The sequence below is a fragment of the Pteronotus mesoamericanus genome, unplaced genomic scaffold (genome assembly GCF_021234165.1).
Source record: "Pteronotus mesoamericanus isolate MK-2021 breed Mesoamerican mustached bat unplaced genomic scaffold, CSHL_Meso_final contig_164, whole genome shotgun sequence".
Lineage (NCBI taxonomy): Eukaryota > Metazoa > Chordata > Mammalia > Chiroptera > Mormoopidae > Pteronotus > Pteronotus mesoamericanus.
This window is the reverse complement of record NW_026555065.1, coordinates 4,021,565-4,162,912: the sequence shown is the minus strand read 5'-3', so window position 1 is coordinate 4,162,912 and position 141,348 is coordinate 4,021,565. Positions and strand designations below refer to the sequence as shown.

Below are 141,348 nucleotides of genomic sequence, written 5' to 3'. Positions count from 1 at the left end.
AGTAAGTAAACAAATAAACACTGTTGATGGAAGAAATGTCCAAGCGTGTAGAATTTTTTAAATTAGAGTTTAGTAGTTTATTTGAGCTAAACAGAGGATAAACTTGGAAGCATATAGCTCAGCAGACTGAGAAAAATGCTTCCCAGAATGACAGTTTGCATATTTTTTTAAAATGCACTTGGAATTAAGGAGGAAATAAGGAAGGTGGGGAGAAAGCAAGGCTGAGATTGTATTATAGGATAGTTAACAAGATCATGTACTCTCTTTAAGGTGGCTATACTTCCAAGGGGTCTGAAAAGAAGACATTTCAAAGATGTCTTAACCTAGACCAGCGATTTTCAACTTTTTCATCTCAAGACACACACAGAGTAATTACTAAAATTCTGTGGCACACCAGAAAAATTTATATTTTTTGCTGACCTGACAAAAAATAGGTATAATTTTGATTCATTCACATGGGATGGCTATTGTTTTGTTGGCTCTTGTCACTTTTTTATTTGACAATCTAAAGGAAAAGAGGTAAGTGCCCTGACTAAATAGTCAGGCATTGCATGTTTTTAAAATTCTTGTGGCTTACTGGTTGAAAATCACTGACCTAGACAATGGAATGGACAGGACTTGCTTGAGGCAAAGATAACCTTTTACTAGGGAAATGAAAGGCCTGAGGTGTGGCTATCCACCATGACCTGCCCAGTTAGGAATTTATAATCAGATAATCCCGTGAGGTCACTTTCAGTTAGATTTGTTACAGCGTCTTTTTCATCTACTATACTCCCATAGCATGTTCAAAAGTATTAAATTACTCGTCCATACAGCCTCTGAAGGAGATGATTTACTGTCTAGGGACCCCACAAGGCTCTTACGATGATGGAGGAGTTTCCAGTGGCAGAAGGTGTGAGCAGACAAAATTATTCTGTATTAAAAAAAAAAAAAGCTGAACAGAGGACTTTTAGGTGTTACACAGAGGGAGAAAGAGTTTGGTTAGAGGGAGAAGAGAGGCAGAGGAGACTTGCGAGGAGAGATGCAGGCTCTGTGGGGATGACAGGACCTTTGGGGAAAGACATGTGGAAATACGGTGATGAGGAAGCTTTATTGCATCTGTATTTTCTCGAATTCCTTGCCAGTGTAAAAACAATGACCTGCGTTTATTTTCAAGGCTTTGGAACTAGACTAGTGTTTCCTTTGACTGTGAAATGACAGGACAATGGGTTCTGAGCGGGGCCGGTGAACCCAGTGTTATTTTTATGTCACAGAATTACATATGTGACTGAGCTTTGAAAGAAAAGGCTGTGTGAGCGGGACAGTGAAGGCAGCAGTGGCACATTTACACTGGGAGGCTGACGCTTAGGCCGGTCTTGAAAACTGACAAGTAGCCAGCCCTGGAAAAAGGGTCAATAGGAGCTGTTCCAAGCAAAAGGGGACAGCAAGTGCAAAGGCTCGGAGACAGGACAGAGGAGCTATCATTCTGCTGGAGGAACTTTCACACTTTTAATTTTATTGTTTTTTCCCCTCCCTGAGGATTCAAATAAAAGACATTTGAAATCATATGCATTACTAAGCTACCAAGTTAATAGGCTAAACTGATGAGTAGAACTCATAAATGACAAGTGGCTTTTTTTTTTCCCATAGTCAAACCAAGTTTTTCTTTTTTTAATATATTTTATTGACTATGCTATTACAGTTGTCCCAATATTCCCCTTTTGCCCCCCTCCACCCAGCACCCCCCACTCCCTCAGGCAGTCCCCCCACCATTGTTCATGTCCGTGGGTCATGTGTGTAAGTTCTTTGGCTCCTCCATTTCCAATACTGTACTTCACATCCCCATGGCTATTCTGTATCTACCTATTGGTGCTTCTTAATCCCCTCACCTCTTCACCCATTTCCCCAGACCCCATTCCTATCTGGCAGCCATCAAAACACTCCCTGTGTCCATGATTTTGTGTCTGTTCTTCTTGTTTGCTTAGTTTGTTTTTTAGATTCAATTGTTGATAAGATTTGTATTTTTTGCCATTTTATTGTTTATAGTTTTATCTTCTTAAAGAAGTTCTTTTAAAATTTCATATAGTAATGGTTCGTTGATGATGAACTCCTTTAGTTTTTTTCTCGTCTGGGAAACTTCTTTATCTGTCCTTCAATTCTAAGTGATAGCTTTGCTTGGTAGAGCAATCTTAGCTGTAGGTCTCTGCTTTTCATGATTTTGAATATTTCTTTCCATTCCCTTCTAGCATGCAAAGTGTCTTCTGAGAAATCAGCTAACAGTCTTATGGGAACTCCCCATAGGCGACTAACTGCTTGTCTCTTGCTGCTTTTAAGATTCTCTCTTTATCTTTAACCTTTGGCATTTTAATTATGATGTGTCTTGGAGTGGGCCTCTTTGCATCCATTTTGTTTGGGACTCTCTCTGCTTTCTGGACTTGCATGTTTATTTCCTTCACCCAATTGAGAAGTTTTTTTTCATTAGTTTTTCAAATAGATTCCCAGTCTCTGGCTCTTTCTCTTCTCCTTCCAGCACCACTATGATACAAATGTTGGGCCTCTTGAAGTTGTCCCAGAGTCTGCTTATACTAGCCTCATTCTTTTTGGATTCTTTTTTCTTCTTGTTGTTCCAGTTGGTTTTTTTTTTTTGCTTCCTTGTGTTCCATGTCATTGATTTAGTTCTCGATTTCATCCACTCTATTGCTGTTTCCTTGTAACTTGTTCTTTATTTCAATTAGTGTATCCTTTGTTTCTGACTGGATCTTTTTTATGCTGTTGAGGTCCTGACTAAGATCCTTGAACATCCCTATAACCAGTGTTTTGAACTCTGCACTTGGTAGATTGCTTATCTACATTTCATTTAGTTCTTTTTCTGGAGCTTTGGTCTCTCTTTTCATTTGGGCCATGTTCCTTTGTCTACTCGTTTCGGCAGTCTCCCTGTGTTTGTTTCCATGTATTAAGTAGAGCTGCTTTGACTTGGTGTTTTGGTAGTGTGGCCTAATGTAGTAGGTGTCCTGTAGGGTCCAATGTCACAGCTTCCCCTCTCACCCAAGTTGTGTACTCCCTTCGTGTGGGCTGAGAACATCCTCTTCTTGTAGTTAAGCCTTGGTTGCTGTTGGCAGATCAATGGGAGGGGTTTATCCCCCAGGTCAGTCAGCTGCAAGGATTGGCTGTGACCACTGACCACTGACCTCTACCCTCCAAGGAGGATCAGCTGTGCAGGGACAGGGAGGTGGCACTCCAGTGTGGTCTGTAGCTGTCCACTGGATATGCAGGCTCTGGGGTTTCCCAGGTGGTACAGGCCAAGGTCAGCTCCCACCTGTGTTTTGCCAGGGGCCACCCTGCCTGAGCTATAGAACAATCTGAGATGGCTGCTACTTATGTTGGGATTGGAGAGTCCAGATGAAACGAAGCTGTGAATCTCGGCTGGCTGCTGCTCGTGTCGGGTCTGGGGTTCTCTGAGACCAGCTGTTGCTTGTTTGAGAGGATTTAGGAAGTTGTGAAGCATGAACCAAGATCACTCATTCATATGGAAAAGCAGCTTGGGTGGCCGTGTAAGTCGGGTGGGGCAGAGTCTCTGGGGATCTCCAAAGTGGGTCAAACAGTGTTAGCCAGGTTGATGGAGTTTCAGATGTCATGCCAGCTTGCCGGCTCTGTGGTTTTTGGGCAGAAAGTTTATAAAAGGGACAATGGCCTTTGTTTGTCTTGATGCCAAACACTTCAGTTTTTCGCTTATGCCACTGGTGCCTTTTGAGCTGCCACCTGGGTGCTGGAGCTAAGAAGGAGTGAGTCTGAGTAGACGAGTCCGTGTTTAGGTTCTTTAAGAAGAAATGCTTGGGGCTCCTGAAGTTTCTTCCACTGACCCAGTCCCTGCTGGTTTTTGTAGCCAGAAGTTGTGGGGACTTATCTTCCTGGCCCTGGAACCCTGGGCAGGGGTGCTTGGTGTGGGGGCTGGGACTCTGCTCTCGAGATATCCCTCCTGAACTTTTATCCAACACATGTGGGTGAGGGACCAGCCCATCCCATGTCTGCAGCCCTCTTACCAGTCTGGATGAATGTGGTTTCTTTAATTCTATAGTTGTCAGACTTTCATTCAACTCAATTTCTGATGGTTCTGAGTGATGGTTGTTCTATATTGTAGTTGTAATTTTGATGTGTTGTGTGAAGAGGTGAGCTGTGTTTACCTATGCCACCACCATTTTGAGTAGAAGTCTAAACCAAATTTTTCAATTATTTCTCCTCACTTTCATATTTTCTCCTTTAAAAAAAAAATACTTTATTTATTTTTAGAGAGGAGGGAGAGAGGGAGGAAGAAAGGGAGAGAAACATTGGTGTGTGGTTGCATCTTGTGCCCCTGTACTGGGGACCTGGCCTGCAACCCAGGTATGTGCCCTGGCTGGGAATCGGACTGGTGACCTTTTGGTTTGCAGGCTGTCACTCATCCACTGAGCCACACCGGCCAGGGCTCCTTCTTATTTCTAAACACTGTTAAGATCAATCACTTCCCTCTGTCACAAGAATCACACAGGTCCTGAAGTCACCCGTTATCCCCTACCCCAAGCCCCAGCACTGTGCTCGCAGGCCCTCTGTCCATCCATGTCAACCCTGGTAATCTCTGAATTACATGTCCTTGTCCCTTGACCCCACAGTCTCTGATGTCAAAGGGATGGAGGCAGCACCTATGTGAAGCTGGGTACTATTTGCTTTGAGAATGACATAGAGATGGCTAGTGCGTGTGTGCTTTGTGTGTATGGTGAGTGCTGGGCATGCACGGTGAAATGGGCCCTGCATCCTAGGAGGGACAGAAAAATAGCAGAGCCAGTGTTTGGCTCCCCCAAATATTTCCTCCCAAATAACCCCAGGGACAGAGCAGTGGGAACACTCAGAGCTCTGTGGCCTTGTCCAAAGTGACCTGCTGGATTTTGCCTCCACACTTGTACTTGTAAAACCATGATTTACAGTAGAAGGAATCAAAAGCAGGCTAGATGAAGCCAAGGATCGAATCAGCGAGCTGAAGGACAAGATAGAAAAAAGCTCCCAGAAAGAGCAAGAAAATGAAAAAAGATTAAAAAAGAATGAAGAGGCATTTAGGGAAATGCAGGACAACCCAAAACGTACTAATATCCATATAGTAGAGATACCAGAAGAAAAGGTGAGGAAGGGATAGAGAACCTGTTTTAAAAAGTCATGATGGAAAACTTCCCAAATTTGAGGAGAGAAAAAGTCACACAAGTCCAGGATGTACAGAGGGTCCCATTCAAGAGAGGAACCCAACGAGGCCCACTCCAAGACACATCATCATTAAGATGACAAATATGAAAGATAAACAGAGACTCCTAAAGGCAGCAAGGGAGAAAGAGGTAGTAACATATAAGGGATCCCCGATACGGCTAGCAGCTGATTTCTCAATAGAAACACTACAAGCCAGAAGGGAGTGACAAGAAATATTCCGAGTCATGAAAAGCAAAGGCCTGCAACCAAGACTGCTCTACCCAGCAAGGCTCTCAATTAAAATGGAAGGTGAAATAAGGAGTTTCCCAGACAAAAGAAGGCTAAAACAATACACCTTCACCAAACCAGCACTGCAAAATATGCTAAAGGGACTGCTTTAAGATGAAGAAAAAGAGTCTATGAATATCTAGTTCCTTTCAGAGTTGCCATTACTTGTTATTACCAATATTTTTAATATGTATTAATCTGATTGGGACAATGATATGTTATTTTAATTGTTCCTTTATTATTTGTTGAAACTAAACCTGGTTTTGTATCTTTCTTGCCTATTTCTATCATTTTTAAAAAGCTTTAAATTACTTTTTGGTATTCTTTATCCACTTATTGATTAAAGGTTTGTAGAATTTTTTTCCCTAAAAAGAAAACAAACAAACAAACAAAGAGGTATTAACCCTTTTTTAGATGTGTGGCAAATACTTTCCAATTCTACTACTTGTCCTTTATCTTTTTTTAATATGTATATTACTATATAGTCTTAAATGTTTAATATAGTCATATTGTCAATATTTTACTTTATAGCTTCTGGGTTCGAATATTTCACTTCAGGGTAAGAAAAATATTAGTTTGTATTTTCTCCTAAAACTCCTTAGATTTTACATATTGATTTTTAACTCACCTGAATATTTCTTGTATAATGTATGAAATAGGGCTCTACATTTGTTTTATTTCAAGTAATAGTGGTCCATGCACCTTATTTGTTGAATAAGCCTTATTTTACCAACTGATTTGAAATATCAATTTAATCATATATTACACTGTTAGATGGATATATACGTTTGTTTCTACAATGCTCATTATATTTCATTGATCTGCTTGATTATTTCTGTGCTGGTGTCATGTTGTTTTAATTGCTAAGACTTTATAATGGTTTTCAGTTTTTAAATATTTTATAATTACTTTGATATTTAAAAAATAAATAAAATCAATCTGCATTTAAAAAAGAAAGAAAGAAGGAAAGAAAGAAAGAGAGAGAGAAATGGAACTCCTACCTTTTGCAACAACATGGATGGAACTGGAGAATATTATGCTAAGTGAAATAAGCCAGTTGGTGAAAGACAAATACCATATGATCTCACCTATAAGTGAAATCTATTCAACAAAATAAACTAATGAACAAAATAAACCACAGGCATGGAAACATGGAGCAGACTGAAAGTGACCAGAGGGGAAGGGGAAAGAGGACAATGATGGAAAGAAGGGGAAGGAACTAGACAAAGAACATGTATGAATGACCCATGGACATGGACAACAGAGTGGGAATTGACTGTAGGAGCAGGGGTGGGGGTGGGATGGGTGGAGGGGGGCAAAGGGGAAAAATTGAGACAACTGTAATAGAATAAACATAATTTAAAAATAAAAAAATAAAACATTAAAAAAAAGAAAAAAACTTTTCTATTTTCTCCCAGGCATCATGTAAAATTGAGGTTTTGATGGGCCTTCCTGTGCCCCTCGTCCACCACTGTGTACCCCAGAGTATGGGACACCCCAGTTTGAGATGACCAGAACCAGGGTATCTCAGAAGGGGGAGCAGGCAGAATGAACTTCAGGCCTGGGCTTCTCTGAGGCTGCCAGCAGAGACCTCCAGACTCCCAGCAAGTGGACTCTGAGAGGAAGGCGTCTACCACTGTAAGGCGACAAGGGCCATCATGGACTGTGTCCTGAGACTATGTCCCCGTCTTCCTGCAGAGGCTGTGCAGAAGCAGGCATCACGGCCTTGCCCTCCGTGCTGGCAGCTGTGTAGCTTACCTGCTGTAACTGAATTGGCCGCTGACTGGCTGCGGCAGCCTCAGGCCTGTGGTCCCTCAGGTCTTGTAACTCTCTGTGCACAACTGTTTTCTTCTTGAGAAAGAATTTGATAACAGCATTTACCTCACAGGGCGGGTGGGCAGAGTGGCTGCTTCACAGCTGGTGCTCAGTAAATGAAAACAGGGCAAGAAATTAGACCGGTTTGTCGAAAATACCAAAATAAAAGCCTGTAAAAAATGGATTTGGACAAAGTGATGCAGACAGCCTAGAGCAGTGCTTCTCATAGTTTAACATAAACAGGAATCGCCAGGGATCTTGTTGAAACAGTTTCCAGTTCGGGAGGGCTGGGCTGGGGCCCGGATTGTGCCTTTCTAACAGAAAGGCACTCAAATAGCAAAGGAGCATGAAATCAACCAGGCAGACTACAAAACAGGAGTCAAGGTTCTCTTGTGTTTAAAAAACCCCAAAAAACAAAAAACAAAAATCTCTAATTTCTTAAGATATGAAATAAGAACAAGGAAAAGCCAGGAGGGCCATCTTGTGGACAAACCTGCCACTGGTGTTGAGGGGCCTTCACCTCTTGAGTGACCTGGAGGGAGGTCACTGCTCTGTCCAACCAGGGGTCAGTCAGGCTGGACCACTCACAGAACCTACCTCCAACCCGCGGGTTTTACAATGAAAAAGAAGAGGAGGAGCTGGATTTTAGGGTCACAGTTCGCTGTTTCTAATGCCCCTCATGGTTGCCAGGCTGTTTTTCAGAATGGCTGTCCCAGGCTACTCCCACCAGCAGTGACTCGGCTGTGACAACTCCTCATTCCCTACCAGCATTTGGCACTATTTGGCGTTCTAATTTCTGCCAGTCTAATTGGTGTATGTGGTATCTCATTATCATTTTAAGTTGTATTTTTCTGATCACGAATAAATCTGATCATCTTCTCCTATGCTTGCAGGCTTGCTGAGGTTTCTGTTCCTTAAAAGCCTGCCCAAGTCCCCGAGGATGGGGTCGGCTGGAGGCCTTGCGCGCACCTCTGGACCGCCAGAGGCTGGGGCAGCTCCTGGGGAGAGAGACACGGCCAGGGGGACTTGCGGAGCCTAGAGTGGCCCCTATCCGCCGGACACTGGCGTGGAAGATGCCGAGAGGTGGGCAGGACCGGGGAGCCCGAGGAGGGACCGGGAGCCTGGACCGGGATGGAGCGGGGAGGGGAGAGGCCGCAGAGCCGCGCCAACATGGTCCCCAGGGGCCGAGGCGGGGCCAGGGATCTGGAGGAGCGGCTGCCGCTCGCTTCTCATTCTCCCGCCCCAGCTCCGCGCCCACTCCCCTGCACTGCCGCCCCGCCCCGGCTGACACGCTGCTGGCGGGCTGGCACCGGGCCGGCGCGCGCGGAGGCTGCGGAGCTGCGGCATGGGGGAGCATCTGCGGTGGGAGACCGACGGCCGTGAGTCAGCGGCGCTGCGAGGCCGGGGTGGGGGTCGGGAGCGGGCAGAGGCTGAGAGCATCCCCCGCACCCCTGCGGCGGCGACCCAGGCTGGAATTGGCATGGTCCACGTGTCCACCTCGGTCTTGGGCTCCTTTGTAGCTCCGAGAGGAACGTGCACTGGGCTGAGGGCACATTGGCTGCTCGCCGGAGACATTAGCTAGAAATAAGATGGTAATGAAATCCTGGCTTGGGCTGGCGCACCCTTACTTTGTGTGCCAGGCCGCGCCAGGACAGGCGTGCTACTTGATTTTCATAGCGGCCCTGTGGATAGGACCTACTGCTATCTCCGTTTTTGCAGAAGAGAAAGCTGAGGCACCAGGTGGTTAAATAAATGGCCCAAGGGCACGCAGTCATTAAGTGGTAGACATGCTGAAGGCCTTAGCCTCCCCGGCCTGTGGGGGCTGGTTGGAGAGTGGAGACCCTATCAGATGGGGAAACCGAAACCCAGAGGAGAGGAGCTACTGTGTGCTGCAGAGGGGATAAGGGCACCTCAGAGCCTTGCTCAAGGAGTGTGCCCAGTGCCAGGGCCTCTGGGCCGGGCAGCAGCATCCATGTGCGCAGCAGCTGGCCATAGAGGGCTTTGGCTGGGAGAGGGGTGAGGAGGCTGGAGCCAGTGTCCTCTCTGGGGTGGGGGTGGGGTGAGAGGCTCTTTCACCTTTTAAGGTGCTCTTTCAAAGGGTACAGATTCTTCCTGGGGCAGAGGATCACATGATCAGGACCTTAACTACCCACAGGAAGGTGCATTGGGGTGTGTGGGATGGAATTCAGGGCAGAGGACCCAGCCTGGTCAAAGGCTCAGAGGCCAGAGTGCAGTGTGTATTGGATGTGGCCGCAAAGAGGATGCATGGGTTGAGTTGCATGGAAGAGATGAGACTTGATGTTGGCGCTCTGTAGGGTCTGCTTGCTCCGGGTCTGGTGGGACTCTGCTGTTTGCCGACACAAACCAGACCAATCCCTCTAGGCTCCAGCTAAGAGAAAGGGAGTCAGGGCTGGAAGAGATCTCTTCAGATCTCTTCCTTCACCATCCTCCAGTTATACAACTGAAGAAATTGAGACCCGTCCCAACAGGGGTATATGACTAGCCCAGGATCCTGCTTCTAGAAAGTGGCAAAGTGGGCACTAGAGCCCCAGCTTCTCTAAGCTCACACCTGAAGCACCAGCTCTTTTCCCAAACCTGGATCATGGCGGTTTGCAACCAACAGGTTAAGGAAAGAAAAGCTCGTGCCTCCCAACAGTGCCTCCAGGAAGAATTTGAGATCTGACAGGGGCCCTTCCAGAAGGGCCTTCTCCTCACCTGCAGGAAGGGCAGACTCCTTTGGAATGGGGGAAGGCTGGAGCTATCCATGTGGACCCCACTTGGAAGGTGATGTTTTCTCTATCCCCTAAAGTATTGATGGGAAGCTGCCTTCCCCTAGGGATTTTTTTTCCTGTCACTTACCTGAGCTTAAGGCTTGGTTTTCTGTGGGGCTGATGAATCCTAATTGGGGCAGCATTTTATAGTTCAAAGGCCCCTGAAGAGACTTAATGATTTGTGTGTCTGTCACTCATTCATTAAACAAATATATGCCAAGGCCTGAATTTGAGGATACAGTAGTTAACAAATCAGATAAAAATCTCTCCCCTCATGGGCTTATTTTATAATAGGGGAAGCAGACAATAAACTTAAATTTATAATTATGGCATATGCCCATGATGAGAGGTGCTATGGAGGAAAACAATGCAGGGAGGTTGGGTAGGGAGGGTACTTTCCTTGGTTGGGGCTTCACTGGTTCAGACAGCCCTGAATGAAGGACACCTGACTACTTTCAGGTCTTTGGCATATTTAATCAATATTTAATCTAAATCTAGAATTTAATCTCTGACCCTTTCCCTTGAGGGAATAATAGTGACAATGATTACGGCGCTCTTCGCCAGACAGCATGCTAGAGGCTTTCTGTATCTTATATCTAATCATTAACAATAACCCTGCCGAGCAACTTATGTCCCCATCTGAAATGTGAGAAAACTGAGGCACAGGATAATTAAGTAACTAAGTCATACAGCCAGGAAGTAACTCAGCCAGAGCTGATTACCCCCGGAGTAGCAGCTCTGAGGTCCACCGCTTGTACCTATGAAGCATCAGAAAGCCCATGACCTTCTCCCACATCTGGAAAGCTATGTAGAACTTGTGAGGGAAAACAAACCGATAGCAGGCCTATCTGTCACTTCAATGCATCATTAACTTTCCCTGCCAGATGCTGGTCACCTGCCCCTAGACAGATAGAGAGGCTGGGTTTGGACATTCACACTGGATCACACATGCAGGATGTAGCTTTGGCAGCAATAAAACCACAAGATTACCTCTGTAATGATTGTGCAGAGCCAGGACATATTTGTCCCTTGTGGTAGTGTGTCTAAGTTTTTCTGGAGGAGGGATGGGCATCTATTATTCTGGAGATTATTAGTGTTATTCGTGGAAGCAGAGTTTTGTGGATTCCTCCCTGTAGCCAGCTTTGGGCCTGCTATGAGCTGTGGCTGGATTGGGAAGGGCCCAGTGTGGCCAGGGCCCCCAAGAAGATCAGACATCTTCACAAGCTGAGCACAGTCAGGATGGAAGCAGCATGTGGGGGTCACCAGGCCTGATTCCTCCTGACATGGCCACCAACCATCTAAGCCCACCGCTGCCCATGACAGGGCCTGGCAGGGGAGCTCTGAGGTTCTCCCTAGTCTGAGACTGTCTTCGATAAAGGAGCAATGATGAGGGTGAGAAGCATGCAGAGAGATCACAGAGAAGACAAATCAGAGTGGGCCCCTAGCTGGGAGAGGAGAGAAGAGGTGGAGGGATGAGGACAAAGCAGCCCAGTGAACATGCCTCTGGCCTCCACAGGGCCTGACGCAGTAGATGGCTCAGTAGATCATGGCTGTTTTCTACACAACGGAATGCAAAAGGCAGCTATGGACTCCAGGGGGGAATGAATTCCATTCCCTTCTAAGAGCAGCTCTTGGGGAGAAGATGTGAAACCTGAATGATGGGGCACCTCTGAGGGGTGAGGGACACACACTTAGCTCTGTGGATGGTCTTGCCCATAGTCTCCCATCTTCAGGATTTTGCCGAGTCCTGGCCACGTGGACATGCGGTGAGTCAGAAGGAAAAACAACCTGCCCTTGCTGGGTAGATCAGTTGGTTAGAGCACTGTCCCAATACGCCACGGTTGTAGGCTTGACCCCCCCAGTCAGGGCACGTACAAGAAGCACCTAATGAATGCATCAATAAGTGGAACAACAAATTGATGTTTCTTTCTCTCCCTCCTCTCTCTTTCTAAAATCAATAAGTAAAAATTAAAAAAAAAAAAAGAAGAAGAAGAAGGAAAACAACTTGTCTGGGGAAGTCCCAACAGAGAGCTAGAGGAGAGATATCTTCTCCCCACCCCCACCCACCATTCCTCTGGAAGATCTGGGCCCAGGAAGCATTCAGAGCCAGAGAGGGGCTGTTCACTGCAGCTCGCTGTGCGGTGTGGGGACTCCCCTCATCCCACATCCCTCTTCTTCCCCCAGTGCTTCCCCTGGAGAGGCAGCTCCATGAGGCTGCTCGCCGGAACAACATCGGGAAGATGAAGGAGCTGCTTGGGAGAAGAGTCAATGTCAGGGCCAGAAACCAGGTGTGTAAACAGGCTCCTCCACCTCGGGCAGGATGGGGACAGTGTGGTGAGGACATCGCTGCCCAGGAGAGACAGTTTGTGGAGCCCGCATTTGCATGTGTTAACTTGAGTGAGGCTCAGACTGTCCCCATTGTTTTAAGATCTCTGAGGCCTCACCCTGGGTCAGGGGCAGGATTCTGAGCCAGGCTGCAGCAATTCCAGAGTTCATGGTCTTAACTCCTGTGACCCATCTGAAAGGGATGCCCAAGGAACAAAAGTTAGGCTCAGGACACCAGAGGGTCAAAGGTCAGGAGCAAGAGGCTGGCAGGTAGGTTGACAGGGGCAAGGCACCAGGAGGGACAAAGGTGGAGCAGTGCCTCTGGCCAGAAGCCCAGTGATTTGAGACCCAGAGAGGCTGGGCATGCATGAGGCAGCAACTTAGCTCAGTTCTCTGAGGGCCCCCATGCCCACTGAGTGTGTAAAGCCGCTGTGGGCCTCCGCGTGCCCCCGGGACTCAAAGGCCAGGCTGGGAGGCGGACCAGCCCTGCTGATCAGGCCTCATGGGGAGGCTGCAGGCGAGGTGGTCCGCAACCATGCTGGGGAAGGGGACAGAGGGAAAAGCCGTTCCTACTGGTGGGGAACATTGAGGACAGGCCTGAGTACCACTGGGGGTAGCATCATCTCCCAGCCTTGGGGTACTGGCTGTCAGGGGCACCTTAGAGGAGACAGCGGCTTGGGCACTAGGTCCATGGAGGCTGAAAAGGTTGGATACAGGATTTCTGACTGTAGCACTTCCGTCTGGGGTGACACAACAGGGGTATGACCTGGGTCTTCAGAGCCTTCCTGGGACACAGTAATAGTGACGGGAATTCTGCGGTTTTCAGAACATTTTCTGCCTGTTTCCTTATGGTCCTCACTCACCTCAGGGAGAGGTGAGGAGGGCAGAAAGTGTTAGTCCTGTTTATGTTTTGAGACAGGCACAGAGGGGGCAGCAAGTCATCTTAGGTCACGCAGCAAGTTATTGGTGACTGGAACCTTGGTCTCAGTTCCTGGACAAGCACTAGCAAGGGAGCATGAGCTTGTTGGATGATAGGCTGCTAATGCCAGGCTATTCATTCATTCATTCATTCATTCACTCATTCACTCATTGATTCATTCGGTCAATAAGCATGTATGAAGGGCTTGCTAGTCTGTGCCAGCCCTGTGCTCAGTGCTAGGGACCGAGCAGAACCCATGGCAGACATGATGCCTGCCCTCATGGAGCTGATAGCCTGATGGGGCAGGACTGACATTAAACAGAGTACCACGGACAATGCCTTCCCACTCTGATAAGTTGAGAGCACGTGGAGATTGGAGGGGGGGCCTGCCCCACCTGAGGGGTCAGAGGAGGCTTCCTAAGGAAGAGGTATTTTTGTGGAAGCCAGTGAAGAAAGACAGTGTTCTAGGCAGAGAGGACAGTATGGGCGGAACCCTTGAGGAAGGAACAACTGGTCCCCAGAGACACCACACAGAAAATCAGTATTTCCTTTTGTTGTCCTCTCACAAGCAGAAAACTATGGAGGGACACTGGCTTCCCCCAGGTCTGCTCAGATGTGACCAAGGCCAGAGACCATGGTGAACTGCCGGGGTGGTCTGGGAATGAGGTGAGGGGTCAGGCCCCTTCAGCCCTGTTCTGAGGGGAAGAGGGGACGGAACCCAGGCCCTCAGGGACTTGGGGAGCAATCATAGGCTGCACGAACAGACTTAGAGGGGGAAGCTGGCATTTCTGAGAGCAATGGTAAGTAGGGCCAGGCCATGCAGTTTGTCCCAACAGCAGTGGGAGCTGTGAAGAGTTTTAGGGGGACAGATGGATCCAGTCATTGTGTTTTACTACCTTCATTTCAGCTGCCGCTGAGTGGAGGAGGAGGGGGCCAAGGTGGGGCTGGTCACCAGAGCCAGCAAAGGCCCTTCCGCGTTGCAGACCAGCTTCCTGGCCGGGTGGTGGGGAAGGTGTGGGCGCTGGGCCGGGCAGCCAGCCAGCGCCTCACAGGACCCCTCTCACCCTGGCAGGTGGGCAGGGTGGCCCTGCACTGGGCCGCAGGTGCGGGGCACGAACAAGCTGTGCGGCTGCTTTTGGAGCATGAGGCTGCTGTGGACGAGGAGGATGCGGTACGGGACCCCTAGGGAGGCATGTCTGTGTGTGCATGTCTGATTGTCTGTCTGTCTTGGGGTAGGGGAGGGGCACTGGAGCTCAGTCTGGATCTGTGAGCCAGCTGCCGTTGCCAGGGTGGCCGATGATACTCAGATGTGCAGGGTGGGCAGGGAGTCTAAGTCTTTAAGGCCTTGACACTGTACTGATCCCTTTTATCCCTTGCACAGTTATAAAGATCTCTCCATTTTCAAGGGCCTTTCAATTCTCAGAGAGCCTTTTTAATTCCTCCTGATATCAGGTAAGCAAGGAGAGATGTGGATTGTAGAACAGATAATTGGGTGCATTATTACAGGCCTTATTAGTAAACTCATCGGGAGGCAATTCTCTCGTGATATGCCACAAGGCTCTGTCCTGGCTAATTCTTTAACCAACACTTTGCATAAAGACTAACTGCTGAGGCGGAGCGCTAAAGAATAACAGGATCTACAAAATCAGCTCTACAGGTCTGGGGATACAGCTGAATCTGACAATGACATTTGACAGGGATACACTTAAGAGTCTAAATTTAGTCCTGGCTCAGTTAGTTGGAGCATCATCCCATACATTAAAAGTTTTTGGGTTTGAGGACACATATCTAGACTGTGGGTTCAATCCCTGGTCGGGGTGCGTAAGGGAGGCAACCAATCGATGTTCCTCCCCCATATCAATGTTTCTCTCTCTCTAAAAAAAAAAAAAAAAAAAAAAAAAAAAAATCAATAAAACATATCCTCAGGTGAGGATTAAAAAAAAAGAATTTAAATTTAAATTTAAAAAATTATATATTGGAATAATCCCACAGGTGCCATATTATAATTTAAATAATTATCATCATTTAAACAATTTCACAGTTTTTTTCTTTATAATCTAAAATTCCTTTAAGTGCATCTATAATTAAAACTGTTAACTGTATCAGTAAAATTAAAGTAAAATTACTCGAGATCAAATACCTCCCCCCCCACCCCCCCCGCAAATCAACCCAAACCAAACAAAAAAGTTATAAACTTCCCCGGCAGATACTTAGCTTTCATAGAAATTCTTTTCTTCGTCCTGGCTTCTCATTGCTTCCAGGCCCCACCACAAGGAGGGCTTGATCGCAGCCTACCTCCCCCCTCCTCCCTGCACCCGCTTAGGCCCCATTCAGAGGTGACTCCGGAAGGAGGATGTCTGGGATCCTTAGACTGAGTTTCCCAATAAAACTCTGGACCCCCTTTGGTCAGCCCTTTGCCCACAAAGACCCCCTGTATCACCAATGTGCTCTGTGATTTCTTCCTTGAGGGAGTGAGTGAGAAAAGGGGGTATGAGGGAGAAGAGTAAGAGAGTGCTTTCCTAAATCTGTTTTCTTTGCAAATAGCAATGCGTGTATCTTGAAAGGTAAGAAGGCCGGTGCACATGCCCGCTTTAGTAACAGGACGGGGAAGAGACGCTGGAGGAGGGAAACCTGTTGTTGGTCTTCAGTGACGTGCCACAGTGCTCTGTTCTGGGAACTGCCTGGAACTAGGACTGTGACGTATCCCTGGGGTTCCATGGCAGGAGACTGTGGCTTCCATGACTCTCCTCCCGCAGCAGGAGCCTTGACCCTTTTAATTCCCAGTCTCCAGGACTCTGCCCTATGCCTATGCCTTCCCTCCCTCGCCCAGCCAGCTGCAGTTATGGATGTTCCCCGGGGGCTGAGCTCTGAGTCAGTGCTAGGTCTCCCAGCCTCTCGGCTCTAGCTAAGACCAGCTCCAGTCCCCACTTGGGGTGTGTGGCAGGTCCAGCACCTTCTCTAAGATTTCAGGAGGAACATCTTAAAGTCTTACGGTCACTCCTGGCTCTTTCTTTCAACTTCTGCTCAATTTTTGCTGTCCTCTTGACATTTTGCAAAAAACCCTTTTTCTCTCGTAGATACAAAGAACATTTGGAAGGTCGCCAGATGGGAAGAGGGTTGGGGGATGGGTGAAAAAGGTGAAGGGGTTAAGAAGTACAAATTGGTAGTTACAGAATAGTCACGGGGATGTAAAGAACAGCATAGGGAATATAGTCAATAATATTGTGATAACTGCCCTGGCTGGCGTGGCTCCATGGATTGAGTGCTGGCCTGGGAACCGAAAGGCTGCTGGTTTCATTACCAGTCAGAGCACATATGCCTGGGCCAGGCCCCCAGTTAGGGGTGTGCAAGAGGCAGCTGATCCATGTTTCCATGTTTCTCTTCCTCTCTCCCCCTCTTCCCATCTCTCTAAAACAGATAAATAAAATCTTTATAAAAATAGCATTGTAATAACTACAGGGTGGGGCAAAAGTAGGTTTATAGTTGTTTGTATGGAAAATAATACAATAGTTAGCTCTGGCTGATGTGGCTCAGTGGATCGAGTGTAAGCTTGTGAACCAAAAGGTCGCCAGTTCCATTCCCAGTCAGGGCACATGGCTGGGTTGTGGGCCAGACCGCAGCTGGAGAGATACCACTGATCAGTGTATCTCTCATATATTGGTGTTTCTCTCCCTCCCTTTATCCCTCCCTTCCCCTCTCCATAAATCAATAAATAAAATCTTTTAAAAAAGAATATAATACAATAATTAATAATAATACAAGAATAAACTCTGTTTTGCATCTCACAACTGTAAACCTACTTTGCCCTACTTTGTATGCGTGGTGTCAGTGGGTACTAGATTCATCGGAGTGATCCCTTTGTAAGTTATATAAATGTCTAATCACTGGATTGGATGCCTGAAACTAATATAATATTGTACATCAACTGTAATAGAAAATTAAAAAATTATTTAAAAAATAACCCTTTGTCTCTCCCCTGGCATCACCCCTAACACGGATTTCAGCTCTTCCCTCTGATTTCCGTAGAGACCCCATACACAGGCTTTTGGTGTGGGACAGGCTGTCCAAAAGAATTGATGTAGGGGACTTACATGAGAACAATGTAAAAATCTTAAAATCCTCTTTTACATTTCTGTTCTTTAAAGTCCTTTGGTACTTCCCTTGTCTTGGGCTCAGCCTCCGCCCCCATACCCTCCTTCAGTGCCGTCCTTGTCCTCTGCCACCCTTCCCCCCAGTTCTTGCCCATTTCTAAAGCAGAACTGTGAAACTCTCTTTGGATGTTCAGGTGCCTACTGACCAGTCAGTTCCATCTGGATTTCACCTTTCGCCCAAGCCACTTGTCAAAGCCTTTACCTAAACACAGTACCTAGGAGGAATCCTGGCAGCCACTAAGACCCCTTTTCATGTCACCCCTTCTCATGGGGCCATCAGGGAGGCAGCTGTGGCCACAGCGTTCTGTACAGGTGCTGGGAATTGCCCCACCCCCACCCTGGTCCAGACTGAAACTGAGGCTGATTCAGGCCTTGGAGCTGGCCAGCCCTGCCCTCTAGCCCCTGCCCTGGGACCTAGGAGCTTGGAGCGTGCTGGGGTGGGGGCAGATTAGGGGGACACTGATTCCTGGTTTCTTCATGAGGTGGACTCTGCATTTCTGCTCCCAGCTGGATAGGAGAGCATCTATTCCGTATGCTTGGGAGAAGATTCTTTGGTCTATCAGAATGAAGCCACACTGTGGGCTCATTCTGTTATGACACGCCTCTGGCCTTGCTGGGGCACCTAGAGTCATATTTCTGGTCTATGAACAACACCTGACTTACAGACATATCTCGGGGGTGCCCCAAATGGAGGGAAAACAGCACAGCCTTTAGGCCAGAAGTGACGATGGCCCCCCAGGCCTCTGTCTGCTCAGACCTGGCTTGATACCAGCACAGCCAAGGAAAGAGAGTGAAAAATCACTGCAGGGCATGGCTAGCTGTTGATGCATCTTGGGAGGTGAGTTTGGAGGCTTAGGGGTGCTCTTCACAGAGCAGGGAAGACTCAGCGGGAGTGGGGCAAGGGCTGCCCTCGGATGCAGGACCCCATGAAGACCGAGGTCAGCGAAGGGGTCTGATGACCCTGGAGCACTCCGCAGGTGCTGAGGAAGAGTGTCCCGCAAACATGCCCGCTGCCATCAGAAGAAGGCCCCAGCATATTCTCAGTCGCTCCAAAGGGCTAGTGCGCAGAAAGCACAGGGATGCAGACTGCAGTAGAGCGTAGGGAGGGTCCTCCTCACTGTGAGCTGCATTTGACAGTGCAGTGGCTGTCTCGTGTGGTGGCCAGGTGCTGTCTCGCACACACGCATACTTACACCGTCAGCCTGAAGGATGTTCTGTCGGAGAGTCCAACAGTTGATTCTCAAACTTCAGCCCAGAACGAGGTCTTCCCCAGTCACAGCAAATCAGAGAATAAGAACAATATAATGTAGTTTTTGTGAAAACTGTATTTGGAAAGAGTATTTTCTGAGATTGGCTCTGTCCAATTTTTTTGTGTTAAAATGGCCCCTATTTATGAAATGATGGTGGCAGTGGGTGGCATCTGTTTTATTAAGTTTTATTTAGCACACCCTGCTTCCCTCAGAAGTTTGTGGCAGTGTATCAGCCTCTGTTTTTAGATAAATTTGTATTCTGTGTCAGGCCCCATTTTGAGCAATTTAGAGGAATTAGTTCATTCAGTGATCAGGAAATTGAAAAGTGGGAGCAAAAAGGAATTTACAACAATTTGAGAGCGTTGCAGAGGGAACCGTGTGAGAGCAGGACGGTAACGAGGTCACAAAGCACCAGAAAGAGCCTGATGACTGGCAGTGTGCAAAGCCGTTAGGAAAAATGCTGCTGATGTCTGTTTAAGGCCAGATGTCATAAGTTGTCTGTATAAACACAATCCGTTCAGGAATAAAGATATAACTAAATAAGTGGTCATAGTTTGTGTGTCTGTCCTTTAACGCACATTGATCATAGAAATGCCCAATTTGTTCTTTTTTAATACAAAAAGTTAATGCAAGAAGGAGCCAGTTCTTTGGAAAGATTAATAAAATTGACAAATCTTGGCTAGGCTAGCTAAGGAATAAAGAGAAAAGACTCAAAGAAACAAAATCAGAAACAAAAGAGGAGAAGTTACCAAATTTGTTATTTCAATTTCTTGTTCTTAGTGTGGTGTTTAATTCACAATGATAGAAAACACTGTTACAATTTTTATTATAGTTTATGTGAAATTATGTAAAAAATGCAATGACGATAAAGAAAGATGGATTTATATTTACAAATCATTCTCTTTGAAAATTTAAAATGTTGCCTAAAATTGATGACTTGTGTCAACACAAACTGGTCAGAAACAGTGTAAACTGTTTAAAGTCCAGTATTTTGCCTTAGCTGGTGTGGTTCAGTGGACTGAGTGCTGGCCTGTGAACCAAAGAGTCCTCAGTTCAATTCCCAGTCAGGGCACATGCCAGTGGTGCAAGCCAGGTCCCCAGTAGGGGGTGCATGAAAGGCAAACGCACACTGATGTTTCTCTCCCTCTCTCCCTCCCTTCCCTTCTTTGAAAAGAAATAAATAAAATCTTAAAAAAAAAAAAAATGAAGTCTAGTATTTCTTCCAGCATTAGTTCATTTTGTTTCTACATTTGGAATCTGTAATTTTGGTGGAATGGAAATTAAAATTGTGTTCATAGTTTTCTTTCTAAAAAAAAAAAAAAGTCCTGGACTTTCAATTCCCATAGCTGGGAGCTCCTTGGCGTACGTGGGACTTACGGTCCCTCATGGTTTTATGATTTTGCACTGCAGCCATGCCTCCTCACACTCCCCTCCTCCCTCCTGTCCTCTCCCCTAGTTTGGGATGAATGCGATTCTCCTGTCTGCCTGGTTCGGCCACTTACAGATTCTTCAGATACTGGTTAACTCGGGAGCCAAGATCCACTGTGAGAACAAGGTAAGGCCTCAGCTGGCAGTCCACTCGACCCCACTGCCCCTGTCCCCTCTCTTCCCCTGCCCCCTAAATGCACAGGTGTGCCCCCACTTCTGCCACCTGCCCCATCGCTGCCCCCTTCAGTTTCCCCACATGCCTCCCGAAAACCCAGCTGAGTTCAGCCCCGTGAAGCTGGGACCCTCTGTGCTCCCACTGGCACTGGGAGAAGGGCCTGAGGTGCCTCTTCCATCCATGTTGAACACTTTTCTTCTGATTCCCACCCGGTCCTCTGTCACCCTAGATGTCAGGACAGTCGCCAGTTGTCTGACCAGCCTCCTTATTCACAGAAGGCCAATACAAGTAACACCCTCAGAAGGTCGTAGGAAGATTAATGAGAGGGAGGCGGGGCCTCCTCCCAACTCCCCAAGGGCCCTGCTTCCTCTGTGCTCGGGGTGGAGGGATAGAAAGAAAGCACCAGTTACCAAACTCTGGGACCTTGGGTTAGTTCTTTAGCCCCCTGAGTCTCAGTTTCCTCTTTGGAAATGGAGATGCTAGGATCCACCTCCCAGCTGTGGGAGAAGCAAGTGCCGTCCCGTGCACAAAGCACGTGGAGCAGCGTCCGGCGTATCAGGGAGCCCAGCGGTCCCTCGCTGCTCCCTGGCGTGTGCTGTGGTTTGAGCGAGGAGGGCCCTGCCAGTCAGAGTGCCTGGAATCCCTGCACAATTCCAAAGAAAATGCAAACAGCTTGGCCCAGTGCTGTCAGTCAGGGGTTCTCAACCCGGGTCCTTAGAATTCAGGGATTCAGGGATTTGGATGGGGGAAAGAACATGTTTTTTTCACTAACTGCTGCTTGAAAATTTAGCATTTCTTTCAATGATGAATGAACGCAAGGAAGGAAGTGGCACAGTCTCTTGAGGCCATGGCTGGAAGGTCACATGATACTGTGTCCATCACATTCTATTGCTCAAAATCCATCGCAAGGCCAGCGTAGATTTGGCAGATGAAGAATATTGGATTCTCCAATATTGGGACAAGAGTAGTACAGTCCCATCACTTAGGGTGTTTCCAAGGGTGGAAGGAATAGTTGTGGCCATCTTTGCAAACAGTGTACCCGGTCCTACTTTCTATCCCTTGTTTGAGGTCCTCCCCAGAGGTATCCCTCTCGCCTTTAGAAGAGCCGAGCAGTGAGTCGGGTCACAAGACTGTTCGTTATTCCTGCCTGCTCGGCCAGGAGCTTTCTCTTTCCCTGGCTTAGCTTGCCGGTCACTGTGGTATTTAAAGTTTTACTAAATTAGAGACTGCATTAAAATTTCATCAGTTTTTTCATTAATATTCTACAGTGCATTTAGTCATCTTGTCTCCCTAGTCTCCTCTAATCTTTTGACAATTTTTCAGTCTTTCCTTGTTTTTCACAACTTGATACTTTTGAAGAGTGCTGGTCAAGTATTTTATAGAAAGTCCTTCATTTTGGTTTGTCTGATGATTAGATTAGGGTGATAGCATTTTGGGAAGAGGACCACAGCGGTCAAGTGCCTCTCTCACCTCCTGCTGCCAGGGGGCCCATGACACCGCTGGCGCTGGCAGTGAGAAAACCGCACCAGGTGCTAGACGGGTGGGGTCAGCCAGACCTTGGCTCAGCAGCCTCATACTTGAGTTCTCATTAGGAAAGACTGCAGAGCCAAGACTTAAAGGATGAGAGAACCGTTATTCAGAGCAGAGGCAAAAGAACGGGGATCCTTGGAGCTTCGGAGAGAAAAGAGTGAAGGTACCGTGACTGGGGAGGGAACAAAAGTCTTGGGCGTGCTCTGCGCTCTGAGAGGGACAGCACTCTGGGTCCTCATCCTAAGGGCTTTTAAGGCTGGAGAGTTTAGGGGAGGTGCCTCGGAGCATCTCAACAGAATGCGCATCAGATTCCCAGGTATGTCCTTTCAGGGCAGCCGTTTTCAGTGATTGGCCTGTGCCAGGGCAGGGGGTCATTGGTCAGTGCAGCTGGTCCTGAGGCCAGCCTGCCTCTCTGGTTTTGCTGCTTTTCTGGGCTGGAGCTGACACACAACTGAGGCCTAGATGTTATCCCTAGGGGTTAATGCTGAAGGGAGTGGCCGAGCAAGGGCTTGTATGGGGGTTCTCTGAAGCTCTTCTGCCCCTCGTCCCTCCTCTGAGGGGGTCTACCACATGACTACTGACCTGCCAGCGGAGGAAAGGTCAGGCGAGGGTCCAAGCCGCACCACCAGTGATATAAAAGGTCATGTGGTATCTGGGGGCGGAGGTTACCTGGGGGCGAGGTCCTCGTGTTCCTAGGTTTGCCCGTTGCGAGGCACCTGGGGCTTTTTGTCCTGCTGACCTTCTGCACCTGGTCCATCATCCATGCCCTCTTCACGTCTAACTGCCTATCACAGCGTCGGCGTGATTTGTCACGGGTAGTGCTACTTTGATCCAATTCTGACACCAATTCCTATGTGTGCGTTTTTTCCATGCCACCAGGTAATTAACTCAGTTCTCCACAGACACTGGCCTGGTGTCCGCGAATTTAACTCAGTTCTGATGCCATCTACCTGGGGACAGCGTCAGGTTCTACAGGTGAAGGGTCCCAATTCAGACGCCAGTCCTAAGTCCAGGTTGTTATCTGGGCTTCCTGCAAACCCCTCGCCAGGTCAGAATAATTTGTTAGAGCAGCTCTCAGAACTCAGGAAGCTCATTTACTTGCTTGATTACTACTTTATTACAAAGGATATTAAAGGATATACATCATCATTAGCCAGATGAAGAGATGCATAGGGTCAGGTCTCACACAAAGGAGCTTCTGGCCCTCGTGGAGTTTGGGGCCCAGCACATGGATGCGTTCTGGTTTACCAACCCAGCAACCCTCACACCCCCTCCTTTTTTTTATTTTTTATTTTTTTGTGGAGGCTTCCTCACACAGAGAGGATTGATGCAATCAGTCCTTGGCCACTGGTGCTTGGCCAAGGTGCCTCTGTCCTCTCCCTTCCTACAAGTCAGGGAGTGTGATGGGAAGTTTCAACCTTCTAATCAAGGTTGGTTCCCCAGGCAACAGCCCCCAACCTTAGGTGACTGAGGGGTTTTCCCAGTCTCCTCATTAACATAACAAAAGAAACCTTCCTCACTCTCACCACCTAGGTTTTAGGAGCTCTGTTCCAGGAACATGCAGAAAGACTAAATATATATTTCTTGTTATAAATCACAATGTCACTCTTGATCAGTTAGTTAAAGTAGTGTCGGCCAGGTTTCTCCACTGTAATATTAGCATTTCTCCCTTTCCATAGTCTATTGTTAGAAAGTCTTTGTGGTTTTAATTTGCATTTCAGTGATGATTGATGATGTCAGATCTTTTCATGCGCTTATTTTTCTTCCATGCATCTTCTTTGATGTCCAAATTATTTTTTAATTGTGTTGTTTAATTTCTCATTGATGAGTTTTTAGAGTTCTTTATAAATTTTGGATACATTAAAGAATAAATTACAGACACCAGTGCACTTACCCTTAAATACTTAAGCATACATATCAGTAACTACGGTTGAATTTCTTTACATACAATGAAATACACAGATCTTAAATTTAAATTCTCTGAGATTTGACAAATGGTACTTCTGTATACTCCAAACCACTGTCAAGATGTAAAACATTGTTCTATTGGTTTTTATGACCTGTTGATTGTTGTGATCTATTTGAAAAACTGCTTTAAACAATCTCGTTGTAATGCAAGGCCAGGGTAGAGGCTCTGGGCTGTAAACATAGGATTTGCAAACCTCCCTCACTTAAGTTGCTTCTGGGGTCAAGAGACCCCCTTCCTCACAGTGTGTGAGAAGGGCCTCCCTTGCAGACAGCAGGGACCGCCCTGGGCTTGTTTCCAGGACGGCCTAACCTTACTGCACTGTGCAGCCCAAAAAGGCCACGTGCAGGTGCTGGCGTTCATAATGGAAGACCTGGAGGACGTGGCCCTGGACCATGCTGACAAGGTGAGAGTGGCATCAAGCCTGTCCTTCCCATTGAGCCTGAGGCTCCTGGGGCCACTCGTGCCCATTCCCTGGGTGTGTCCTTTGAGGGATGGCTAGTGCGCCCTGGACCCCATCTCAAGGAGCTGCTGGTCTAGAAGGGGCATTAGGGCTCAGATGAGCAAGGCAGAGGCAGAAACATGGTCAGTTCCTTCCGAGAGGCTCTGATAATGACTAGACAGGTTAGAGAAGGGAGCCACTGCTTTCTGCTTCCTGGAGCAGGTGGCATTTGATGAAGGAACTGGATTTGATGGGTAAGCCTGGAAAAAGCAGGAGAGCATTCCAAACGGAGGAGAGAGCATCTTTCGAGCGTTAGAGGTGGGAAAGGGGTTATTGGCGTCCCTCATGGAGATCTCGACCCCCAGCCTCAGAACTCTGTTCCTTATTCAGTAGGCAGCAGGCGGTCACAGGGAGATTTCAGCGGGGAGGGACGCCCTAGTGGGGTCTTGTTGGGAAGTTGGGTCTGGGCTTTCCAGGCAGGCGTGTGAGGTGAGGGGCGGAGAGAGTGCCTGGGGCAGGAGAGGCCACTGCAAGCCCAGCATGGCCGGGGAGAGAGAGGCCGGGTGGCAGGGCACGAAGGTTCACTCTCCTCTCTTCCCGGCCAGCTGGGAAGGACAGCGTTTCACCGGGCTGCTGAGCATGGGCAGCTGGATGCCCTGGACTTCCTTGTGGGCTCCGGCTGTGACCACAGTGTCAAAGACAAGGTACTGTGACTGTGGGTCCCAGGGGAGGGCCAGGCTCTGGGCTTCTGACTGGGTAGATGCTGGCAGCTCATCTGCGCCTACTTCTGACTTCAACTTGCTGGAGGGGCAGGCGGCCCACAGACCCGCGTGTGTCTGACCTTCATCCAGCAGGTGTTTTTTGAGCACGTGCTATGGGCCAACCCTGTGCTAAGGGTGAGGAACACAAAGATGCCCAAGACACAGTTTCTTAGTCAAGAAACTCAATGGCCCATAGTAAAGAGCAATGATCCAATGTGGGGAGTCAGGATGGAAATCAGATCGGTTGGTGGTGCCGCCTGGAGTGGGTTTGAGAGGCCTGTGATTCCATTGGGAACGTCTGTTCTGGGAATGTGGGAAGAGTTAGGGGGATGGTGGCCACGCACCTGTGGTTATTTGCTTTCATTGTGGTTTAGTAAGTACAACGATTATGGCAAAACAGGACGAGATCACTGAGGAGGGAGCAGTTTGTTCAGGGTGGATGTTAATGAATCTGCGAAGGGGTGAGGGGTGGAGACTGGAAGGGACTACCCTGCAAATGACTCCTGTCACTGAACCATTGTGAACCATTAGGCAAATATGTTGCAGCAAATTCTAAACAATGCTTCTAACAAAAGGACAGACTCCATATTTAATCCTCTGGTTCATGTGCGTGGCCAGAATAGAAGGACAGAGAGCTCACAGGCAAATATACCACAGAGTCTCTGAACTGGAAGGCATCTCCAGCAGAGCCAGTTCAGCCGCTGGCTCGCCTTACAGATGTGGCAACAGAGGGCCCAGGAGGGGAATACTTTAGTCAAGGTCACACAGCCAGACAAAGATCAAGCTGGGTTTAGAGCCAGCATCCTGATGCCCAGCCTGTGCTTCTCCCTGTCGCCAGGCTGCCTCTTGGGGCGCTGAGCTCTCAGATCTGTGCTGAGTCCATGGTCCTCATTCACCCTTCTGGGATGAAAAGGCTGAGTCACACCACAAGAATCAGACCGATTTCCTTCATTTTGGAAACATGTCTGGAAATGGTCACGCTCAACGCCAGGCGCTGGGCCAGGAAGCGGGATTACAGAGAGGGGTGAAGGACAGCCCCCGCCAGGACACATCGACCCAGGAGGCAAAAACTGACTGTGCTCAGGGCCCAAGGAGAGCAAGGGCACCCAAACCAGAAAACAAGAAAAGTCCAGCTTTGGTGAACTTGCTCAGAATCTCGCAATCAGAAATTCCAGAAGGAAGCATTTAAAATTGCACATCCCTGTTAAGTTCTGTGTAGTCGGATGAGGAATATTTTCATTTGGAACTTCATGGGGGCGGGGCACAGGAAGGTTTTCAAGGCTCGGACCTCTGCCGGGACCCCGCCTGTCAGAACAACACCATGACAGAACGAGGACGACACATGGCGTGCCACCGGTGCCGTGATGGCAGGGAGGCTTTGAGGGCCCAGAGAAGGGGGTTAATTCCACCGGGATCTTCGAGGGGAGGCTGAGAGGCCGGGCACCCCCACAGCAGAGAGCACAGGGCACTGGGCACTGGGCCCAAGGCCAAGCCCTCCTTCCACGTGGCTCTCCAGCCTCTGAGCCCCCTACCCTGCCCAGGCCAGGCAGGATTCAAGTGCCCTGTTAGGGGGTCCCTGCCACCTGCAGCTTCAAAAGGCAGGATGTAGGTGTTTATAACCCAGAAGGAAGAGGCGAGCCCTGCCCTGTGTCCATAGCCGCGCCAGCTGGGAGCACGTGCCGGGCCCTGCTCGGTCCGTTGGCGTGTCTTTGGACACTGCACCCTGTGCTCGCAGCCCCGCAGCCGGCTCCCCGCGCGCGTGCTGCGGAGCGCTGACTAGCCCACGGCATGTTCACCTGCAGAGACGTGGGAGAAAAGCAGAACAAAGCTGTGGGGGGTTTTGAAACTTGATTTTTATTTATTAATATAATATGACTCATCATTAAGGAAATATCAGTGTTTCATCTTTGATCCCATAAGCTGTTCTCTCCGTGTGTGGATCTATCATGGGGGAGGGGGATATGTTTTTAACTCTTTTAAGTACTGCTTTGGCTTTGGTGATGTTCACCTCCTCATCGGGCCCTTTAAAGATCTGTGCCTAATGGGAATGCTCCCCACCCCCCACCGCCACAGGAAGGCGCTGAGACAGGCCAGAGTGGGGAAGGCACCTGAGCTCCGAGGCCCCTCGGGCTGGTTCAGCTAGATGCGCCCCAGGGGTCTCCGGGGTGTGAGGAATGGCCAAAGCTGCATCTTTCCTTCTGGATGCTTCTGTGGGTTCCTCAGGGGTCCTTGCCCTGGTTGCCAGCTGTGGTTCCTCTTTAAGGGCGTACCTTATCTCCGGCCGCTGCCAGCTGTCCTCCTTTGCGGGGGGCCCTTCACCCTCTGGGTGTCCTCTGCAGCAAGGTCCCTTTAAGGACAGCCCCAAGCAGGCTGCCTTGGTGAGGCCACCTCTAAACAGAGAACACTGCGCCTTTCCCCCCACCCCACAGAGCTGCCTCTCTCGGCTCTATCACTGTCACCTTTGGACTTCTCAAGTGTGAGGCAACTACCAGTCCTACCAGTTCTCAAGTTCCAGGGGACGCATGTCAAGCTCTCATTGCATTATTTACTCATTGAACAAATACCTGCTGAGCGTCTGCCATGGTGCCCCGGGTCCCATTCTAGGCATTTGGGGAAACTCAGAGAACGAAATAGAAAGCCCCACCCTGTGGTGCTTACGTTCTCACAACAGAGCCAGACAATGAACAATAAGCATAGTATACAAATAAATTATAAAAGTATTAGAAGGCTGTGGAGAAAAAGGAAAAGTTGAGCAGGATAAGGGATCAGGAGGAGAGTTTTGAATCCCAGTTATAAACTGTATGGTCAGGGCAGGCCCATTATTCCATAAGAGGCTAATAATGTCTTGAGCAAAGACAAAGAGGTGAGTGACTGGGCCATGTGGCTGCCTGGGAGGGTCTCTGGAGTCGTGGCCTTGAGCAGAGGGAGGGGATGGTGACTTGGGGTCCCCAGGGAGGGATCAGCTTTAGACAGAAGCATGGAAAGTAGGGATCTTTTTTTAAACTAATATGTGTCCCTTGAAGTGTAAGGGAGGAGAGACCAGGACTGGCACTTGAAAGTGCCCGCAGTCAGTTTTCGGCACAGCCTCAGGGGCAAGGTGGCTTTGGCCCAGCACTCAGGGCTGCAGCTTGTCATGGACTTGCTCTGAGACCCTGGAGATGTCACTTCTCCCTCTGGACCTCAGTTTCCAGTGTCAATAAAATAAGGGGTGGCCCCAGCAGGCCCCAGAGCCTGGGAAGCCCCGTGACGCTCCCAACCCCTCCTTGCAGGAGGGGAACACGGCCCTCCACTTGGCCGCCGGCAGGGGCCACCTGGCTGTGTTGCAGCGGCTCGTGGACATCGGGCTGGACTTGGAGGAGAGGAACGTGGTAAGTTGCCGCCTGGGAGATGTGGAGATGGGTGATGTGCAGCTTGGCTCTCCCTGGTAGAGGTCCTGCAGCCCGGAGCTGAGGGTATATACAGGGTGTGGTGCAAATAACGGCCCTTTTTTATTACAAAATCATAAGCGTGTAATTCTGTAGCATAACAACATCACATTCAAGCACACCATAGGACATTTTAGGTGAAATGTTCAAATCGCTGATCATCTCGTGCGAGACATTCATGTACCCTACCAGCCACACTCGAGTACGCCTTACTTCTGCAGGGCCCTGTATGTTCTTGAACTAACAGGCCACTGGGAAAAGCTAAGCAATGGCATGAAACTCCAGGGGCACTAGGCAGCATGAGGGATTACCAAGAAGTCACACAAGAGTGTGTGCTCCAAAAAGGGAGAAGTTTCAGTGGCCAGGACGGTCGGGGCTTCCTGGAGTAGGAGGGAATGGACAGAGAGCAGTGCGAGGCTGCTTAGAGGGCGAGGAGAACCGTGAGCGGGGGGTAGAAGAGGGGGTGAATGTGCCATATGCCTCTCAATGGGGTGGGGCTCAGGGAACCACGAATAACCAGGTCACTGTCCTCAGTAGCTGGACAGTGGAGAGCTCAAAGAGCCCTGGAGCCTGGCACGAGGGTGTCCTCTGGTCTCAGGTTCCGGCCTCAGTTACTGCCGTGCTCACACCACTCCTGTGTGTTTTTAGGAAGGTCTGACCGCCCTGCACGTAGCCGTTGAAGGGATCCACCCCGACTGTGTGCAGCTCCTCCTGGCGGCTGGGAGCAGCGTGAACACCCTCACCCAGGTAACCAGGCCTCCCCATGGCTGATGTCCGCCCTGGGCTGCTGAGGTGTAACCACATCAACAGTAACAGCACAATGATTTCTGAACATTGTGTGCACAGAGGCTGGGAGGCAGTAGGCCTAGGTTCTGGTCTTGGCTTCTCCACTGCCGAGCTGTTGTGATCTGGGCAAGTTACTTAACTCTAAGCCGCTTTTCTCCACTGTAAAATGGGGCTGGTACATACTTACTTGTTTACATTGCTGTGAGGATTAAGTCCTTAGCACAGTGACGGGGCATAATGGGAGCTCAAAGCCTCTCTGTGCTTCCCTATTGTTGGGTACTTGATAGTTCATAAAGTGCCTTAGAAAAGTGTCCCCTCTTTTACAGAAGAGGAAATGGAAGCTTACAGAGGGGTGAGTGACTGTCCCAGGCCACAAGCTGGTAAGAAGCAAAGCTGAGTCTGAGAAGCCTGTTGTCCTGACTCCAGGGCTCATGGAGGCTTGGCCCCACCCACGGGCGTCCTCAGCATGAGGCCCCTCTGGCAGGGCCCATACCAGCCCTCAGAGCTGGGGCCTGGGCCTGCCGCTGGGCCAGGCCCCTCCTCTCCGTCGTCATGGTACTCCGAAAGTCACCCGGCACAAGTGCCCACCCTGCTCCCGTGGCCTGGAAAGGAGGGCCATGGCCTTTACGTTGGGACTTGGTATTTTTGTTTTGTTTTGTTTTTTATTTTTTAGATCAATGACAAATAGTCCTTTTTGGCTGGTTAAATTGCTTCAGGGTCTAGAATTCTTTATTTGTTCTAAATTGTAATAATAAGGCAAAAATAATACTGATAATAAAATATAATAATAGCAAAGAAAGTTTAATAACAGGAATTAAAATGGTATTAAAATATGTATTTGACACAAAAGAAAACAATCAAGGAGAAACAGAAGAGAAAAAGATAGGAGACATATAGAAAATAAATAACAAAGTAGAAAATGTAAATTTAATAATGTTTGTGTTAAACCACCCAAAGTGTGAATAGTGCTTTTATAAGTCACAAAATGCTTAATTTACAGACCTCCCTTATAAGGTGCCGGAGCCACTAGCTGAGGGGTGTGGGGGTTGGAGGGAGACCAAGGCCCAGAGGGTGAAAGTAACTGCCCCAGGTCACCATCTGTGCCCTTCTGGGGTTGCTCTTTGGTCAGCGAGGCCCTTTCTCTGTGCCCGGCACAGTCTCTGTACTGGGAGGGTTCCGTATTGAAAGACGCATAGGAACTCAGAGCCGGGGAGGTCGTGCCAAGCTCATGAAGGTCGTTGGTAGGGGGGGAGCTGCCCACTTCACTGGGCCTTGGCTCTAACCTTGGCTTGAGGTTTCTGGCTGAGGCCGCATTCCATCTCGAAGCGCCCACCGCTTGCAGTGTCATATGGCAGGGTCTCCTAGGAGGGGGCAAACCTAAGGTGATTGTATTTCCCATGAGGAGGTGGGCTACTTCCCACCCGCCCTGTGTACTCAGACAGGACTTTGTAAGGGTGACCATCTCATCCTGGTTTGCCCCCATATTGGCAAGCTGGGATAGTCGGTCACTTGGCAGGGCCTGCCTGGCACCGAGCAGAGGTGTCTCAGTGAGATCCTTGTTGGGCCAGGAGTGGGCTCTGCCGAAAGGAGAGCACTTAGAAGGCCAGTCCAGGAAGAAGCCCTCGCTCTGGCCCTGCCAGGTCGCGCTGGGACACCCTGACCAGCCCCAGCCCCTGCCAGCCAGTGTGTGCCGGATGGGCTTTGCCCTGTACTGGCAAATCTAATTTATCCCCTTCTTTGAAAACCTGCTCCTCAGAGTCTAGGCTCTGCCTGTCTCTACCAGCTAAGGAATTGTGGAGCTTTGGCCTGTGTTCTGGAGTCTGTGACAGGAGACAAGGAAAGGCTGAGATCATTGTGAGCCCCTGTCACCAGTCACCAGGCCTGCGCAAGTCACTGATTTATTTAGCTTCAGAGTTTAAGGGGGACAATAGGGCTGGGGTGGGGGGTGGGGTATGAGAGAAAATGGCAGAATGAATTCCAGTAAACCCCTCTGTGAGGGGTCTTGAGGAAGGTGCACTGATTCCTGTTTTCCTCTAGAAAGAGCAGAGCTGCCTCCACTATGCAGCCCTCGGTGGCTCTGAAGACATGGCCCGGGCCCTCATCCACTCAGGGGCCTGCACCAACGTGTCTGATCATGTAAGTGTGGGGGCCTGGACTGAAGGGTGTCCCTGCTGCAAAGTCTTCCATGACGTCATTGACTGGGGTCGGGGTCAGGGCCAGGGCAGCTGGCAGCACATAGGAGAGTCAAATAAGGTTCTAGTGGAACGGGGTTAGGAACCAGGCTTGCGTTTCCTTCCCAGCCAAATATCTGCTCCTGTTCTCCTCTCATTTATCCATTGGATCTTAGTAATGATTTTACTACAGATTTAGCCCGTAGGTTGTTCACTTTTTGGCTGTTGTATTGCAGAACATGCAGTACAGCAGAAGCAACAATATAACCTTGGGGTTAAGACGTGGACCTTGGTGTCAGTCAACCTGGCTTTGAGGCCTGGCTCTGCCACTCACAAACTGAATGACCTTGGGCAAGCAGCTTTGACCTTCCTGCGCCTCTGTTTCCTATCTATAGGTACTATTATTATTCCCATTATATAAATGAGGAACCATCTGTTGCTTAAATTAGAAAGAGGTCATTTCATGTAGCTGAAATAAATATTTAAAATTATTGTCAAACCATAATTCATTGGAATATAGAGAAAAAAAGGCATCCTTAATCTTGACACCCTAGTAAAACAGTAACTTTTCTTTATTCCCTCTCTGTTTCTCCTCATACGTATAGTAGCACCTCCACCTGGAGTAAATCCAGGCTAAGGCAGAATTCTGAAGGAGGATGCTTGTTTATTTTTCCCCATCAAGACACCAGTCCAGTCCAGTGGCGTCCACCCAGTCCAGGTACCCAGTGTTGCTGCGTAGTTTTCCTGGTGGACATTTTGTAGGCGCTGACCACGCCAGATGGGGTCCAGTGTCCCAATCACACTTAACAGATCCTTAACAGTTGGATATTTAAGTTAATTCAGACTCAGCCACTATAAAGAATGATTTCATGAACATCTTTATGGCATAACTTTTTATTTCTTTTGTATTATATATGACTTCTCCAAACGGAAGTGGGAATTTGAGGTCAAATATTGTGAACACCTTTCTAGCTTTTGATGTAGAAATTTTTAAAGATTTTATTTATTTTTAGGCAGAGGGGAAGGGAGGGAGAAAGAGGGAAAGAAACATCAATGTGTGGTTGCCTCTCATGTGCTTCCTACTGGGGACCTGGCCCGCAACCCAGGCATGTGCCCTGACTGGGAATTGAACCAGCAACCCTTTGGTTCGCAGGCCGGTGCTCAATCCACTGAGCCACACCAGCCATGGCCAAATCACTTTTAAAAGTCTTGTGCCAACATGCATAGTCACAGCAGTGTGTGGGCTGTGTTTCTTTGTTCTCTTGCCAACATTGTATATTAAGTTTTACATTTTCTACTGATTAAAAAGAAGTCCACTCTTAAGAGTGAGTAGGGTTCACTCTTAGTGTTGTACATTCTATGGGTTTGGATAAATATGTAGTGACATGCACCCACCATTATACCATTATACAGAATATTTTCACTGCCCTAAAATCCTGTGCTCTGACTATTCATCCCTCACTTCCATTGCCCCAACCTCTGGCAACCATTGATTTTTTTACTGTCTCCATAGATTTGCCTTTTCCAGAAAGCCACTTAGTTGGAATCATGCAATAGGTAGACTTTTCAGATCGGCTTCTTTTACTTAGTATTATGCATATATGGTTGCTCCATGTCTTTTCATGGCTTGGCACCTCATTTCTTTTTAGTGCTGAGAAATATTTCATGGTCTGGATATACCACACTTTATCCATTCACTTGCTGAAGGACATCTTAGTCACTTCCAAGTTTCGGTAGTTATGAATAAGGCTGCTATAAACATCCATGTGTGGGTTTTTATGTGACATAAATTTTGAACTCCTTTGGATAAAAACCAAGGAACATGACTACTTAAGAGTATGTTTAGTTTTGTAAGAAACTACCAAACTGTCTTTCAAAGTATCTGTACAATTTCACATTCCCAGCAGCAGTGGATGAGAGTTCCTGTTGCTCCACATCCTGGTCAGCATTTGGTGTTGCCACTGTCCTGGCTCTTAGTCATTTTAGTAGCTGTGTATGTCACTAGACGTAGAGTTTTTATGGCGCACTTCTTTACTATCTGTCACTACAAGGTGCTTAGCCTATGTTATTTCCTGCCCCAGTCCTAGAATCAGCCATTTCCACCAGAAGCCCTGGTACCTTTTATTGGACAATGGATAGCCTGCTGTTTTCACACAGCTACATCTTTAAGATCTTTCCATAGAGGTATATATTTTAAAACACATCTGCATCCTTTTATTTTTCTTTTAAAGATTTTATTTCTTTATTTTTAGAGGGGGGAAGAGAAAGAGAAAGAGAGAGAGAAACATCAATGTGTGGTTGTATTTTGTGCGCCCCCTGCTGGGGACCTGGCCCGCAACCCAGGCATGTGCCCAACACTGGGAATCGAACTGGTGACCTCTTGGTTTGCAGGCCGGTGCCCAATCCACTGAGCCACACTAGCCAGGGTTGCACCCTTTTTTTTAAATAGCTGCATAGTGTTCCATTGCATGTATGGACCACAATTTATTAAATTGTTTCCTCTAAAAGGTGGACTCTAGTCTTTTGCTATTACAAACAATACTACAACAAAAATCTGTGCATATAACCTACCATGTATGTGGAAGTGTATCTACAGAATAAGTGCCTAGAAGCAGATGTATTGGGTCAAGTGGCACATATGTTTGTACTTCCCATATATATTGCCGAATTGCTGGCTGTATGACCTGTATCAGCTTATACTTGCTCCAGTAACATAAGATGATGCCTATTTCACCACAGTTTTGTCAACACATTGGGCAAAACTTTTGAATCTGTGCCAATCTGATGAGTGAAGAATTTTATCGCTTTGTAGTATTAATTTTCATTCCTCTTAAGAGTTGTCTGTATTCCCTTTTTTGTCAAATGTCTGTTCATATCCTTTGACCAATTTTCCCTTGGGTTAATTTTTATTTTGTAATGATTTTCAGGATTCTGTTGCAGGACATCCATGTTGTTTCCAGTTTTGGACTATTATGCATAAACCTGCTATGAACATTCATGTACAGGTTTTTGTATGAACTTAAGTTTTCATTTTTCTAGGATAAATGCCAAGAATGTGATTGCTAGGTTCTAAAGTTATACATATTTAGTTTTATAAACAACTCCAAAACTGTTTGTGCAGAGTGGCTATACCATTTTACATTCCGACCAGCAATGTATGAGTGATCCAGTTTCTCCACAGCCTTGTCAACATGTTGTCACCATTTTTTTATTTTTATCATTCTGGTAGGTGTGTAGTGACATTTCACTGTGGTTTTAACTTGCACTTCCCTAGTGACTAATGATGTTGAACATTTTTTCATGTGCTTATTTGACATTGGTGTATCCTCTTCAGTGAAATGTCCAGTCACGTCTTTGCCCATTTTCTAATTTTTTTATACTGTAGCAGAGATGTCCAACCTGCAGGCCACATGCAGCCCAGGATAGCTATGAATGCGGCCCAACACAAAATCATAAATTTACCTAAAACCTTTTTTGTTGCTTACCAGTTTTTGTTAGTGTTTGTGTATTTAATGTGTGGCCCAGGGATACCAAAAGGTTGGACACCCCTGCTAGAGTTTTAAGAGGAGTTCATTACATATTCTTGAACTAGCCTTTGTAAGCTATGTGATTTGCAAATATTTTCCCTTGGTCTGTAGCTTGTCTTTTCATCCTCTCTTTCTCTTTTAAAAAAGATTTTGTACATATTTATTTTTAGAGAGGGGAAGGAAGGGAGAAAGAGAGGGAGAGAACCACCAGTGTGTGGTTGTCTCTTGCACACCCCCTACCAGGGACCAGGCCCGCAACCCAGGCACATGCCCTGACTGGGAATCAAACAGGCAACCCTTTGGTTCACAGGCCGGTGCTCAATCCACTGAGCCACACCAGCCAGGGCTGTCATTTCATCCTCTTAACAGGCTTTTGAGCAGAGTAAAAAAATAATTTGATGAGGTCTGATTTATCAATACTTTCCTTCTATAGATTATATTTTTGGTGTCAACTCTAAGAACCCTGCCTAGTTCTAGATCCTGAAGTTTTCCTCTTACGTTTTTGTCTAAAAGTTTTAGTTTTACATTTAAGTCAGTAGTTCATTTTGAGTTAATTTTGTATAATGTGTGAGGTTTCATTCAAGGGAGGCTGTTATTTATTTATTTATTTATTTATTTATTTATTTATTTTGCCTGCAGAAGTCCAATTGCTCTGGCACCATTTGCTAAAAGGCTCTCTAAACTTCCTCCACTGAGCAGCTTTTGCACCTTTGTCAAAAATCAACTGGCCATATATGTGTGGGTCTCTCCTCCTCTTCTTAGCATACTATTCACACTGTTTTGCAGTTTTTTAAACAAATATTTTATTTGTTTATTTTTAGAGAGGGGGAATGGAGGGATAAAGAGAAGGGGAAAAACACTGATATTTGTGAGAAACATCAATTGGCCACCTCTTGTAAGCCTGTCCCCCAACCTGGGACCAAGCCCACAACCCAGGCATGTGCTCTGACTGGGAATCAAACCTGCAACCTTTCACCTTATGGGACGATCCCAATCTGCTGAGCCATACTGGTCAGGGTTGTTCTGCAGTTTTTAATAAACTTTTTATATTAGAATATACTTAGTTTTACATAAAAGTTGCAAAGGTAGTACAGAGAGTTCTCATATATCCCACCTCCAGTTCCCCTATTTGTACCATCTTACAATAGTATGGTATGCTTGTCCCAATTAACGAACCAATGCCAATATATTATTATTGATGAAAATTCATACGTTCTCCAGATTCCTTAGTTTCTACCTACTGTCTTTTTTCTATTCCAGGACCCCATGCAGGATGCCACATTCCATTTAATTGTCGTGTCTTCTCAGGCTCCTCTTGGCTGTGACAGTTTCTCAGACTCTCATTGTTTTTGGTGACTGTGACAGTTTTGAGTAGTCCCTAGGTGTTTTGTAGACTGCCTCCCACCTGGGATTTGTCTGGTGTTTTCGTTCCTCATGATTAGATTGGGGTTATGGGTTTTTCAGAGGAAGATCACAGAGGTAAAGAGTCATTTTCATCACACCAAGTTAAGGGTGCATGCTGTCGAGCTAATGTGTCACTGTTGATGCTGGTCTTTGTCACCCGGCCGAGGTGGTGCTTGTCAGTGTCTCTAAGTTACTTTTTCCCCCTTCCCATACTGTACTTTTTGAAAGGAAGTCACCATTCGAAGTCCACATTTAAGGAATGGGGAGTTTTATGTTCTACCTCCTTGAGGGCAAAATAACTACATAGTTATTTGGGATTCTTCTGAGTGGGAGATTTATTAATTTACCTCCATTTACTTATTTATTCAATCAGTCATTTATTTATATCAGTATGGACTCATATTTATATCATACTTTGTATTATAATCCAATATTACTTAATTTTCTTGCTCAAATTGTTTTGGCTTTGACCACTGGAAGCCTTTTCAGTTGGCTCCTGCTTCCCTTGACACAGCCTCATCATTGTGGTTTTAAAAAAAAATTTTTATTCATTTATTTTTAGAGAGGGGGAGGGAGAGAAACATCAGTGTGTGTTTGCCTCCCATGTGCCTCCTACTGGGGACCTGGCCTGCAACCCATGCATGTGCTCTGACTGGGAATCGAACTGGTGACTCTTTGGTTCACAGGCCGGCACCCAATCCGCTGAGCACACAGCTAGGGCTTTTTTTTTTTTTAAAGATTGTATTTATTTATTTTCAGACAGAGGGGAAGGGAGGGAGAGAACCATCACTGTGTGGTTGCCTCTCACAGCCCCCCACTGGGGAATCAGCCCACAACCCAGGCACGTATCCTGACTGGGAATCGAACCTGCAACCCTTTGGTTTGCAGGCCTGTGCTCAATCCACTGAGCCACACCAGCCAGGGCTTGTCTTTTTTTTTTTTTTTTTTTTTTTAATAGGCTTTACTTTTAGAGCAGTTTTAGGTTCACAGCAAAACTGAGCAGAAGGTAGAGATTTCTCATGAGCTCCCTGACCCCACGTATTCATAGCTTCCCTTATTATCCACATCACCCACCAGAGGGCTACATTTATTACAACTACTTAGGGTTTTTTATCTTTTATATGATTTTTAAAATTCTACTAGGGCTTTTTTGGGGGAGTGGGTATTAACTATTTTAACCTATCTAGGTTAAAACAATCACATTGCCTACAGATAATGGTATCATTAAAATCTTCTTTTCCAATATTTATAAACCTTTTTTCCCTGTCTTAAACTAATAAAGACAATTGTGGGCATTCTTTTGTGTGTGTGTGTGTATGTGTGTGTGTGTGTGTGTGTGTGTGTGTGTATGAGTTCTGTTTTGTAACCCTTTTATACTCACTATGTGAGGGTGTTTTTCTACAATTATTACAGATCTATACTATCAGTTGTACTGGCTTTGTACTATTACACAGTATGTTTGCCACGGTATCACCTAGAGGAGGGGATCCTGTGGCAGTACCTCCACTTTGTCATGCAGTCAGGGGTCACAGGGGACCATAGTGGAGGGAGCCTTCCAGCGTTGGAGTGAGATCTCTGTTGCGGTCATGGCTGGCTCTCTCCTTCATTTATTTCATACATAAATAGCTATCAGACATCTGCCTAGGTGCTGTGGGTAGAAAGTTCAATAACACAAGGCCTCTATTAGCTGTGTCCTTGGCAAGTTGCATAAGCTTTCTGAACCTCAGTGTTTCTGCGTGCAAGATGAAAATACTAATAAGAATACCATCCCTGTAAACTTTCTAGGTTCTTGTGTGGGTTAAACGAGTTATTAGAGAACATTAAGGTGTTGCTGCTAGAGGGGACCTTAGCACTTGCCAGATGGAGAGTAGCAAGGAAGGGAAATGACTTGCCCAAAGTCACATAGTGAGTTCTTGGCATAGGAAAGTCTCAAACTTGGGTCTTCAGGTCACTGCCCACCTTGGGGTTCAGATTTTGGACTCCAGTGATTCAGGCTTTGGGGCTGTAAATGCCTCAGGCCACGTGCCAAACCCAGAGGTAGTATTATTGCCCCTCCCTACGCCCACCCCCAGCACCCACTTGCAGCTGGGCAGTCCTGAGAGGGACTGATACATCCACTGATTCATGTCTCCCCCTCCCCCCACCGCAGCAGGGAGCCTCGCCAATGCACCTCGCAGTGAGGCACAACTTTCCCATCCTGGTTCAGCTCCTCATCGATGCTGGCAGTGACCTGGACGCCACCGACAATGTAAGCGGCTGCAGAAACCACCTGGTTCCCATGGAGCCTCTGGCCACCCGCCCAGGCTGGCAGCGTGTGGGCCGGTGCCAGAATGACCCAGAGCTGAGGAATTGCTTTTGTAGATTGTAAGAAGCTGTTTGAATATTTGTTGAAGGTAGCTTCATTTTTATGAAACATTCTATTTTGAACATTTTGGTTATTTCCTAATTTCCCCATGAAATATATAACACAGCAGTTAACACCTCTTTATATTCAACCTCTTCCTTTCATTGATTCTCCCCCTCTTAGGGAGAATTCCCAGGGCCGGGGTGACTGGGGTCATCTCATGTAATAACAAGAGGCCTCTGAGCCCTTTTAAATCCCTGTGCCCACAGCCCACCTTCTAACCACATAGTCCTCAGTGCCAGCACATATTGCGTCCAACAGTGGAAAGCAGTTTGGCAGGAGATAGCACATACCGTTAAAATGGTCAGTATTTTCACGTCTGAGAATTAAGCTTCACGAAATATATTAAGAGCTCATGCCCCAAGATATTCATTGCGGCATTATCAGTCTTCAATTTGAAAATGGCCCAACTGCTTAATAATAGAGAAATAGGTAAATTACAGTACTGACATTGACTATTATGGGGCTATTAAAAATGGTGTTTATCAATGTTTATACTATGTGTAAAGTGTTATGTGAGGTAGAAAAATAGGTGCAAAATGTATATACACAGGATGATCTCAAATATGTAAAACCAAAAAGAACAAACTAAGGACATTCTGCATTTCAAAAAGAAAAAAGAGAGAGAGATTGAGTTACGTCGGCTAGTGAGTAGTATTTTTTTGTTCTTTCTACATTTTTGTTTTTATCAACTTTTCTCCAGTGTTATGTTTATGATTAAACCCAGTTTACCCTCCCTCTGAATTTCTCAGAGAAGCTTTGCTAAGGCCCAGCTGGGAGTGCACCCACTTTGGTCCTATCCTGCCTTTAAGCCACAGGCTACTTCTACATACTTTTCTGTTTCCTTGTCCCCTTGGCTTCTCTTCCAGAGGCAGCAGACGCCCCTCCACCTCGCTGCCGAGCACGCCTGGCAGGACATAGCAGAGATGCTCCTGGTTGCAGGGGTTAACTTGAACCTGAGAGATAAGGTACCTCTGCTCACAACCAGCTGCCCTGTTAAGGTTTCATGGCTCCTTCCTTGCCAGAGACCCTGCTGCAAGTGCTGCCTGGTCTCAGAGTATGCAAGGCCTCCCCTGCTTTATGTACTGCCTCATATGCAGCCTCTTCCAGGAAGACTTCCTACTCCTCTACCACCTTCCCCTGGGTCCTCTGAGGGCCCTCAGCACTTGGTCCTCCTCTTTCCTGGTCTAGGGCTATGATGTGGGCGCCTTCCGTTTCATGGCCCCCATCAGAGCACCTTGAGCCACTTGGTGGGGAAGGGCTTCTGAGCACATTGTGCCTCTGGGGTGATGACCTCCTCAGTGGCTGGAGGTCTGAGAAGAGTGAAGGCTTAGCATGAGGCTTGGCAGGGGAAGGGTGTTTGCTCTTGTAGCCCAGCATGGCCGGCCCTTGGGATGGCGTGGGGAGGGTTAGGGGCAGGACCAGGCTCCGAAGCTGGACCTGGGAGAGGCTTCCTGCTTTGAGCTGGGCCCCAGGGCAGCTGGCCAAACTCAAAGAGGACCGTCCCACCTTTGCACAGGTCCCTGGGGTTGGTTGAGGTCAGCACTGTGCCGGAGGCCTGAATCAAAGGCCTAGAGCCTGGGGAGAGGTGGGCAGTCGTGACACCATGAGCCCAAGCCTCTTCCCTGGGCTCTGGTTTCATCTGAAAAACGGGGCCGGGAACGCTTATTTCACAGGTGACATTGGAGCGTTTTGCAGGCTGAGTTTCATAAACACTTAGGCTTCATCAGTTCTAAAGAACACAGGAGGTGGTGGTTGGAATTATTATTATTGCCTTATTCTAGCTGTGACTTTTCCACCTCCCTCGTCAGAACCAGAAAGCTTTTCTACTCTCCAGTGTAGGCGGCTGGAAACTGCTTTCTTTGGGCAGCCGGGTGTGCAGTGTCTGCTAGAGGTCACTTTGCACCCCTCCTGTAGCAACTCTGGCTCCCCTTCTCGCCTCTTACTTGCAGCAAGGGAAAACCGCCCTGGCAGTGGCCGCCCGCAGCAACCACGTCAGCCTGGTGGACATGATCATAAAAGCCGATCGCCTCTACAAGTGGGAGAAGGTACTGAGTCTGCGCGTGGTCTCTCCATGTAGGAAAGGGAGCGGCCTCGGCTCCAGGTGGAGCTGGCTTTGATCCACTCAGGGGCCCCTCAGTTTCCACGGGGGTGCTTTGTGAGGGTCTGGAGATGGGTGGGGGACATCCAAACCACATCGGAACAAGCCCGACTGAGGCCCATGCCTGTGTGGAGAGACACCTGGACACGGCTACTGCCCCCGGTTGATGGATGAACACAGGCATGCGTGCACACGTGGAAAAGATGGCGAGTTGGTGCCAGTGCACTGCCATGTCCAGGTGGTTGGAATCACTGCTTGGGGTGTTGGACTCAGGACACTGTCTGAGCCCAGAGGGAAGTGCGCTGGGAGTGAGTAGTGACGTCCGCTGCGGAGCTGGGAAGGAAGTGTGGCTGGTGTACGGCCTTGAGTTTGCTGTTCTAGTTGTCAGCAAATGGGGCTAGAGTAGAGGGTTTTGGGGCCTCTTTGAGGGTTGTTTTTATACACAGAAAATAATTTTTTACATTTTCTTCAGTTTTAAAATTAAAACTAATTTAAATTTATAACAAATTTAAAAGCTAATTTTCCTTAAACTTTGAAATTAATTTTATAAATTCTTTATTCTATTTATACAACCTAATACATTTTAACAGTCATGTTCAAAGAAGCCTTTCGATTAGTGTTTGGTCCCATGTATAAATTTAGTTAATTAAACTATTATAAACATTATAAATCGAGTAAATAAATTTAATAGATTTTCTGTTTAAGTACTTCAAATGCTTCCTAAATTTTAAAATTATCCCAGTAATTCCAATTAATTAGACCTATAAATAAAGTGAATTTCAAATATCTTAAACATTTCAATATTGTTTACAAATTTAGTAAACTTCTCTCCACCTCTAAAATTAAAAATCTCTTCTAAAATCAGTTGGTGGATAACCAATTTCACTAGAATTATGAGATACTCTCACTGAGATGGAAGATTCGAATAAACATTATCTCTTTTTAACAGATGACACCAAAATGTAACCCGAAGATAGTCATACCAAGGGTTTGATGAAATGATTTATTTCTGTGCTTAATCCGAAACGACCTCACTCTTTAAAAGTTCTTAACACGAGGGCAGAGGTGCAGTTAGAATCAGGAATCCCCCTTCCCTGCTCTCAGGCCAAATCAATAATCCCTGGCCTGGGGACTAAGCCTCAGTGGTCCTTAAAGCCCCCAGGTGATCCCAATGCGCAGGTGCGGATGGGAACGCCGCTGTGAGGACAGGTCCTTACCACCCCAGGTGAGAGCCAAGCTCACGAGTAGTCACCTCACAGGTGACTGGCCAGACACTTGACCAGGATGTAACAAGCAGAGACACGAGGGCAATTTTCCTCACTGTGAGCTTTTTAAAAACTAGAACTCTGCATCCATTTTCTTTAGAGGGGCTCCCTGGGGCTTTTGTGGGCACAGTTTATGCTATTACATAATTCTTTTGTAACCTCTCATTTTATCACCTGCTTTGCATAAAAAGAATTCCGTAATCCTACCCGCACAGGGGTGTCCAACCTGCGGCCTGCAGGCCACATGCAGCCCAAGATCACAAAATCATAAATTTACTTACAATGTTATGAGATTTTTTTGTGATTATGTGTCATGAGTATTTTCTGTGTGGCCCAAGACAGCTCTTCATCATCCAGTGTGGACCAGAGACACCAAAAGGTTGGACACCCTTGCTACTTCTTGGGATTTGGCAAGTCCAATGCCTGGTTCATGGCTTACTTGGCTTTTGCTACAACCTCTGAGCCGCTCTACTGACACGTGTGCCATATAAAAACAGAGAAAAGAGGAATTGGGAAGCCTTTCTGGAAGAGGTGGCATTTGGGTGGTCTTTCGACTGTGGCAATGGTGCTGAGGGGCAGAGAGGTGAGGAAAGGAGTTCTGGATGGAGGAACAGTGTGAGCAGCTTGGAGTCCAGAGGTCAAGGCAAGGCGTGCATAGAGGCAGAAACCAGAGTCGTGGACAGTAAGCCCTGGGCCTGTAAGGACTCCAGTTCCCAGTCCAGGATCATGAGGTAGAGCCTGGAAGGGATTTTCCCCAAATTGCTACTTTGGGATCTGCCCCACAGGACCACCTCTCACTCAGGGACCCCAGCGATCCCTCTGGGAACAGTCTGACCTTTAAGCAGGACCATCGGCAGGAAACGCAGCAGCTCCGCTCTGTGCTGTGGCGACTGGCCTCCAGACACCTGCGGCCGCAGGAGTGGAAGAAGCTCGCGTGTTGCTGGGAGTTCACTGAGGCCCACATCCACGCCATTGAGCAACAGTGGACAGGTACCACCTTGCCTTGGCAGCTCAGAGCAAGCAACAGGCAGAGGGGTAGGGGCGCCTGAGGTGAATTCAGTCTTCCGTGCTTCTGAGGGAAAAGCTTGTGTGACCCACAGCCCAGTCACACGGAGCCATGTGCCATTTTGAGCACACCACGTGGCTTGTCACTCCTCCAGGCCTGTGCACAGGCAGTGCCCTCTGCCTTCCCCTCCCCATCGACCTGTGAACTTCACCTTCATGAATCAGCTGGAGCTGATACCCATCGTTCATACATGAAACTAAAGGCACTTCTGGCAAAAAGAGGCGCTGCCGTTGCCACTATTAACATCTATTTGGAAATTTCGGCCTCGGTAGTAAGGCATGAAACAGTATTAGAAATGAGAGCAAATATTGGCAAAGAAGAGAGATTTATTAATTTCAGATGCTATAATTATATTGATAGGAAGTCCAGAAGAACTAACTGAAAAACTCTTAGAATAAAATTATTCAATGAAATAGCTAAATATATGATAAAATATACAAACACCATAGTATTCCTATGTACCATTAATAAGTGGGCAAATGTATAGAGGTATTTTTAAAAAGATACTGCATTTATATTAGCTTGTGTTTATAAAAAGAGGTATGACAGACATATGAATAAAACAATAAAAATTAGTTATGCCATAGAAGAAGACTTGGGTAAGTGAAATGACATTTTGTATTCCTGGCTAGAAAAAGTGTCATGTAGAGAAATTGACTTTTCCCAAATTAGATTAAAACTTTGATCCAGTTTTAATCAAATGAATATAGGAGTTTTTCTGAAACTTGACTAAAGGATTCGCAGTTCACAGGAAAGAATAAACAGGGAATATATTAATGAATATTTTGAGGGAAAAAAGTGAAGAGAGTCTAACCAGATTCAATTGTTTATAAAGCTAAAATATAGGGTGGGCCAAAAAGTCCATTACATTTTTTTTCTGTAAAATAAAAGACACATTTTTCATTTTCACCAATAACTATTGATTTAGATATTTTGAGTATGCCAGCTATCTCCCACTATTGGCTTCTAGTGGGTAGAGGCCAGGGGTGCTGCTAAACATCTTCCAGCACATAAGACAGCCCCACAGCGAAGAATTATTTGGCCAAAAGGTCAATCTTACCAAGGAACTTCACAAACCACTTTTGACACGTTTGATCAGTCACAGCACCTTCTCCATATACTGCACAAAACTTTTTTTGTGTTTTAGTTGTGTTTTCACCTTCCTTGAAATAATAAAGCTTGATACACTGAAAATGTGGCATATTTTTTTCCATCTTCAATATTAAAATGGTTGCACAGAAGTTCACCAATTTTGATAAGCTTTTTTTAAATGCCCACTGAGATGACAGCTTTCACAATACAATCTAACAAAATTGTTTCAAATGAAGTTAAGACAATTAAGCACTGCTAGAGCCATCAAACAGAAAAAAATGTAACAGGCTTTTTGGCCAACCCGATAATTAATATAGAGAGATACCTAACACAAAAATATGGAAGCCAATTAATAGAATAGAGCAGGGTGTCCGGAAGTAAACTCTGTCACAGATAGGAACTTGCATAGATGATAAAGGAACACTGGGGGCAAAGGCTAGTGTGTAAATAGGTCAAATGAAGCTGCCCCACCATGAGCAGCAGGCAAGGATCAGGTTATCCTGAGCAGCCAAAAATGAGGCACACAGTCGTGTGCACCATGGTACCGCAACGAGTGCCGATTATTTCTCTCTTACGAGTGATACCACAGCATGTGTGGTAGGTGCTCAGGAGAAAGCCCGGGACTGGGGAGTTTCAAGGGCCCCAACACAAACCTCCACCTCCACCCCATCTCAGGCTGCTCTGCCCCTCTCCCCACCACTGGGCTGAACTCGACTGGAACACACAGGGCCTGGTGTTCAGGAGACAGCACAGGGCAGTGTAGACGTGAGCTGAGACCTGGCTCGTGCTGAGCGGGCCAGCTTGGCTCCTTCTCCCTTTCTCTTTCTCCTTCGTGGTCCTCAGGCACCAAGAGCTACAAGGAGCATGGCCATCGGATGCTGCTCATCTGGCTGCATGGCGTGGCCACAGTGGGTGAGAACCCCTGCAAAGCGCTATTCGAGGGCCTCGTAGCCATCGGCAGGAGGGACCTGGCTGGTAAGAGCATCCGCTGCCCAGCTCCTGCTCAGGGAAGGCTGGGCCCCAGGGTCAGAGCTGCAGGACCCCCACTAGAATGGGGCAGGCCCTCCCGAGGATTGCTCAGACCACAGTGTCATGGCGCTGGCCCTGAACCTTCCAGATTCCTGGTCCTAGCCCTGCCTCTTTCCAGAACTCAGGCAGAGCCTTGGGAAAATCACAGTGCCTCCTGGCCCATCTGTGCAAAGAGGGTCTTGCCCAGGTGATCCCCGGGACATTCACAGCCTCAAAGCCACTGACACTACAATTTCTTCCTCCCTAGCCCTCTATACTTTGGGGGTTTTTCCCCCCTCAGATTGGAATAAAGATGAAGCAGGCTGCCGAGTTCTTTTTCAAAAACATTAAGGCACATGGGCCAGAGCTGGCCTAATATGAGTTGAACCAGTCAGCTCTCAAAATTTCCAAGGCCATAGCAACTTTTGAATTCTAGCTATTAAACAAAAAGAATGAAATAATGAATTTTGTAAATGAAAAAAAGAAAGAAAGGAAATAATTGTCAATCCCAAAAGCCTGCTTCGGTATTCAAGGCATCCCATGGAACCATCAGGCAAGAGGAATAAAAGGTTCTAATACTGATCCCTCATTAAAAACAAGGTCAGCTCATGATGACAAAGCCTTAACCACCAGAGCGTTCATTGGCATAATGTTCATGGGACAACCACAGGGTGCGTATTAGGCCGTCACCAACAGTAACGAAGGCTACATTAGTCACGTGGCAACGAGGAACAGCACCAACAGCCTGTTATGGAGGGAAGAGGGAAGCCCTGGCATGCTGGCTACTTCACAGCTGCCACAGGCAAGATAGAAAAGCAGTCACTGCAGAGCGGAGGAATTAAGTATAACTTGTTCTTTCTCCAAGATGTTAAATATTAATGTTGCTGCTCCTTTTAACACAAATTCTGGCAGCCAATTAAATTCTAACACCAGCCCTGTGAGGCAAAGCTGGGGCAACATGAGGCAATAGAAGTCTTGTCTTTTGCAGAAAGCATCAGGAAGGAAGCAAATGCTGACCCGAACACCCCCAGGAAGTGTGCAGCCATGTGACCAGAGGGGCTGGACCTTCGGGGGCCTGGGACCTCAGAGTGGGGGCCGCTGAACAGAAGACAACCACCACTGAAGGGCTTAAAAACAAAAATCACTGTCAACAAGTTAAACCTCCAGCTGCTTTTACTGAACCACATAGTCACACAGGGCCTGTCTCAGGTGTTGTGGGTAATCCTTCCTCACAGGTATGGTCCTTTGCATCTTGTAGCTCACCCCTCCATCATCTCAGAGCCTCGCAAGGTGCAAGGGGTGTCTTTTCATAGAGGGCATGGGCTCAGGCTAGATAACCAGCTAATCAGGTGGTAGGTCAGGTGCCAAACCCAGCACTCCCATCTCCCCAGCTGGTAAAGGGCCCCATCCATCACTTACCAAGTCGACCTCCCTTAACTCATTTCCTGGCATTTAGGAATGCTGCGCTTCCCCCCCAGCCGTTTCTGTCCCCAAGTTTATTTGTATACTTTGACAGTTCCAAGAGTCACGCACTCATTTTTTTCCCCTCTTGTTTTAAAATTTTTTTAAAGTTTTAAAAGTTTTTTTTTAAATCATTACAGACTTACAAAAATGTTGCAGAAATAATATGAAGAATTTCCAAACACTCTTCGCAATACAGCTTCTTACATAACCAGATCATAATTTCCAAAGCTAGGAAATGAACACATACAATCCTGTTAGCTTATCTTCAGACATTAATCAAGTTTAGTCAGCTGAGCCACTTATGTCCTTTTTCTGTACCAGGATCCGGTCCAGGATCACACCTTGCGCTTAGTTGTCATTCTTACTGTTACAGCCCCACACGAAGACTCACCTCACTGGAGCAGCTCTATTCAACTAAACTTTCTGCAATGATGGGAATATTCTGGATCAATGCTATACACTCGCAGGGGTGTCCAACCTTTTGGCATCTCTGCACCACACTGGAAGAGGAAGTGATATCTTGGGCCACACATTAAATACATTGTGAAATGTAATCATAAAAATATCTCATAATGTTTTAAGTAAATTTACGATTTTGTGTTGGGCTGCATTCATAGCCATCCTGGGCTGCATGTGGCCCATGGGCTGCATGTTGGACACCCTTGGGACTTGCCACCAACTAGCTACCTGTGGCTATCGTGCACTTGAAATGTGGCAAGTGGGACTGAGGCACTGAGTTTTCAATTTTATTTAATTTTAATTATTTGAAATTTAAATAGGCACCTGTGGCAAGTAGCAGCCATATTAGATGGCACAGGCTGGTTTGGCAGTTCAAAAGTGGTGACAGGCAAACACAGATTACTGTGTAGGTCAGCCACACCAATCTGGGAGTGTGGTTCTAGGGAAATGTGACTTTAGAAGCTTTGCGGTTTCACAGCTTGTAAAGAGTCTGTGCTGGAAACCTGGAAGTTCTGCCTGCAAGCTCTTTCTGTCTAGCTGAGCTCTCTTGCATGAGACACAGCTGGCTGTGGCTGGTAGAGAAGCCCCCAGCTTAGCAAAACTCCCCGCAAGTTACACACTGGGCCTGAGTCCTGGGAAGCCAGTAGGACAAAAGCTGTTAGAACTGAAAGAGGTTTCAGCTATCACGCATGGCTGGTGGGAGTTCACAGTGGCCCAATCCTCTGAAAGGCAACGTGGCATTCGTTACTTACCAAATTACAGATACATTTATCCATTGACCCAGCAATCCCATGTCTACGAATTTATGCTACAGATAAACCTGCAAACATGTACTAACAGTAATGCAAGCTAATATGGAGGAAACTGTGGTGCGGAGAGGGGTATATGGGAATTCTGTATTATCTGCTATTTTTTAAAATTGTTGTAAAAAAATAAAGTCTATTAATAAAACACACACCCAAACTAAAACTTTTGAAAAGAGAGGCTTTGAAATGAGCCCATTTTTGCAGGCAGTAACCTGCTGATCTGAGAGATGTGTCTTGCCTGAGGCCTCACAGTTCACAGCTGGAGTCAGAACCACCCACTCCCCGCTCTCCCCGCCTGTGCCTCCGCACGCCCCGTGGCACCCGCTCTTCTGCATGTGCTGTGTTGAGGTAGAAAACCCTCCTCTTTCATCTTTTGTTTGGGAAAGGTATTTTGTACCATATGGGACTTAGAACATTTATCTGGATGAATTTTGCACGATGAATTTTGTATTTTTTTTGAGACAAAAATAGCAAGTTCTTAAATAAAATAAAATTGAAATGTTGGACTCTCTCAAATTCAATACTCGTTTCTTTGGTTTGGGAGATCTACGGCAAAATTTCAAACCAAACAAGCTGTTGTGAATTGGTTCTGTGTAACCACAACTGTACAACTCACCACCAGCAGTCAGTACTGACCGCCTTCTGTGCCAGGCAGTCAGCTGGGAGCAGAGCAGAGTAGCCCACAGTGCCTGCCCCCTGGAAGCCTGTGGTCTGGGCGGCCCGGGGGCTGGGGTACCTATGTAACATAATGCAGTTGGTGTCACAATGGCTGTATGCAGAGAACTATGGGGTTCATTCTTCTTTGGGGAAGGTAAGGGGGAGGAAGGTAAGTGGCTCATAGAGAAGACAGAAGTGGGCAAAGCACATTCCGAGCAAAACGTAGTCTATGCAATGGCATGGAGGTGTGGAGATGTATCTGTTTGGGGAATGGTGTGGCTGGAACACAGGAAGCCATAGAGGAGGAGTGATGAGCTGGAGGGGCAGGAGGGCTGTGAGGGGCCCTGTGGGCAGGGGGCGGGCCTTTCCCACCCTCCATGAGACTGTTCAGTGGGCACTGCTAGCCCCAGAGCGCCCCCTCTCTCGGCTGGTGCTGGGTTGGGCCTGCGACACAGGTGCCCAATCCGTCTTCCTTTCACAGCTCTCCTTCCTTTGGTCCTTAATAAACATCTTGCACCCAAAGTTTCATCTCAGCATCTGCTTGAGCCTGCTACACGGAGGGTGGAGGTGTGGGGATGGATGTCCAAGACGGCTGAGTTTCTAGCTGGGACATCTGAAGAACAGTGATGCTGGGAACTGAGATGATGGGGTTTGGGAGAGAAAGGGTAGTTTTGAGCAGGGGGGACACACGTGTGGCTTTTGCCAGTAGAGTCTGGGGTGCCTGTAGAAGACCGACCTAATAGACCTGAATAGGTGCTCAAGGCCGGCACTCAACATCAGGGCTGGGAATGGCAGTCGTCGGGGTGTAGAGCCAGGGAGCAGTTAAAGCTGTTAGGGGGCATGGCTCACAAAGGGAGACTACGAACAGGACGTGGAGGGCAGTCCTGGTTCATTACTGCACCAGGTGAGGGGAGGGGGCTGCTGACCACACGGAGAGTGGCCTTGCCCACGGGAGTTCCCTGTTTTTGGGGAAGTCAAGACACCGACAAACTGTGGCAGTCTCAGGGAAGACTCAATGCTAACAGTTAAAAATGGCAAGCCTTGCCTTCAGGGTTTACCAACTGCTTCCAGAATTCATGACAGTTGTCAAGTCACAGGTAGTCAGAGAAGACAGTGTGGCCTTTGTGGAAAGATCACTGGCTTTAAGGGCAGTCAGACCCCACTTGGCATTCCAACTCCACTCCTTACTGTAGGAATCTGAGCCGTCTCTTGACCTCGCCCAGTCTCCTCACCTGTAAAATCAGTTTAACCTGGAATGTGGTGGGGATGAAATCTGAAAGAGTATGGCCAACTCAATATTCTGAAAACTTAAAAGGAAAGAAGCATGGATGCTGATTTTTTTTGGTTTGTTTTGTTTTTTGTCTAAATTGTACCTCAGAGAGACCAAATAGTTAATGCGGGAAAGCTGTGTTTTTGTTTAATCAGGGAACTCCGGTCAATAACTGCAGAAGGAGCGATGAAAATGAGAGCATTGGCACTGTTCTGTAACCCTCAATGAAGCGATGCTTCGGTGCAGTGATCAGCGGCGACAGCTACACTGTCAGGGGAATTTGCCAATGACTGGATCAGGCTGATGCCTGAAGCCACCGAGCAATATTAAGAACTTACACACAGACATTATGTGCCTCTTAAAGTTCCCAACAGGATGCACCCAACTCCACCTATGAAACATTCCTGCCAAAAACAGTGAGCTTGAACCTGATCAAGGAGTTCATGGGAAATACCAGGGACAGAAAAACAAGTTAGAGAACACTGAGGTTGCCATCAGCCAAATCCAGGCTGTGGTGAATTCTACAGGGCAAATAAGCCACATCTGTTTCTTCAACAGATAAATGGCAAGAAAAAAAAAAAAAAAATAGAGGCCAGAGGAACTTATTTGAAAGAGATTTAAGAGATATTTCAATCGAAGCATGAACTTTGTATGGAAGTTGATGATAACAAGTCGATCATAAAAAGACATTTGGGAATGAGAACACTGACTAACAGCATAAGGAATTATTGGTGAATTTTTAAGCATGGTAATGGCATTATGGTTATTTTATCTCTTGAAGGTATGTATAAAAATAAAATCATAGGGCATCAGAAACCACTTTCAAGTAACCCAGCGACGGGAGTAGGTGTGGAAGTGAGGGTAGGGTAAGAGGTGACACAACACCGTCCATGAGTTGATAATTTTTGAAGCTGGTGATTGGGACATGGTTCATGATGTTTTTCCTACTTTATACATGTTTAAAATTTTCCATTAAAGGGAAAAAATGTATGAAAATTACCTTGCACATAGTAGCAGCTTAATAAACGAGCAAACCGTGCTTAGAGCAGAAGTTCCAGTTTCTGGCATGAGGGACCAGTTTTTCCACGTACGGGAGGCGGGGTGGGGGGGCACAGAGACAGGAGGCAGAGCTCAGGTGCACTTGGCTTGCTGCCGCTAACCTACTCCTGTGGAGTGGGGAAGGGCAGGGGGCGGAGCTCAGGTGAGCTTGGCTCTTGGCTCAGTTCCTAAGAGGCCAGGACTGAAACCTGCTCTAGAGGGATTAAGTAATTTGCCTAAAGTCACACCGAGTTAGCAGACACCAGGGTCTCCTTCTCATAAAGTCCTATGTGTGTGTAGCCCGGTTGGGTAGCTACAATAATTACAAAAGACACTCACTGAAATTGAATTTTTATTCCAAATGACTGTAGTGGCTGGAAGGACAACAGCTAAAACTCAAAACAGTTTGCATAACTGGAAATCAGAAGTAGTTGATTTGCAGGAGAGCAAACCGTGTGACGGCAGCCTTGGCACTCTGGGAATGGCTAGGACCAAGAAAGCATAAAACCACCGATGTCCTTCTGGTACACAAGCTGGATGTGTAGTATTTACAGGAAATAACATAAAAAGAGAGGATGGAAAGGAAAAAAGACAAAGAAAAAGCCCCCACAAAATCCCAAACCTCAGAAACTAACATTCACATAGGAACACAATGGTGAAGACTTTTGGTAGCAAAATTTTCACAATTATTAAAACGGGAGTCTTCAAAAGTACTTCTTCAAATTCAAAAGCTAAAAAAACCAAGGAGGGAGCAGTTACACTGGCTTAGAAGAGATGCTGCCTGTCACGACGGTGACAATCAGTCCTACTTCCAGACAGTGAAAACCGGTGAGCCTGACAAACTGAACAGAGAGGCCAGCCGGTGGGCAGTGACGTCACGGACTGCACAAGAACATGCTGACCCCTCGCCACCACCAGCCAAAGCCCCAGCTACTGCTCCTCCTGGCTGATGCCGAGGTTGCCTTTCTGCACCTCGAGTTCCTCGGCACTGATCATCGACGGGTCGATGGCCGCGTATTTGGTTCCATGGAATTGCAGCAAATGTATCTGTGGAAATGCAGAATCATTACTTTAAATGTCGCCATAGTATATAAACGCTGTGTACTTCTAAAATTACAGTAATGCATACTAATTAGAGAAAAACTGGAGAACAAAGAAAGTTGAAGTATTTTTTTTTAAAAAAAAACAACACAATTTGGGATTTTTGTTCCTTATTTAATATGTAGTCAGTCTCTCCAAGTTTCTACAAACATCTTAGAGGGTGCAGGCCGGTGCAGGCCCTCCCCCTCTGCTGCCATGAGGCAGGGCCTTCCCATCCTCTGCTGTCCTCCCCAACACTATGGTGACTGTCTCTGGGCATCGAGTTTTTCAGTATTTAGGATCCTCCCCGCAGGATCCATTTCCACACGTGGATAATAGGCTCAAAAGATATGACTTTTTTTTTAAGACTCTTGATACTTTTTGACAAAGTAATCATTTCTTGCTGATATACTAACATCCATGCAGGTAGAGGATGAAGAGGTGGTGTTTTTCATCTTTTGTGGGTTTTTTTTAAATGCACTTAAAATAGAACAAGAAGTCGCTCCGTGGAACTCAGATTGACCCCATTTATGTCTGGAGTCCCACTCTGACTGAATTCATTGTGTTCCGTGGGGAAGGTCGCATCATACCAAATAGCTACTTCGGGATGTAGAGTTGGGTGGGCCTGCTGTTCTTGGAAAAGGGATGGTGCACAGGGTCACCCAGTGTCTCTAAGATACCTGCTCGAATCCTCCTATAAATTAATGTAAACCAACTTTATTGAGTCAATGCCTCATTCCTATAGAGAAGTCTGTAGTTCTCTTATTCCACCATCAAAAAAAAAAAAAAAAAGTTTTATGTTTCAAATCATAGACTTCGGGGTTCAAAGTACCGTGGGTTGCAAGCTGGGACTCACCTGTACATAAAGGTTCACCTCTGCACTTCTGCACAAGTATGGGAAATTGCCTCCTGTTTTAAGGTGAGCCCTCCGGGCATTAGGATATAGTTTATACATTTCTTCTTTAGCCTCAGTAGAAAGTGCACTCTGGTCAAATACCTTTTTAAAAAAGACACGGTTGAAACCTACTGGCATTTTAATATGTTCTTTTCATATTAAGGGAAGGGTGACCCTCAGCATTTCTTTCCCATGAGGAGCCACCCGGAACCCCTGTGTAGCCTTGGTCACCTCCTCCTGCTGACCCCTGGTGACTCTAATGCCAACTAAGACGTTAGCTAAGATTGCGCTGCCAGACATCTCTTGCATTCTTTGGGGGGAAAATTCTCCTATGAATTTCCCTTTTCCTCAAACATAGCTAATTAAATTAATAGAATATTAATAGTGATGAATGTTATTGAAAATGCCAATTAATTTCAAAAAAGATAAACCCCCAACTTTTTAATCTTATTTTTAGTTAAAAACAGCTACATAAGTAGTATATGCTCAATACAAAAAAAAAAAAAAAAATTCCAAGAAAATTTAAAGAGTGTAAGGAAAAGTCCGGACCCTTCCCTGGGGAGCCACTGCCGGCAGTTTGGGTGATATCATTTCAGACGTTTTCAATGCCCATACAAATTGATGTTTATATACACATGCAAAAAAGGTTTTCAAAAAGTAATTTTAAAAAAGCAATAAAAAATGCACCTTCTTCATCTTGCTTATGCTTAGGCAGTTTTTAGTGACCATGTACCCAAGTGGTGGGCACAGTTTTAAAAGATGAGCAAGCAGATGGAATGCGCCGCGACCTCACTGAGAGCACCGAAGCGCCGGCCCCACGTCATGGTGCGCGTCAGAGTGTAGAGGTTACGGAGTGAAGTGATGAGAAGTTATTGTTTACATACTTACAATGGGTAATTTCCTGGCAAAAATGGACTTTTTAAAATAACCTATTATTTGAATTTAGGAATAAATCTATTTTTGAGACGAAATAGTTTAATGATATTAAAAAAAACACAAGCCAAAACTGCACTGAAATACCACTTCACACCCACTAGGACAGCCATTATCAAAGCAACAGAAGAGAACCAGTGCCGCTGAGGATGTGGAATGACTGGAGCCCTTGTGCGCTGCTGGTGGGCGTGTAAAATGGTGCCGTCCCCGTGGAAGATGGTATCATGGTTTCTCAAAAAGCTGAACACAGGATTTTCATATGATTCCAGCCATTCCACGTCCAGGTATAGATCCAGGAGAATTAAAGTATGGACTCAAACAGATATTTGTACACCCACGTTCCCGGCAGCATCACTCACAGTAGCCAAAAGGTGGAAACAACCCAAATGTCCATCAACAGATGGGCGGATAAATAAAATGTGGTATATACATACAATGGAATATTCTTCAGCCTTAAAAAGGAATGACATTCTAATACACGCTACAACATGGTTACAGGGTTGGGGGGCAATGGGGAGTTACTGTTTAATGGGTACAGTGACGGGTACTGTTTCAGTTTAGGACGATGAAAAGTCCTCGCAGTAGATAATGGCGATACTTGCTCAACACTGTAAATGTACTTAATGCCACTGAATGGTACATTCAAAAATGGTAAAAATTGTGAATTTTGTTATGTATATTTTACCACAATTCAAAAATATAAGAAGTTTTTGTACTAATTAGACTTAGGGAATTCCTGATTCTCCGCCCTCTGGAGGCACCTTCTCTTCACTGCCCAGATATATAATTGCTGCTGCTAAGAATAACAAAAATACCCCATAATGGGTAAGAACTACTATATTTGTTTAAATGTATTCTGATTTCAATGGTGTTATTCCTGTCAGGAAAAATAACAGAATAAGCAATAAACAGATTGCTTTGGAATTAAGAAAGCTGGGGAGTTAAAAAAAAAAATTCAGGGCTGCATTTGAAGAACATTGAAAAATTATACAGTAATTATGAGGAGGACCTTTACATATACATTTAAAAAGATAAAGTTATCTATTTTACTTAGAAGGAAGCTTACATCCATGATGGTTACAGGGATGTCCCGAATTTTATGAGGTTCCACATAAGAATTTTGACAATTCAGGGTCAGTCTCGAAGCCAGTTCACTCTGACCCAAACTTTCCAGCTACAGAAAGAAACACAGGTAAAGTTTCTGAATTAATTTTGTTTTTCACATTTCCATTAAATCCACAGACAATATCAAGGCTTATAAATAAAAGTGGCATCATGTGTGGTGGGGCCAGAAAGGTCACCTATAAGAAAACACAATGTATTTGAGAGACCTCCGTGAGGCCTCTCAAGCAGTGGTATTTTTCTATTCTGGGAACCTGGTCTTCCATAGCCTCCAACCCAAACTGCTTCTTCAACTTCATGCCGTGGGCAGCAAGCCAATTCCCGCAGCTCAAGGACAGATAAACGTTTCGGTGATCTCAGAGCCAGAAAAGACCTCAGAAAAATCATCTAGTCCAGTAGTTTCTAAATGCAAGTCTAGACACCTGCCACATCAGATTCGCCTGGGGGAGCTGGGAGCGGGGAGTGGAATGAAAATACAGGAATCCCATGGCCAGGAATTTCAGCCCGAGGGTTTGCACTTTGGAAAGCAACCCACAGTGATTCTGACGAATTACCAGCAGTAATATCTTTTGGATGTATTACAGCTAATACGAAAGGCTGCTTAACAAGCACCTCTAATACATACTGCATGGGACAGATTATCTTCAGGAACCAAGCAAACAGGAAAACCCCCAGTAAAAGGTGCCCCCCCTTCCTACGATCCTTACCCTGTCCACCATGAAATCAATGGCATCAGCCATCACAGGGTCCACTGGGCCAGATGAAAAGTTTCCAAGAACGATTTTTTTGAGCATAAATGATGGCATCAGCCAAAAGCTGTAAAACAAAGACCTGATAATTGAAACTTCCAAGACTACATGTAAGTAGCAAATACTTATTCAATGCTGAAGCATTATATTAGTTAGATACTTGGGATCTAGAGATAAAAAGACCTAGTCCTTTCTTTCAAAGAGCTCAGCACCGTTTTTATACACACTTTCCAAAGCTTCCAAAGAGTCGTGACTTAATCCGATTAAATTTTTGAGGATTTGAATAATTATAAGTGGTATTTCAAAATACCTTTACCAACATAGACATTTGGATGATTCCAAGACTTTTTCCCCTCTAATCAGCCTTATTTTCAGTGCTAAACTATTTCCTTTAGCCTAAAAACTTAAGATATCAACCTTCATGTAAATATTACCTTTGGACTGACTCTCAAAACAGCAAAATCAAAGAGTTACTGTACCACCCAAAGTCTGCTATTAGATTCAAATGGTCTAATTCAAGACAACTCCATCTTTATGGATTTCTATTATGTGATTTTTGGTTGATATTTATTCCAGTAATTACAAATGCTGAGAGCCATTCTGTAGGGTAAACACTAATTTCTCTAAGCCTATACTGAGAATGACTTAAAAAAGGTGCTGGCCACCTTCTGAGGCTTATTCTCAGCAAAATGGCCTTGTTGAAAAACTAAGCTTCCCTCGCAAGAACAGTCTGTTGTCTTTCACTGAGCTGAGCTCCCCGCTCCGCCCCCATGGCTTTCTTATCTTCTAAGATGGCCGGATGCCTAGGTTTGCTCTGTGAGGGGTGGACCCTGTTGGCTAGGGTCACCCATGTAGTAAGCACTCAGATATTTGATAAAAAGTAGCAAATATGAAAGAGCACAAAATGGGGTCAGTTTTGGCTTCTCACCATTGAAACATTAAAAGTCATCAAAAATCATTAAAGAGCTTAGCTAATATATAGAAGAAATCATTGCATGGATGCTAAGTAAACTACTGAGATGACATCAGAAAAAGTGTTAAAAAATAACAGTGCAATCTTAAGCAGATGTGAAAATCATGGAAACATCATTTACCTAAAACATATGTGAAAACCAACCTGATCAGATAGGTATGTTTAGTCACTGTGCTGTTTTCTAGGACGGAGCCTAGCCTTGCTAGCAATGAAAGAAATGTACATTAAGCCAGCTTTAAGGTACCATTAGACGTCTAACAGACTAATTAAAATGACAAAATCAATGAAAGGGTGGCTCAGAGGAAGCAGATATGCCCCTGGCTGCCCCACCAGGCAGTCCACCGTCCCCATCTCTCTGAAAAGCAGATGAACATTAAGTGTCGTGACTTGCAGAACATCTGCTGACAGACTAAATGCTCTAGTCTCTCCATGTTGGAGGACATATCTCAAGGAAATAACCTAGAAGGGGAAGGAAAAAGGTAATTTGTTTGTTTAAAGATTTTTTTATTTTCATTTTAGAGAGAAGGGGAGGGAGTGACAAGGAGAAGAAACGACGACTGTCTGCCTCTCACATGCCCCCAACCAGGGATCTGGCCCGCAATGGAGGCATGTGCCCTGACCAGGAATCGAACCAGCGACCTTTCAGGTCACAGGCCGGTGCTCAACCCACTTAGCAACACAGGCCAGGGCAGGAAAAGGTAATTTATACAAAGATTTACAGTAGGACATGATAAAAAGTCAGGAGACGCCAAATGCCTAAAGAAAACTGTGTCAGTCAATACACAGAACTGTTTACCCAAAATAAGTAGAATAAGCCAGGACATGAGTAGCTGCATATGCACCAGCAAGAAACAGTGAGAGCATATGAATGTAGAGTAAACAAAGCTATGCAATAATTCAGAGTAACTGAAATAGTTGAATTTAGACTTTGTTCAATTCTTTTCTTCTGCAAAGGTGGCTACTTCTAATTTTAAAAGCCAGGGCAGTTTCAGAAGACAGACACAGATATGACTGTCCTCCTTCCCTCCCTCCCTGCCTGGTGCACCAAACCAACCAACCAACAGAAAAACACAAAAGCTAACATTTTCAAAATTCCACTGAAGAAAAATAGTAGGAATTTGGGCCAAATGTTTACAGTCATACCTGTTTGCAGTCCAAGTTTGGTTAAAGATAGAGGTGTCACTGAAGGAATTGCAGAGGATGAGGGAATGGACTCTGGGAGACTTGTGAGTATATTCAGCAAATTTCTGGGCCAAAAAGCCTCCCAAAGAAGCCCCAAAAAGATGAACCTAATTGTAAACAAACACAAGGAGGGTCCTGTAACAATGACCAATCCTGAACACAAATATATATATTTTTTAGAAGTTATTTAAACTGTCACCAACCACATAATAGAATGTCCCTACTAGCCAATAGAATAAAATATCTACAGCAGTTAGAACTTTAGGAAATACTGTATTTGGATGCAGCTTATACATCCCTCAAGAAAACAATACAACTGTGTATACGAACTATAGAAGCTAAAAAATACTGTTTGCACATTGCATTACAAAATGAAACCACTCAGCAGTTTCTGTTTAAGAAAACTATGATTCAGTAATTCCACTCTATACCCGAGAGAATGGAGAACATATGTCCACACCAAAACTTCACATGAACGTTCATGGCAGCGTTATTTATAGTAGCCAAATATATGCTGGAAACGAGTCAAATGTACACCAACTGATGAATGGCTAAACAAAATGTGCTATATCCGCATCAGGGGTTATTTGACAATAAAACAGAATGAAGAACTGATATATAGATGAAACCCAAAAACTTTATGCTAAGCAAAAGAAGCCAGTCAGAAAAGACCAAGTATAATATGATTCCATTTATACAAAATATCCAGAATAGGAAAATACATAGACAGGAAGCAGAGGAGGTTGCTGGGTTAGGGGAAGGGAGGGTGAGGAGTGACTCCAGGTATGGGGTTTCTTTCTGGAATAAAAAAATAGTTCTAAAATTGACTCTGGTGATGACTGCACAAATCTGTAAATATACTAACCCTTGAGTTATACACTTGAAAAAGGGTAAATTGTATGGTATGTGACTTTTATCTTAAGAGAGCTGTTATTAAAAAATAAGAGAAAGGCAACACCAGGCTTTATCATGTAAATGTTGCATTCAAGTCACATGTAAGTGGTTTCATGGTACTCACTTTATCCAGTTGTAAATGGTCTAAAAGTTTCCTGAATCCATCACAGAATTCAAGATGGTCCCAATAAACTGGATATTGCAACTGAAATAAACAAATTTTAAAATTTATTTTAAAAGCTCTAAAGGTAAACTATAACTCACATATATCTGAAAAATTTAGGACTCTCCGAATAGCATTTCTCACTGGCTCTATACAGGGTATCTGGTTTCAGGAAAGATACTGTCACGCGTGAGGCTGACAGGACTGGAGTGAGGTGGTTACCACCCGCTCCCAGGGAAGGCTGTTCACCAGGAGGGGTTACTGAAAACCTAAAACAGGAGAGGTTACGTTGCAGAGACTCGAACATGCCGTATGAGGAACGGTTCAAGGATCTGGAAAAATTTAAGCAGAGAATTTAACCAGAAAAGACCTGGGAGAAAGGCAGCAGGCACTGCCTGCCAATAATTAGTTTTCTCAAGAAAGAAAAGGGCTGTGAAGAGGACGAGGAACTGGATTTGCTTTGTGTGGCCCCAGCCGGTGGCGCCCTTGGTAGAATTTTTGGTTACCTTCCAAGAGGAGAGATCTGGCCCACATTTTCTCTCCATTAGAAAGTAAATAAAATGTATAATAACAGCAGTAGTCCCATAGGAAGTATCATTTACACGTTAATATTCCGGGTCCCAGAAACAACAGCCAGCTCTAAAGCAAAGGAGCCTCTCCTTCGGAAGTTAGGAGACCAACTTCCGTTGTCATTACACAGTTGGGGCACGCCAGAAAAACCGGTCACCAGGTACCGTGCCTTCCTCACCCACAGCCTCCTCCCCAAGGGCACGCAAGAGTGATCAACGAGACACTAGATTTACACCAGACTTAGTGATAAAATAACAACTAGAAACAAAACAGATCCTAAGGATAAGAGCTAATTAATGAACTTCACTTCAACTGTCAAAGATTTACGTTAAAGGAAGCTTTCAGTCATCTGGATATGAGCGGATCTCTCTGCTGTTTAATATTCCACGTGCACCTCCCCGGTGCGATACGGGAGGAGTGCAAATGGAGTCGGAGGACCGCGCTGGGTTCTCCCTCCACCAACTACTGGCTGTGTGACCTGCGGCGTTCCCTAAAATGGCCTGGCCCTCAGCTGCCTCATCTATGAACGAGGACGATGCTTCCTACCGATCAGAGCTGCAGGAGAGAATGTGCAGAAAAGCTGGGAGCAGAGAAGGTTTCCAACAGGAGTCTGTCCCCTCTGCATCTGTGTGTGTCTGTGTGCCATACTGCCTTTCTTCAAAAGGCTTCGCTTCACAGTTTCTTACAGTATCTTACATCAATAACAAAATGTGCCCTTTACTATAGTGAATCAGAACAGAAGCAAAAAAACCCCCACAAAGACCTGAACTGGAATACTGAATCGAGAATACTTACAGCTATCACCCGGTAACCCCATCCAGTCAAAGCCAAAATCTGCCGGAAAAACACATCTGCAGTCCCGCTGACGGGGGGAAGAAATATGAGAGGACACCTGATATTTCTGGGACCTGCATCATAGAGTGACCATATCTTACTGTCGTCATCATCCACGATAATCTGGAGGGAAAGTTACAAAAAAATGGAAATTCTTACAGATTTGGTTTTTCTATTGTTAACTTCACACTATAATTTTGCTGACAATTTTAATACCACTGCCTTGTTTGTTTGTCATGCCAGACTAGTGTGTAAAATAAAACTGCTTTGGTTTCCTTTTCCTTCTTCAGTGCTAAGGAAATATTCCACAGAACTGCTTTAAACTCTTCCAAAGAGCTGCTTTTTCTTCAGGTTTTTAATTTTCTTTTCCATCCATGATTACATGAAATCTATTTTGTTTACCGTTAGACAGTAAACTCTGTACGCGGCATCTTACTTCTTCCCCATATGTACGTGGCAGCGGGGCAGGGCAGTTTGCAGAGTCACCCTCCAGGGCTGGCCCAGTGAACTGACTGGGATCAGCAGGGTCAGACTGTGAACGGGGGAGGCAAGACTGCAGGCTTAAGGAGAAACAGGGGAGAGATAGTACCACCCAGCAGATGCTGCAGGAACCTGATCTAGACCAAGCTTCCAAAGGGGAGACTTCTGCTACAGAGGAGGGACAAGGCAGGTGTGGGTATCACTATCCCAGGAGAATGTTTCAAACCATTCAGCCGGGTGTGGGGAGTGGGTACGGGAAAAACTGGCTTTTTTTGGGGGGAGCAGGTAAGTGGGTGGAAAGGAGAAAGTCATCAGAAACCTTCCTGATTTAATGGTTCTTGACCCAGCAAAGGAAGACAATGAGCATTAAATGAGCTGGAACTACTCAAGTGCTCAGCACAGAGCTTGGCAGATACTCAGGGTTCAATAAGTGTTTGCTATTAGTATTATTCATTTTGTGATGGTTTAAGTTTTGTTTTCTTTGACTCTTGGTGGTAGTTGGAAAAGTACATTCGTGGCTTGAACTTTTGCCAACGCCATCAATATTTATCCAAAAGTCCAAGGCCTCCAGGTTCTGGTGTGTGCGATCTCCTAGCTGGCAGCGCCCTGAACCCCACGGTGTCACTCCGCGTGGCAGCACACTAACCATGGTCACCGATGTTACCAGGAGCAGAAACTGGGTAGGGCCAAGTCCAGAGGGCCCCGGCAATTCCCTTTTGGGCTTCCCCAGGTCACGGGTGGCCACAGTAGTACCTGACGCTCGTACTTTTGCACTTTGTATTTTGCCACTCACATTTCTGCTTTCCATGGTGTGTTTTTGCTGTAATTGTGATAAAAAATCTCTCAACGGCCTTTGACAGTGTGCACTGTAAACCTCAACCTTGTCCTAATAAAATTCATATGAGAAAAGATCTCCAGAAAAGTATGTCAGTCATCCAGTTTGAAAGAAAAGTAACAAAAACAGCACGATCTCTTTTTCATTTCCCCCACCCTCTAGTTTTATTGAGATATAATTGACATAGGATATTCTAAATATAAGCCATAAATACTTAAAGGTTATTCATCATTTCAACTTTCTCAGAGTTCTGTGACTGGCAATTTTGCCAGAATTCCTTTAGAAGACACAATATATGTTTTGACAATTTAAAATCTAGCACCACAAAATTTATCAAGTAAATTTATCATGACTTTTGTGGACCAAACTGACAAGACAACTGCAGAAAATCACATCAATAAAACAACTTCCTACAACCGCTTCTAAGACTATTTAGATAAGTTTGGGCTGTTTTGGTTCTGGGGGTCAGCTCGATTAGCGGGTCCATTAAAAGCAGCTCACACGAGTTAACCTGAGGGGGCGGGGCGAAGTAGAGGGACTCCAGAGGACAGCTGTTCTTTTAGCTGGGCAGTAAGTAGTTTCCTGGGTAGCAAGAAGAAAGGGCTCCCTTTGGTAAGCAGCGAAGTACTTCTGGCTTTCAAGCCAGATTAATTTTATTTTAATCCAGACCCTACAAGGCTGTGTGACCTTTATAACAAGCTAACCCACCATGAACCTCAGTTTTCTCATCTGTAAAATGGGCATACCACTACCCACTATGTTGAAAGAATTAAATAAGATATCTGAGGACTTCCTATAACAGTGCCAGCTATATAGTAGGTATTCTGTCTATACTGGAAAATTGTATCTCAAATTTCTATGTGGAGAGTAATTCTGTTATCCATTCAAATTTGAGTAATGCTTCAACAGCTGTCTACCCTGACAAAATAACAAAAACACGCATGATCTTCAGATCATTGTACTTTAATACTTTTGCAAGGGGATCAGCAAAGATTTTACTCTGTGACTTGAGTGGCCTTTGTCTAGTATGATCCCCAACCATTTAGGATTAATTTGGGACTCAGAGTCAATAATGAAACTTCAAAATAAGTGTTTGGTATTTTGGACCTCCCAGGGAAATAAACTTCTCAGAAGATGACCATGGCAGAGCGAGTATATCGTTGCTAACAGAGGATCTCTAATGTAACCCATTGTAAATCTTAAATCCGCGGTAGAGAAAAATGCTTTATATAGAATCTTACTGCCCTTTCTGTATAGTTGCTATTGCTGTAAGCTTCCCACTAAACTATACTGAGGAACACACATATTTTGCTTGCTTAGTTACACTCACTTTTACTTTTGAATGAGTCTCAGAAGTTGACTGTACTTGACAGAAGCGGTGGCCTTTATGTTCCGCAACTCAAAGTCATGGTACTTGGCGGTAACTTTTCCTCTCAAACACTACTTAGACATAACATCTAAGTCATACACAAAAACAATATAAGATTTTGCAAAAAGGAGGTGTAGTAAAACCATACATACCTTTTTAAGGGGAACTGTACTTCTAAACCAGTTATAATCAGGAGAGACTTTAATCTCTCCCATGATTAGCTGAAATGGAGGTTAGCCCTGAAATAAAAAGCATGCGATGTTTCATGTCAGGAATTCATGTTTCCATCAGAACTAAATGTAGAGTCTGGTCTAGCTATCCCAACAATAAAGGAAGGGTAAAACCAAGAAAGTGGGCTATTTTTACGTTGCTGGTATATACTTAAACTACAGAAAACAACTTGGTGAAATGCGATATAATTGTAGAGCAGGAAGGAGCCCTGAGAGATAATTATTCACACCTCCTTAGTTCCTTCAGAAGAGGAATCTGATCTAGAGAATGTAAATGACTTACCAGAGATCCCATGGCTATTGCAGAGCCAGGACCAGACGCACAAGTCTTTTCTGACACCAGATGCCTGTCCTAGTTAACTGATTCCAAACTGCAGTACCACTACCTATCTTTTGACAATAGCTTATTAATCCATTTTAATAAAGATGTTCCTGTTCGAGAGAATTATAGGGAACAGTCCACACTAGAGAAAGGAGTTAATGTAAGCCTGCTTCTTGATCAATTCACCAAATTATGATAACTCACTGAAGTTATCATAAAACTAACTCTAGTGGAGCTTAACTTCAGAACCTTGCATGCAGTTCTTAATGCAAAATACAGGAAAACTGCTGTTCACAGTGGTATGACTAAACCACCAGTGTGGTTCACAGCCTCTGAAAGATCTATGACAACATACCAGGGTAGGCTGGAAGGCACTAGAACCAGCAACCAAACAAAATGTGCCTTTATAAAAAATGTGTGACCTTGGAACAGTCAATGACCCTCTTTGGGCTTGTTTTCTCATCTATCACTGTTTGGCCATGGTATGTCCAAAGCCTAGAACAGTGCCTGGTACACAGCAGGCATTATCTGTTCACTACATAAGTGACCATGTCCTGAGGAGACTGAACTAGGCAATCCTAGAGTCCCTTCCAACCTGGGCAACCACGGGTGTTGAACTGGCTGAGCATCTTTTAAGTCTTTTCGCTCAGGCATCTGTTTTATGCCATAACAGGAACCTGAAATTATACTTCCCTGTTGCAGGTTCTTATGGCCAAATGAGGAACTTCCACTCAGTGGTTTCAAAGGATTCAGGTACTTGCAGTGTCCCCTGTCCTCTACCCCGGGGCAAGTCTGGGTTTCCTAGCAGGACTGGGCTGAGTTTGAAGTTCTAGGACTTAACTTGCAGGCTGACATTTTAGAGAGGCTTCTCTGGACTGACCAAAGGCAGGGGGGTTCTAAAACCGACGGAGTTCTCTCTTCTTGGCCCTCCACACCCAGGGCACTCAGCAGGCTCTCCTGTTACTCTGACGCTGGGAGGGAGGCTACTAAATTGAACCCCAAGGAAATGGTAAATGTGGACATCCAATATTAACCTTGATTTACAACCTCGACATTGCAAAAATGGTCTCTTCTCTCGAGGCTAAGAGGGAACTTTTAGAAAAATTTGTTACATTCATAAGTGGCTCTAAAATACCAAGAAAATTATTAGCCAGTTTTATTCTAAAAATCAGTATGCACAGATAGTTATTATTCATATTGAAATAAAGAAAATAATTCTTTACATATCCCTTTTCTCTTAAATATTAACATGTTAAAAAATCTTAGCCATTTGAACAATATAGACTTTCTCTGAGCTACTGCTATTAATTGAAAGCAACTAGCACATATAGTTAATTCTGTAACATTTTCAATCTAGACAGACTTGAAATATTTCTATATCATCTAAATACTTCCTAGTGGAAACACTTTTTTTACTATTACATTACTATAAACAATTACTATTTTACAGAAGAAAATATCAAAAACATGTTTAGCAAAAAGAAAATCTCAATAGATTTATAAAATACCATAGGTAATTAAGCCAGAAAGCTTCTCTCTAGATTTACCAAACTTGGCATAAAACAAATTATTCATAGTCTGGAATCAACTGCAATGTACTAACCAAACTACTACACACAGGCACGCACATTCACTGTTACCCACTTCTTCCCAAAGCGATAAATAGAAAGATGTTCCTTACCACAGTCCTCAATATTATTCACAACCACCCCAGGATCATAACATTTTATAACTAATCTTGCTGGAGAGATTCCACCCAACTGTGACTAAATTTTTGTAGTGGCAAGTGATTTTAACACTTGTGCTAGTTTGGCAGTACATGAAAGGTAAGACAGATACCAAATGCTGCAAATGACCAACTGACGTCTAAGTGGGGGGCGGAGGGGGGCGCTCAGTGTTGCAAAGGGAAAGCAGCTGTGAGCAGTATGAAAAGAAGGTCTGTTCTCCCAGCTCTCTTTCTCCAACTTAAGGGGTATACTTTTCCAAGTCAAAGGAGTCACATTCTGTACATGGCAAAAAAGGTTAACTGAGATTGTGACCAAACTGGTCAGGATTAAAAAAGAAAGAATGTGGACCATGAGCTCAACACTGATTTGATCTCTCACAATTCAGTTCTTCACAAAAACAAAAGCACCTGTTCATGCTGGTAGGGAAAGGGCGACAGAGATGATTAGCCTCAATCTTGCCCAAGGAAGCCCCTCCTCTGGGAGAGCTGTGGGCACCCCGTCCTCCCTGGCTCTAGTGCTGCCCCGAAATGAAACTGCCAGTTGTGAGTGTTCACTAAGAAGTATCAGCACTTATATCTCAGCGTTGCAACAGAGCCTGCCAGTTTACAGTTAATGAAATCATCTTTACAAATGTTTGTCACATACCTCGCTTAACTAGTTGGAGTTTTCCTGATCTTTTATCTCAATCTGTAGTTGATCTACATACGGGCAATCTGTGATTATTATTAATACCACAATAACCAAATATTGAACCTGCGAGTCTCCAGCTGATGCAGTTGGCTTTTAACCTTAGCACACCACTAAACGGCTATCCTTTTTTAGATCTCTTCAGGGGAAGATTTAACCCTCTTTTTTAAATGTACCTCCCCCCCCCCCATTATCTTCTAAACGTCATGGGAGGAAAAAAACTGCCTACTTGACATTTCTTCTCTGAGACCTCATCATGTGTTCTGTCTTGGTATAAAAGCTTTTGGAAATCTGCACACAGCTATTAAGTTACTCCTCAGTCTCTTGAATCTTTGTGCTAACAGGAGCTGCAATCCTGTAGGTGGAGAAGCACCATAATTGCACAACTCCAAACTCCTCGGGGAAAATGAGAAGAGGGAAAGTGAGACATTCTAGCCCTGCTACTTTTCTCAGCCCCCATTCACCAGTCACACCTGGCCCTACTCAGCAGCGACAGTCGTTTGTCACTCTCAGGCTGAGGCGAAAACTCCAAAACAACCGGCCTCTGCTCAGAGTTCTTAAAAGTTTACTGGAAAACATGTTCCTGCAGCAGCGTAGCCCCATGATGTACAGGAGCACGCCTCGGGCAGGCGTCCCCTACCCTCACCCCAGACGATCTCCACACGGACCCCCATCCTCTCCCAGTCACACCGGTGACAGCCGCACAAAGGCAGTGTCAGAGACACACCAACCACCCCCATGAACTCCGACTTGAGCTCAGTCTCTCACTCTCTCTCTCACACACACACACACACACACACACACACGCACGCACACACACACACGCACACATTGGGACACGTGATCACGTGCATGGTCACATGGATCGGACCACTCACAAAGTCACAGCGACTGAGGCAGCCGCAACCCCGTACACGTCACACACCACACCCAGCTTCCCAGGGCCTCGCCCACCCCTCACCTGCCGCGGCCGCCCCCACGTCCCTTACCCTCCTTCCCAAGGCGGCGCTTCCCTCCAGTACGGGGGTGAGCCGGGGAGGTGGCTGGGACCGCGCGGGGACCGGCGGCCGTAGCGCTCGGGACCCGATGGCGCAGCAGGCAGTGGGGGTGCACCGGGCAGCCGGCCTCCCAGGGGCGGGGCGCGAGGCCGAGCGAACCTGGGCCGCCCCGCTCCCTCCTCCCGAAACCTCCGCGCATCGGGCGCGACTCTCCCGCTTCCGGGTTTGGAGGGGGTGGGGCCACGTCGTGAGGAAGGGGCGGGGCTGTGGGGCTACGGTGGTCACCATGGTGACGGGCTGGCCAGAATCCCCGCGCTCCCTCCTCCAGCGGCGGGGGAGGGCGTGTAGCAGAAGTCCGCCGGGGCTATGGTGGCGGTTTCTGGGGCCGGAGGAGGTCCGAGTTTCCCCTAGGTTAGGTCTGGGTCACCTGCCCAACATAGGCGCCAAGGGAGAGGTTATGGGAATGCAAGGAGGGGTCGCCGAACCCCTTTCGGACCTGCCTGTGCCTTAAGTTCGCGTCCTTTGGAGGAAGCAGGTTCCCTCTCCGCCATGTAAAGCTGTAAGGGGACCCCTTTGAGTTTCAGGCTTGGGTGAGCAGAGCTTTGCATCCTCTCTTTTCTTGGCAAGTTTTTATCCTTTGGCACAGCCACAGACGCCCTTCGTGGTCCTCCACTGTAACGCACCCACGCCCCTTTCCAGACTTCTGCTGACGTTCTAGGGGCTTTCTGGGAACAGCTCCCACGGGACCTCCAGCTCCTGCATCACTTACCTTAAAGGAACAGAGACTATTGATATATTTATAATCATTTTTCTTAAGCAAATTGTTGCAGATGTCATGACTTTTTTGAGTAAAATGTTTGCTGAAACCATGTATGATAAGATTGAGTAACATTCGAGTGCTCTTCTTTGAAGCTTTTAGTGATCCTGCCTCAAAGTCCTGTTGAAAATGCTTCTCCCTAATCTGTTTAAGGGAAAGCTTGTACCCTGTTTAAATGCCTTCCGATTTTGCCCTTACCCCAAGCAACTGTTTATGGGATTAAGGTCAGGGGAGAATCCCAGTGAATTGCATCCTTAGTTAGGACCTCTGCCCTCCTGCTCAGGAGGAGTCTTGGGTCCCAGAGTAGAATTTGGACAAATCCCAAAACATCTCCCAAGAGCATAGTAACAACATTCGCACTCTCCCCCTCCCTCACCTTTTTTGGAATTTCAATTCAGTCACAGGAAGCAGTCTTTTATTATAAGCACCACATAGGTGATAGGGCATGTTCCCATGGCATATTTTAACCTTGGGGCTTTTCCTCAAAACTCTGGAATAGTTTAATGAATGGAATAACTGGCAAATCACTGGTTGTATGTAAAACCCATTATGGGTACTCATTACCTTATTTATCTGTCTAACTGGGCTGGAAGCTTTACTTCAGGGAGAGGGGGAAAAGAACAGAACGATTCAACCAGTGCTTAGCCAATGATCAGGCTGATAATAGGTACTATATGTATATTGAGTGGATTAATGAGAGAAAAAACAAATCTATCCATATGTATTCCTAAAACTGTATTCCTTAGATCCTACACCCCAAGCCTCACTTTAGTAACAGCCCTAATATATATGCCCAAAGATATAGTAAGTCCTTATTCTGTTCATTTGGTAATAATAATTTTTAACTTGACTATTGATAATGAAAAACCACTTCACTATGTAGATACGTTTTGTTACATATATACTTTTATTAAAATGTAAAAGACCAAACTTAAAATAATGTTTTGTTTCCATTGGAAAAGGACCCAATGGTCATGTTTGGGTCCTCCATTGTTCTCCAGCACATGGGAAGCACATTGTCCATTCCCTAATCCGAACTAGGGACATTTAATGTCTGTGAACTCCAGCTGTCCTGTATTTGCACAACTGCAGGGAGCAAACTTTTGCTCCAGGGCAGGCCACAGCACAGAGAGACCTGGTGTTTAAGGCTGTGATGGTTTGCAACTGTTGTGGTTGGAGCCTGCCAGGTGGTTCCCACAGCACCCTGTGTGAGAATTTCACTTAAAAACTGGAATGTTCACAAAATTCTCTGCGAACACTAAACAGAATAAACAGATGGCCAGTTGGCTCTCAGAATTGCCTAAACCCACACACTATCCCTCAAATTGATCTCCTGACAGATATTTGTTTTAAAACACACATGCAAAATAATTCTAGATATTTCTTTAATGCACATATGCACATCAAACAGAACAGTGCCTCTGAGGAGAAACTGGACATGTAAAGGGTGGAAAAGGAGAACTTTGGCTTTTAGATTTAGTATTTAAATTTATATAAGAATGTATTCATATGGTACTGTGTGATAGAAATAATTAAAAGCAACTATATTCATGCTTTAAATCCTGCCCTGAACCCTGCTTTAAATCCTTCAATAGCTCCCCACTTGAAGCCAAAGTCAAAGGTGCACAGTCTAGAGCAGGTCTGGCTCTCTCAGAGGGCCCTGAACACCCCGTAAGTTCTCAAACCTCTAGGTGTTTATATACTAGTATGTCAAATGCCTCCCTCCCTTGATGCACCAGTCATTTACCCCTATTTTACCCCCAAGAACTGTGGATGTGTGAAAAAGTGAAAGAGAAACAAAACTCTTTGCTTTCACACTAATACCAGTGGTTGGAACACCATCCTTTTAAAGCTTCTCAGGGTACAATTGGCTGCAGTGTTATGTAGCAAATTATGCTGACACCCAAGATTGAAAATGAATGATGTGTCCTCATTGCCAGACCAAGTCTGTGTCACACTGGATTCTAGGGATCAGATACAGAGTGGGAATTCTAGGACTGCCCAGGGAAGACACTGATATGACCCTTCTACAGCTTGCTATCTAAAGGTCCTATCAAATAAGCTATATACAGTTAGTTGTAATTAATAATTTATTATCATTTGGGAGTTAAACCTGAGACCTGTCCTTGGGCAAGACATTTCCTCTCTATGGGGGTGGTTTCCTTCACTATAAAATGAGTCCAAGGTTACACTAAATGATCTCTAAGTTCTTTCCAATTTTAAGATTTTAGATTTTATATATTTATGAGATATATTACAGACTCTTTACAATAGCCTTTCTTCAAGTTTGCTTCTCTCTGATAATCATACTTCACCCTCTCTCTTTCCTATCAAACTTTTAAGAAACATCACAAAAATGCCTCTTTAATGAAGACAGTAGTGTAACTTCATGGTTAAATTAATGTTTGTCCATTATTCACTTTTTAAAGTAAAAGTTCCCAAGCAAAGTTTCCACCTGTCAACCTTGCATCTCATTTGTTCTGTAGATAACAATGTGATAAGCTACCTTTGAAGAAGAACAGCAATAAGTAACCCTGCAAAATAAGAGCTGCACAAAATATACTACAAATAATACAAATCTGTAAAGTTCTAGAAAACTATGAATTCTCAGAGGTAATAAAGACAGTGGTTAAACAGTAACTGAAATGAGAAAACTGTTTTTGAAGTAGTCTAGCACAGTGCCTGCATAATGCGCACTCAAAATATGCTTCATTTCTTTGTTTCTGAGCACTAAAGCCTAATACATTAAATTCCCCGATCAAGGATAAAAACAATTGCAAATAGAGGCAGGGCAGTCCAGGGTTAGGACCACAGACTGGTGTCAAACTACTGGGGTGTGAATTCCAGCTCCACCACTTAGGAGCTATGTAACATTCTGGAAACACAGGGATCATTAACAGTAGCTGGCTCAGAGGGTTGTTATAAACATTAAATGAGATAGTTCAGGTTAAATCCTTAAAAACATAGCCAGAACTCATAAAAAGTTAGCTAATAATAATAGTGTTGAGAATCTACTGTGTATTGGGCACTACGCTAAGTGCATTACAAATATTATTTCTATTCCTCATGACAATCTTTGCAAAGTAGGTACAATTTTCATTTCATAGATAAGGGAACTGATTTTGGAGAACGTGGGTAACTAGCCTGGGCTTACTCAGTGGCCAGGCCAGGGCTCACACCATGTTTGTTGAATCTAAGACTCTGCTTCTCAAAATAGCATATCTTTACCTTGAAGTTGTTTCATTAACATAAAGGAAAACGGCGAAAATAGGTTTTACTGCCTTAACTACAAAGTGTAAAAACAAATAAACGTCCTTTTTGGCAACCACTCTCAAGAGTTCCTTTTCATGCTTAGGACATTTATTTTGTCCCCTAAACCAAATCAAGAGTAAAGCCCTTTTAAACAAAGTCTGTGGTCTCCAGTTTTCTAATCACTAGCTAGCTGTTGCTGGATCCCTGCTTCATTATTTTGAAAATGAAATTTCAAATTACTAAATCAAAGATCCTTTCCCACTCTAAAATTCCTTCCCTTCTGTTGGTCTAAAAGCGCCTCAGCAAAGCCATTGCCGCCTCCCAGAGGAGAACGACTGTTGCAGGCCCAAAGGAGGGAGTATGGCCGTTTTCAACTGTGGTAACAAAACTAACTTCCACTTATTAAGTGTCTACTATGTGCCAGGCACTTCCTGGGGCCTATTCCATATGTGTTTCTATTCTTCAAGGTAGGAATCACACTTTTTTTAAACTGAGAAATCATAGTTTAAATTTTTTAATAATTTAGCCTGGGCCACCCAACTAATAATGAGTACCTGAATTCTGTTTTGAGTCTGATGTTTTTTCAGCAACGACAAGAACCAAAATAGAAGCATCTTGCAAAGGAGGGAATATGCTTACAAATCCATCCTTTTAGCCAGAGCACAGAATAGACTGTGTTCTACATTCTCTATGAGGACCCTGGACCTAGAGGCCGGCATATGGCTCAGATCCATCCATACCCCTTAAGCTAGTTAAAGCTGTTACTACTCTAGCATAAAAATTATTTGTTGAGTGTGATAAAACGTAGAGTTCATATCCAGAGATTCTGACTCATGGTCTGGAGGAGGGCCCAGGAATCTAAGTTTGAAACAAGTACCCCAGGTGGTTTTCTTTCAGATGGGAAGCCCCACACAGTCACGCTGGATTGTGGTTTCTAGAGGTGCTTGAACGGAGTGAGTCGTATAGTTTCCTAAGGCCTATCTGGGATGTGCACACTTTACTTTTTCAAAGAATGGGCTGCCAACTGGAAGGTGGTGTTTCTAAACCTGGTGTTTATCCTCCAGTCCCAGGATGGGCTCAAGGCTCTCTAGATGGGAAATTGTCCTCTACTGATGGCTTCGCACTCTTACCTCAAGATTTCGTATGATGAAAGGTATTTTATACAGTCCTAAGTATGCCCACCATGACAGCCAGCTTCCCTTTTCAGCTCACACTGCATCACCCACAGCCCCCTACCCAACATTAGGCTGTTATCTGCGTAGGTAAAATCATCGGACTGGGGTGGGCCTTGACTCACAGTCTGGCTAAGGGGCCAAGGACTAGAGGTGGTCTGACAAAAGAGATTCTACTCTGCCTGGTAAGGGCAGTGGTAATTGGCTAAGCAACCAGATAGGATCCGCCCAGAATGTGGGCTGGCAGACCTGAGAGCATTAACCACTAGTAAGAGATCAGAACTGATAGATAGCTGCGACTTCAGTGAGGTTCCCCGCTCCCTGCGCCCCGTCTGAGTGGGCTCTTCCTTAGGCCCTCTGCACAAACAGATACCACCGCACACCTGAAAGCTCCCGGAGGGCACTGATTCTCGTCCTCTGAATTTCATGACATGAGCTTAGTGCCTAGAAAGGGGAATAAGTGTTCAATACACACTAACAAAACTTAAACCAAAAAAAAAAAAAAAAAAAGAAAAGTACTTTCACACATTCTATTGTTGATTCTCAGAACTATTTGGGGAGTATTTTTGATTTGTTCTTTTTATCTTCAGCCCCATTTCACACATGAGGAAACTTAAGTTCAGTGATGTTAAGTGACTTGTTAGAGATCAAAGAGCAGTTAGTGGCGGGGTCGAAGCTCTCCATGAGAATAAAATACCCAAGTAATAACCACATTCTTTCCCTTGCACAGTAAAAACCTTTTAAATCCTTTCCCTGACCCCCATGATGAACTGTAGTCCAGATCTTCACATTTCCAACTTCCCAGCAGATCTTCCTATCCCAGGTATTATCTCCAATCTGCCTTTTACCACACAACCAAAGTACTTTCCCAAAATGCAGATCTGGTCACATGACTTCCCTGATTAAGTCTCTTGCATACAGAACAGTCCTCCATGATGTGACCTTCTAGTCTTGCTCTTCCCGTCTCGCCTCCATCATCATATCCCATTCACATCAATTCTAATTTCTTCCAAACACTGTGTTTCCTGTGTTTAACATGCCATGTTTCTCTTCCATGATTCACTGTTAGCTCTTTGCCAACCATCTTTTCATGTATTTAGATAATTAGCCCATACATTGGAGAGAATGCATAGCAAATGTATGGTTTAAAGAATAATTAAAGGCAAACATGGTCCCACCACCCAGTTTGAGCATCACCAAACCCCCTGTGAGAGTGTTTTTGTACGCCTCTGTGCCTCGGCACATGCTGGAATGCCCTTCCAGGCCTTGGGTTGCATAGTGAACTCATGGTTTAGAATCTGATTCAGCTTTACTTCCTCTGCAACGCCTCCACTGACTCCCTTGAGGGAGAGTGAAGGCTCCCATAATACCTCTATTGTGGCATTTATAAAGGTATTATATTTGCTGTTTGCCTCTCCAATAGATTGAAGATACCAAATATTATTTGATTGTTTCATCTCCAGCAACCAGCATAAAAGCTAGTCACACAGAAAGTGCTCAATAGATACGGTGTCCACACAACCTGGTGTGCCTGGGAGAGGACTGGTTTATGCCTGTGGTCCCGGAGTAATTATTACAAGTACTTCCTTTCACTATGAACATGTCCTAATTTACATGATCAATTATGATTACCCTGTCAATAAATGTTGAATGAATGATGAGCTGAGAAAGATTTTAACTGATAGAATCTAGGCAGGAAAAGCTGAAATGTAAATACCCTCAAATAAAAATTCAATAGCTGGTACTGCACCTCTATCCTCCTCCAGTAGTTGATGCTCTTAAGAGACAGAGAAGGTGAGTTTGCACAGACCAGATGCTCAATAACTTTTAGTGAATAAATAAGTTGAAAAAATATTAGGATATTACTACCTCAAGAAAACCTAGACATAAAATGTGAATTAATAGTAAAGAGCAATGTGCAGATTATTATTACCTGTTTACTACTTGATGGGAACTAGATGGTAGAGGAATTTAAAAAACTGACTTTACTGCTTGTTGAAAATCAGAATGCAGTTTAAATATTCCTAAAATGAAAACATAGACAATGGGGACATACATTTTTAAAATTTAATAGATGCATTTTTTTTTTTTTTACAAGAACCTCTCTTCAGTATATATATGCCTATGCGTTAGTTGTAGTTGCTCTTAGGGAAAGATACAATCTCCTTGACTTTGGCACAGATACAAATTTTATTTAAGGTTTCTTTTGTTATTCAGGTAGAAAAGTTGTTTAACTACTGTCCAAAAGTGGGAAGTGAGGTCATCAATCTTCCTGACAATAATCTTCTGTTCTCCAGTAGTGTCATACTCTTTGAAGTCAAAGTAATTCCTTGTAAATAAGGCTTTTAATAAATTACAAATATGTAAGGTCTTGTCCATCTTCCTAACTACTTAATGCACTGTTGCATAGCAACAATTTTTTTCCCCTGCTTCTTTGTTGGAAGTCTGAGAGTCTGAAATCTGCATTGGCTTGGATGAGCCTGGGGATTTTTCTGGTGCCAGGGGTGCAAATATCCATTGTAGAAATCAGTAGCTGTTAGTGTTTTCTTGAGCATCACTGACCGAACACCAATCCAGCCATCCTAAAGGGCAAAAGACAAATAATGAATGTGAAGTGGTAATAAAACTAAGTAAACTTTGGTTTATAAAACTTTTTTTTTTAAAAGATGTTATTTATTTATTTTTAGAGACGGGAAGAGAGAAAGAGAAGGAGAGATACATTAATGTGTGGTTGCCTCTCATGCTCCCCCTGCTGGGAGCCTGCAACCCAGCATATGCCCTGACTGGGAATTGAACCGGCGACCCTTTGTTTCACAGGCCAGTGCTTGATCCACTGAGCCACATCAGCCAGGGCTAGTTAATAAAACTTTATCATGAAAACAGATCAACCAACCAAAAAACCTTTACTAAATGTCTAGCTGCAAAGAACACTGTAACATATACAGTTCTTTGACTCTAAAAGTTTATTACCTGCCCTGGCCAGCATGGCTCAGTGGGTTGGGTGTCATCCCACAAAATGAAGGGTCTCCTGTTCAGTTCCCAGTCAGGGGACATGCCTGGGTTGCTGGCCAGGTCCTCAGCTGGAGGCGTGCAAGAGGCAACCCATCAATGTTTCTCTCGAGCATTGATGTTTCTCTCCCTCCCTTCAAGAAAGAAAAGGAAGGAAGAAAGGAAGGAAGGAAGGAAGGAAGGAAGGAAGGAAGGAAGGAAGGAAGGAAGGAAGGAAGGAAGGAAGGAAAAAGAAAATCTTCTTAAAAAGTTTATTACCAAGGAGTGATAACAAATGTACAAATCTGTATAAACCTATTTAAACAGAGGGAGCAGAATAAAAAGGTATTTTTGCATGATGCTTTAGCTTTCAGGGTGTGTCCATGTATCTTATTGTGACTGAGCATCAAAATATAACCATTCTATAAGGTAGATAGATCCAATACTACCCACAGAGAAAACTGATTTTAGAAGAGAAAACTAATGCCCAGAGAGGGTGAGTAGTTGGTCCAAGGTGACGTAACTGGCGGGACTTAAGCTCACATCTGCAGACAACACCAACTTCTTCTATGACAGCAAACTGCAGACCCGGATGAGGACAAGACATATGCACCAGTGTTATTCCAGAATATGTTGAAGAAACATGAAGAAAGGTTGATGTAGGGGTTCTGTATCTACAGTCTGTGTAGGTCATATTAATCTATCACACATTTTAAATACCCCTTTATGAGCATGAAACTTCTCACATAAACATCACATGAAGGAAATAGAAGGAATGTGGAACACTTCTTAGGAAAACACCATTGTCTTATAAAACAATAATGGTTCCCAAGTCATTTTAAATAGTTAAAAAATCTCCCATCTAACCACTGTTGAATAGTAAAAGCAAGTAGGACACATGTTACTGTAGTTCTGCTAAGTACTTTGACATAAATTTTGATAGTCTTATTAACAAGATGACTTGTTAATTAAACAAGAGCTTTGCTAATTAAATTGGATTAGTTAGAATATACACGCTTTTTCTTTCTTTCTTTATTTTTAAATACATTTGTCTCTGCCTCCCCGCTACACGCTTCTTTTAAGGAAGCACTAAAGTTACTGATTCTTTCACTGTTTGATTAGTGATGGCTTGGCAAAACTTCATCACTTTAGAAAAAATTACACTAGAGACTCTACTATTTTTTTCTTTTTAAAAAATCCTCACCCAAGGACGTGCTTATTGATTTTAGAGAGAGGGGAATGGAGGGGGAGAGAGAGGGAGAGAAACATCAGTGTGAAAGAGAAACATTGATTGGTTGCCTCTCATTGGGGACAGAACCTGCAACCTATGCAGGTGCTCTGAGAGGGAATCGAACCCATCACCTTTCGGTTTACAAGAGGACACGCCAACCGACTGAGCCACACTGGCCAGGGCAAGATTCTTAAGAAAAATGCCCACTGGCTCAGTTTGATGAACAAGCAGTCCAGTGAAGTCCTAATTAAAAATGATAAATGACACAAACTATAAATTCAGTAAAACAGGTATGATAATTTAAAACTAAAGGAAATGTACCTTGCAACAAACCAGAAGTATTTGTGACTGCTTGTGATATATTATGGATCCTGGAATAACAGCCTGTCCTATTAATTTTGGATCTAAAGAATGAGAGGTGGAAAAAAAGGATATGAGAGAACAAGAACAATTCTACAACTTCATTGTGCTTCTTAAAGATCTTGGGAGGCAGTACTAAAACTATAGAGGACATACCTGCTGATGACCTCACTTTGTAACCCAAAACGTGTAAGGGAGCCATGGTACTCTGTGCGTATCTCAGACCCAAAAAGAAGTTTTCCATACACATAAGAAGCTAATGAGTCCTTTACCCAGTCTCTTTGAAGATCAATCTAAAAATGCTGAATCTTGAAGTTTTGACCATTTGGGGAAAATAACTAGCTACCAGTGGAGCGATACAGGAGACTTAGGATCTAAGCTGGCCCCTTCATCCATGACCAAACAAATCCCAATTCTTAGATTTCTGGGGAACTCTGACTCCCTCTGAACTACACCAGCGCCCACTATGGCTCACACTCCTTCAGTCCACCACATGGGGAGGGCACTGAGGGACCACAGAATAGATCTGTAGTGTGAAATGCTACACCCTGGCCTAAGAGCCTCACTGAGCTGCCCAGACATTTTCATTATGATATTTACCAGAATGAAATTAACCAAGTCATTTTGCACTCCCTAAAAACCTTAGTGCAGGAAATCACAGAACTTAAAAATGGGGTGATAACATTGCTCTGCCTACTTCCCAGGTTCCTATGATGATTAAATGAGAAAATATATTTGAATGAACACTAAATGAATGTAAAGTATTATCACTGTTAAACTGAAACAAACTAAAAGAATCCTTATTTTAAGTGAATGTGACCTATGGTAAAACACACATTTTCAGACTAGAGTGAAAATTTTTCCATGTCAGCTATTCAAAAGTTAGTACCAGCAAGAACTGAACTATTGACTTCTACCAAATCCAGAAGTTTAATGGTATTATCCATCCAGAGTGTCTGCAACGGAATCTGCAAATATAATTAAAGAAGGTATGATTAAAGAAATACCCTCAACCCGCAAACCGTTTTCAACTACTATTCTGTGTTAATTGGGTCTGACTTGTCTCCCAATTACAGAGGAACTGGGAACTCAGATTCTAAATTGTATGGAACAGAACATAAACATGATCCTCTATGTTAAACCCCAGGATCTTAAAGATCTTAACATTAAATACTATTTTAAATCAATGTTTATACCTTTATAACTATTCCTAATTAAAAATATATGCACATTATTATATAAACATTACAGCAATCACATTAAAAAATTTAGAAAGTGGAAGTATTCTGTACTCCTGTCCCCAGAGGTACCCACTGATAACAGTTTGAGGCCTATAAGTAAAATCCTTGTTTTTTAAACAAATATATTATTACAAGTCTATAACATATAGTTTTATAAGAATTTTTTTTTTTTTACTTAACCATAAATGGGCAACTTTTCATTAGCACACACTTATCTACTTCACTCTTTTTATCTGTTGCATAGTAGTTCATCTTTTAAAAAGATTTTATTTATATTTAAAAGGGAAGGGAGGAAGAAAGAGAGAGAGAAACATCAATGTGCAAGGGATACATCAATTGGTTGCCTCTCACATGCCTCCAAATGGGGACCTGGCCCACAACCCAGGCATGTGCCCTGACTGGGAATCAAACTGGCAACCTTTCGGCTTGCAGGCCTGCGCTCAATCCACTGAGCCCCACCAGGCAGGTCCATAGTATTTCATTTTATGAATGTACCATAATTTATGCAACTAATACCTTCATGATAAATATTTATTATTTTCAATTTCTTGGTATTATAAAATTATAAAATATGGTAATAAATAGCCTGGTAGATACATATTTGAGGACTTTTATATTTCTGGAGGATAGTTATTTTTTTTTTTAATGGGCTACCTAGATTAAAGAGCATCAGTGCTTTATTGTTAAACTGCCTTGATAGAAAAAAAATGATAATATATTGCTGTTTTTTATTAGTAAGGCCAAGGAACATCCCATATACTTGCATGCACACTTTATTTATTTACTATAAACTACCAATTTATACTCTTTGCCTGTTTTTAAAAAACACTTGAAGTGCTCATCTTTGCCTATTAATTCATAAGAGCCTTTTATATTTTTAGGGAATTAGCTCTTTAACTCTTGCATGTGTTATGAATATTTTTCCCAGTTGGTTGACTTTTTAGCCTTAGGTACACTTTTTTTTTTCCATGCATAAGTTCTTAAATTTTTATTGAGTAATATTTATCAGTCTTTTCTCTCATGATTTCAGCGGTTGATGTCATGCTTAAAAAAGGCCTTACCCCATACTCCAAGATTAAATACTATAAAATTATTCAATTGTGCTTTTTCTAGTCCTTTGTGGTTTTTTAAAGATTTAAATCCTTGACCCAACTAGGTTTTATTCTGACTTTAAAAGGGAGCCCTCTAATGGGTAACCAGTTGTCCCCACGCTATTTGCTGGATAATCCCTCTCACCCTCCCCCGCAACGTGAAATGCCACCTACGACATTTCCAATATACCTGACACCCTAGAACTTGATTTAAAGATGTTAACAAAAATTAACACATACCAAACTTCTGAATTAAATAAGTTTATTTTCAAATTATAGTTAAAAATAAACTTTTATTTCATAGATGAAGAAAATGAAGCCCAGAGAAATGCAGCTATTTTTTTTTCCCCAAAGGTCGGACACCGCTAGGTAGTAACAGAGCCAAGGATCAGAATCTATGTCTTTTCATTCTCAGTGCTCTTTTTTAGGGGATCCCTTGAAGAACACATTTAATTTTTAGAAGAGTTAGGTTGTTGCAAAAGTTTGAACATTAAATTTAAAAAATTAGATTTGAAGAAAAGTTCATAGGTGTTCCTAACCTTACATCTGACATATTTTGATAAAATATCCTCTTTTATAACTTGTTCACTCATTATGATTTACTTGTATTGCTCCAATGAAAGTTTTTTCATTGTAATTTTTTAAAGAACAAGTGTGTAACTTTTTAAAGAAAAACATGTGTAACTTTTTTTCTTTCAAAGAACTCAATGTACTTTGGAAACATGCTTACTGACTAAAAAGAGATTTAGGTATGCTGAGAGCTATAAATATATTGGGGATATAATCAAAACACACAGTTTGTATTGCTGAGGAGGTAAAGCATATCTTTATCTTCAGAGCATTGCAGAAAGGAAAGGGATGGTAAAAACATAGTCATTTCAGTGTCCAGTCATTACTGACACAATCATTTTTGCAACGATTTAAATTCACAGTTTATCTCCTTTGATCTTGACAGTTGTGGACAGTCATTAACTCCGTTCTGGAGGTAAAAAAGCAGAAGCTCAGAGAAGATAAGGGTGTTGCTCTTGGTTAGTAAATGGAAGCTCTGGGAATCAAATTTCACTTTTGGCTCCAAGAAAAGTACCTCTGTTATAGCACAAGGTTTTCTCGTGGAAAAGAAAGGTGAATTGCAGAAATAAGGATCATTATGTAGCAATGTATCTCTGTGTTTAACTTTTTGAAAAAAATGTCAAATTGTTTTCCACAGCAGTGGCGCCACTTTACATTCCCACCAACAATGTATGAGGATTCCAAATTTCTCCACATCTGTCTCAACTATTGCTGTTGTCTGTTATTTTTTTTTTTAAATTATAGTGATTCTAGTAAGTGAGAAGTGGTATTCCAGTGAAGTTTTCATTTGCATCTTTCTAATGAATAAATAAGTCGATCATGTTTTCCTGTGCTTCTCTGTCATTTATACGTCTGCTTGGAAGAAATCTCAGATTCCATGTGTATTTCCTAATCGGGTTGTCTTTTTGCTATTTCTTTATATATTCTGGATACTAGACCCTTATCAGGTATGTTTTGCAAATATTTTCTTCTGTAGGTTGACTTTTCATTTTCTTGAGAATGTGCTTTGAAGCCCAACAGTTTGTAATTTTAAAGTCCAATTTCTCTAATTTTAGTTTGGTTGCTTATCCATTAGGCAAGATATCTGAGAACCACTGCCTGATTCAAAGTCATTAAGATTTATTCCTATGTTTTCTTCCAATAATTTCATGATTTTAGCTTCCATATTTAGGTCTCTAATCCATTTTGAGTTCATTTTTTATAAATGTTGTGAGTTAGGAATCCAAATTCATTCTTCTGATTGTGGATATCCAGTTGACCAAGCTCCATGTGGTAAAAAAACTATTCTTTCGTATCAAATTGTATTGGTACTTTTATAAAAAATTAATTGACCATAAATGGGTGGGTTTATTTCTGGACTCTCAATTCTATCCCATTGAGCCATATGTCTACATTATGTCAGTACCACACTTCTTGATTACTCTAACTTTGTAGCAAGTGTCAAAATCAGGCAGTGTGCATCCTCCAACTTTGTTCTTCTTTTTCAAGAATTTTTTGCGATTTTGGGTTTCTTGGCATTCCATATGAATTTTAGAATCAGCTTGTCAATTTCTGCAAAGAAGTCAACTAGGATTTTTATAGGAATTGTGCTGAATCTGTAAAATCAGTTTGGAGACTGGTGCCATCTTAACGATAGGAAGTCTTCCAATCCATGAACAGAGAGGTCTTTCTATTTACTTAGGTCTTCTTTACTGTTTATTACCTCTAACAGTTTTTTGGGGGGATTCTTTATGACTTTCTCTATATAAGATCATATCATCTGCAAACAGAAATAGTTTTACTTCTTCCTTTCCAATCTGGTTACCTTTCTCCCCCCTTGTCTAACTGCCCTGGCTATTACCTCCAGTACAATGTTCAATAGAAGTGGTGACAGCAGATGGCCTTCTCTTGCTCCTGATCTCAGGGGGAAAGCTTTCAGTCTCTCACCATTAAATTTGTTAACCATGGGTTTTTTATAGATGTTCTTTACCAGGTTGGGGAAGTTTCCTTCTATTCTTAGTTCATTGAGTTTGTTTTTATCATGAAAGGACATTGGACTTTGTCAAATGCTTTTCCTGCATCTGTTGAGACAATTCTGTGGCTCTTGTTCTTTATTCTATTAATATGCTATATTGTGTTGATTGATTTTTTTGTTGAATCAACCTTGCATTTCTCAGATAAATCTCACTCAGTGATAGTGTATAATCCTTTTCTACGTGTTGTTTGATTCAGTTTGCTAATTATGTTGAGGGTTTTTTTGCCTATATATTCATAAGGTATAGTGATTTTTAGTTTTCTTTTTTTTGTTATGTTTTTATCTGCTTTTGCCTACCTTGAGTTTTGAACTAGTTCCTTCTCTGCTTGGAATGTTCTTTTCCTGACCTTGGCATCGCTGGCTCCTTACTGTCTTTCACTTCTCAGCTTCAATGTTAGTTCAGAGAGGCCTTCCCCATCTATCCAATCTAAAATAACCTCCAGACCTGGATGGTGTGGCTCAGTGGATTGAGTGCCAGCCTGCAAACCAGAAGGTTGCCAGTTTGATTCCCCATCAGGGCACATGCCTAGGTTGTGGGCCAGGTCCCCAGCAGGGGGCATGTAAGAGAAAAAACAATTGATGTTTCTTTCCCTCTCTTTCTCCTTCCCTTTTCTCTCTCTAAACATAAATAAATAAAATCTAAAATAGAATAACCTCCAGTTAGTCTATCACATTATCCTTTTTAAATTTTTATCAAAGAACCTATCACTATCTGATATTTTTTATTTACTTGTGTATTTGTTGTCTTTCTTCCCACATCATCTTCATCTCTAGTACCTAGAATAATGCCTGCCATAATATAGGCCTTCAATATTTTGTTAAATGAATAAATAATAGTAGATATTTAATGAGTAACTTTTCTGTGCCATATACTGTACTAGATGCTTTATATACATAATATTAAGTCTTAACTTTCTGATGAACAAACTACAGATCAGAGATTACTTAATGCCACCAACCTAAAGTAGTTAAAATGGTAAATTTCATGTTTTTATATTTTACCAAAATAAAAAATTATTTTTTAAGGATTTTTAGGTTTAGTTTATGAGGCTCATTATTAAATTAAAAATATTTTGAAAGTGAATTACATACTTAGACACACACAATTAAGTAAAACTGCAATCTGACTTTTAACTTACTATATTTCCAATGGCACGATAAAGTCTGAATACTTCCTCTGAAGTTTGTTCCTCCCATTTTATACAGCTGGTACCAGCAGAAATCTTAGGGGCTACAAGATAAAGTCAATGGTAAGAATTAATATCAGGCTCAATGTCCATTAATTGATAACTACTGATGCTCAATTCACTATATTATTTTCTCAATTTTGAATGTTTGAAATTTTCCATAATATAAAGTAAAAATGAATAAATAAATCATACAGGTACTAGAAGAAAACATGGGTGAATTTCTTAATAATGAAAAAAAAGGTATAGAAAAAAACCCTCTATGATTCAAAACCCAAAAACAATCAAAGAAGAGGATGATAAATGTGACGACATAAAAACAAATTTCTGCAAAACAAAACAAAAAAAATGCTATAAGTTCAAGTCAAAAAAGCAAATGACAAACCAAAAGTATTTGCAATTTATATCACAGTACTTTATATCTATTTACATAGATATATACAAGACATATAGCTATAAAACAAATATAATATTTATATATAATTATATTTTGGGATATTTTATATCTATTATATAGATTTATTTATACCTATACTATAAAGAACTCTTAAAAACTAAGAAGAAAAAAACAAAACCACATAGAAAACTTGGCTAAAGATATAATGAACCCTTCTCAGAAAAAAATACAAATAAATCCTTAAACATATGAAAAGATCGTTAACCTCACTCAAGGAGTAATATAAATTAAAAGAACTCCAAGATGCGAATTCTCATCTAGTAGATTAAAAAGTAACACATGCATAAAGTTATTCATAGTGGCATTATCTGAAATAGCAAAAGATGGGAAACAACCCAATATCCACCAACTGATCACAAGTGAGAACAACACACATAAAAAAAGAATGAGGAAAACCTCTTCTTACTGATAGGAAATGATCTCTAGGATATGCTGTTTGGTAAAAAAACCAAGGTGTTGTCTTGAGTGTATATTTTATGCCACCTTTTTGGGTTGGGGAGGGAAAAAATCATTTTCAAAACATGTATTCTTACTTATTTTGACAAAGGAAACAACTGGAAGGCTAAATAAGAAATAATAAAAACAGTTACCTATATAGAAGGAGGTTAACAGGATTGGAGGAGCTAGGGATGGAAGTAAGGCTTCCCTGAGTATACTTTTTCAAACAGTTTTAACTGTTGAATCATGTAAATGTTTGCTATATTCAAAAATAAGATTTTAATCATAAAGAAAAAAAAGCAACCCTGAAAATTAAAAACAAACTGAAACAAATAAACCTTACTATATATCAAACTAGAAAGCAAAATCATATGGAAAAAATAATTACCTCCAGTGAGTTTTGAACAGAGCACTCTGACTATATACCCTTAGTAGGATATATTCTAAGGACAAAACAAAAACAATAACAACAACAACAAAAACTGCAGAGAAATCTTAAATCCTATTTAGTAGTTTTACTATTTGTAGTAATACGGGTGTTATAATTTTGAGACTATTTCATGCATGGAAAATAAACAGTTTAGTAGTGATTTTAAAAAAAAATATTCAGTATAAGAAAAAATATATTAAAACTCCTATAATTTAAAATTTGAATCAGATAAAATTTGAATAAAAAAACAAGATGAACTCAAATATTTTTTTAAAAAATATAATGCCTAACTTGGCCACTGACACCTCCTTTTGGAACATACTGACATACCAGATGGTTTCTAAATCCCATCCCCCACTAAAATGAACAGCATGGGACAGAGAATTTATAAGGTGAACATGGGCCATATTGTGACAGAAAGCCAGGAAACGCTCACAAATTCATTTAGGGGGTGAGTGGGGAGGCGTCAAAAGGATGTAGGAGCCAGTGTTAAGACGCTCCCGCTGGCCAATTTGTGACAACTTGGGCAGCACAAAGAATTATGATTGCAATTAACTGTAAAACCCAATAAATGAAGATCCATGAGTCAAATAAAATTTTTTAAAAACTCATTTGCCACCTTAACTGAAGATAATTATGGCACCAACTCTTTACAAATGGACAATTAGAGAAAAAAGTTAAGCATTTATCCTGCTATTTTAGGATGAACAAAAATTCACCCCCAATTAATAAGGAAAAGCTCTTCTTTACAGAACAATGCCAACTATTAAATGTAAAAAGAGTTGGAAAATCCCTTTTGCAGTCCCTAATGAAATAGTTCATTCAGGGAAGGAGCATCAATCCATGCTAAAATTGTTAACGAAGCAGCCCTGGCTAGTGTGGCTCAGTGGTTTGAGTACCAGCCTGAGAACCAAAGTGTTGCTGGTTTGATTCCCAGTCAGGGCACATGCCTGGGTTGCAGGCCAGGTCCCCAGTAGAGGCAACCACACACTGGTGTTCCCCCCGTCTCGTTCTCCCTCCTTTCCCGTCTCTCTAAAAATAAAAATATAAAAAAGAAATTGGTATGAAAGAGGAGTTTTGCATGGGGCCAAAGTATTACCCCATAGATCATCTGCTAATTGCAAGTGGAGAAACACATTTCTATACTGGAAAAATATGGTGGTCATCACCTTAACCAAGCGATTAAACTTAGCTTCACTAGCCTTGATGCAACCTGATGTTACGGCTTATTGATGTGACCATCCTAAGATTAGAAGGAACAGAGGCAAGACTATTCTGATCATATCCTTTTAAATAGTTTTTAATTTCAAATCATATAAATGTTTTACACACTAAAGAAATAAAATTAAGTCATAAATTTAAAAAAGCAATCCTTAAAATTAAAAATGAACTGAAACAAATATCACTGAAGCACAATATCATTTAAAAAATACTCTTTCCAGAAACTTTAAGCCTGAATCTAATTAAACCTTTAAAACTTCTAATTTACAGGAAATATAAGGGCTAGAAGAGCAAGTTAAAAAAACTTGAAGGAAATAAGACAACTGGTCTGGTCTCTTCCAAAAGTCAACAACATGGAGGGGCAAAAAATAGGAATTAATTACTCTAGATTAAAGAGAATAAAGAGAACATAACAACTAATTACAATTGGATCTTTGAAAAAATACAGCTATAAAATGTTTTTTAGACAATTAGGAAAACTTAAATATGGACTAGCTATGAGACGCTATTGTGGAACTGTTCATTTTTCTTAGGAAATGCATGCTGAAATGATTAGGAATGAAAGGTCATGGCACATACTCCCAAACGGTTAAGCAGAAATTAAAAAAAAAAAAAAAATATATATATATATACTAACTAAACACACATTTAAAGGAAACAAAAGAAAATATGACCAAACATTAATAATTGTTGACTCTGGGTTAAACAAGCAGTCACATCTTTCAACTTATCTCTGTGTTGGGTATTTTTCAACACAAAGAGTAAGGAAAAAAATTGCCCATCTTTCATGAGGCTGCATGTGAAGAGGGAGAGGGAGAGCTTACCAACCATTCTTTAGAAAGGACATACAAGTAGGCATTCAACCTTTAGTCAAAATTGAGGGAAATGTGCAAATGAAGAAGTCAGACTGTTCAGATGCCATCAAGACAAACAGAACCTGCGGGAGAGGTAAGAGCCTCTGCAGCCTTCACTCACCATGTGTCACCCCCTCAGTCGGCTGCTGCCTTCCATTGTTCAAACTTTCAGGCAAATTTTTCAAAACTGAAATAAGCTAAAAAAGGAGAGCAATATATTCAAGATGAAAAGAACAAAAGCAGAAATACATTGCAAGTCAGTACCATGAAATTATCTATAGCGTTAAAGGAGCTGTGCGGCAGGTGAGGTAGTAAAATTGGTTTGAGCTGTGAGCATGTGCGTCTATTGCAGGGGGCGGCGGGGGGGGGGGGGGGGGGCGGGGTGCTGCGGTGGAGATGATGCTCTCCGTAGAGTGCAAGTCGTTGATTTGTCTCCAGAGAACGCTGAGCTCTGCCTGGCTCCACAAGCTTCTGGTGTCAGGACAGATTATGCTCAGTTATCCACACCCTCACCCCACAGCAGGGGAAGGCAGCGGAGCCTCACAGCAGTAGAGTGTATTCTGGAATCATACAGTTCTGGACTCAAACCCCAGTTCCACTACCTACTAGCTGCGTTATTGTGGAAAAATTATTTTACTTGTCTGTGGCCTGCAACATCATCATCTGCAGAATGGTCAACAGCAAGAGCTACCTCAAAGGTTTGTTGGGAAAGTAAAAAAGTAAGTCTATACAATATCTAGAACAGTCCCAGCACCCAAGCCCAATGTTCAATAAATGACCACTCAATAACAGCGTTTCCAAGGTGAGAGCCTAGGATGGGAAACACCATCTATGTAAATAGTTGAGGGAAAAGTTTTCCTCTACAAAAAATTAACTAGTTCATGTAAAATCATTAATTTGGTCATTAAGCATGTACTCAGACCCTACTATTTACAGATTCAATGAGCTATACAAAGCCATGGGGTCCATTTACAGCTGGGGGTCAGCAGAATTCCAGTGTGTGTGGACGCAAATGACTGGAACACAGGCACAGAAGTGCCTGGAGGAAAGCTAAGAGTCACTTGGGAAATGCAGTGGGTTCAGGGTGACAGGGATGAAAAGAATATCTATGAGACTGAGGAGAGTAAAATTGGGAAGAACAGTCTAAAACAGCAATTTTCAACCAGTTTGCTGCAAGAATTTTTAAAACATGCAGTGCCTGACTATTTAGCCAGGGGCACTGACCTCTTTTCCTTTAGATTGTTAAAAAAGTGACAACAGCCAACACAACAACAGCCGTCCAGTGCGAATGAATTAAAAATATGTCTATTTTTTGTCAGATTGGCAAAAGGTATATTTTTGGGGTTGCCACAGAATTTTAGTAATTAGTTTATGTGCGTCATGAGATGGAAACGGTTGACTCTTAAAGCCTCACTGTAAAACAGTGGCTCATATAAGGCCATGTGTTTCATCTGAAAACCTTTATTGAGTTTTATTATTGAGAAAGTACCCATTCTGTGTAAATTCTCAAAGACTTCCATGAGATCACTAATGCCAAGCTAATCTTCAGGAAGGCGGGGACAGAAATCACTCTTAAAAAACACAAACTTAAAATTACGTATCATAAAATTGGTCTTTTCATCGCAACCACTTAGGAAATGTACTAAAGGAATAAAAGCAGTGGGATATCAGAGAACTGTACCATGTTGGCACCCAGCCTTGACAGCACTGCTTCCAATTCCTTTGCGGTGCTCCTGGGGGGCACGGGAACGGTTTCCTGTTGGATAATTGGACCTATATCAAATCTACCAAAAAAATAAAAAGCAATCATAACATTATTACTGACGGTTTCTTACAATCAAAATGTTTGTCTATGTGAATATTTACATATCACAAGGATAGTTTAACCTTGGCCACAAATTTGACTATTAGCCATTAGCAAGGGATAAATGTCAATCTGAAAGAAGTGTGAGTAAAATCTGGCCTGTATTTAGATTTTAAACTTATTTTTTTCTTAAAGGAAAAAAGTATAAAGTTGCATACCAGAGATTTAATTACAATTACAGATAATTCTACCATTAGTAATAAATACTATGAAAAAAATCTCTATTTGTATAATGAAAGCATAGAGCAAGGAGTTTCTTTTCCAAGGCAATACAATTAGGAAATTCTGAATTATTTTTCTTTTTTTAAAAAGATTTTATTTATTTTTAGAGAGAGGGAAAGGGAGGGAGAATGAGAGGGAAAGAAACATCAATGTACGAGAGAAACATCAATGTACGAGAGAAACATCCATTGGTTGCCTCTCATAAGCCCCCATCCAGGGGACCCAGCTTGGAACACAGGCAAGTGCCCTGACTGGGAATCAAATTGGTGACCTTTCAGTTTATGGGACGACGCCCAACCTACTGAGCTGCATCAGTCAGGGCGTAATTGTTTCTTTCTATTGTATCTTTCCTTTCTCAAAGGACAAGAGTTTTACGTGGATTACAATTATTGTTGACTATAAGTAGGTACAAGTATTTGTATTCCCACAAATCCTGTATTTGAGACCAACCTCTGTAAATACTGGTCATTAGCCTTTATTAGAAATATGCTTTTTTTCTGAATATTTATATTTAACTTTGTGATTTTGTTAATTCTATTTTTGATCTACGAGCTTTGATAAAATGTTTATTATGAAAAATTACAAACATTCAGAAAACAGTGAAGAGTCTAATGAAGCACCATGTATTCACCACCCAAACTTTAGAATTATGAAAGTTTTGCCTCTCTTGTTTCATCTAGCCCCCTCTTTTTTTCTGAAGTAAATTAAAGCAAATCCAGGATACTGAGTTGTTTTTGTGAACTCATGAATTATTCTCTTCTATGGGGACAGTGGTGACAATTGGTAAAGGCTTAATACATTTCTGAAGCAATTTTAATAACTGCTTCTTAGATTATAGGTGTAACAAAAAATTGTTTAAGACAATTATTGGTGTACAATATATTCTTATGTCAGGTTCCAAAAATTTTTTGACCATAGTTTGACTACAGAAGCCAAGACTGGCAGAATGAGATTCATAACAACTAATATACAGAAACCTATCTCTTATTTACACAATATATTTCATAAAAATGCAGTTATTAATAATATAATTTATTTCAATTAACAAGTTAAAAATTTCATAACGGCTTTAAAAAGATACTACATAAATACCAAAACACATATGGCTTATGTTAGAAACCAGGAAAAAATGGAAAGAGGACAAAAGCAAAGGAGGAACTCTGGAGTTTAAGAAATTACACTCCCCCGAACAGTCTAATATCAACGTTCAAAAATCTCGAGAAAATAAGCTCTACCTTTTAGGTCTGATTTGCATAATTGTTACTCCAGTAACCGTGTCTCCATGAAGCACAGTATGGATTATAGGGGCTGGACCACGCCACCTCGGGAGGCAACTGGGATGGACATTCAATATGCCACTGAGTTAGAAAAGGCAGAAATTAGTATGATCTCACCTATAAGTGGAACCTAACCAACAATACAAAGATGCAAGGAAAATAAGACCAGCAACACTGAAAGGAAAAGAAACCAACACAGACAAGAGGGAAGGAGGGAGTGGGGGTGGGGGAAAAGGAAGGGAAGGGAAAAGTCAAGGAACGTATAGCAAGGACTCATGGACAAAACCAAAGGGGAAGAGCTGAGGGAGGGAGGGAGGAAGGGAGGGGGCAAGGGAAAGTGGTGGGGGGGTAGGCAGAGACAAATGTATTTAAAAAAATTAATTAATTAATTTTTAAAAATCTTAAAAAAAAGAAAAGGCAGAAATTAGTTGCAAGTAGGCTGTACCATTTAGCTATTGCTACCTAAACTAATATGCTTTTTATCTTTAAACTTTCCCAGAAAATGTGAAAAACTAACAGTTAAATCTACTCTTGTACTATCAGAAAAGCTAAGTTCACTCTCTTACCATGAGACCAATGAAACTTAATTAGAAGTGGAGCAAGAACAACTATTCATTGTTCCAAAGATGTGGCACAACGGTTCACAATGTCTAGGAGTTTTTTAAATAAAAACAAAAAATGCATTTTTTTACTGTATGAGAACCACCCAAACTCTATTATGCGTGCATCTCATGGAGGATGTGAGCTGTATTTATAGTTTAGTTCCATAATTATCCTCACTTCTCTTGGTTTGCATATAGAATGCCTAAAACAAGCTTCTTGAATCCCCGTTGTCACCTTCGCTGTTTATCCCAACACACTCATCAGCCATTAATGAGCAATTTAAATAATTTACTGATCTGTCATTAGTTCAATGATATCTCCATCAGCGTGAGTATGCACTTGAAAGTGTATGTATATGAGAGAGGCTTATATTTTAAGTTCCACTGTTGAGCTCAGTCCCACTCATTCAACAAGTATCAGCTGAGCACAATCCATGTGCTAGCAATGGTCTAAGTTCCAGGGGATACAAGCACCAGTGAACCAAACAGAAAAAAAACTCTACCCTCAGGGAGTTTATGTGCAAAGAGTGGGAAATGAGAAATAAAAAACAAAATACGTAAAAAGTTTGTCAGCTGGTGCTAAGAGCTACGGACAAAAATAAAGCAGAGACAGGGATAGGACTATTGGGTGGGAGATTACAATTTTAATAGTGTCAAAGAAGGCTTTATCAGTAAGAAGCCAGTGGGCAAAAACATAAGGATATAAAGGATGGAAGGAATTCCATGGGAGAAAAGTTTTCCAGGCAGAGGGAACCGTAAGTACAAAGATTCTGAGGAAGGTAGAGGACGGCACCATCCAGGCACAGCAGGGAGGCTAGCGTGGCTGGAGCGCTGTGAACGGGAGGCATGGTACCAGGAGGGGAGGCCAGGGAGCCAGCAGGAGACCAAACCAAGGCGGCAGCTCCTCACAGGCCAGTATAAGGACTTTGACTTTTATTTTGAGTGAGATGGAAAACCACCAGAGAATTTTGAGCGGAGTGATTGATCTGACTTATGCTTTAAAAGGGTCACTTTGGCTGTCGCATTGGTAAAAGACTGAGAGGACCAAGGAGGAATGTAGAGACCAGTTAAGAAGCTACTGCAGTATGACAGGTGAGTGGCAGCAGTGGAAACGATGAGAAGCAGTCAGATCCTAGACAGAGCTAATAGGACCTCCTGATGGGCTGCAAGCGTGGTGTGAGATAACACATCAAGAGCGACTCCGCCGTCTGGGGAGCAACTAGAAGGTGGGAGGTGCCACCTGCTGAGATGACGATTTGGGGAAGGTGCAGATTTCAGGCAAAAGTTCAGGAATATAGTTCTGGGCCTCTTACATGCTGGATGTCTATTAGACATCCAAACAGGGCTGTGAAGAAGACAGTGGGGATCAGGGGCCGGGAGTTCAGATGGAGATCTGAACTAGAGGGACAAATCTGGGAGTTGTCAGCATATATACGGAATTTAAGGGGGGGGGCGGTGAAAGCCCATAGATAGCGATAAAGAACATGATACATTTTAACAATTCATGCCACTAATAAAATTTTTTAAGAGAAAATACTAAAGAGAGCAGAATTAGAGTTCAAGTTGATTGCATTTTACAGATACCAGGTCCATATATAAAGACCAAGGTCTCTATAATATATTTCCTTATAAATAAAACTTACTAGGGGAATTTAAGAATAAGAGCCTCACTCAAAAGTCGGCCAAATGAAGCGACCACTCCAACATCATATTCTCCAGTTCCCACATCTGGCCATTCATACACTGGCAGCTGAGACTGGACAGCATATTGCTTCACTGGCAGTCCTTTTGGTGACGGTGAAGGCACTGTGACCACCTCCAATTTTTCAATTAACTCTTCTTCTTTGTTTTCCCTTAAGTCATAAAGATTGGAAGAAAATGTGACAGTTAAGACAATAGCTCAAAGCTAAACTATGTCACACATTTCTACAGTATTTTTATGATTAAATTCATGAAGCAACTGAGAAATTGAGTTTTTATTTTTACTTAATTTTAATTATTTTCTATTTAAAGAGCAACATGTAGCCAGTGGCTACTGTTTGGACAGCATGGCTCTAGAAATTTCTTGTACATACAGAAACATATACAGTATAGATATTTTATACAACTGGGATATTACATATATTACCTCATATTTGGTTTTGGTTTTTTTCCCCTCGTAACATTACATATGCTATTATGGGAGTCTTTTGAAAAATAGGTTAATTATACATTTGCTTATACATGCAACAAACATTTCCAGAATAAGAAACAAAAAACAGTAGCTGTCTCTGAAGAGAGGAACTGGAAACTGGGAGACGGAGGTGGGAGGAACTGACCTTTCACTGAATATCCTTTGCATCTCTTTAATTTTGTTCCATAACCATGTGTTACTCAAACAATAAACACTTGGGAAAATATATATATATTTCATGGGCATCATTCCATGACAGTACATACAGCACTACTTTATTCTTTTAACTTGCTGGATAGTATTCCATCACCCAGGGGGGACTGTTCATATATTTATTTAGCAGTTACTGCAACTCATGTTAAGGAGTTACAAGTAAAGGAGTGTATAGGCGGACCCTAAAAGCCCAGGATGGGAAGCATCAGAGGAAGGGTCAGGCAGATACATGCAGTGTGAGCTGTGGGAGGCATATGGGGGAAGCAGCATTCGGAGAGTGTGGCAGCATGTACGAAGGGAGTGTTTCAAGGTGTGCGTACAGAGGGCAGTGTGTGGAGGGAGGAATATGATACAACGGGATTGAGTAGGGAGTCAATATGAGGGGCTACTGTGAAGTACAGTATTTGTAGGGAAGACTCAATGGAGTGAGATGACAGAAATGAGTGGAGGCGGGGCACGGGTTGCTGCAGGGGAAAAAGGAGAGGGGAAATATAAAAAAGAGGGTGGGGGAAAGGAGGCAGGGCACTACGCATGGGTATCGCCACCACATACCACGGGCTTTCAGGACAGGTTGGATCGCAAATAATTTTTTTCCAGTAAATAAGATTTGTTAAATTTTAGAAATACTAAATGTATACCTAAGAGTTCTGATTTATAAATTTATTCATTTGAAAACAGGTCGTTTTTTGGACTGTGTCCTCATTTCAGCCCCAGAAAACTAGGTCTGGCTGTATACAGGGAGGAGATGGCGAGCGAAGGAATAAGACACGGGTGTGCAAGGGGATGCCTGAGAGTTAAGCCCAAGGAATCGGAGGGTACAAATTAGATGAATCCGAGGAAGTAGAATGGGGAGGACTTTAAAATCAGACCCCATTTTAGTCCCAGTCGGTTCAGCTGATGACCTTGTGCAATCGCTTAACCTCTCTGAGCTCCGCTTTCCTGACATCCAAACGGACAGGGAGGCGGTAGGACGGGGCGGAAGTGAGGCACGCAGCAAAGCGACTAGCACCGCCGCGGCACCTCGGGGCGCCGGGTAGCGCTCGGAGAGCCTAAAGGGCCTGGAGTGTGGAGTGTGGATAGAGGAGTCCTGGGCGGTTGCGGTGCACCTTCCGGGCGCTCGGATTCGCCGAGATCTAGGCCCACACAATTTTGGCGCCGCAGTTCTCCCCAACGGGAGTCCAAACAGTCTCGGCTGGCCGCAAAGGTTAGACATCGGCGCCCTCTGTAGCCGGGCCCCCTAAACCCCGGTCCCGGTACCTGGCGGCATGCAGTGCCCGTAGCGACTCGCGGGCGAACTGGTCTGTGCCGAAGAAGAGCACCCGCCAGGGCGGCTTCTCGCGGACTCGGACGCCCCGGCCGTCCTCCCCGCCAGGGGACCCACCGAGCCTTGCCAGCGATCGACACTGGGGGCTCGGTCTCCGGCCAGCGCCGCTACCGCCTGGCAAGGGCCCCCAGCAGCGCCTCACTAGAACCCTCATCGCTTCCGCGGGCGGCCTACCCTGCGCGGGCGCTTCTGGGTGACGGTAAGCGAGCGAGGCTGCAGGGGCGGGACCCTGGCGAGGTGGGGAGGAAATCCGATGGGCGGGGTCTGTCAGCGATTAGGGGCGGGGTCTTCCTGGTTGGAGGCGTGGCTACTGGTGTTGCAGTAGGTGAAGAAATTTACGGGTTTTAAGAGTCCACGTGATTTTTTGTTGCATTTATTTGCACGATTTATCTAACCTCCCGAAAGAACTCTTTTGAGAATGAATCATGTGTTTCAGACTATGAAATCTCACTATTTCCGTAATTCTGCTTCATTTTCTCAGCCATGATAACTAATATTTACTATATGCCGCGCTTTGACTAAGTAAGCATTTTGACTAGTTCCTTAATCCTTATACCAACCATACCAAGTAGATATTATAACCATTTTACTGAAGAGAATCTGAGGCTCAGTGAAGTTAAGTAATTACCTAAGGTCTTCACAGCTAGCCCATGTAGCTCCAAAGCTTGATCCTAACCATTTGGCATTCACAGCAATCCTACAACTATGAAAGTTGGTGTCCTATTTTGCACATGTGGAAAATGAGACTCAATTTCTTGCTCTCTTAGTCACTCTGGTGAATCAAAGGCACAGAAGGATACCATAGGGGAGATTCTTAGGGAGAGCGGGTGGGAGGCAGAGGGTGTTCTTAGAAGACCTCCAAGGACTTCTAGTGATTAGAGTTTGTTTTCCCGAGGCCCATGCAGTAGCCGGCCCTCTTGTTAAATGTGGTCACACATCCAGGCTTTAGAGAGAAGACCAGATTCCTTTCTAGTCACTCTTGCCAACTTTCTCCATCACATAGGCTTAGACCCAGTGACCCTAGATCGGTACTGTTTCCTAAATTATGAGCTTTGTACATCCATGCTTCCATGCCTGGCTCATGCTGTCCTTCCTAGATGTCCTCCCCACCTCCCTCGCTCTCTAAACGCTACCCATTCTTCAATACTAAGTTCAGACGTTCTCCCCTGAGCTCTTGCCTGTAGAGACTTAATGTCTTTCTGCATGCATCCCTTTAATATTATGTGGGGACTTTTGCTTGTCACACATTTTGGAGTTATTAAGGGAAGTTGTCTAATGTATGCACAGACATTGACAAATTCACTTGTAACTTGAATAGAGAGGGGCAAAGAGGAAGGAAGAGACTGTATTTTCGGTAATTCTTCTCATTTGATCATATATGAGAAGGAGAGTGAGGTGGGGTCCCAAAGCTTTAATTCTTTCAATGAATTCTCTTTCAGTATCCTCACTTAGGCTAAGTGGAATATGATTCTAACATTTTTTTAAAATGCTGTTTTCCCGTACAGCTGGAGCTATAAATACAACCGAAATAGTCATTTGGGTTTTCACCTTAGAACCTGGTTGCTGTCTAAAGTGTGACTCTTTTTTATATTTGTGTTAATGTCATTTCTCTTCTTGAGTTAGAGAGCCTGTATTGTTACGTTTAATTTTCAGCCGCTGTCCTCCAGAGCTGCATTGGACTGTTCACAGCGCCCTCTGCCGACCATATAGTGACTGCTCGGTCTAAGGGGCCGACGTCGTCCACGCACAGCTGCTGCCTGCCATAAAGATCTAATTCTGATTTGCAGCAGACATCTATTTTACTGAAAATAGTATTATTGTAACGATTGAAGCTTTCCAAGAATGATAAAATGGAAATTATTCTGAAACTCTTGTAGTAAGCTAGGGATGCATGGAGGGTGGGGAGAGGTTTCCATTGCCAAGCCCAGACAAATCTACTGCTTGAATTAATATAAAGTACACAGAGATGAGGACGCCTAATGGTAAGGAGTTTTAGGTAACAAATTTAGACGTCCAGAAAGCACATCCAAGATAATGCTAATTCGGCTGTTTTCTGGTCCTGTTTCCAGAAATTTCTGTCCCCTGATGAATGGAGAATGTGTGCACATTAAATCAATGAAGTTACTCCAAGTTCTGAGTCTGAGTGACAAGACAAGAGCAGTGTCATTGACAGAGAAAGACTTGCTTGGTGTTTCAGCTTTGACGATGTTTCAGCTTTGTATACTTTGAAATGGAAGTGGTGAGACAAGCAAGTAGAGACGTTTGATAGAAATCTAAAACTTGGGATTGGCCTCCAGGACAGGGTCAGCTGTGGGTGTAAAAAAGCTGATCAGGGAATGGGAGGAAGCAGGAAACATCTCCTCTCTCTGTTCCTCGTCGTCTGACCCTGACCCTAACTATGTGTGTATGATTTCTGAGGAATGAGAAGATCTGCCATATTAAGTGTGTGTGTGTGTGTGTGTGTGTGTGTGTGAGAGAGAGAGAGAGAGAGAGAGAGAGAGAGAGAGAGAGAGATCAGCCCTTTGGCTTTAAGAGTCAAGATGGAGGAGCAGCCAGAGCCTTAGGAAAGATGGAGCAGGGGCACGAGGAGCGAAATGGTCAGAGCTCTGGTTGGTAAGGTGGCAGATGCCTGAATCCACAAGAACTGAATATGCTGTGGGAAACAATGCCACATTTGACCAGGGGAAGTTCTGTCATACACATGTATCGGACCAATGTCAGGGGCAGAAACTGAACTTAGGGCCATAGCCCAGCGAAGCCTTTAGAGATGCAGCCTTCAGTGAGAAGTTCCCTATTCTGTATTACTGCCATACCCTGCCTGTAGTTGCAGCAGAAGTCCGCGAGGAGGCGCTGCTCACCAACCTTTTTAGTCATTGACAGAGTTGGGAGGGACAAAACAAAGCGGCAGTGCTTCTGATTCTGAGTGATTGCGCTATCCGTGTTGTTACTGTTCTTTGTGGTCTCAGCAGGGGATGTCACTCCCTGGTCTGTCCAGCCTCTCTGTAAAGAAGGGCTGGGGCTGCAAGACCATCTGCTGGGGACAGACCACGACACGCTGACCATGTCCCAAGCCCCTTCCCCACAGATGATAGAGAAATACAAGGGAGGCTGTTCTATGCAACAGACTCTTCCCCACCATGAGACTGGGAGAGCAATAGGCCAACAGGACTGGGTGTCCTGGAGGAGAGAGACTGGAGAGGTCACATGACATCTGGAGGAAGCTAGATTAGAGAGTGCAAGACTGAGAAGCAGCTTAAGGATAAGGAAATATCCCTTTGCTGCTGACAGTCAACCTAATAAATCAAGGGAAATTTAAATATTGCCCACAACCAAGGGAAATACAAATATTTCCCACAACGAATCCAGAAGCATAAATATTTCTTCCTTATGGACTATGCACCTGTTAAAAAACTCTTATGACCAAAAGTTTTTTTAAAGGAAAGGGTTTATTGAAGCAAATACTTGCCAGAAAAGGACCAGGTCCTGGGGCAGGAAGTCTAAACCACCAGCAACAGCAGGACTAGATAGAGAAAACAAGATGTCTGCTATCCTGAAGTCGACAGCCTCTTTATACATCGAGTAAGGGAAGAAAGATGTAAACTGTTTTTGAAAGAATTTACACTGGCTATGGATAAGGGGGTGGGAGAACGTGAAGTGGTGCTGGTTCTGTGAGAGGCGCAGAATCCAAGGAAAAAGTGTTTGCTCTTAGGATTGGTTATGGGCAACAGTCTGGAAAGTTCATGTGTAAGCAAGAAGTATAGGCTCCTGGGGGTCAATGGCTACTGGCTATTTTCTTTAGATAATTTCAGAAATAGCCACCTGGAAGTTAATTCAAAGTTTAAACATTCAGTAATATAAACCGTGATTTGTTGGGTTTGCCCTGCAGTTGTTAACTGGTGAACCTCTTGTCTCTCCCTTCTACCCAGCCTGCTGTAATTTAATTCAAGACATCTCAGAAACGTCTCCTTGTCATTCCTATCCGAGAGGTGCCCCACTTCACCTTTTAAAGAGCCCTGTCAGCTCTGGGACAATGAACATGTCTCTCTCTTCCACCCAGCTCTGCTCGTGGTAGTTTAGACTGTATGTCCTGGGACCTGGTCCTTTTTCTGGCTAGCATATGGCCCAATAAGCCCTTTCTTTCAGAAAAGCTTTTGGCTATGAAGGCTTTTTATTTAACAAAGGAATAATATCAATATGGATACAAACACTTCTGGCAACAGTGATTGTGTATGTTTTATATGCCTACTTTCCTCCATTTATGAAAAAATGTAAAAAGTGATCAACTAGGCAAGAAATAAAATAATGTAAAGAGGTTTTCTTTTTTTTTTTTTTTTAACCAAAGTAGATCTTTAAAAGTTATCTGAGCCAAAAGTAAAAAGACAAAAGTATCTGAGGCTTTAAAAGAAAAATTGTCCCAATACCATATGATCGCATATGTGGAATCTAAAAAAACCCAAAATAAATGAATAAACAAAACAGAAACAGACTCATAGATACAGAGAACAAGCTGATGGCTGCCAAATGAAAGGGAGTTTGGGGGACTTGGTGAAAAAGGTAAAGGGATTAGGAAGTACAAATTGGCAGTTACAAAATAGTCATGGGGATGTAAAGTACAGTTTAGGGAATATAGTCAATAATATTATAGTAGCTATGTATGGTGCCAGGTGGGTACCAGACTTAACAGGGGGATCATTTTGTAAGTTATATAAATGTCTAACCATTATGCTGTACACCTGACACTAATATAATATTGAATGTCTGCTGTAATTGAAAAATTTAAGAAAAAAAGAAATAAAAATTGTCTCAAATCTGATGCAGGACAGAACTTTTTCCTGATTAAGTTATTTAATTCACAACTTCCTTCTGGATAGAACTTATGGTTCCTGTAAAAATGCTTAGAAAATTTTCCAATAAACGTTAGAGGCTTAAGACTTGTTCTAGAAAACTAATCACCCACTAACCCAACTGACATCAGTCAAGAGTCTTAGTGACCTTTTAATTGAACATTCTTTTCTTTTTTAAAAAAATCTAATCACTATTATCTAACCATTCACCAAAAGTGAATTTCTAAAGTGGGACTACCAGAGGCCTTTGCCCTCCCAGCAAGATTGTAATATAACTTTGACTAATGAAATAGTCCTGACTGAATGGTCTGAAGTGTTTGCTTTAATCCTGGGGCCATCTGTATTCTACCTCTGTTCCCTTAAAGAATGTTGACTTGCTTGTGAAAGCTGGGAGCAACAAAACTCAGATAAAGTAATACATAATCCTGACTTACCAAGTTGTTTGACATTCCTCAAACACGTTGAGCAAGTTCGCTTCAAGAGGGGGGCTATTTGGAGTGCTGTTTATGGGAACAATTAAGCTTCAAGTACCTCATACAATTAAAACGAAAGGCTGACTTCGATTTTATTCTGCTGTTGGACTTTGATTTATTCAGTGACTGAAGAAGATGTTTGGTTATACTGTAACCAGAAACAAGGGGTCAAAGACATATAAAGTATTAAGTATTCTAAACAAGGGTCAATGACATAGGAAGTCTCAAACGATACATAGATGAGATGAAAGGGATGACGGTGGTGGCTGCAGAATGACCTTTCATGGAGAAAGTACCTATTTTGTTTCATGCTTCACATCAGTTTTTGCCCAAAGTTCCAATACTTTGCAAATGTTCCCAAAATGCTTCCAGCAAGCTTTTCACCCTGGCTGGTGTAGCTCAATGGATTGAGCACTGGCCTGTGAACCAAAAGGTCCCTGGTTCAATTCCTAGTCAGGGCACATTCCTGGGTTGTGGGACAGGTCCCCAGCGGAGGGCATGCAAGAGGCAACCAATTGATGTATCTCTCCCACACTGATATTTCTCTCCCTCTGTTTCTCCCTGCCTTCCTCCTCTCTGGAAAGAAAGGAAGGAAGGAAGAAAGGAAGAAAGAGCATTTGATCATTCAGATCATTTTACTTCAGTGTATAGATGGCTTCCCACTGGACACCCATCCTTCCTCTCAACTACCCTATTACAGATTTATTGTTCAAATTAAATTATTTTATTGGTTTCTGAGTGTAAGTGATGCTTATCAAAATGAAGATAAGAACAAACAGCTAGCCAAGGGTATCCACCCTCCTGGTGTCAGCGGACGGTGGATGGCTCACCCCAGGGAGCAGAGCAGGCTGATTTGGAAAAACAGAGCAGTCTCTACCGCCTTGAAGCCTTTGGGGCTGTCAGCTCTTGCCCATAGCTCTCCCTGTTGTCTGGATTCACCCTCTGGTAGATTATTTGTCTATTATATCCTGTGGCTGCAATTTGTGGTCCTTCTTCATTTTTTCCTTTTTTCTCCTTGGAACTTGGACATAATAGCTGGGGCTGCATCAGCCACCTTGAGGCTATGAGGGAATCTCAGAAATCTCAGCCCCAATTTCCCTGAACTTCTTCTGACAGCAGTACCCAGCTACTTCAGAAATTCTTATATGAGAAAATAAACCCTTATATGTTTAAACCATTCAAATTGGGTCTTTGTGACACAGAGCCAAACACAACTTTTAACTGATGTGAAAGGACTCCCTGACAAGGTGAAAGGTAAGCTGAGACTAGCATTACGAAGTGGCAGATAATAGAACAGCAGGGGAAAGCCAAAAGCCCTTTCTACTCCACTAATTGCCCACCCTCTTCCAGGCAGCGGGACAAGGGACTGGAGGCATAAGGAAAGGAGGCTCTAAAGCAGAATTGACTTGTCCAGAAGTGATATTTGAAACTATGAGGAAGGGAGAGCTTAGGGTGCACATGTGTACATTTTCTTCATGGCACTTGTCACATAGCAGTCATAATTACATGTTCCCTGGTGCGACCACCTGTCAGTCTCCCCACTAAGCTAAAATCTTCATGAGGTTGGAGACAGTGTCTGTGATTGTTCATTGCTAGTTTAATGCCTGGCACAGAGCAGGCACAGAAGAATAGTTATTATTAGGTAAGGTATCGCGGGGAGAACTAGGATAAGAGGAGGAATAAAAAAGAAACAGGCAGAAGAGCGGAAAACCCGGGGTGGCGCAGGGTCCCCATGATTCTCCTCCAGGGCAGACAGGAGATTTCTGGTCAAGGGGTCACTTCAGGGACCCAAACTGGAGTGGCTGTCCAGCTCCTAGCCTGTCTCTTTTGGCTACTCAAGATGGCATGGATGGGCCTGAGGTTTGAGCTGGTCATCCATCGTACCTCGTCCTTGGCTAAAACAACCGATCCAAAACATGGGGACGTGACCCAGGTCAGGACAATTTCCAAACTGGAGTGGAGAGAAGGGACCCCTTCTCCTCCAGCTGTCAGGGTGTGAGCCGGAACTTCCTGCAGCCGGCTCCAGCTTCCTGCAGATGGCTAGCGTCTGGGGGTGAGCCTGATATCCAGAGAGAAGCAGGGAGAGAGCAAGGGAGAGGACAGCTAAGGATTTTCAGGCTGTTGGTTCCAGCTCTCCCTAAGGTCAGCTCCACCTGGCTCTTCCCAGTTACATGAGCCAATAGTTACCTTTTGAATTCCTTTGGTGCTTAAGAGAGCTGGTGCTGAGTTCCTCTCGCTTGCAATCTATCAGCAGCTTTCCTCTCCAAAATGCACCCTGAATCTGACCACTTCTCACTATTTCCACAACCACACCGCGGTCCAAACCACCACTATCTCTTGCCTGGCCAAATGCAACAGCCTCCCAATAGGTTTCCCCATTCCTCTCCACCCAACAGGCCAGTGATCTTAGATAAATGTCAATCACATCATGTCACTTCCCTGCCTGTACCCTCCAGTGGTTTCTCATTACATCCAAACACCTTATCCTGTTTTACAAGGCCCTGCAAGTTCTGCTTCTGTCAACCCTCCACCTTCATTCTATGCTGCTTCCCCTCCTCACCCCGCTTTAGGTGCAGCGCCCTCCAGTGCCCTCCCTTTTGTTTCTCAACCTCATTATGAGCTCATTATTTCTTCAGTGCCTTTGCACCCGCTGTCCCAGGTCTTTGCATGGTTAACTCCTTGTCCTTTAGTGTTTAGTATAGGACTATAGCAATCATAGCCCTCTGACCCCATCTCTTTCTATATCTCTTTCTATATCATCTCCCTCTATATCATTTTGTTCTTTAAATTATTCACAGAAATTGTCACTAGCTGAAATGATCTTATGTTTTCGATAACTTTTTGTTGTCTGTCTTTCCCCCTACAGTGTGAACTCCAGGAGAGCAGCGTCTGTGCCTTTCCTGTTTACCATGTCATCTGTGTAGCCGGTACTCAAATAATATTTATTGAGTGAATGAATGAATGAATGAACGAATGAACGAATGAATGAACAAACGAATGGATGAGGTATAAAATAAGGAGTTGCTGGAGTCCCATGCAGGTCCCTAGGTTCCCTGTTGGGTCTCCTTTCCTCAGCACCATGCTCTTGTCCACACTGTTGACCTGTGCTTTTCAGCAACTTGCACCCGTCACTTGGCCTCACTCAACTTCTGTTACCTCATTTGTGAAATGGGAACCCTGCTCTTTTGCCCAACCGGCTCCAAGGGTTGTTGAAGATTCAAGGAGCCAGTGGGTGGAAAAGTCCAGAGCCCACTGATGATTGCGACTGAATGAGTCTGGCCTGGTGGGGGGAGCATCTTACTCCTGCCCCCCTACCAAGCCCTCCCCACTCTGTGCTGTCTGACCGGGCCAGCTTCCTCCTTTCTGTATCACTCACAGAGCCTCACATGCCTTGCCTTCCCCACCCCTTACCCTCCAAAGGTCTTTTATAGCTTCTTGTGAGGAATTCACATAAGTCCATGACTGTCACTATGAGAAAGAACAGGCTGTAAAAGGCAAGGCTTGGCTCCCTGCTCTGTGGTTAAATATTGATAACACCAGCAGACGGAGGCCTGGAGAGGGCACACCACGTAGCCCCCTGCAATGCTGGGACCCTCAGGCTGAGGGTCCTCTCAAGCCCATCCTTCTGTGCTGCCAAGAGGGTCTGCGTGTTTTCTGTATATTTGGGGCCAACATATGAGGGAAAAAAGCATTGGGCTCCCAGTTCTTTGAAGTTATTAAAGTCGGGTGGAGCCCATTTGCCATCAAGGCCACTCATTCAAGAGGTTAGTCACCCCAGAATAGCAGAGAAGACTCCAGGCCTGGGTGTGTGCTAAGAGCAGAGCTACCAGATGGGCTGGGCTGCTACAGGCTCTGCGGCTCTAACCCCCAGGTGACAGCCCTGGGGAGAGCTCCAGTGCAAAGAACACCCAGTGCGCCAGTGAGAGGAGGAGGACGGAGACACAGAAACCGCTGCTGCTCCCAACAGCAGACCAAGGCGGGCCCCAGGGTGAGTGCCTTCAACCTCCCATGGGGACGGGCGGCCCAGCGTCTTTGGTAGGAATCACAGTCCCATGGCAGATGGTTACGCTCTGTTTAAAGTGCAGGAATCTCCCAGAGGGGCCTAAGGAGAAAGGACAACTAAATGTAACAGGATATCCTGGATGGGATCCTGGAACAGGAAAATGACATTAATGGAGAAGTAAAATTCAAACATATTGTGAAATTTAGTTAAGTTTTTTAAAGCAGGGATATTAATATGATGCTCCCTCTAGAAGGAAACTGGTTAAGTGTTCTCAGGGAAATGTGCCTTTGTTTCTGTGGCGTCTAACACAGTCCGGGAGGGCTGACTGTCACTTCTGGACATGTATCCATCTTGTCATTTTGGGTTTTTTGTTTGTTGGTATATGTTTATTATAACAATATCATCATACTTAAAACACACGTTCCACTGTGGAATCAGCCCATATGCAAGTTTGAACACTTATCAGATCGGTTTCAATACCATGTTGTCTTGATTACTGCAGTTTTATAGTAAGCCTTGAAGTCGGGTAGTGCCAGTTCTCTGACTTTGTTCGTCTTCAACATTGTGCTCACTATTTTGGGTCTTTTGCCACACCATGTAAACTTAAGAAACATTTTGACAATATCCATAAAATTACTTGCTGGGATTTTGTTTTGGATTGCATCAAATCCATAGGTCAAGTTGGGAAGAATTGACATTTGATTAGTGCTATTAATTGAACATCCAAAATTGGAATTGCACCCTGACCTGATGGCTCAGTTGGCTGGAGCGTCGTCTGCACACCAAAGGGTTGTGGGTTCGATCCCTACTCAGGGCACATACCTAGGTTGTGGGTTCAATACCCAATCGGGGCACGTACAGGAGGCAACCTATCAGTGTTTCTCTCTCACATAGATGCTTCTCTCTGCCTCTACAATCAATAAACGTATCCTTGGGTGAGGATTTTTTAAAAATTAGAATTGTTATTGCAAAGGTATAACTACAATATATACATATATTTAAAAATACATGCAAATGTAGAAAATATATTTAAAATATACATATAAAAATACATATATTTAAAATATATAATTCCATATGTTGTTTTCATGAAGGTAGTCTATACTCATGAGAAATGTATACAATACAGAAATATTCCAAGTTCCCATGCATCTAAGTCCCATCCCACCTCCCCAGAGGGAGTCGGTGTTTGGTTTCTGGGCCTTTACACTCTTTTCTCTGTGGGTGTGGGGAGGTCTGCATATACAGCAGGGGACTATGGGCAATGCTGCTAATTAGGCCAGGTGCTCCTGCATCTGAGATTCGACAGAAAGTCACAAATTCTTAGCAAGTGCTCTGAACAGACGGCTGGAGCTGAAAACAAGATCACATTATTTAGCCATCCCTGTAACTTTGCCTTTTCATTACTTGATATATATACATATATCCCTCAAAAGGGTAAGTAGGCAGTATACCTCTGAGTCCTTGGAAGTCCAAACAAGGTCTTTCTCTCTGAATTCCATCACCACCTGAATGATCACGTGAATGATCACGCACACATGAAAAACTTAGCTCAGTATTATTTTTCTGACAAAATACTTTCCCTCAAAATCTGTAGTTGTTTCTTCACTTTTCTCAGAGCATTTAGAGTTGGAAAAAACTCTATCAATCTAGTCCTTTTTTTAGTGCTGTTTTTCTGTTTGACTGTTTGCTATCCAGTATCCAGTTATTTCTGAATGTTCCTAGTTGAGCCTCCAAAGGCTATTTTGGAAGGCAGTGTCAGAGTAGGGGGACCTGAGAGAGTCTGGGGACCTCTTTTGTTATTGGTAGTGTTGTTGTTGTTGTTGTTAGCCTCTGACATGTTTTCGTGATTGGTCTCTTCAAAACCCTTCTCCTATTTTATTTTTTTAGTTACTTTTATCACCATTCTTGCTCCCTTTCTCTTGTGTTTTGGTAAAATATGTGTTGTTGTTAGTGTGCATATATTTTGCATTTTCATAAATGGCATGTCCCCTATGATACTTAGGGATAATATTTTAGACATATATGAAGTCTGTCCAGAAGGTATCCAGCTATGTACTATGAAAAGGAGGCATTTATTGAAGAAGATACAAGACACAAGGACCATTGTACATAGGACAATGACGTCTCCGTCCCCTTCAAAGTAGGCACCTTGAGACCTCACACAGTTCTCCCAATCTCCATCAGCTGCTCAGTCATATTTTTCTGAATCTTATAGATGGTCTGAAATCTCTTCCCTTTCAAAGTTGATTTTAGTTTTGGGAAAAGCCAGAAGTCGCAGACCAGCAAATGTGGGCTGTAGGGCAGCTGAGTCTCCTGGGTGATTTGATATTTTGCCAAAAAACTGCATGAGATGCGATGCATGGGCGGAGTTTTGTTGTGATGAAGCTGCCAATCACCAGTTGCCCATAGCTGCGGCCTTCTGAATCATCCAAATAGTTCCCGTGGAGGAATGTTCGAGCTTAATGCAAAATTTGATGCAGATTCCTTGCTGTACTCACTCAGTCATTTTCAGTGCGACAGCCACACAGTACACATGCTCACTCAACAGTGTCTACCTCCCCCACTAACTAGTACAGTAAAGTCATCATTATTCACACACGTGCATTCCAGTCTGCTCTCCTTGGCTGCCAGGTTACATCCATGTCACTCAAACCATTAAATTAACAATTGCTGGACTTTTTCCAGACAGACCATTTTACATATACATATAAATATATATATTCATATACATATATATATATATATATATATATATATATATATATAAACATTTTAAAGATGCAATTACACACACACACCCAGGAGCAGAACGACTGTGAACACTTACTGTGACTAATTTGCTCTCTAGATGGCTGCCCCAACCTGCATTCCCTGTCAGTGCATAAGACTATGGCCCAGAGCCTCACAAACACACATTATTCACTCTTCAAACTAGGACTATCTAATAGATGTCAAATGGTATTTCATTTATAATTTACATTTTTCTGAGTACCAAAGGGTTTGAGCATATTTTCATATGCTTGCTAGCCTTTTGGGCTTCCTATTTTGTAAACTTCAGGTTTTTGACCTTTACCCATTTATAAGGGTCCTTATTTTTTTCTTATTAATTTCTAAGAATCCTTTGACTATCCTAGATATCAGCCTCTTCCTGGTTTTAAGAATTGCAAGTATCTTGTCCCAATCAGAAAGATGTTCGTTACTTTATGGACAGTATTCTTCATTGAACAGATAATTGTATTTTTGATATGATCAAATTCATCAGCTTTTTTGTTGTTTTGAAATGATTTGAACTGTCAGGGCTTTTAAAAAATTTTACCCCACTTCTGCCCTGGCCAGGTGGCTCAATTGGTTGAAGTACCATCCTGTGCACTAAAAGGTTGCAGGTTGGATTCTTATGGGCACATACCTATGTTGTGGGTTCAATCCCTAGTCAAGGCATGTACAGAAGGCAACCAATCAGTGTTTCTCTCTCACATCGATGTTTTTTTCCTCTCTCTTTCTCTCCCTCTTTCTTCTCCCCCTCTTTTCTCCCTCTCTCTTAAAAAAAAAAATTCAATAAACATATCATCAGGTAAGGATTAAAAAAATTTTTTACCCCACTTCTAGTAACTTTATATTTTTTCCTCTTACATTTAGGCCTTTAGTTGTGGAGTCTGTTTTGTATGTACTGTTTGTTAGGTGTGCATCCAGTCTTCCTTTTTCCACACAGGGAGCCAGTTTTCCTGACACCTTCCACTAAACGGTTCCTCCTTTCCCTACTGGGTAGGAGAGCTGCCTTTATTATTTTTCAGGATCCCACGTGTACATAGGTCTCAATGAAATTTCTGTGCTGATCCCTTGATATAGTGATGTGGCCTCATGTCAACATCCAAAATTGGAATTATTATTTTTTATTACTAGGATTCAACACCGGAATGAGGTTTAGTAAACACAGATTGCTTAACCTGCTTTGTTTTGTGGGGATGGAAACAGGCTGAAATTAATGAAGGGATTTAACCAGGAAGCATGGTTTCAGGGTCTTCCACTGCAAACGATGACAACAATTCTGATTAACATGTCCAAAAAAAGAAGTCATTGGGGTCTCTGACCGGAGAGCGGCACTGACAATCAGGCCGAGGGATGGCAGCTGGGGAGAGGGAGCACTCAGTGCCCAGCAGCAGCAGCTGACGGCTACCCTTTCCTGTCACCGTCTCTCATTCTCAGCTCTGGGTCACAGGCATGCGAATCTCCAGATGAGACTGTGATAGGCACAACCTTTGTCACGCGGGCCCTGTGATTGGCTACTACATAAAAATCAATGGCAAGGGATGGGACAATTTGCTAAGAAACCAGGGTGAAGGGGAGCTGTGGGCTGCAGACGCTGGGTGGGGATGCGGGGCAGGCAAAAGCGGGAGATGTCCCCAGTGAGGGTCCCACAGCCCAGCAGTGGTTTAGTCCTCCTCGCTCCCGGGTCAGTGTACTTCCCCACACATGATGGGCTTTCATAAAGATTTGAGGTACTTCCAAGTCTGTGGTCTCTGGCCCTCCAGGTCCCACCTGCCATGGAGCCAGGCCGTTCTGATCCTGTAACTTTGGGCCAGAGGAGACTTGGGTTTGGGCAGAGAGGGGAGCTCAAACCAGGGTGGGCTATCTGATCATGCTCTCTGCTTTGTTTCCAGGGGTCTGTCAGGCTCTGCTCAGGGGCCAGAACCTAGGAGGCCAAGAGGGCAGCCGAGGGGACGAAGGGGCCTAAGGACTTCGTTGCCAGATATGTACCCCAACCAGGAGCAAGGCATGAATTTCGGTGAGGGAGGTACCCCAGCCCCAGATAGTACTGTGGTGCCTCAGAATCTGCTGGAAGAAATGCTTTGGTTTTTTCGGGCGGAAGATGGTAAGTGGCGGGGGATTGGTGTGTGGGGTGTGTGCTCTCAACACAAAACACAGACAGTGACTCTGGCCGAGGCCCTTGGCAGGGTCCGCTCCTTCACAGCAGGCTGCACATTTCCTTCAGAGAAGGGACGGAGGCTGAGGGGTCTCAGTGCCCAGAAGGGTGTGGCTGCCCCTCAGCCTCCTTCTTTCCGGGCTTGGTCATTCATTTACTCACCCACCCAATCATGCACAAACATTTAAGTTCCTTCTGTGCACCAGGCGCTGTTTTCAGCACTGGGGTTACAGCAGTGAATGAAACACGCAAACCTCTCCTGTCATGAAGCATTCATTTTAGTGAAAGAGAAAGAAAATGAATGGGATAAACAACAAAAATGCATAGTGTGTTGGTGATGAGTTGGGCAGTGGCATTTTGTCAAACTCTGGATGATTCCAGGACTAAAAGAAAAACTAAGGAGAATAATTCAGCAGAGAAAGGGGATCGGAAGAAAGTTGCAAGGGTAGGTAACGTGGTCACGCAGCCTTACTAAGGAGGGGGCATTTGAACAAAGGCCTGCGGCAGGTGAAGGATTTAGCTATGCAGGTTATGTGGGGGAAGAACATTCCTGGTAAAGGGAGCAGCAAGTTCAGGAGCTCTGAGGCTAGATCCTCCCTCATTTTAGAACAGTATGGACAAGTCTCAATTATCCAAATTCAGATTAGCCACTTTATGTGTCATATCGGTGGGCAGTTTTTGAATCCATGTTAACTGCCACGCTTTCCTTCCTCCCTTCCTCATTCCTTCCTTCCCTCCCTTTCTCCCTCCATCCCTCCCTCCCTCATTCCATCCTTCTTTTCCTTCCTTCCTTTGCACTGCAAAACCCTGAAGACTGTGAAGTTTATCACAACCCACCCCACCCCACTATCATCCAATTGCAGTGCCGTCTCCTGTTAGATTAAAGCTGCTCCAAGACAGGGATTTTCTCTCCCCACCCCCACCCGCACACACACCAGAGTTCCCACAGAGCAGGGAGCTCATCTTCGCCTTAATTAGAGTCCCTCTGCAACACTTGGTCCACAGCAGGGGACAGTTGATGCAGTGAGCTCTGCTGAGCCCAAATCCCAATTGTTGGTGGGCCTGGGGGGCACCCCGCCTCTCCTCATTCTCTGTCCTGTGTGTCCCTCCCCAGCAACTCCTTGGAATATTTCTGTCTTTGCCCTGGCGGGTGTGGTGGTCGTGATAAGCATCGTCCTCCTGGTAAGGAACATCAAGGCAAAGAGGTGAGGAGCTGGTCTGGGGGTGGCCTCTGGAAGCTGGGGCCCTGCCCTCCCAAAGGAAACCTGAGGAGGGGTCCCTATGGGTCTTGGCTAACCACTCTTTGGGACAACAAAATGCAGCCTTCAGGGTCCTTTGAAAACCCAGAATTGTTGGAAAACTAACAACTGTCCTCAGTTACCACCAGCTGGCCCTGGCCTGTCGGCAGGGTGGGGGGTGGTATGTCTCAGAGGTCGGGATCTCCGGCCCTGAAGTTACATAGGCCTGGGTTCAAATCCCATCTCTGTTGCTCACTAGCAGGGCAATACACTCAATACCTCTGAACCAGTTCCTCCTATAAGTGGTGGTAATAACCAATTCCTTGTTGTTATTACCTTGTGCTCAGTGGGGGCCATTGCGGAGTTAGGGATGCTGTTAAAGGAAAAAGTCTTGCCCTGCTCCAAGGCCAAATGTAGGGCTCAGATACAGACCTGAGATCAGTTGAGGTTCCTGGGGTAATTTTAATATCTTTATAATGATAACGCTCCTTAACCCTGGGTGCACAAGATCATCTCCTGAGGAGAAATATCGAAAATACAGAATGCTGTCCTCACCTTGGAGATTCTGACACAAAGGGTGAGACCTCGGCAGTGGCACTTGGTTAAACTCCCTGGGTGATTCCAGGGCTAAGGTTCGAGAGACCCTTGAGGGCAGGGACCACATTTGACTCAACTTTGCTTCCCTGAACAACTGACACCAAGTGTAGTCCTAGAATTCACTCAATATACGCTTAGGTCACTCATCCCCATTGATTAATTAACTACTTCAACAGTTGCTATATGCCCATCAATCATCACCATCAGTACCTTTGAAACAATAATAAGAATCTCTCCCTCAAATCTGTATCCTGCTTTGTAATTTTAAAAGCACCTTCACATTCTCTTATTTGATCCTCAAGACAGCTCTCTAAGATGGGGCAGGCACAAGCTATTTATTCCTGCTCTACAGAATAAGGTCATTAAGGATCCAGGGAAGGGTTGGCCTATCCTCCATGCACTTCCTTCTATGCCCTGGTTTGTATCATCTATGAATCTTCCTCACAGTTTTGCTATAAAGTCAAAAAGAAATAACCCCATGTAGTTCACGCTGAGAACCAGTCATTATGAACTGTCCCGGCCCCATTCCTCACCCATTCCACAGATACGCGCTGAGCACTTGCTCTGTGCCAAGCTCTGTGCTGAGAGTGGGGGCCACAACACGGGCTCAGATAGATTCAGCCTTGGCCTTACGGAATTTATGGTTTCGTGAGGAGATGATTGCAGTTCAAAGTGACAGATGGTGACTGGTACATAGAGTATTGTGGGACCACAGAGCTGGGACCTGGGGCTTTCGGAGCCAACAGAGGGAGGGTGGGCTGCAGAAGCCCTCCAGACCGAGGAATAGCGCGCACCGAGCTCGAGGTGGGAGGGAGGGCATGTGTGGCTGTAGCAGGGGCTTGAGGAGGGCTGGGGGAGGGAGGACAAGAGGCGGCAGGACTTAGAATGTGTGCGCTCTGAGGGGCATCCTAAGGCGTTCACGTTCCAGCTCACAAGAAGGGCTTTGCACAGGGACATGAAAGGTTTATGTTTTAGCAAGACCATTCTGTATGCAGGTTACAGATGGGACCAGGGTGGCAGGGGGTGGGGTGTAGCTTCTAAGATGACCTTGCCTCTCTCACCCTGTCAGGAAGCATCCCCCTCAGCAAGGTCAGCTCAGAGACAAGGTGTTTGTCTAAGGGAGCGGCAGACACCGAGCCACTCCCGCTACGGCCCAAGCAGAATCTCTGGGCAGTCAGCTCTAACCACAGCTGGGCCCCTCCGTTATGGCCAGGAAGCGTACCTTCAGTAAAACCACCTCAAAGGGAGAACATTTCAGGGAGCTATTGGCAGGAAGGCTGGATCTTGAACGCCAGATTAAGGCCGTGGGCCGTGGGGAGCCCACTGAAGGTGCCTGAGCTGGGGAGTGGTGTGCGCACTCTGGGGCTTTGGAAACGTGACTGATGTTGTTTAGGCTGGTTTGGAGGGGTAAGTGCTCAGAGACGGGAAGGTGAGTTAGGCATGTCCTGCAGTTTGTCTGGGGATGCGGTATGGGGTGACAAGGACCTGCACAACGCAGGATGGCAGTCCTGGGATAGAAGACAATGTGATTTGGTGAAAACACAGGACCCAGAGTCAGGAGACTTAAATGCGTATACCAGGTATGTGCTTCTTTGAGGCACATTTCCTCGGTAAGGAGGAGCAATAATATTGATAGTTGAACTCACCGGTGACAGCAAGGATTTGGTGAGAGAGGCACAGGTAAGTATAAGCTGTTTCTCTGCAGAAAGAACATCAAACCATCTCAGCTTTCTCCCCCAAGAGTTCCCAGAACTGCCTACTCAATTTGCCCTCGAACTCTCTAATGCACCTGGGAAACCCCAGCCTGCCCCAGCCATTCAATACCCCCAGCTCTGGGGACTCACGTTCAACAGTGTTTCCTTTCCTCCCAGAAAACAAAAGATGCAGCCACGGGAAAAACAAACTCTGGAGGTCTTGGCTGAGATCAGAATCAAAGATGAAAACGGTCCGAACATCGTAAGAGAGACTTTGCTCTCAGAGAAGCCGGATTCAGCCCAGGTGGAAATTGAGTTAATAGAGTGAAGGAAAAAAAAAAAAAAGGAGAGAGAGAGAAAGGTGCCACCACTCTTCCTTCCAGACCCACAAGCATCCAAGAGCTAATGGGTGTGCGGAGCAGTGCTCGCATGTTGTCAGCAGATAAAATGAAAGAACTGACATCCAACTAAGATTCTGTTATGAAAAAAACCACAACACCTTTTTATTAAAAAGCTTCTGGATATGGGCAGTTGGAACTGCAGTTTGTTCAAACGGCGGTGGTCCACACACACGCGGCTTCTAGCAAAAGTGTAAAATCCATAGTCAGCCTGTGGGCGGGGAAGCCTGGCCGGGACTCCTCGTATGGCCTTGAGGACTTCACAGCCCCGCTCTGACCTCAGCTTCTCCATCTCCATAAAGTGGGGCTGAAGGCTGGGTTAGAGCTGTTGTTCTCAATCCAAGCGCTGGGACTGCTGCCAGGGGAAGGAGCAGGATTCTGGGCTCAGAATCCCCTCCTGGCCCCTTCGGCCCACCAGAGCCGTCTCCTTTATCTGCTTATCTGCTGAGGCCCGCGAAAGGCTTCCTTCAGGCCAGGGGTCCCATGGTACCCAGAGTTAGAAACTTATGAGACCCTTACCTTGCTAACCATGGGATCCCAAGGGAGGGTCCTGATCTGTGTCTGAGCCACGGTGCTGTGGTATAAGCTGTGGGGGCAACCCCAAATAATTTATGCAAACATTGTCTTTAGAAACCAAAAATGCTTTAGTGCTATCTTACAAAAGAATACTTTGAACACTCAGACCCATTACCAAAGGTCCTGGGTCCTGCCAAACCAGGCCACAGAATGGTCTACTGTTTCTGCCTATGGCCCCAGGACAGGGTCATAGTGCCTGGATGTCTGACACTGCCAGCTGTAGGCTCCCCGGAGTCCTGAGTCGTTCTCACTAGAGAGAGCGACTCTGTTCTGCAGCTTTGGTCATCGCACTGAGAAGGCTGGTCCTGACTGTGGATGGAGTCCTTAATTCAAGGTGGGAAAATAAAGGGGCCTTGCCTTCTGGTGACCAATATAGAGGCCCCCTACACTGGACAACCCACAGCCTCTCCCCCTACCTTCTTTGAGAGGCAAAGTACTAGAAACAGCCCTTCCTGCAACTTTACTTCTTATAGGGTGTCCCGTAGGTTTAAACTAGTTAATAATTGGATAAACTGTGAGGTTTGATGCCTGGAGCTTCTTTGAGGTCAGAAGACAACGGGAGGGCCAGGGTCCAGGCCTCCAAAACCTGTGCCCACCCTGCCCTTCCTGTCCACCAGGGGGCTAGAGGACCTCAGGGCTGTCCTCCCTGCAGGGTGTTCTCCGGCCTGCACCTATGCAGGGCCTCCTGGAGCCGTCCACATGGAGTGCCCGTGAGGGGCCACATCTGGCTTGGCTGGAGCTGGAGCAGGAAGGGGCGCTGCTGCCACAATGGGCACTGCAACTTCCTCCTGCTCAAGGCTGACCCCAGATGTCTGGGTGGTCCCAGCGACTGTTTCCCCTCAACGGCAGGGAATGCGGTGGTTACCATGGAAACCAAGGCCCTGAAGGGAACATAAGCAGCATTCCCTCCAGCTCAGATGTTGAAGTAGGTGTCAAGGACACTGCTTGGTGCTGGAGCAGGGGTCGGCTGTCCACCAGAGGGCGGGGGCCATTGTTCCATCAGAGGGAAAGCCGGTGGCCAGAAATCAGCCACCGTCCTGCATCCCTGTCCAGCCTTTGAGCCTAGGATCCTCAGGGGGCTCCTCAGAAGATCTTGAAGCCCTTCAGTAGCGTCAGGGTGGGTGCCTTGCGCTTGCTCTGGGCCCGGGATGACTTCACGGTGACCAGCTTGGCCTGGGCTACGGCAGGCATCTCCTTCAGGCTGACTGTGGAAAGCGTGTTGAAGGTGCAGCTGGCCAGCCCGTGACGGGCAGTGAGCGGCGCCTGGTGGGGCAGGGCCCTCTCCTCGGAAATGAACAGGGGCCGCGCCAGGGAGTTCTTCTCCAGCTCCCGCCGTGCCTCCCGCACTGCCTCATGGAAGACGTGCTGCACATGCTCAAAGTCTAGGCAGGCAGAGACCTCGAAAAACAGGCACCCGAACCTGCCGGCCAAGGCTGCGCCCTCTGCCTCGGTGACCTGCCTGGTGGGGAGGCAGGGCGAGGTGGGGTCAGAAGCAGGCATGCAAGTCAGGCAGGCCTGGGCCTACCCCAGGCTCCTGCTTACTGGCTTGGTGACTTAGGTCACCTTCATCTCTACGAGGCTTACCTTTCTCATCAGTGAAATGGGATAATGACATCTGCCTCAGGGTTAAGAAGACTAAAAAAGATAATTTGTGTTGAACAGCGGTCTAGCCTGGTAACTGGCAGAGTCAGTGCTCAATCAATGGTGGCTGATGTCACCAAAGCCAGAATTTAGGAACAAGGTTGAAAGTAAGGGAGAGGCTGGCCCAAAGGCCCTCCCTAGACCTTGCCTGTGGCCAGAGGAAGACAGCCATTTCAGCCCCATTTCTCCTCTGTCCCCACATGGGGTCCTTGGTCAGGAAATGAGCCACTCTCAGCCCTTGCTTGTGGGATCAGCTCTAGACAAAAGCAGTGGTTTTGATTGAAGGGTGTGAGGCCTACACTGGAAGGCCAAGGTCGCTCAGGATGCCTGCGATTGGCGAAGCTCTCAGGGTTCCTGGTGAGTTTTGTCTGCCTGCCCAGGGGAGGGCAGGAAAGAAAGGGTAGCATTTCATTGGGTGTAGGGGGAAAGAAGGGAGGGAGCAGCACTTATTCCCAACCTGGTCCTAGGCACCTCCCGGGATGGGGGATCAAATATTTGCAGCTGGGAAGGTCCCGAAAGCATCTGACCTGGAAGCCATGGGAATTGAGGTGAAAAGAAAAAGAAGACTGGTTCTCGGTGAGGTCAGATGTCCAGAAAGGGGAAGGGACAGGGGTTCCCTTAAGTATGGAGGCCAAGATTCAATGGCTGAATCCTCCTGACCACTCCCCACTACTGAGCGGCCCCCACCCCCACTCCTGAGGACAACGCTACAGCCATGAGATGAGAGGAGACACGAGGGTGGGTACTGGTGGCAAAGGTTTCTGAGCCAAGGTTCCCTGGGTAGGAGCAGAGGGCTGGGACTGGGCTCGCGGACCAGGGGGGCACCAGACAGACAGCATGACTGGGACAAAAAGGGTCAGGGGCCGAGCACCTGATCCCCTCCCCACCCAGGGCTGGTGTTCTGTCTATAAGCTCACTGCTCCCTGAGGAAGCCCCTTTGAAAGGATATTTAGTGTTATTTACTTTTTATGTTAACTTGAATCTGAAACTTTGTCATTGTGGGGCTTGAATCACGAACTTTCAGGAAGAAGAACCCCATGCCTGCGTGCATACGTGTGTGTGAATGGGTGACACAGGCATGCAGCATTATCTTTTTTCTTATTTTGTGGCAACCTGGTGAAAATTTTATACGTGGTTTGGGAACCGCTGCCCTAAACTACATTTTACTCTTTAGCTGCCAGACAATCATGGGAGACACCGATCAACGCTCAGCTCCAAGTTAGATTTCCCATGTCCATCAAATCCAGATCGCCCGAGCTAGGGACGTGATCAAAGAAGGCAATGGGGATTAATTGATTTGTTCGTAGGGAACCCTGATGCTGCTTCTCTTGAGCCCATTTTCTTTATTATTTACTCCCAAACCATTTTTAGACAATCTGTTTGGCAAAGATTGGTATCAAAACAGTGGTCTAGTTTTCTCATAATGAAAACTGGTTTATCTCAATCCAGTCTTCTGACCCCTCTTCTAGGCTCTGTGGCCCTGCGATTCCTTTGGCTTTCAGATTACACAGTTTCCCCAATTCCCTGAGCTGGAATATGTCTGGGTCTGAGAGCTTGCCCGCCTTTGAGAGCCCCTACCACGATCCCCCTTCATGGGACTGCAACCCGCTTTTCCCACAGGCCACCTGACCTGTGTTAAAGAAAGGGTCCCCTCCTTGCCGCCACTAGTCAATGCTCCTTTGGGGCCTGGGAAAGCAGGAGTGACCGGCCATGAGCAGGGAGGGACCGGTGGAAGGCTGGTGGAAGGTGGCAAATGTCGCAGGAAGACTGGCAACAGAGGACAAATGTCAGTCATGGAGAAGAAGGCCAGTGGGGTTACAGTGGAGGCATCATAGCCTTGGATACCGCAGGGCCGGCAGGCAATCTGAATGTGTGGAGAGGGTGGAGGTGAGCCGCGGGGAGGGGTGAGGCCTGTGGTCGGCTAGAAAGAGATTGCCCCACCTCAAAGCATTCCAATTCCAGGTCTTCTAAAATACAGTGCTGGCCAAGGAAAATATGGCTGCAGCATTTGATGGAAATCTGCCCTCTGGCCCAGTCTGTGACCTCTGATTCAAGTCCAACCCTTTTTAAGAGAAGGTGTCCTCAGCACAGCCAGCCTTGAACGTGAGCCTGAGGGCCACGCCTGGGCGAGGTGAGAGCTGGTTGGACCAGCACAGACATCTGACCCAAGAAACCAATCAGAGCCTCTCTCCCTAGATTTAGAATTGGGCACAGACAGACCAGCCAGCTGCACTGAGTAGGAACAGAAGGTCATGCAGACCCAGGCAGGAAAGGGTGAGGCCGAGAGAGACCACAGAGCCCCAGGAGGACGGAAGGAGTGGCCTCTCTTCTGACTTTCAGGGTCCAGCTCCTGTGCTGTCCAGATGGCCTTCCCTTCCTGCCCACGGCTACCTAGAAGACCACACCCTTGCAACACACCTCTTTTTACCTAAATTCAAGGAGACTGCTGTTCTTAGCAGCCAAATAATCCCTGTAGATGGCACTCAGACTTCACAAATGAGGAAAGGGAGCTCTGGAGCTGCCGGACAAACCACCGTGCTCACCTGTACTGGGCCATGTCCAGCTTGTTGCCCAGCAGCAGAATTGGGTAGCTGCGCTGCGTCTCCTTCGCATGCAAAGCGAGCAGCTCCAGGTAGTTGCTGCTGCCCTCGAAGCTCTGGCGGCTGTCAACGCTGTATACCACCAGGAAGGCATGGGCCCAGTTCAAATAGCGCTCACAGTTCCTGGGGGTGTCCTGGGGCAAAGGAGGGAAGCCCTGGTCAGGGACAGAGGAGGTCAGGGTAAAGGCCTTCACCTGAGCTACCCCATCCCACCTCCCCACTCGCTGGGTCTTTGTATATTGTTCCCCAGCAGAGCCCTTGTCAAAGGGGCACTTGAGTGTGGATTTGGCTTGGTGTGAAAGAAGACATTGTCTCGTGAGCCTCCCTCCCGTCAGCCAGCCAGAGACTTGGAGACCTTGACCCCTGGGGTACAGAGCCAACAGTCTTGCATGGCCCCTACAGAGACCTGGCTGTCTCTGGGCACCGCTGGTTTGGGTCAGGTTCACAGTGCCCTTTTGGCTTCTGAGAATAACTGGCATCCGGCCTTGGCAGGGGTGGTGAGAACACAGGGGAGATGTGTGTACCGGGGGGAACTTGGGCTGTACAAAGCCCAACGTGCGCACCTGTCTCCACATGTGCACACGCACCCAGCCCCAGAGCACAGGAGCGCAGAGCCGGCGCCCCCATCGCCCGGTCACCCCAGTCCCCGGCCCAGCCCTTCTCATTTGGCAAATGAAGAGATTCAGGCCCAGGGAGGGTCACACAGCAAACCAGCGCTTAAGAGAGATACATATTCCCATCTGAGGCCCCCACTGCAGGGCCAGGACTTTTCAGGAGGCTGCCCTGACTCCCAGCGGTCATGGGGGTAACGTTACCAAGTCTGCAGTGTCCATGACCCTCAGGTGGACAGGCTGGTGGTCCACAGTCTCCTCCGAGCTGTAGGTGTCCTCTGCAACACAGACAGTCAGCCAGGTTACAGACGGAGCAGGCCCCCCAACTGCTGATGGACTGGGTCTGAGTCCAGCTTCCCCCTGTGCAGTTTTGGGGGACCTAACCCAGGGTTGGCTGAGCTGGAACCACTGCAAAGCCTTGGCTCTCACCCACGTGGAGGACATGAGTGGAACCTCCCACCAAGGAAATACTGCTCCGCCTGTCAGGGCTCTAAGCAACAGAGGCCACTCACAGAACATTCCACGGCGGACTCGGCTGTGTTCTGCCCCCGCCCAGCAAGCCTGCAGGGTGGTGGGCGTGGCATGGGCCCGGTAGCAGCAGAGGCCAAAGAAACCGCACTGCCAGTCCCTTCCTCCTGAACGCCAAGCTTCGGCACCCTCCTCCCCTTCGACTGCAGTGCCCGGCCCACAGGCAGCCTCCAAGGTCAGTCCTCCTGCCCCGAGTGAGGGAACCCTGTTTAGAAGTCCTAAGAAGGTTTTACAAATAACCCTTGTCAAAATAATAGCAGAGGAATCTGGTAGTTGAAAGTTTTAAGGTGGAGATGTGGAATCAAACTCTACTTCAGCTACTTTTTAGTTGGGTGACTTGGTGAAGTCACTTCAGCTCTTTGAAGAGAGCTGTTCCCTCATTTTAAAATGGGGATAAGAGGACAACATTGGCTAACGGTTTTCAAGCTTTTACTCTGTGCCAGGCACCGCGCTGAATGCCTGTCCCCACACCTCCTCACAGGGCTGTGTGAGGACTGGTTGGGCACGTTCACATTCCCAGGTGATTTTTTTCACCTTTTATTTTGAAATAATCCTAGACTCACATATTAGAGGAGTTATACAACAGTATTCAATACAGAGAGTTCCTGTACCATCCCCCGAGCTGGGCCAAGGAAAGTCTCTGTGTAAACATGTGCATGTACCTGTTTCCACGTGTGCACAAGCATCAAGCCCCACCCTCCCAAAGTTAACGCCTTACGTAACCATAGCACAATGGTCAAAACCAGGAAATGGACATTGGTGCCATACTATAAACTAAACTGCTGATCCGATTTGGATTTCATGAGTTTTTACTTTTTTCAGTTCTCATGACCTCACACCTGGAAAAGCAGCAAGTGGCCAGGCATGCACAGAAGACCTTGCTGCCACATTGACAATCACTGTCGCTACCCCCAACCTTCCCCTGGGTTACTGGCCTACCTCTGTGAGTCCTTACCTTTCCCTAGGTGCTCCCATGCCTGATGTGACCCCAAAGAAGACCCCTTTAGGCAGAACTGAGGCCCTCTCTGTCTTCCTGGCAGCAGCCTCTGTGAGAAGAGAACCCCCCGACCCTGGCTGAGTCAGACAGTTCTCTCCGAGGGTCACGGGCAGCCAAGCCAGGCCTGGACACATGCCAGGTCCTTGAGCAGCCAGCAGGAATCATAGACAGCTCCCGTCCCCAGCCTGCTTTGGGGACTTGGATAAGTGCCGCTCTTATTCAAAGACAAAAAAAAAAAAAAAAAAAAAAATCTAATGGAAAATATGCCCCAAATGTTTAACTATATTTGGTGCAAGAAGAGCTGCCCCGAGATGCCTACATCTCGTTCAGATTTTCCTGCCCAAGTTTTCTGATGCACCCCTCTTTGGTACTTCACAGCTTCTGTCCGCAAACAGGCACCATGTCCTGCCCAGTCCAAGGAAAAATATTAGCCCAGCCCTGGTCCTGGTCTCCTGCAGTTTCTTATAGAACAACAGCCTTTCGAGATTGCTGTTGTTAGCTCCACTATAGAGATGACAGAAAGGCGAGGCCCAGAGAAAGAGGGAACTCGGCCACAGCCACACAACATCTGTCCATGAAGGAACTTGAACTCAGGCCTTCTAGGCTGGGCTGCCTCTCCATTGGGACCTCCTCACTCCCTCTGCTCAGTGGGCCAGTCAATCTTCCAGCTGTCTGGGCAGAGCACAGGGAAGCGCAGAAGCTCCCCGCCCAGCTGAGGATGTGGAACATGTATGCGTCAGCTGGAAGAAGCTCCAAGGCCACCTTCTCCAGCTCCCTCTCCCTTTACAAGCAAGGTGACTCTGAGGGGTTGGGGTTCCTTTCCAAGCCATGATAATGTCCCTTCTTCCCATTACTAGTCCCTGCCCTGAAGACATTCTGGTGTCTTTAAATATGCGGGCCTCAAAATTCCTAGTTCTAAATAACATTCTGTGGACTTTAATGTTGGGAGAAGATTCTTTTCTCAAAACATTTTTCTCTCATTTACAGTAAAAATGTTTTAAAAGGCACCAAAGTCGCTCAGGTCAGAGTGTATGTAAGATGATACCTCAGAAACAATGCCTGTGTGCCTGCTGGAGCAGGACGACGGCAAGAGAGAAGCCATCGTTCTGCCTGAGCAAGCCAGGTGAGCTGCCCGCAGCCCCCTGCAAGAGGATGTTCTCCTGGAGACCCCCGCCCGTCCGGTAGCGCTGAGCACAGGCAAAGCCCTTTCACAGGCACTGAATCTCTTGGCTCCTACCAGCTCTATCAGCCACAACCCATAAAGAGGCGCCACTTTTACCCAGACAGAGCACAGTCTATTAGTCATATCTTCCAGGTGGGAAAACCAGGGCTCAGGGAGCCCAGGCCGTGCAGGCCTCTGACAGCAGGCGCCCTGCAGCACAAGGCTGCCCTGAGTGGAGAGTTCAGGGTTTGGTGAATGGGTTCGGTGTCTCATCTTCCTTTGTACCTGAGGCCTTCCGTGATGTTAGGCAAACCACTGCCTCAGTTTCTTTATATGTAAAGTAGGGATAATAATAGAAGCTGCTCTTTAAAGGACAATCCTAAAATCAAAATTCAATTTCATGTTCATGAGTACCTATGTTGTGCTTAGTAGTACTATGCTCCACGATGGACATGGAAACAAATCATACAGGTTCCCATCCTCAGGAGGCTCCATGTGAGCTCAAGCTCTCGGGGGACCTTTGAAAAAGGGGAAAGAGTGGTTCTCCGTCTCTGGAGAGCTAACCCTGCCCTTGGGTGCTCAGACCTTCCTTCATAGAAAGAAAGGCTCTGGTCCCAGAGTCCGTGCTGTCGCTGGAGCCAGCCACAGGACAGCGGCCGAAATGCTCCAACAGTGAAGCAGTACCCCCAGGAGGGGCACTGGCCTCCCAGAAGGGCTGAGGGGAGAGCATCTGGTCATCTCTCCAGCTCACAGTTGCTCAGGGTAGGATGACTAACCATTGCGAGGCCACTGCCCCCCAGACGGTCTGACCACGCATTCCACTACCAGGTCAGAGCTCCAGGATGACTCAATCGGGAAGCTCAAACCACCGCGATAGGCTCCTCTGGTGGGACCCTGCACGAAGGGCGTGGACTAGCGGGCAGGGAGGAAGGCAGACTGGAGGCAGGTTGCCAAATAAAACACAGGATGCCCAGTTAAATTTGAATTTCAGATAGACAGCAAATACGTTTTAGTACACGTACGCAGTACTTGAGCTAGGCAGAACCTGTCTTTTGAGGTACCATCCTTGAGACTCCCTGTTCTCCAATCCCAGACACTCCTGCCTGTGTGCCTTTCCTTCCCTCCCCTCCCCTCTTCAGCCCCCCGACTCCATCTGACTTCATGTTTTGGCTTCTCCTCACAGCTCCTTCAGCCTGCACACAATCACACCCTGTGTCCCACTCCCTTGGCATTGACCTCTGCTCATCAAATGAGCTCTCCTCAGGTCTGCTGCGCGACCTTGGCGCAGACGCCTCAGCTCCTGGGGCCTACTTCCTTCACGGTAGCATGGCAGGTTTGTACCAGAGCTCTGGCGGTCAGACCACGCTTTGAGGAACAAACTCCCAAGCGGCTGTTGGCAAGTCACTTGCCTTGCATTCTCGACTTAACCAGGGGAGCCCTTCCGATTCCTCTGATCAACACCCTGGGGTTTTGGTTGAGATGTCCTTACCCATGTGGTTCCTTACCAATTAGGGGTCACATTCATGAGTGAACTTCCTGGTCAGAAGAAGGGATTCTGCTACTCAAGGAAAACATTCTAAAAACCATTGGTTTAAATAGCCCTGAGGTCCTTTCCTTCTCAGACACTGGGGTTCAACATTCCAGCCTGAACTAAGGGGCTGATGGGCCCCAATGGGCTAGGGAATTCTTTCCTTCGGGTGACACAGCGGCGTTCCATCGGACACCTGCGGCAGGAAGTGCTGCATCGGGCCGCTTTCCAACCTGAGCTCCGAAGCTCTAGGTTTCCTCAGGGGGTCCTCGGGGATACCACAAATGCTTTATTCAATTCTTATGAGTGGGGAAAATAATCCAAGACTGCAACCTTCATTTTCAAAAGGCTAAGAGATCCAGACAACTCATTTTTCTCAGTGCACAGTTTATAATAACAAATGTTATAAATGTGAGTTTTAGGTTACATGTATACTAATAACATTCTGCACTTATTTATTTTAGATATTGGGATTCCATGTGAGAAGTTATTTGAGGAAAAGTTCCTGCTGCGAAAAATAATTTTCAGAAACATTGATCTGATTAATTTGTGGGAATCTCAACCACCGTAGATGGGAAGCCACTTGAAGAGGAAGGAGAAGTGAATACACATTGAATGTCTACTGTGGATCAAGGACAAAGCTAGCTCTTTGATATGTGTTATCTCTAATTCTCGCAGTAGTTCTCTGAGGTAGGTGTTTTTTTATGCTCATTTTACAGATGAGGAAACAGCATCTCAGAGAGGTTAGGTGACTGCCTCAAAGTTGCACAGCCAATGTGTGACAGAGTTAGGATCCAAACTCAGCTCTGACTGACACCAGAGCATCCCTTTTGCCAGTGTACCATGACATGTCAATAAAACAAGACTAGTTTTCTTGTGTGGTTTAAAAACTGGTTCAGAAGCCAGTTCCACTACAGAATTTCTCAATGTCTTGTGCAGCTTTACTGGAAAAGTCCATTGAGTGACCATCTTGAAAAACAACACTTAATGGATATAAGATGTTCTGCTATGTTTAATTTTTTAAAAAGCCTCATCATACCTCACATTTTAGGGCAAATCACATAGCTCTCTGAATTTGGCCAACCCCCAAGTTGTAACGTGGCTCCTCCCTTCTGCCTCCAGATGTTTGGTCCTGGTCAGACCTGGGCCCACAACAGGGTAGGTGTCTGTTATGAGGGTGGGGGAGGGCGGGTGGATCTAAGTGGGGCACAGTAGGAGGAATGGAGTGGGGGGTGATTTCTTACCCAAGTTGGGATCATATTCACTGATAAACCTTCTGGTGAGAAACTTCACGGTCAGGGCTGTAAGAAGCACAGAGAAATTGGCTCAGTCTCCCCTGCTGTGTCTGGCAGCAGGCCCCCGGAGCCTGCCCCTTTCATTTTAGAAAGTCCTTATCTAAACTCTGTGACCCCTAGCTGGCACCAAGCTCAAGGCTCTGGGGAATGAGGCTGGGAGCTGAGGAGTTGGTGTGAGTGGCTCAAAAGAAACTGGAAATGTGGGGAACTGTGTCCCTTCAGTTGTATCCTGGGATTTATTTATTTATTTATTTATTTATGGCAACACAAGCAATGAGAGACGAGCTTAAGGTATCTTGTGAAGATCTGAGCTAGAGGTCAAGGCCCGTGCAACCAGTTACCTCAAGGTCGGCCCAACTGAAGGGATATATCCTCCACTCTAGACAAGTCACAAAGATTCTGAAACGTGGGGCAGTAATTCCAGTTTTGGCTACAAGCCAAAGAGAGAGAGTAAGAGCCAAGTTGATCAGTGGATGATCCCTGGGGGCAGAATGACCCCTTGAGGGCCTGGGATTTCCAGGCAAGATATGTGTCCTAAGTAAACACACTTTAGTCCTCGGTCCTTCATGCCTCAAGTCTTGGCTCTAGGGCCTCCACACTCATCAGGGTCCCTCGAAGAATGTAAAACTCTAGAATGGAGTTATCCCCAGGTGCAATACATTAACAGAATCCTGATTTTGTTTAGAATTTAGCCACAGAAAGCCAAGGGCCAGCCAACTATTATACTGAACTCTTAAAAAGTAATGTGATATTTTAAAGAAAATCTTTAAAATTCTTTCCCAGAATTCCTATCAGTGTCAGTTTGCAAAGTAATACCCAGGGAATACATATTTTTAAATTTAAATTTCTTCATTCATGCAGCCACTGGCTAAACTGTACCAGTGACAGAGCTCTGGATAACAATTTTCAAAGGGAAGAAGGCAAATCCTTTCTGTAGGAAAACGTGATTCAGAGTCATCCCTGTCTGAGCTAGAGGGCTGGCTCCAAAAGCGGACAGGAAGCCCCCAAGCGCGTCCTAAGGAACCCTGTGGGGAAGGGAGCCAACAGCTAACTGAGCCCGTACTGGCCATTCACTAATGGTTATAACTGGAAAATGGTCCGTGGAAGAGCCCCCTCTCCCCTCCCCCCCTCCCCTCCCACCTTCAGCAGCCTGGGACAGTAAGTGTCAGGGGTGGGCTGGGCCCTTTTTTGGGGTCACTGCCTATGGTGACACCCCCATTTCCACCCCCCTTGGCTCCAGATGGGTGAGAGCTGCCAGGAGACGTGCAGGCAGAGCTCAGTGCTGACAGAAGTGATATGTCGGTTTGTCAAGGATGGTCCCAGGCACCTGGGACCATGGTCCACTTTGTTTACAGAAAGTCAAGAGAGGGGTCTAGCTCGAAACAAGTACATTTGATAAGAATGCACACTGTATTCCAGAATCCCAGGGAACTGAGGAAGGGAGTGGGGAGTGTGGTCTAGAAAATCCCAATAGTCAATGACTTCCACCAACTCCTTTCAGGGGCCAGAGGCTCTTCACCTCCAGCCTAAAACAGGGAGTAGCAAGGCTCTAATTAAGCTCACAGGGCCCTTGGGATGGGGATCAGTGCCTAACACATCCTTTCGGTGTCAGTCACCAGGGCTGACTGTTGGCCCCGGGGTGAGGTGACAGGGGGGGTAGAGGGCCACAAGGGAGAGACCAGCAGAGGGCTGGGAGACAGGGACAGAAAGGAGAGAGAGCTGGTAACTGATGTTGAGACACAGAGGGAGAGCCAGGCAAGGGGCAGAAGACAGATGAGAGATGGAGGAGCTGAGAAGAAAGCAGAGAGAGTGCCAAGCAACAGAGAAACTGAGGCAAAGAAGAAAATCACGGTGTCTTGCCCAGGAAGCCCTCAAAGCCAGTGGGATGGTCTGCCGTCAAGCCCACAGCAGCGTTCATATCTCTTCGTGGCCTCCCCGGGCCCCACCAAACCCCCTTCCTCCCTGGCATCCACCCCACTCACCCGACTTGCCCGATCCGCGGCGCCCTAGGATGGCCAAATTGACTTCGAAGGGCGCGCTCTGCTGCCCGCTGCCCGCGCGGGGTTTCCCGAACACCGAGGACATGGCGACGCTGCGAATAGGGACGGGGGTCCTTGGACGAAGGGCCCCAATCAGCGTGCACGCCCGTCGGGGCCCTCGGCGGGGCGGGCGACCCGACGCCTCCCCCGGCACTCTCTGCCCAGCCCCGTCGGTGTCTGCGCCCGGGGCCCCGCGAAGAGCGGGCTGTGTTCCCGCGGCGCGGCCCGAGCGCCGGGGAGGAGGGGCCGGTGGAGCACGACGGGCGGGGCCGCCCCGAGCGCCGCCAAACTCCTTGTAAGGGCTGCGGGAGCACCCCACGGGGCGCATTCACCCCGCAGAAGACGCGGGGGTGGGTGCTTGACCGCCCGAGCAGCCCGACGTGCTTGGCCTCCAGGGCGGGGGGCGCTGTCACTGTCCGGAGCGCCCCCAGACCCGGTAGGGAAGGACAAGGACCAGAGAGAGGGAGGCCCCTGGTTGCGAGATGAGGAAGGAGATTTCCAGCCTAGTCTGAACCTCCACTCAATCTCTCCTTCCATCCACGAAATCCGTCCCTCCCTTTGTTCTACCCAGCTGCCTACTCCTCCTCCGGGAAGCCTGCTGGGTTCAACTCCAAGCCTTACCCTTTTTCTAGGTCACAGCCAGCTCAGCCCTGGCACACAACTTTCAGGGCCACATCACCCTGTCCTTATGGAGACTCGCAGACGTCTCTGAGCACCCAGGCAGAACCCAAGCTCCTAAAGGGGGAGAATGAGACCTCCTCACTAATGTTTCATGGTCAGTATGGATCCAGCTTCAAGAAATCTAACCCACCCTGGATTATGGTTTGCTGTCCGATCAAGTTAATGAGTTGCGTGTGTGTGGCCTAGTGTATAAATGGGGCGTTTCATTCGTTCTAAAACCTGGTCCTCCTCTTGCCTATAATGACTCTGGGATTGGTGGGCAAGCCTGGCAAGGGTCACCTGTCAATCCCCTTGGGACTCAGGGTAAATCGGGTTGTGCTGGAGAGAGGGCCCGCGGGGGATTCCAGACACTTAGGATCTAGCCCCAGCTCCTTCAGTGGGTGATCTTGGTCAAGTCACCTCATTTCTTTGGGCTTTGTGTCACCGTCTACAATACTAAAAAGGGGGAAAATAAATCTAAAATTCTATGCTGGGACTTAGGTCTACTAGAGAGTGACAGAATCAGCCCTGGGCTCTAGGTGAGTACTTTCTAGACGTCTGTGGGACCTCTCTTTTGGAATACACTTCGGGCTAGAGTGGGAAAAGGGACGGGAATCTCAGAGACCTCTCACTGCAGCCTCCCTCCAACCCCTTCCTCCCCCGCCCCACCCCAGCTAATGTACCCACCGTGCACGAGAGAAACCGAGGTCAGCAGGCAGGGAAGGGGGGAAGGGTGTCAGAGCCTGATGGTAATAACCCCTCAACCAAGAAGGAAAATTATTTTCCAGGACAGGACATGAATATTGACTCAGCCTAATTGTGTTTCTGGAGGATCATCATGGTAAAACAGCTGTGTTATTAAGACTCTAAGGTGTTGCAAGGAATTTGTTTAGGTTACGCCCTCAGGGCAGAATGGCTCACAGAGCTAATGGCCAAGGGTTTTCCTTTAAGTTGTAGGAGAGAAAGTGGGAGCTAAGTTCCAGGCACATCCCTGGGCTGGCCCCCGTCCTGTGGGGACACATCAGTTCTGGAGGGGGTCTGTGGGAAGAGAAACCAGCCTCACTGGAGCACTGCCAGAGAGAGGGCCAGCCGCGGACCCCTACAGCCCCGGCCAGGTGTACACCTGGGTTCTGCTACTTCCCTGCTTGTTTGAGGCTGGGGGAGTCACTTTCCTTATCTTTAAAACTCGGATCAAAAGTAGATGGGAGCTGCAAAGAGGCAGGTGCCAGCTCAGTGGGAGGGTGAGCTCTAGCCACCTGAAGCCCCCCACCACTGAAGGCAACCAAGGGGTGACCACTTCAAGGAGGTGCTGTAGAGGAGACTCATCATATCTCACAGGATGGGATGGATCACCCTTAATTCCCTTCCAGTTCAGAGATTATTTGAACCAGTTGCCAGCTGGTTACTAGGGCCCACAACTGTGACTGCTAAGTACCCAAAGTTGGCCCCTCCTCTGAGGCTTGGGAGGAAAACTGTGCCAACCTCACTACGGCAACTGGTCCCTTTCCTCATCCTTGGGCTCCTCATCTGTGGGCTGCTTGTCCAGCCCCCAGAAGTGCCATTGTGGACTACAAAGGCCTTCAGAACAATCACCCACTGTCAGACCCTGGAATAAGCTACTTTGCCCTTCTGGGCTTCAGTTCCTCGTCTTTAAAATAGGGATAATATTAAGGATTAGATGAGATAACATGAAAGTGTTCCACCCAGAGCTTGGCCCATGACCCAGAAAAGCAAACGGTAGTTCCCTCTACTCCCCCAGGACATGAATAGCACACACCTCACAGCCACCTATCAAGAAGCCAAACTTTTTAGTGACCAGAGGTTTGGACATTTCAGGTCAAGAGAGAGGTTATTCTTCTAGGGCAAGTAGCCCCACCCTCCTTACCACCACCGGCCCCTCTTCAAGGCTCTTGTAGAAGGCCCTCGAGGTCTCAAAATGCAGTGGGCACATAGTAGGTGCTCAGTAGATGTCTCTGGAGTGGATGAGTAGGGCGTGTACAGGTGGAGCCTGTGAGGATTTCTGGATGCCAGGTCCCACCTTTGCCACCCGCGCCCCAGGAGCCATTCCACCTAAGCTTTCACGACCCTGTCGTGATGTCACTGCGTTCTCTGGAGAAACAATATGACAACCACTCCTGTGGTTGTACAAAGATAAACTCACATGCCAAAGCTGAACTGAACCTTAGAAGTCAGATCCAAGTTCCACGTTGCAGATGAAGAACTGAGGCCCAGAGAGGCTGGGTAGCTTTTCCAAGTCAGTGGTAGTCCCAGCATCAGAGCCCAGCAGCAATCCTGATGCCTGGTCCAGTGCATTTCCTTCTTCAGGTCCAGGCAAGCTCCTTACTACCCTGTGTGAAGAAATACCACCAGGGGTGGCAAAGGCCAGGGAACCTCATCTGCCTGTGGGGGTGGGGTTGTCTCCCAGGGCAAGGGCTATGTCTCCTCTATCAGACTAGCGACTCCTACTTAGTTTAGGGCCCAGGAGTCCACTTAACAGACCCCGTATTGTGGACCAGTCATTGTGAACAGAGACAAAAAAGGCTGGCTGTGTGCTCCAGGAAGCCTCAGAGAGGCCGACACACAGCCCCTTTCCTCACTCCCACCGCCCACCTTGCGCAGCATTGGGGTTGCACAGTGGAGAGGGATGTTGGTGTGGGGTTGGGCAGGGCCTGGGAACTCCGTGGGCTGCCCGCAGCCAGGATAGTTCTCTGTAGTCTCCAAGTCCCAGAGGGACGTTCACTGTCTGGGGGCAGGAAGCTCACCAGCTGCAGACAACACCCCACTGGGGCCTTGGGCCAGAGCCAAAGGCCTGGTCCTCAGCCCGGCCTCCGAACCATGACCCCCACCTTCTGTGATCCCCTCCCCCGCACCGCCTGGCTTCTGAGGGAGGGAGCGGGGTTTGTACACCAGTGTCCCACCCTACTCGAGCCAGGGCTGAACTTGGGAAAAACTGGGACTGGGAGCAATCTTCAGCCAGGAGGGATTTGCTCTCCTTTCCCCTACTGCTCTCAGGAGAGGTCCAGGCAGTGGCTTCACCTGGTTGTGCCTGCCAGTTACTAAGTGCCCCAAAAAGACCATTTGGGAGGGAACTGTGGCCCCTTTGGGATCAGCCTGTCCCCAACACCACCTGTTGGCTTGAGCCTGGAGACAGCAGTTTCTCTCCTCTGAGACAAAGCTAGTGCTGGTGAGGAGAAGCAACTGGGCTGGGACCTGGGATCAGTGGAAAGGGTTCAGTGCAGCCCCGCATCTTCGTTCATAATCAAGGAAAAGCCCGTCCCATCTCTAGGCCTCCCTTTCCTCACCTGTGAAGTGGGAATAGTCAGACACCCTCTTCCTACCAATGAGCCCACTAGCAAGGACACTTAGGACTAGGCACTGCAGAGCCTATTTTCCTCCAAGAGGGAGATGGTCAGAACTGTTCCCCATCAGCCAATGTCTGGCTCAGGGAAGGAGGGAAGTTGGCAGAGGGCCTGGGATAGTGTTCATGGGGACTCCTGCCCACCCCCTCCATTCCCTCCTCCTCTTCCTGTCTGGTCCCTAGGGCAGAGCATCTGGGATATTTCTGGCTGCCTCCTCCAAGCCTTTGGCTTCCCAGGCACACACAAGTGGTCCCCACATCCCAGACCTGCTTTGATGGAGTGAACTGGGTGGGAGTTTCCTGGCAGGGCAGGCACGTTTGTGTTGGGTGTACAGATTTGTACGTGAGGACCTGTGCATGCTTGTGTCCAGGGGGAAGAGAAGTTCCCCTGCCCCCTCCCAACTCCAGCTTTGTCATTGTGACCCTCTCCATCCTCCTGAAGAAGTCCTGCAATTGAACATCTCCGGATTGGCAGATACCGCCCTACACGGGTCTGGGCCTCAGTTTTCCCACTTGTAGAATAAGTTGGCAGAAGAAGGTAATCACTAAGCTCCCTTCCACCTGACATTTTGGAACCTAGAGTCTTACACGGTCACCCAGGAAAGCTCAGTGCAGCGGCAGAAGTGCCCCAGGGTTGGGCAGCAGAGAGCCTGGGACTGTGTCCCAAGCTAAATGACCCTGAGCAATTCTCTTTCTGATCATCCACTACAAATGAAGGGGTCAAACCACATGAGCTTGAAGTTCCTTCCAACTGTGACCTCCTGGCCCAGCATTTGTAGCACAGAGAGACAGCAGGCTCCGTGGTTTAAGGCCACATGCTCTAGAGCCAGACTGGCTAAACACCAGTCCCAGCCCTGCCACTGACAGCCCTGTGACCTAACCTCTTAGTGCCTTAGTCTTCTAATTTAAGAAATGGGGCCATTAATAACATCTAACTCAGAGTATTGTTATAAGCAATATCTATTAAACAAAGGAAAACAGTAGCATTTACTCATGGAATTGTTGCAGGAATTAAAGTGCTTACAACAGTGTCTGACACACTACAATTTAAGCGATAACTATTAGATTTCACAAAGCCCTTCTCCTTCTCACTCACAGCTATATAATTAGCAGCCCCACTTTGCTTTTCCTAGGGTTTAGAGACACAGCAATGGAGTGCTGGTATGTGGAGGACAGACATCTGTTTCCCATCCCCATCCCAAGTCAGGAAGTACTTCCACTTTCAGGGCTTATTGGACACTACCTGCTACCTTCCTATTCTTACAGAGAAGGAAATCCAGGCTCAAAATGAGATTGGACTAGCCCACGGTCAGGGCCCAGGCCACCTGAGAACTCTGCCCCAGATCCCAGCCTGGCTTCCTCTCTTTGCTCCACCTCTGCTTCCTCCCTCCAGTACCCAAGTTCCCCCTGCCCCACCAGCCGATGGGGTGGGCTAGGTATTAATCCTGCCTTGGCTTCTTCCCAACTGAGTGACCCTGAACAGGTCACCTAAATTCTCCGAGCGCTTTGCAGATATTGTTTCAGTACAGGTTTGCCCCGTTATTTGAAAGTAGGGCATTCCTACAAAACCTTTCATTAATTGAAATGGCCTGAAGTAAAGAAGCAATTACCTCAGGATACGTCTTGCTAACAGATGCAGAAAATAAATCGAGGTGAAGCACAGATGCTCACACAGTTTAGAGTTCCGGGGGCTTGGTGTTGAGATGCTGAGTGTAGCTCCCAGCGAAGGGGCTTGGAGGGGCCACTCTTCCTGCTACTTAAGGTGCATGTGCTGCCGCTACAAGACTGACTGGGAAACACTGAACGCTATTTTCACTTTTCAGGTTTTCTTTTAGTTAGTGAAAACAGATGCTGATGAAGGTCTTTCAAGAAAGCGAAGTGGCATAAAGTGAACTTTCAAAAAGCAGGGAATACCTGTACCCTGAAAGAGGCGTTATTATTAGCCCCATTTTGAGGAAATGGAAGGTCAGAGAGTTAGGGAACTTGCACAAGCACAAGGGCATACCGCTGGTTTAGTGCAGGTTAAATGGGACATCTTTGTAAGGGTCTCTGACGGTGCCAAGCAGGCAGCAGGTTCTCAGTATATGGTCGCTATTATCATTTCCCATGAGGGACTGAGTGACCATGAAGGTCTCTGGATGCCCTCTGGGCCTGGGGCCATACAGCCCGCTAGCCACCACATCACATGAGCCATACTATCTTTAGCCAGGGAGATATTTATATCCGGGGGAAGTTTTTTCTGCTACGGGAGAGCCCCAGAGTCGGTGGCCGCTGAATCCAGGCCCCCAGCGGCGGCCTCCGCACTCCTGCTGGCCATGCCTCGGGGTCCGGAGACCCCAGTGCAGGTGTGGGTGGGTGGCCAGCTCTTCCAGGCCGACCAGGCCCTGTTGGTGGAGCACTGCGGCTTCTTCCGCGGCCTCTTCCGTTCCGGCATGAGGGAGGCGCGCGCGGCCGAGGTGCGCCTGGGCGCCCTGAGCCCGGGCGGCTTCCGCACTACGCTACAGGTGCTGCGCGGCGAGCGGCCGGCGCTGGAGGCCGCCGACGACCTGCTGCAGGCCGTGGAGTGCGCCGCCTTCCTGCAGGCGCCGGCGCTGGCGCGCTTCCTGGAGCACAGCCTCACGTCCGACAACTGCGCGTTGCTGTGCGACGCGGCCGCCGCCTTCGGCCTGCAAGATGTGTTCCACAGCGCCGCGCTCTTCATCCGGGACGGCGCGCGAGAGCTGGCGACTGAGCTGGCGCTGCCCGAGGCCCGCGCCTACGTGGCTGCCCTGCGGCCCAGCAGCTACGTGGCCTTGAGCACGCACACGCCCGCGCCTGGCTTCCTGGAGGACCAGTCGCGAACGGTGTGCTACCTGGACGAGGAGGAGGACGCGTGGCGCACGTTGGCCATGCTGCCCTTGGAGGCCAGCACAATGCTGGCTGGCGTGGCCACGCTGGGCAACAAGCTCTACATCGTGGGGGGAGTGCGGGGCCCCAATAAGGAGGTGGTGGAACTGGGCTTCTGCTACGACCCCGAGCTGGGCACCTGGTGCGAGTTCCCCAGCCCGCACCAGCCGCGCTACGACACGGCGCTGGCGGGCTTCGACGGCTGCCTCTACGCCATCGGTGGCGAGTTCCAGAGGATGCCCATGAGCTCCGTGGAGCGCTACGACCCGGCCGCGGGATGCTGGAGCTTCGTGGCAGACCTGCCGCAGCCGGCTGCCGGCGTGCCCTGCACCCAGGCATGTGGTCGCCTCTTCGTGTGTCTGTGGCGGCCGGCCGACACCACGGCTGTGGTGGAGTACACGGTGCGGGCTGACGCGTGGCTGCCGGTGGCCGAGCTGCGGCGCCCGCAGAGCTACGGCCACTGCATGGTGGCTCACCGCGACAGCCTCTACGTGGTGCGCAATGGGCCATCCGACGACTTCCTACACTGTGCTATCGACTGCTTCAACCTGGCCACGGGCCAGTGGACGGCGCTGCCCGGCCAGTTTGTCAACAGCAAGGGAGCGCTCTTCACAGCAGTGGTGCGCGGCGACACAGTCTATACCGTCAACCGCATGTTTACACTGCTTTATGCCATCGAGGGCAGCAGCTGGCGGCTGCTCAGGGAAAAGGCGGGCTTCCCAAGGCCCGGCTCCTTGCAGACCTTTCTCCTGCGGCTGCCTCTCAGTGCTCAGGGGCCTGTCGCCTCGACAACGCCTGAACTGTGACTCCTGGGCTGGGCTTTAGGAAGGGTTGACCTCCCAAGTCCTCCCTGAGCCCTGGCTGAGTCTATGAGTCTGGCCGTAGGAACAGTGGGGAACGCCTCTCTCCCTGGTTGAGATGTCCAGATCTCATGTTGTCAGGTAGTGTTTTCATGTCCAGGAAACTCAGGGAGTGAAGACCATGCTAGGGCCTGAGCCCTTAAATTACTTGGGCATTGCTGAAAGCTGGTGGGTCACCGCTTGAGAGGCAGAGGCGGTGGGGGGTGTGGGTTTCTATCATCTAGGCTTGTGTGAGAATGGGCCAGATAATTAAGCATGGATAGGAGTGGGTTAAGTGATGTTAATCAAACTGCCAATCACTAGGCCAGAATTAAGCAACTACTATGTGCCCTGCACTGTGCTTGCCCTAATGTAATCTGTAGTTGCCAGCCAGCCAGAGGTTCACAACGCTTACAGTTTAGCCCAGAAAAACTCAATTCTAATAGAACATTTACAGGATGACAAAAGGTTTACACATATTTGTCTTGGTCCACAAAGGGTTGAAGGCAATATGCGAAAAAACAAAAAACAAAAACAAAAACAAAAAAACCCCACAATATAATATAAATATAAACCGAAGTACTGAAGAAATTAGGGCAAAGGGGAAATAGGGAAAGGAAAAATATGTAATTCCAGGAAGGAGGGTATGCTAATTCGATGAAGAAGACAGGCAGGATAACTAGCTGCTGAAAGGGAGGTTCATACGGTGGAGACAGTGAGAGCTTGGAGGACTCAGAAGAGGAGAGATGAGGGAAGGCTTAAGCAGATGGGAAGAGCCCCTGTGAACCCCACCCTCAAGGCAGAGCAGCTGTGGACGGAGGCATTTGGGGCGGGGCCAAGGCTGGGCTGGCTTATAGAGACAATAACTGAATTGAACCTGGAATGAGATCTGTGAGGAGAAATGGGGTTTCCATACCCTCTTATAGGGTATGAACCTGCAGGGGAGGACCCAGTTGTAAGCCCCTTGCCCACTCCCTTTTTGTCATCAGCCCATGGGCAGTGGCCTGTTAACTTCCTTAATTACAGGTCACTTGACTCAACTTATCCTTCCTCCATATTCTACAGGTTAATTCTCTCCTCCTAGCCTCTGCTCCTGCTATTCCCTGGGCTTGGAATGCCTTTCCTCTTCTCTATCTGTTGGCTCTGTACCCACCTCCTCTGTACAGGGTTGGCTGTCCCTGACCTTGGCTGCCTATGTTGCTTATTGAACCCCTGACTGGTATCATTCTGTGTGTGTGCATGCAGCAAGGGTAGAGATTCTATTGTGCTGTCAACTGAGCTGGGGCACTTTCCCGCCTACAAAGTAATCTGATGAGGTCCTGAGAGAACCCATGCTGTAGAGGCCACTAATTAGGAACGTGGTGTTTGAGGAAGACTCTTGTCCCTCTTTTAGAGTACCCTCACCCTGGTTCCTGGTCAGATGCCCACCCCAGTCCTCCAACCTTTCCATGCCCCTGGGCAGTCTTCTCTGACTGGTCCTGAATGCTCTCCATCCTCTAGGAACTGAGGCCCATGGGAAACCTGGGTCTCCTCACAAGTGGAGAATGCAGCATCAGCACAGCACCCCCCCCAGACATGGAGTCTAGTATCAGGGCTGCCTTAGCTGCATTTTCCCCTAACCTATGTCTAAGCCTTGGAGAATGCTGCCCTCGGAAGCCTGAGATGTTCTAGCCCTGGAGTAGCCTAATCTGATGAGCCACAACAATAAATCCTGACTTTTGCATCCTGTTAATGGTGTGCAAAGTACTTTCATGTCCCTCTTCCCACTACAGCGCTGCCTCAGTCCTGGGAGTTAGGTACCTTCTCCCTTTGGCAGATGAGATCTGCAAGGCTCAGAGCCTGAGTGACTGGCCCATGCCAAAGTATGGCGGAGCACTCACTTTTAGGTTTTGTCCAAGTGTTGTTTTTTTTTTACCACATGTCCAAGATTTACTTAACTCATTAATAAGGGAACCAGAAGAATGATAAAGCTGGTTCATCAAAGGAACATTTGAGAGACACAGATTTGTATATTTAGTTGAAAAAGACATACTGAAATAAGTTTGCTAAGGTAATAAATGAAGCTGGTTAATGTCTTACACAGCAATAAAACCTCAACTATTGTGGTTCTCTGCTCAATTAAAGCCCTTTATATATTCACATGCACACACATACATACTTGTGCATACAGCTACATGTTAGCATATAAGTTCATAAAGTCGGGACCCTGATTGGCAGGAAACTGTAAAACAGAGGTATATGCCCCTAGAGAATTATGTAATTCCCAGCTGGTCAGTTCCGCTCCGGAATGACATTGAAAGGTCACGCAGCCCTCCTTTTGCCTACTTAACAGTACAGAGTGCTCTCTTTACTCAGTCCAGTGCTGACCACCCTGAGACTTGCAATCTCAAGATCCATCAGCTCATTTGCTGTCTCAATCCACAGAGCTTTGTGTTTGTCAGCTTTTGCAGCTGGCTGCATGGACCAGCCCAGAAGGGGCCTGCTGGCTCCTTAGGTTTGGTTGTTCCTTGATCCAGAGCAGTCCTTTCTTATATGTCTTTGTGCATAATAATAACACAATGTTTACAGCTTTCCCATGGTTGACTCATTCAAGCTTTGTAAGAATGTTAAGTGATAGGCAGCTCAGCAACACTCCCACTCCCGTCTTAAAGAAGAAAAAAAAAAGAACCCAAACACCCAAAGGTTACTAGATTGGAAGAGGAACAACTAGGAAGTAGCAGAACCCAGCTTTGAATCCAGGGCCATGTGTTTATTGTTTCATGCTGTCTCCTTGCTTGGCTGACATTTCAAGCAAGATGGACAGGGTGTTTCTGCCTGTCTCGTTAACATTATTCTCTGTTACCCTTCTCTCTGCACTTCTTCTTAGAGTTCACACGCTTGCCTGGACCCAACCCTTTACCTCCTCCTGATAGGAAAATGCACTTTCCAGGTTCTTTTGCCTTTGGATTGAGTTAGGAGAATAATGGCCCACTTCATGAGGGTGTTAATGACTGGTTTGCATTTACATGCAAACACACCCACCCACCCTCCCTCCCTCTCATGAAGTATGGGGGAAATTTTCATAATCCAGCTCATTTTGTTCTCTGGGCTCAAAGGTTAGACTCCATTATTCCTCACACAACCCACCACACTGGGCAAAGATTGTAACCATGCCTGGTTTGCAGATAAGGAAATCCCTCTGTCCCAGCCCAGAGGCCCAGTGTGAGAAGTCTGTCCTAGAGATACACACACACACACACACACACACACACACACACACAGCTTAACACAGCAAGGGGCATTTTCTTGAACCTCCGTGACAGCCCTGCAGCCCAGCTCCCTGGAGGTCTCTCCAGTTGTCCATAAACTCTCCTCGTACTTGAGAGCTTAGTGTCTGGATGTCCTGCACCCCAAGCTTCCCTCTCCCTGGGAATTTTCCCGTCATGCCTGTACAGCCTGCCTGACAGAGGCAGAAGAGGCAGCCAGGCCTTCTCACACTTTCGCCCAGAGCCCGCTTGCCTGCTTGCTTCCCTTCAAGTCTGCTCACATGGCAGCCAGAATGAAATGCCAGCCAGACCTGCTGCTCCTCCACTCACCCCCGTAGGTGGCTCCTCATCTCGCCAAAGTCCTTTCCGGATCCTCTGCCCCATTTTCTCTCTGACTTCTTTTACCACTTTCCCACAGCCCCATTCCAATTCAAACATGCGGGGCGCACTCCCACCTCAGGGCCTCTGCTCCGCTCCGTGTTCCTCTGCCGGGCACACACACCTCTCTCACTTAGCCGCCTGGCGCACCCCCTACAGGCCTTTGCTCAGATGTCACTTTCATCCTGAGGCCGTTCCTCACCACCCTCCTTAAAACCTACCTCTTCTACCCTGACCAGTGTGGCTCAGTTGGTTGAGTATTGTCCTGTAGAGCAAAAGGTCACCAGTTCAATTCCTGTTCAGGGCACATGCCTGGGTTGTGGGCTGCTCCCTGGTTGGGGCACATGTGAGAAGCAACCAATTGATGTTTCTCTTTCTCCTTCCTTTCCCCTCTCTCCAAAAATAAATAAATGAAATCTTTAAAATATACTTCTTCCTTTTCTACTCCCCTTTAATGCTTCACTTTCCTCCCCAGCATCTAGAATCATCTACAGTGCTATATTTTTACTTATGTAGGGTCTGTTCCTCCTACTAAAACTGAGCTCCATGAGGGCGCAGATTTTTGTCTGTTCCTTGCTGTATCAGCCAGGTCCCAGAACAGTAACTAGAACATAATAGGGGCTCAATAAATATTGGATGAATGAATGAATTAACTGTTCTCAATGTATGCTGGAAGAATAAGTAAATTGATTGATCAATCAAAGGAAAAATCCATGGAGGCTGTTAGGTGTCAGAGTAGAGGGTATCACTTCTGCAGGGGGTGGTGGGCTAGGTAATTAGGGGAGGCCTTCATGAGCAGGTGATGAGCTGTCAAGTCCACTGTTCACTTTGGGAAGAATGGGATCTGAGAACAGCAGCAGCTGGTAGGTCACTTCTCTGCCTTCAGTGGAGAGGCGGAGACTGGAACTGGAAGTGGTAATCACTCTGTGAAGAATTGCTCCTCTTGGCGGTGGAATACACACAGGGCTGGTCTGTTTATTTTCCTTTGGCCCCAAGCAGCTGGGCCTCTTTTTCATCCTAATTGTTTTGCTTCAAGTTGCTGTCACTTCCCAGGAATGGCAGCAAATTAACTGTGCTGGTGGGAGACACAGCTGTGGGCAGAAAGGCCCCCTTGGAGCATGCCAGTCATGGGCACAGGATAGGGGACCCTGGTGGAGGGGGTCTCCCAGGAGTCATCCCAAGAGTGTCCTCTGCAGCCCTCACAGTTCTGCCCTAGCTGGAGTAGGGAGGCATGAACAGAGGGAACCCCTCTCTGGTGTCTCAGCAGCTAACAAAAGGTAAAGGGGCCTTTCGGGTCTTGGAACAAGATGTAAGCGTCTCATCTAATGCCTCTCTTTTTACAGGGGGCAAAGGGAAGTGAAGGTGGGGCAAGTAACTCTCCTAGAGACACAGCAATTCAGTGGACCACCCCGAGCCAAAACCCACATCTCTACAGTCCTCTTCCCACCACACCATGCTGCATCTCTTGTGCTGCCTTCCAGGGCATCCTTGAGGGAGGTTCTTCCAAATCTCTAATGGTGGTGTTTGGGCACCTGAGCCCTTTAACTAACTCTCTCTCTCTCTCTCTCTCTCTCTCTCTCTCTCTCTCTCTCATACACACACACACACACACACACACACACGCATACACACACATTTTCACAACTCTAAGGGTAGCCTGATGCCATTAGCCCTGTATGCTTCTCTTTCCAGTAACATTTTCATTCTAACAGGGACCTTCTATAGATGTGTCTAACTCTAAGCCATGATTAACAGAGCGAATTTCAGGGGCTCTGAGAGAGACGCAGCATTGGGTTGGGGTATAGACAAAGGACTAGGGATCTTGCAGGCACCGCTCTGCAGAGGCTAGCTCTGCCTGCCAGGCAGTCGGTGCGTTTTGAGTCAAACCCTGGCTCTGACACTTCGGAGAATAAAATGAGAACCTACAGGCCAGCATATGTTATGCTCACCTTGCTCATTCCTTTCTCCACCCCTCCTTTTTATTCCTTCCCCTTTACTGAGATCGTTTCCGTGAAGCAGGCATGGGTTGGATGAGCTGCACCTGCTTCTGCTGTCTATCCACTTATTACTCAGTGAGGAGGCAGGATGGCAGAACCAGTAAGCATCAGCTTTGGTGGCAGGGGACCAGGGTTCATATTCCAGCCCCATCACTTGCCAACTGTGTCATCTCGGGCAAACTCAGTTCCTATATAAAATGATGATGGGATTTACCTACCATATGTTGTGCAGATAGGTTATGTGAAGCACCTGTAGCTCTCCCAGTAGGGAGGCAGGTTGGAGCTTGAGTGTGAAGATCCTTCAATGCCAGGCTGAGAACTTGGGCCTTACTCTGTCGGAAGTGGGGAGCCACAGTAAGTGTTTGAGATGGTGACTACGGAAGCCCCTTAGCCCAAGCCCCTCGCCCTACCCTGTGCTGTACGGTTCCTGTTGGATCCTCCAGACTCACTGTCCCCTTCTCATGCTCCATACCCCAGGAGGCTGCCCTTCTGGGTGATATCAATGGGCTCTCTTGACTCTGGCTCCTAATGGGGGACTGTAGCAGAAGATGGGGGTGGGGAGGAATAGGAGGTCAGGAGACTTCGTTCCCGGATGCCTCCCTGTGGGGCTGCCTTGCGCTGATCCTTTTTCCTCCACTCACCAGAGTCACAGGCCCTGTCAGGTGGCCCTTTCTGTACAGCCCTCTCAGTCTCCAGGTGGTGGGGGCCCTCCCAGGGGTAGGAGAGTGAGAGCCCCTCTGTCACTAGCCTTACACTATCCCTATGGTGGCCTTCCACCCTTTGTAGATAGCTTCCTTCCTCAACTCCCCTCCAGTGACCCAGTTTGAGTATGCTATCTCTTCTCCGCCAAGATCCGTACCCTGTCCCCTCTGGCTCTTGTCTCTCTGGGCATCTGTCACTTAGTGGTTTGGTTTGGGCACAGCAAAGAATACTGGAAAATGTCCATTTCAGTGCCTTGGCCTGATTACACAGTGATGGGAACCAAGAGAATGTCTTACCAGAAAGGGTGGTGCCTCAGTGGCCGGAAGCTAGCGCTTTGCCTCCCAAGCCGCTTGAATTTGAGGGGAAAAAAGTGACCTTTAGAAGCTCTTGGAGGAGTGGCTAGGAATGGAAACAGAACCAGATGCATGAGATCCAGGGAGCACAGCTTCTGCTGCACCCTCCCACGTGGGGGACCAGGCAGGGCTGCAGGCCCTGCCTCTGGGTAGGGCCTTATTCTCTGGTCTGGCCTTCTCCAGGTTTAATCAGGGGGCCTGCAGGATATGAGGAGCCCTGGATACCCCCACACTCCAGGCCCAGCCCCACTACCCATTTGCTGGGTGATTTGGCACTGGCTGCCCTACCTCTCTGTGCCCCACTCTGCATCTGTCATTGAAGATGATAGCCCCTGCCTGGTGCATACGCTTGTGTGGTCAGGTGAGGGAACTGTGTGCAGGCCCATAGTGAGGGGAGCTAAGATATTCCAGCTTCTAGCTCAGACATTCTAGATTCTAGCCCAGCTCTAGCACTCCTAACTATATGGCCTTGCATAGTCGTGAGCCTCTCTGAGCCTCAGGTGGCATCTGTCACTGAGGCTCTTGCAGTGAGTGAAATAGTAGACATAAAGCTTAGGACAGTGTCCAACCCACAACAAGTGTCAATAAACCAGAAAGCCCTCTACCCTCAGGCGAGGACAGTGGCTTATTCTGGCAGTAGCAGTCGGTTTGGCTTCAGATGGAGGAGGTAACTAATGACTACATGTCTGGGAGCCCCAAAGATAGGGCTGTTGGCCATAAAAACATCTCCCACTATTCCTCTTGGTAGTCGCTGTCTTCCTGACCCTGCACTGTCTTAGGGATATGGGGCAGGTAGGTGGAGGGGCAGGCATGTGAGTCCTTTCACCAGACACTGCGAAGGTATCATCCTTATGATCCTCGGGCCCCAGCCCCCGTAACTGAAGGCCCTGCACCGCTGGGGAGCTCAGTATGTTCCTCTGAGCTTCAGAAGCAGTGACCTACCTTAAACTCTGAAAACAGCTCTGGATTGTCACTCAGCCATCTCCTTGACCTCAGTACCCGGCACTCCGCAACCCCCTGCCTGGGGTTGGAGGGGGCAGAGCAAAGCTCCCCATCATGGAGACAGGGGCGGTGGCTTCCTTGGCCAACAGCACCCGCCTGCTTCTCAGAGCTCAGCCTGGCCCACTGCAGAGAGCACGGTCACTGCTTCTGGCACCCTCAGGGACGCTGACCCACCCTTGTCTTTGCCCAGCCCCATTGCCATCACAAAGGGGTCATGTGCTCCCCAAAAGAGCATATTACATGGGCCGTGAGCAAACTTGGACTTCCATCCCTTTCCTTGGGCACTAGGAGTCTTGTGCAGATTAACACCAGGACTGTCCCTGCAGCCACCAGGATCTCTTGTTCACTCTAGTCCCAGCAGTGTGGTCCCTCCAGACTCTGGGAGGCTGGGCACTAAGGAATGGAGATGGCTGCCTTTGTCCCCTGGAATCACCTCACTGATGGTGTCATCCCAAGTATCCAGAGCTTCCCTTAATACTTTCTGGTGAGTCTTTCTTTTGGCAATTTGGTGAAACCTCTTTGGAAGCCTTTCAGCATGCGCTATTCCTCAGAGAGCTTGCTTTCATGGTTTCCCTTCCTCCCTCCTTTTGTTCCTCTTCGGCAAACACTTCGGAGCAGCTCCTCTAACCACAAGTTGGGGGTGGGATGGGGAGATAAACCAGGTTCAGTCCCGCCCCCCAGGGCGTCACAACGGAATGAAGGCCCAGCAGCCCCTTTGCACTTATAGGACCACGCAGTAATTCCCTGTTGAGATAACACCGTTCAATGAGGACCAGTACTTCCAAGCC

The 141,348-nt window shown here is 45.9% G+C and overlaps 6 protein-coding genes across 11 annotated transcripts; 3 read left to right on the top strand and 3 right to left on the bottom strand.

Annotated features, from left to right (window-relative positions):
* The first annotated feature begins 8,616 nt into the window (after positions 1–8,616).
* ANKDD1A (ankyrin repeat and death domain containing 1A) lies at positions 8,617–46,307 on the top strand. The gene is made up of 15 exons (XM_054564452.1): positions 8,617–8,669; positions 12,246–12,349; positions 14,378–14,476; positions 20,163–20,261; positions 24,107–24,211; positions 24,853–24,951; positions 28,278–28,376; positions 29,082–29,180; positions 31,257–31,355; positions 38,471–38,569; positions 39,595–39,693; positions 40,678–40,773; positions 42,877–43,081; positions 45,093–45,224; positions 46,246–46,307. The coding sequence occupies exons 1-15, from the start codon at positions 8,636–8,638 to the stop codon at positions 46,305–46,307; spliced, it is 1,530 nt and encodes a 509-aa protein (XP_054420427.1). The 5' UTR covers positions 8,617–8,635.
* Positions 46,308–51,307: 5,000 nt separating this feature from the next.
* On the bottom strand, positions 51,308–67,203 carry SPG21 (SPG21 abhydrolase domain containing, maspardin). 3 transcript variants are annotated; one of them, XM_054565288.1, is made up of 9 exons: positions 66,958–67,203; positions 63,183–63,269; positions 60,308–60,469; positions 58,904–58,984; positions 57,847–57,992; positions 55,689–55,797; positions 54,926–55,033; positions 52,888–53,028; positions 51,308–51,998 (listed from the first exon to the last, which is right to left on the bottom strand). In XM_054565288.1, exons 2-9 carry the CDS (start codon positions 63,243–63,245, stop codon positions 51,882–51,884), a joined length of 927 nt encoding a protein of 308 aa, XP_054421263.1. In that variant the 5' UTR covers positions 63,246–63,269; positions 66,958–67,203; the 3' UTR covers positions 51,308–51,881. The 3 variants fall into 3 exon arrangements, with proteins under 3 accessions (XP_054421263.1, XP_054421262.1, XP_054421264.1); XM_054565287.1 differs by having other exon boundaries at positions 66,986–67,203; XM_054565289.1 differs by lacking the exon at positions 58,904–58,984 and having other exon boundaries at positions 66,986–67,203.
* A 7,135-nt stretch (positions 67,204–74,338) lies between these two features.
* MTFMT (mitochondrial methionyl-tRNA formyltransferase) lies at positions 74,339–94,187 on the bottom strand. 2 transcript variants are annotated; one of them, XR_008528422.1, is made up of 10 exons: positions 93,926–94,187; positions 91,926–92,135; positions 89,639–89,761; positions 87,999–88,101; positions 86,439–86,514; positions 82,870–82,961; positions 77,704–77,782; positions 76,776–76,858; positions 75,206–75,378; positions 74,681–74,817 (listed from the first exon to the last, which is right to left on the bottom strand). XR_008528422.1 is itself a non-coding variant. In XM_054565283.1 (9 exons), the coding sequence occupies exons 1-9, from the start codon at positions 94,144–94,146 to the stop codon at positions 74,623–74,625; spliced, it is 1,182 nt and encodes a 393-aa protein (XP_054421258.1). In that variant the 5' UTR covers positions 94,147–94,187; the 3' UTR covers positions 74,339–74,622. The 2 variants fall into 2 exon arrangements, 1 of the variants encoding a protein (XP_054421258.1); XM_054565283.1 differs by lacking the exon at positions 75,206–75,378 and having other exon boundaries at positions 74,339–74,817.
* Positions 94,123–112,419, top strand: SLC51B (SLC51 subunit beta). Of its 3 annotated transcripts, XM_054565285.1 has the most exons (6): positions 94,176–94,191; positions 102,176–102,236; positions 103,181–103,297; positions 107,974–108,185; positions 109,351–109,441; positions 111,943–112,419. In XM_054565285.1, the coding sequence occupies exons 4-6, from the start codon at positions 108,065–108,067 to the stop codon at positions 112,091–112,093; spliced, it is 363 nt and encodes a 120-aa protein (XP_054421260.1). In that variant the 5' UTR covers positions 94,176–94,191; positions 102,176–102,236; positions 103,181–103,297; positions 107,974–108,064; the 3' UTR covers positions 112,094–112,419. The 3 variants fall into 3 exon arrangements, with proteins under 3 accessions (XP_054421261.1, XP_054421260.1, XP_054421259.1); XM_054565286.1 differs by lacking the exons at positions 102,176–102,236; positions 103,181–103,297 and having other exon boundaries at positions 94,123–94,191; XM_054565284.1 differs by lacking the exons at positions 94,176–94,191; positions 102,176–102,236 and having other exon boundaries at positions 103,140–103,297.
* Positions 112,420–113,681: 1,262 nt separating this feature from the next.
* RASL12 (RAS like family 12) lies at positions 113,682–125,196 on the bottom strand. Its single transcript, XM_054564438.1, has 5 exons — positions 125,084–125,196; positions 123,051–123,107; positions 117,796–117,869; positions 116,924–117,114; positions 113,682–114,198 (listed from the first exon to the last, which is right to left on the bottom strand). The coding sequence occupies exons 1-5, from the start codon at positions 125,184–125,186 to the stop codon at positions 113,823–113,825; spliced, it is 801 nt and encodes a 266-aa protein (XP_054420413.1). The 5' UTR covers positions 125,187–125,196; the 3' UTR covers positions 113,682–113,822.
* Positions 125,197–131,411: 6,215 nt separating this feature from the next.
* Positions 131,412–134,650, top strand: KBTBD13 (kelch repeat and BTB domain containing 13). Its single transcript, XM_054564426.1, has one exon. The coding sequence runs from the start codon at positions 131,474–131,476 to the stop codon at positions 132,848–132,850; it is 1,377 nt and encodes a 458-aa protein (XP_054420401.1). The 5' UTR covers positions 131,412–131,473; the 3' UTR covers positions 132,851–134,650.
* Positions 134,651–141,348: the final 6,698 nt, after the last annotated feature.

Coding starts and splice junctions, on each gene's coding strand:
- KBTBD13 (XM_054564426.1), top strand. CDS start 131,474: ATGCCTCGGGGTCCGGAGACCCCAGTGCAGGTGTGGGTGGGTGGCCAG.
- RASL12 (XM_054564438.1), bottom strand. CDS start 125,186: ATGTCCTCGGTGTTCGGGAAACCCCGCGCGGGCAGCGGGCAGCAGAGC. Junction 123,108..125,083: donor CCGCGGATCGGGCAAGTCGG/GTGAGTGGGGTG, acceptor TGCTTCTTACAG/CCCTGACCGTGAAGTTTCTC. Junction 117,870..123,050: donor TGAATATGATCCCAACTTGG/GTAAGAAATCAC, acceptor TCTGTGTTGCAG/AGGACACCTACAGCTCGGAG.
- MTFMT (XM_054565283.1), bottom strand. CDS start 94,146: ATGAGGGTTCTAGTGAGGCGCTGCTGGGGGCCCTTGCCAGGCGGTAGC. Junction 92,136..93,925: donor CGGGCACTGCATGCCGCCAG/GTACCGGGACCG, acceptor TTATGACTTAAG/GGAAAACAAAGAAGAAGAGT. Junction 82,962..86,438: donor GACTGAGGGGGTGACACATG/GTGAGTGAAGGC, acceptor TTTATCTTGTAG/CCCCTAAGATTTCTGCTGGT.
- SPG21 (XM_054565288.1), bottom strand. CDS start 63,245: ATGGGAGAGATTAAAGTCTCTCCTGATTATAACTGGTTTAGAAGTACA. Junction 60,470..63,182: donor GTACAGTTCCCCTTAAAAAG/GTATGTATGGTT, acceptor CTTTCCCTCCAG/ATTATCGTGGATGATGACGA. Junction 58,985..60,307: donor GGGGTTACCGGGTGATAGCT/GTAAGTATTCTC, acceptor TGTTTATTTCAG/TTGCAATATCCAGTTTATTG.
- ANKDD1A (XM_054564452.1), top strand. CDS start 8,636: ATGGGGGAGCATCTGCGGTGGGAGACCGACGGCC. Junction 20,262..24,106: donor AGATCCACTGTGAGAACAAG/GTAAGGCCTCAG, acceptor GCTTGTTTCCAG/GACGGCCTAACCTTACTGCA. Junction 29,181..31,256: donor GCGTGAACACCCTCACCCAG/GTAACCAGGCCT, acceptor GTTTTCCTCTAG/AAAGAGCAGAGCTGCCTCCA.
- SLC51B (XM_054565286.1), top strand. CDS start 108,065: ATGTACCCCAACCAGGAGCAAGGCATGAATTTCGGTGAGGGAGGTACC. Junction 108,186..109,350: donor GTTTTTTCGGGCGGAAGATG/GTAAGTGGCGGG, acceptor GTCCCTCCCCAG/CAACTCCTTGGAATATTTCT. Junction 109,442..111,942: donor AGGAACATCAAGGCAAAGAG/GTGAGGAGCTGG, acceptor CTTTCCTCCCAG/AAAACAAAAGATGCAGCCAC.